Source organism: Psittacula echo (assembly GCF_963264785.1).
Source record: "Psittacula echo genome assembly, chromosome: 6".
NCBI lineage: Eukaryota > Metazoa > Chordata > Aves > Psittaciformes > Psittacidae > Psittacula > Psittacula echo.
The window spans coordinates 48245362-48389540 of NC_137743.1; the positions used below are offsets into that span (position 1 = coordinate 48245362).

The window sequence follows — 144179 nt, forward strand, 5'->3', positions numbered from 1 at the left end:
GTAAAAATCTGACTGAAGTTTCTATGTGGATTTTCTGATATAGAAAATATTTGCAAAATAATGCAGAAAACTCTTTAAAGAAGACTTAAATTGTTCATTATAATCCTGGAAGCCATTCCCAAACATCAGGAGGACAAGGCAAGAGTTTTACAGTAGTTAGCATGGATTTACAAAGGTGAAATTATGCTTGAACAACACGATGGCCTTCTGTGATGAGAACAGTGGCTCTGAGGAAGAGGGGAAAGCAGCAGATATCTATTTTGATGCTGGGTAAGGCTTTCAGCACTGTCTCTCATAACATCCTCATTGACAAACTGATGAACTACAGACAAGATAAGTGGAGTGTGGCACACTGGCTGAAGTGTCAGGCTCAAAGGGTTGTGATTAGTGACAGAAAGTCTAGCTGGAGAGAGTTCACTAGCAGAGTACCCCAGGGGTTGATATTAGAACCAATTCAATTTAATGCCCTGGGACAGAGGGCAGCCTCAGCAAGCCTGCAGATGATACAGAATGGGAAGGAATAGCTGATGCACCAGATGGCTGTGTTGTCTTCAGAGGGACTTCGACAGAATGGAGAAATGAGCTGATGGGAACACCGTGAAGCTTAAGATTCCCTGTACCGGAGCAGAAATAATCTCAAGCACTAGTACAAGCTGGGGTCCCAACAGCTGGAAAGCAGCTTTGTAAGAACACCGGCATAGGGGAGACTATCCAGCAAAACACCATGAAGATAATTAAGGATTTGGAGCATCGACCATATGAAGAGAGGCTATGAGAGCTGGGATTGTTCAGTCCTGAGAAGAGGAGGCTCCAGGGGAATCTTATTAACACCTGGGGGAGGAGAAAGAAGATGGAGATAGATAGATCAATCTATAGATCGATCAACAGTCAATTTTCATTTGAGTTTTCATTTAAAACACAAGAAGGAGACGTTTTATTGTGAGGTTGATTGGACACTTGGACAGGCTGCCCAGAGACAGTTGTGGTGTCCCTATCCTCAGAGACATTGAAAATGTGAGTGGACATAGCCCTGAGTAACATGCTGTAATTGACCCTGCTAGATCTCCAAAGGTTCCTTCCAGCCCCACAGTGATTCTGTGAAAAACAAGGTAAGGGGATAGCCCATTCAGCTTTGTCCAATTTGAGAATGTCTGGTAAAAGATACAAAAATGAACACACTAACAGGAAAGTAATTTACAAAATAACACTTGTGCTGGCTAACACTTTAAGCCTGGCATAGCTGCACTGCAGCCTGACAGTACATACACCAGCCGAGCCTTCATCTCTGTCCAGCCATTCTCTCAAAAGCAGAAAAGCTTCCAACTGATTGAAAAATCCAGCAGTGAACTGAAGTTTTTCCCTTCCAAACAAGGAAGGCTGCTGTACAGACAAAGAAGTGACAAATGAAGATGGTACCTGTATCAAAAGTCTCCATTAGCTTTTAGTGAAATCCTCAACAAGAATTTTTAAAATATTTATATTTTAGCTGTCATCCTTCTTCCCAGAGGCATCCTAAACCATAAAACAAACAAACTAACAAACAAAACCCAGCCTCTGGCATGAAACTTCCATTGTGTCTTCGTGGTCAACTGGACAGTACTCGAAGTTTGATACCATACATAATCTGTAGTGCTATTTCACAGTATCACAGTATCACAGTATGTTAGAGATTGGAAGGGACCTCAAAAGATCATCTAGTCCAATCCCCCTGCCAGAGCAGGAATACCTAGATAAGGTTACATAGGAATGTGTCCAGGCGGGTTTTGAATGTCTCCAGAGAAGGAGACTCCACAACCTCCCTGGGCAGCCTGTTCCAGTGTTCTGTCACCCTCACTGAGAAGAAGTTTCTTCTCAAGTTTAAGTGGAACCTCTTGTGTTCCAGTTTGTGCCCATTACCCCTTGTCCTATCATTGTTTGCCATTGAGAAGAGCCTGGCTCCATCCTCATGACACTCCTCCTTTATATATTTATATACACTAATAAGGCCCCCCCGCAGTCTCCTCTTCTCCAAACTATAGAGACCCAGCTCCCTCAGCCTTTCCTCATAAGGGAGATGTTCCACTCCCTTAATCATCTTAGTTGCCCTGCGCTGGACTCTCTCCAGCAGGTCCCTGTCCTTCTTGAACTGAGGGGCCCAGAACTGGACACAATATTCCAGATGCGGTCTCACCAGGGCCGAGTAGAGGGGAAGGAGGACCTCTCTCGACCTACTGACCACCCCCCTTCTAATACACCCCAGGATGCCATTGGCCTTCTTGGCCACAAGGGCACATTGCTGGCTCATGGTCATCCTACCGTCCACTAGGACCCCCAGGTCCCTCTCCCCTACACTGCTCTCTAACAGGTCGTTCCCCAACCTATATTGGAACCTGGGGTTGTTCCTGCCCAGATGCAGGACTCTACACTTTCCCTTGTTATATTTCATCAAGTTACTCCCTGCCCAACTCTCCAGCCTGTCCAGGTCACGCTGGATGGCAGCACAGCCTTCTGGCGTGTCAGCCACTCCTCCCAGCTTAGTGTCATCAGCAAACTTGCTGACAGTACACTCAATTCCCTCATCTAAATCATTGATGAATATATTAAATAATACTGGTCCCAGTACTGACCCTTGAGGCACTCCACTAGATACAGGCCTCCAACTAGACTCCGCCCCATAGACTACAACTCTCTGGCTTCTCTCCTTCAGCCAGTTCGCAGTCCACCTCACTACCTGATCATCCAGACCACACTTCCTCAGTTTAGCTATGAGGATGCTGTGGGAGACTGTGTCAAATGCTTTGCTGAAGTCAAGGTAGACCACATCCACCGCTCTGCCATCATCCATCCACAATGTTATTTCCTCATAAAAGGCTAGGAGGTTGGTCAAGCATGACTTCCCCTTGGTAAAGCCATGTTGACTGCCCCTCATAACCCTCTTATCCTTGACATGCCTTAAGATGGCATCAAGGATAAGGTGCTCCATCACTTTCCCAGCGATGGAGGTGAGGCTGACCGGTCTATAGTTACCCAGGTCCTCCTTCTTGCCCTTTTTGAAGACTGGAGTGACATTTGCTCTCCTCCAGTCCTCAGGCACCTCTCCCGTTTCCCAAGACTTGGTAAAGATGATGGAGAGTGGTCTAGCAATGACTTCTGCCAGTTCCCTCAGCACCCGCGGGTGCATCCCATCTGGACCCATGGATTTATGGATGTCCAGATTTCTCAACTGGTCCCTAACCCATTCCTTGTCGACTAAGGCAAACTGCTCCATTGACCTGACTTCATCTGAGGTCTCAGGAGTACAGGGCTCTTCAGGACTGCCTCCGGCAGAGTAGACTGAGACAAAGAAGGCATTCAATAACTCTGTCATCTCTGTATCTTCTGTCACCAGGGCACCCACCCCATTCACCAGTGGGCCTACCTTGCCTCTGGTGTTAGTTTTATCAGCTATGTATTTGAAAAAGCTCTTTCTGCTGTCCTTGACCCCTCTCGCCAGATTTAATTCTAAGGAGGCCTTAGCCATCCTAGCTGCCTTCCTACATCCTCTAGCAGCAGCCTTATATTCCTCCCGAGTGGCCAGCCCCTCCTTCCATGACCTATAAACTCTCCTCTTCCACTTGAGCATACCCAGCAGTTCCTTATTTAGCCATGCAGGTCTCCTGGCCCTCTTCCTTGACTTCCTACGTGTCGGGATGCTCTGATCTTGAGCTCGGAATAAGCAATTCTTGAATGTCAACCAACTATCTTGGGCCCCTTTACCTTCAAGCAGCCTTGCCCATGGGATTTCCCCTAGCAATTGCTTGAAAAGGCCAAAGTTTGCCCTGCTGAAGTCCAGGGTTGCAATTCTACTTGCTATTGTACTGGTCCTACCACACAAGATCCTGAATTCCACCATCTCGTGGTCGCTGCAACCAAGGCAGCCCTCAACCTTTACTGCTTCGACCAGACCCTCCTTGTTAGTGAGGATGAGATCCAGCAGCGCTCCTCTCCTGGTTGGCTCATCCACCATTTGCATGAGGAAGTTACCATCCATACACTGGAGGAACCTCCTGGACTGTGGCTGGGTTGCTGAGTAGTCCTTCCAGCAAACATCAGGGAAATTAAAATCCCCCACGACGACCACGGCCTGTGACTCTGAGGCCACTCTCAGCTGCCTGTAAAAGGCCTCATCAACTTCCTCACCCTGATCTGGCGGCCTGTAACAGACACCCACAACAGTATCGCCCCTGCCAGCCTGCCCCTTAATTCTCACCCACAGACTCTCAACTCGCTCGTCCTCTGTCCCTGGACAGAACTCAGTACATTGCAGGTGCTCTCGCACATAAAGAGCAACCCCACCACCCCGCCTGGCTGGCCTGTTTACTATTTACTGATATTATCTACTGGCCTATTTACTGAAAGGATCATACTGATTCTTCAACTGTTCCTTAAATCTTTGAATACACATATTCATGAGAAATAAACACAACTGCCCTACCACAAACTACAGCTAAAAATCTGCTCCAGAGGAGCAAGTGGTCTGATCCCTCTCAGAATGCACTATCAAGAGCACAATTTAGAGCTCTGAACAGGGGTTACAGAGAGGGAAAAGTTCAAAGCAACGTTTTAAATTTTCCTATGTAATGTTAAAACTGTCTAATATCAGTAGTCTTATCACAGGATGCCCCATTAAATACTCAACTGACTCTGCACTGTTACACAAAAAAGATGAGAGTGGTACAAAAAAAAATTTTGTCATCTTAATTGGAATTTGAAGAGGTTGGGATTTTTCTTCTATTTTACAGATCAGCTAAAAGCCTGCCAGGAAGGTTAGGAGAGAAAGAATGACATAAGAAGCAAAGAAATTAAAAAAATACTAGAAATACATCCGAATTTTTTTCTTATGATTTCTATTAAGTTAACTTCTTCTGTTGTTTGGTTGGTTGCTGGATTTTTTATTGTTGGGGGAGTATTTGTTGTTGGTTTGTTTTTTTTTAATTCACTGCTTTTTAAATAGTAACCTATTTCTTTAGATAAATTATTACGAAATAATAGATGTAGATATACATATGTATGTATATAATTGTGAAATCTCTGTATTTTACATATATATATACACATTTAATTTTACTAAAAAATTCATGGAATAGTGGACAGCCACAATTACTGTGAATTACATGCCATGCAATTCGGGAGACTATCCTTCAATAAGATTGTCCTCTTAAATTCCACAGGCAGATTTTAATATCCCTTGCTTTGTGGTATTTAGACCTTCCTGCATATTTTGCTTACAGGTATAGATCCAGATAAATCCATAAAATTAGTGATATGGAAAAAAATATTCTTAAACATCTTCCATCACCTGAAATCAATTTACAACAGCTGAATTAGATACAGATATGGTGTAAAATTTTAACTTTGAACTATGGAATAGGTTGAACTTCAGGTGGTTGATGCAGCTGGACTTAAAGAAAATAAGTAAAATACTCTCAACTGAGAATCTGAGAGGGCAGAGATCACTTTTCACCTGTGGTAGTTAATCCTGATATGCTGGGAGCAGAGAGGTACTAATGACAGCTGCAAGCTAGGGCCAATCTTGTGTTGCAATTCTATCCTTTCCCTTCCTGCCCACTGCTGCATTTCTCTACATCTCTCCATAGGCATATCTCACCCTAAGCACCAATTCTTTCTCTCTTTCAACATTTCAGTTTCGAATTCCCTGAAAACCGAACAAAAACCAAACAGAAACAAACCTCCAACACCAACAAAAACACCCCCCCCCCCCCAAAAAAATACCACACAAATAAAAAAACACGCACAAAACCTTGAAACAAGTATCAGTATACTAGATCTATAAATCTGAGTTTATGCTGTAGATTATTTGGATACTCTCCTTTCCCACAAAAATCAGTTTGGATGGACAGCGTTTAGTGAAACAGGCATCTTTTTAGAAGTTATCATAGGAATCCATTAAATTTTCTGCTAGCCCTAACTTAATCTTGACCTGTGTTTGAACACATTGTTATCATGTCAATAAAATGGGTAGACCTATCTACATATGGAGATTAATTGCTACAGGTAACAGTAAATTACAGAATTGATTACACAGATTGATTATGACAGCAATTTGCAGTATGTTGGCATAACTCATGATGTATTTGGAAGCAAAAAGCTGGCATACCCATCTGCGATGGTTGACCACAGCAGGAGGAACACATCCAATATACAAGCACAGAGAGGTTTCAAGAGCCCGATGGAGGTATGCAGCATGCATAGCAAAAGCTTGCTGGGTGAGACACAGCATGTTCTCAGACCTTAAGTCTCCTCCAGAGACAATATATATATATTGGGCCATATATTGGGGTAGGGAGTACCCTTATCAAGAAGAACTGACATGACCCATGAACAAATATTTGGAAACCCTGTACTATTTTGGGCCGTTTCTGTTCAGGCTCACCATCAAAGTTTCCACATCTCCCCACAGTCACACAATAGAACATCTCTAAAACCCAGAGGACAAGGTGAATTTGTGCTAGGACATAGAATCATAGAATAGTTCGGGTTGGAAAGGACCTTAAGATCATCTAGATCCAACCCCCCTGCCATGCCATGGGCAGGGACACCTCACAATAAACCATGTCACCCAAGGCCTCATCCAACCTGGTCTTGAACACTGCCAAGGATGGAGCATTCACAACCTCCCTGGGCAACCCATTAAAGTGCCTCACCACCCTCTCAGTAAAGAATTTCTTCCTTATATCCAATCTCTGTGCACAGCTCTGCACAAGTGCCTAATTTCCTATGTAATCAATACCAAGCTAGACCTAACAAATTCACCTGGACTTCGGCTAACATTGCAAACACGTTGAACTAACATGGTATAGTTCTTTCCATTCCTGGAGAACAGTAATGGCACTGGATAGCTTTGCTAGAAATCTATTTCATTCTGGGAGACTTATTACAACAGTCTGCAATCCCTGCTAAAATTAGCTAATTGCTTTCATGCTGGCGGTTGCTGTTTGTTCCCATGTTGCAGTGCGTCTGAGTCACCAGTATTCACCACACTGGACTTGCAGGGAGCTACCTGAATCTTGCACCTACAATATGGAAAATGCACAGTCCAGATAGACTATTCATGGATAACTGAATGTTGATTACACTGTCTAGAAGTATAGGGTACATCATCATGATGAATACATGGAGACTTTTGTGCTGTCCCAGCTGAATCCTAACAAGGGAAGTTTCCTGTTTTTCTGTAGCACAACCTAGAAACACCTGTGCAATTTCACAACTGTAAAACCCATTCCACTCAGAATGCAACTTTGCTGTCACTCTTGAATACTGTGAAAGTGTCACAAGCCTTCTACATATGCAACGTATCACTGTGCTAAAGCTACAGAAATGCACGCTTGCAAACAAAAGGATACAGAAACTTACATACCTCATTATACTATTTTGTCTTTGTCTGACCACTCTTTTATTCTTTTTGTGCCCTCTGGACCATACAATTACAGATAAAGAGACAAGCATAATAAGTTAATGTTCTGCACACACTACTGGCTCCTTCCATACCTACTGTTCATGAACTTCAGCATGCCTCAGTAGGGTTAGTGCTGTTATTCTAAGGGTGGTTGACTTCCATCAGAGTTAACTGAATTTAACACAGGAAAACCACCTATATTTCTGTCAAACAGCTATATTTAGGGTTTGCATTAATAAGTGTAATCAGACATTTGCTTAAGGCTATTTATTAGGTAACAAACATAAGAAATGTTTAAAAAAAAAAAAAAGTCATAAACCCCCCAGGAAAAAAAAAAAAATCAGATTTTGGTATTTTGACAGTTGTTTAACCTACAAAAAATGTTTCAGTAGAGACAATTATCATTGCCTACCAGTGAAGCATACGTGAATCCCTCTTTTCTGAACAGCTTGACAAAAATAGGATATGGAGTTCATTATTTACATCAGGAGGCCTGCTGCCTTATGCTTCATTAAATTTGAAGACTGAATTACCACTTCAATGATCTCTAGTAAAGAAAAATCACTAAAACCCTTTCCAGTAGATCAGTAATTCTTAAAAACTTTGTTAATTTTCCAGCACTGTTAAAAAAAAAAAGTATCTATCAGATTCAAACTAGAGACTGCAAAAGCCAATACTGACACATGAGGGGGAAGGGGGGAGAAGGGGGGAGAAGGAGGTCTATGGAATTCAAACATGCCATCACAAGACTTATTTTGCTCCTCATAACATAGGTGACAGAGAAGTTTCAGAAGGCCCCCAGCTAAGACAGGTGCCTTGCAAACCAAAAAGCTGTCAATCCTGGGATGTAATTTCTGTGAACTGCTGGAGAATACAATATAGTTAATACTCTTGGACACGTTCATGCTTCTGCAATTTCCCTAAAAAGTAAATAAAAATCTACCATCTTCAACAAACCATACAATAAAATTGAGTTCAAGCTTAACACAGGACTTAAAACATTATGTTGATCTTGAGCCTACTCAAAAGCAAAAAGACATCATGCTCAGCCATCTTCGGTAGCTGTGCCATCCTATCAGGCATGAGTCCATTAAAAACACAATTCATGTGTGATTTGCTGATCTTCTTATAAGGAAACCAAAATATAACACATTTTAAATTTAGTTAAATTTAAACCAGGAAATTTAGATGTGAAATATAGATATGACAACAGGTCACATTCTAAAACATATGCATTTTAATTATTTGGAGCTTACCTTACCGCCAGTGGCACACAGATCCACATACTGTAAATCTTGCCTTTGCTTTGATCAAGCAGCTGATCTTTTTGCTCCTCTCCCCAACCCCCTTCACTTTCTGCATCCTAAAACAACTTCAATACATACCTCACCCTTATTTTCCTGGTTGAATGGTTTAAAAGTGGGTTATCTCCTCAAATAGCTGAGTTGTTATAATGAACAGCTGCTAATCTTACCACTTGCATACAGAGAACAGGAAGGGGCTCAGACATCTGAGAATGGTCTCCCTTGGGAGAACAAGGAAATTAGCTGAGATCTTGACTCATGCAGAATAAGGACCCGACTTACCCAGAAAAAAGGGTTTGTTCAGGTTCCACGCATTAGCCTCATGCTTATTATATGCCGATTTTCAAAGGCAAATAACTATCATATTTTGATGCAGTGTATGTTGAATATGAGAACTTGGATATCCTGAATAAGAAATAATGGAGATAATTTGGGGCTGACTGAATCAGATGAAAGACTTGAGACCCCAGAGAGCATAAGTGACTCTAGAATGCAACAACCCCAGGAAATCCCATTTCGTTTCTTTTTTTGCCTTCAAGAGGGCTGGTACTGGCTTTATTCCAGAAATACCCATTTGGAATTATACAGGCAGAAGTGCCTTTAAGTCAGCAGTAACAGCCTGATGGAGCAGGAAACATCTATCTTCTTTAACCCAGATGACAACAATTTGTTGAAAAGACTCTGCTGCATGTTTATAAACTCCCCTTGTGTAGCAAATTTCCCTGCCCCCTGAAAGGTGTACTTTAAACAAAAGGAAAATTTTACTGTGATTTTTATTGTTTACATTCCCATTATCACCAACTTTATTATATTTTCTAGACTAGCATTTATTGCCACGGGCAAGAAGGTAATCCAGTTCACATTACCATGCATTTCATAGTCTTCTGTTAGGAAAACACAAGGGTTCTGAGAAAAATATTGCAATTATTTATGGAGAAAATTGATATTCTGGGTGGGGCCTTCTTGTCATGATAACAGTTACAAGCTTTGGAAAAATTCATTTCCATAGAAAGTTATTTCATACTTTAGAAAAAAAAAAAAAAATCTTTTTGTTGCAATTGTATATTGCTGTTTATCAAACATAGGAAAATCAGTAAATGCCCTGATTATAGCATTATTTCTATGAATAGCCCTATTTAGATGATGTACTGTGATTTCTCTTTAAAGCCATTTCCAAGTCATTACTATTTTTAAACACTGATATAACAAAGGTTACAATAAAAAGTTATGAGATTGGTATAAATGAGCCAGAGAAGATATGAAATAGAACAGCTATAAAACCAACTTTTAGAGTTGAAACTCAAAAGAATGATATGCTCTCCTTTGCCACTTGAAATTTAAAATACACTGTACCCAGAAATGCCTTTTTAACCTTTGGTGATTTTCTCTTTTTTTCTTTTTTCTCTCCCACCCCCACCCCCTTCCCCCCTTTTTTTTTTTGGTATTTTCTAAAAATGGAACTGGGTCAAAAATAATAGTTGTGATTAGTAGCTTCATTTTCTAAAAGGGCAACATTTACAGATTAAGCTTCATTATAAATTCAATGCTAAGGCAAAATTCTGAGCCTTTCGTTCAAATACTCTATAGTACTGTGAACCTATACAGCCAACAACAGTTATGCCATTTTGAAACCTGTGACTCCCTTTCTCCCTCCAGCCTAAGTCAGGGAAGGACACTCTCCTAATTCAAAGCAAGGCTAGCTGCAGCGCTAGAATTCTTGAAAGTAACACTCCTGTTGGATTTTTACTTCCTTTGCTTCACTTCCAATTCCCCTAGACTGCATGTTCCTTTCCCTTACTGTCAGTGTGGGTAATTAGAACAATATTAATTCATTGAATGGTTTAGATTGGAAGGGACCTTAAAGATGATGTAGTTCCTATCCCAATCCACTGTAGATAAAACACTTCCTGCCCTACCAGTTGCCCCTTTCAAGCACAAATGTTTAATATACTTTGGATATATGGAGCATAATTCCAACTCAATACTATGAACTCTACAGAGAATCTTCTGTGCCAAGTACCTCAGGATCATAAAAGGGATTGGTAGATCTCTGGTCAAACTGACCGGCCTCCAACCACTTCAATTAACCATAAAAGTGAAATAGAGTAGGGCTATACTCTGGGAAAATACTGCAAGGAAATAGAGCCAAAAGAGTCGTTTCAGGAAACCTGAAAGAATCTCAAAAGACTGAGTACAGTTCACACCAGTAAAAAGCCAATGTTGAACAACCTGATTTTTCCAGGTATGTTTTTTGGATACTGCCTGTAGCTCTAAAATCTTTTAAAAATGTCTATATGAAGACCAAACTAACCAGCAACCCACAGATAACTCAGATACAGTATCTTATTAGCCAGTCTTACTGTGAATGCAAACACCAACACAAATCCTTGACATTCAGAAAGAACTCCAGCCATCATCTGGGAGGATTTCTGCATTCTATGCAGCAGACACTGTCAGCTAGTAAGATAACATGCTTACTTTGCCTATGTAAATCATCATCAGAGAGGATGCGATCCTTCACATTACATGTGACAATCCCAAAACATATGTGCGCCTGAATGAAATGTTATTCTGGATTTTTAAGTACATTAAAGGTTTAAAGAGCAAATGTAAACTGTGAGGACATCACAACTGATAATATGCTAATGGCAGACAGTCAATGCAAAGATTGTCAATGGTCAGATTATAAATCACAAAAGAACAGTCAGAAGAAAGAATCACTTTCCACAAATTCTTTAAGTGCTGGGAACTTCTTATACTACCATGAGCATGGCTCCCATAATATTCTTTGCAATGTGAGCCACAAGTCCATCTGTCTTATGCTAGCTATAGCAATTTTAAAGCCCACCCATGGGCAAGCTTTCAAATACATGATATCTGGGGTGCCTAAGGAGGCAATCTGGGTGATTCTTAAAATATTTAGCAGAATAAACTCAAGTTTTCTTCAAAAAAGCTATGGGGAAACCTAGAGATAGCACATATACTACTTGACATATATACATATATACTACATCTGAAGGCTTCACAAAGATAAGTCTATTATATCATAACAGGGACCATACTCTCAATCAGATCTAGCATGGGGGGTGTGAGGGTGAGGAAAGTCAGTAGCTAAATTTTGCTGGGTTTTAAGTACACTTGAATGCCAGAAATTGACCTTTGATTGCCCTATGATCACATTTCAAGCATATGGACAAAAAGGTACCATTATAGTGATGTGAAAGCCATGCTCTACCGCTAACATAGTGCACCTTTGTGAACTGAAGGCTCTATCCACTGACTCAATTAAGTTAGTTTTGAAGAGCTCTACTGAATCAAGCATGTGGTTTTTGAGTATTAGCAGTTCTCATACACTAATTTACAAGCAATTCTCTTGCAGAAACCCTGGGGCCAATATATATAATTTCATGTGTCTCATGAAAAAAAATATATATGTAATAGTTTCATGACACAACATTTTCAGCACTTGGATTGTCTCACTCTGAAGAATCATCCAATAACTATGGTGTAAGAGCTTCTAATTATGCTAAATTACTAGGCTGCCCAGCTCAAGTTTGACTTTTCTTTACAACTGACCTGAGTCAAAGAATATTCTGAGAAGTAAATAAAGCAGTGGCACTGCGCCTGTTGGGGGACTAAGGAAGGCAAATTACAGAATCCATCTTTGTGGTCCACAAGGCACAAGCAAGGCTGATAGAGCCCTATAAATTCCAGGTGGTACACGCAGCACTCAGATATTTGTGTGCAGTCTGTTGCACTGATGAATTAGACCTTCTTTAGCCTATAATACTTCAGATACACATAATATCTATACATCTAACATATGTAACGTATGAAAATACTGTTGAGTCTCTCAATTTTAATTTTCACATACATTTAATTTTCCAGAAATGTAGGGAGTGATGAGATGCTACCAAATGTGAAGAGCAGCTCAATTACTGCAGTATTCTCCAGTGTTTCTCTTTAAAAAGAATAAACAGATGCTTAAATTCTCATCCTTAACCTCAATACAAATAAATAACACAATATACAGTTTGAAACACGGTTTCAAAACGTATTTGGGGACATGCCCAATATATTTATAACACAGATTCAATCCACCACACCATATAACCCTTTAATTTTGTCTGCTGAATGAGTTCTGTACCAGAAAAACTCTCACATTTTGATTTGCTAACATGTATGGATTTTCACTATCAAGATTGCTCTTAGTCAACAAAGAATTAATTACTTTAATGATTATTCTACTAATTGCTCAACTACTCAATAGAAAGGGAAGTAATTACTAAACTAATTCAACCATCACTAAAGAAATTATAGGCACAGGTTGGAAATACAAAATATAATTTGTAAAATTTACATGTTTATTTAAATAAATAATATTTAAGAATGTGTTTCAAATTCCATGGTATTTAGTTCCATCTAGAAAGACTGCTCTTTAAAATGCAACAGTTCAGCCAAAAGGAAACACAATACGCACAACTTAACAGTGAGCCCTGATATTTATTCTCTCTATAGAAAGTACTAACAATTGCACAAAAAATGAAATTCGGAGAGAAAAAGCACAATGCCCTGAGGCATTCTGCACATCAGTGTATAGCATCCAATCCAGGAAAATATAAACAGCAAAGGAAAAAAAGAAAAATCCAAGATCACCCCCCAAAAAAAGAACCCACCAAAAAAACCCCCAAACCCCAACAAAAGAAAAGAAACAACCAAATCCACAACAAACAAGAAATCCACACTCCCAACTCCCCCCAAAACCCAAAACCAAACAAAAACCTCCACAAAACCCCACTCAAATAAGCCCCTAACTTTTTCTTGGGTGTCATCAGTAGAGGCTTTTTTCTCTCATTGTATACAATGGAGCCTAAAAAAAAGAATAAAAAAAAAATCATGGGGAACTATTGTAACCACTGATTTGCAGCAGTTTAAGGATTAGTTTTGTTTAGGGTTTTTTTGCCAAGTTGCTATATCAGTACTCTCTCAACATTTCAATCATGTATTTTAAATGAGGTGGACAAATCTTAAGATACCAATAACCCTGACCATAATCACACCGAGTTTCTGACTGATAGAGAAATACAAGGCAGATATATTTATTAACATGAAGTCGTCTTTAAACTTGCCCTATTCTGACAGAATATGTATATTACTGGCAAATAAACCCACAAACATTTAAAGAATGTGCAATAAAGCAGTATGTATGTATGCGTGTATGTATGTAGTAGTATGTATGCGCAATAATACATGAAATGTCATGTATTACAGCTCCCTGCATAAACAGTTCATGACCAAAAACAATCCAAGAATTTTAGATTAGAAAAATAGAAACACTTTCACTTTGAAGTCTAAATAGGACCTAAAAGGAACACCCTTTTTTTTTTTCTAAAAGCATGTTAGAACTGATCAGGTATATGTCAGAGAGAAAAAACCCAGTGCCGGACCCTGTTTCAGCTTGTGATCCCAAGAGTAAAATTAAGACACAAACGTCTTAGGTGTCTAGGTGGATTTCTGTAACAGCTTCTCAGACCAATCTTTGAGAAAATGGACACTGGGGTCTGATTTCAGATCAGTCTCTCACACCACCCGGTGCCTCAAAGATTGCTCTGGATCCAGGTGGTTTTAGGAAAGAGAGAGAGCAAAAGAGGCCAAGAAATGAAAAGAGCAGTGTTTTATTTCTACAACCAATAGTTTATATGGACATATTAATCTGATTTGCTTGCTTCCATCAGGAGAGGCAGTAGTTACAAATTGCACATTTGTTGCAACACTCCAAATTAATTGAATGGGACAAGGAATAAAACAAAATAAAAAACATTGAAAAAGCCAAATAACAAACAGAGTAAAATTTGTTTAACCCATAGGCCTTCAGAAAGCCAGGGAAAAGGGTCAAACTCCCATCCTTTCCAGGTTTGGACAGGAACATGAGCCAATTTTTTGAATTCCAGATGTGACTTGCTTTGCTACTTTACCATTATCAATTTTCAAACAACAATTAGCATCATTTAATTTGTCACAAACCCCTCCTTCCATGGCTAGCAGGTAGTCAAGAACCATGCAATGTTGAAATATTGCTTTCTGCATTTTCTTGGCCTGATCTGCTAACAGATCAAGGGCACGGTTCATTCGTAGCCAAATAATGCAATTTAAGTTATAAACAAGTTCTTGAGCACTGCTGTCCAATTCATTAGGGTTCCAGGTAGCCGGTCTGTAATGCTTTATAATTTGTTACAATATTTCATCAAAGCCTTCCAAGTGACTGAGCCACCTGGGGGCCCCACAATTTGTTTACAAATATTCACTAGATTTCCTGGAATTACAATATTTGCATTTTAATCACACATGTACTTCCTCGCTGGGTGGTGGTCTTAAGGGGTCTCTGGTGGTCATCGATAGTCTTCCTGTGACCGCTGATTAACCTCTGTGCTTGCTCACGTACAAAAGACTTTTGTGAATTACTTAACTATGTCCACAGTTTAGGTCAGTTTGCTCTGATTTATTCATTACCTTGAAGAACCAGCCCCATCATGCTCTCAACAGAGGGGTCCCAATTTACAGCTTACAATTAACAGTGTGGTTTTAATTTACAACTTAGCATTTCAGCTTACAATTCCTCACTTTAGGCTTAGAGGATACACATATATCCTATAAGACTCATATTATTTCCCTATATTTAATTCTGAAACACCATTGTAAACAGCAACATTGAATCATGCCTGCTAGGGTACAAACACAAATGATTATTATTAAAATTATTACAAACAAATTCTTTAACTATATTCAATTTTGTAGCCAAGAGGCAAGTTTGTACCGTAACTCTTCAAAGTATCATGAGGTATCATCAGACAGCAGAGTCTGATTTCAGATCAGTCTCTCACAGTATGGCAAAGCAAGAGACTGTGTTGTGGTTTAAGCTCAGCCATACAGCTATCACTCCCCCCCTTCTTCCCCCCCTCAACTCCCAGAGGGATGGGGAGGAGAATCGAAGGAATGTAACTCCCATGGGTTGAGATAAGAACAGTCCAGTAACTAAGGTATAACACAAACCACTACTGCTGCCACCAATAATAATAACGATAAGAGAAATAACACGGGAAGAGAATACAACCGCTCACCACTTGCCGACCGATACCCAGCCTGACCGAGCAATGATCTAGCTCTTCCAGGTAACTGCCCCCAGTTCTACATCCTGGCCATGATGTGCTGTGGTATGGAATACCCCTTTGGCTAGTTTGGGTCAGGTGTCCTGTCTCTGCTTCCTCCCGCCTTTCCCTCCTCCCTGGCAGAGCATGAGACTCACAAAGTCCTTGGTCAGACTAAACGTTACTTAGCAACAACTAAAAACATGGGTGTTATCAGCGTTGTTCCCAGGCTGAAAGTCAAAACCACAGCCCTGCACCATCTACTAAGAAGGAGAAAAATGACTGCTACTGCTGAATCCAGGTCAGACTGAGAAATTAAGATTTCTGAACAGCTCTGGGGGCTTTTTGGCTTTGTACAGGTTTCTATTATAAGGATTTGCAGACAATTCTAAGGAAAGGGGGGTTTGCCAGTAGATACTTGTAATTCTTTGATAAATAAAAACTGTACAAATGTTGAAAAAAAATAATTCCCAGATGAAAAAGAAAAAACAATTAAATACTACATAGACAAAAATACAGCAGTAGAGAAGATGGAATGTAAGCATACACAGACAGCCTGGAAATCAACGTAGCTTTTTTATTTTCAATGCCTTTTCTAAGACTCATTTCTTCAAATTAAAAAAAAAAAAATCCTCAAGTAGCCCACATTGATTTAAGATGTGACTTTACCATCTGTAGAGTCTTATATCCTTTCTGCTGTTTAAGATACTTATGAAAAAAAATTCAGACAAAACAACTGTTTCTCCCAATTATACCCATCAATAAAGCCGGTCTAATTGATTAGTTAATGCATACACAACATCTGCATTTGACTAGGCTTTCAGAAATCACTGTAATACTAGAAACTTTGGCCTCTGAGAAACGTAATTCAATTTCCAGGGATGACTTAACACTTAGTAGTTAATATGGTCCATGGTTTACTACCAAAAATTTGAGCTGTTTGTAAGAACAATATGGTACAAAATACTCTCACACCAGACCATCAGTTACAGAGCTGCCAAGCTGTTTTATTCATTGGGCGGCCGGGGAGGATAACAGTGTTGGTAAAACCTAGGTAGAATGCTGCTGTAGAATTGTGTGGCCTTCTCATTTAATACATGACATTGGCTATCAAATTTTCAGAGCCCAGGATTATTACAGCCTCACCATCACAACCAAATCTCACCAAACAGGAGTTCTTTCAAAAGGCAGTTCCTTGCACTGTAGGGTCTCTGCTATAGCACAACCTGAAGACATGGGGAAAGGCAATCTTTATCTTGGCTATGCCTGTATATGGAACAGGTAAGAACAATTAAATAGTAATTGTGGTTTTAGTAAGCTGCAAAAGTCAAACAATTAAGCTTCTCTGTCCTTTGCCAATTCAAGCTGGCAGCAGACACAAACACACACTAATGAGGTATTAATACGCTCCCTAATTTCTTCCTGGACCCTCTTATTCTCTCTTTCCCTTAGACAGTCATTTAATACCATTAAAACTGGGAATCTCTACATTTTATATCTTATTTAATGGGGCTTTTTGTCTTTTGCTATGTGCTAGGTTTCAATTTGAGTGCAGGGGGTTTTTGAAGTGATTTTGGTCTCTTAATCTAGGACTTCTCCATATCCATTAGAAAAGGGAAAAGATGAGTAATTTTACTAAGGATCCCCTCATTTTCATTCAGAGCAAAGCAGAACAAAATATCTTCCAGGAAAGCAGAACATCATTATTTGGAGAGTTGCTCTGGGCTAATTATTTTAAAGAGTTCCCTTCCTCTTCTTGACTTTCCTTTCTCTTTTTAATATATTAGGTTAGATTTAGACTCCTAACTAGAACAGCCTGCACTTGTACAGCTGCCCCTCTCACTGTTAGGCCTCCGATGCATTTGTCTGCTGTGGAGATGCCAACTTTTGAAGTAGCAACCTTGTCATCTAGCTAAGATTTCCACGTAGGAGTTCCTGAAAACTCAAAGCTTGATAGATTTTGTCCTATGTGATGTACTTAAGGGCATCAACATAGAAGTCTGAAACTCGTTCACAGTATTAGTGTCCATGAAGAGAGCATGCTAACTAAAGGCCTAGTTCTATTCTGTCATTAGCTGCAAATCCTCATCATCTCCCTAACATTTTCCTGAAAAAAGAAAAGCCACTAAATCCAGAGTTCCACTAGCTCTGAGTTGGTGTGTTAGATTTCTGCTTACATGTGCACATCAAGAAATCAAAATAGGTTACAGAAAAGAAGATGAGTAACTAAAACCAGTTCTTTATAATTGGTAAATTTTTGTAAGTTCTAACATTACAAAATCAATAAAAGCGTATCTCTATATCTTACAGAGGCATGTATACAACTATGAGACAGGAAATTTCAATTTTCTGATCTGTACATTTAAAATGAAGATTTATCTGAAAGTTAGATGAGACTCTCTCAGTTTCCCATATCTGGGAATAGGATACTGTAAAACTGGGATGCTCCCAAGCTTCCAAATGTTTCCTTATTTAAATTATTATTTGAAGATTTTTTTTTTCTCATTCCCCTTCCAGCCAGTTGCTGCCCTTTGCTCCTCCCTTTTTCCTGTCTTTATACCCTTATCTCTAAACACTTACTCAGCTACAACACCTCTAGGAACAACTCAGAGGTGCTGAGCTAGAATCTCTGTCCTTTGGCAATCTCCCATTCTTCTGTTCGAATTGAAGTTCTGCTGCATCTCCTTGGTATTTACTTCAGGACATTTGGATGACCCCATTTGTTTAATGTGGCAAACCCACAACTCAAACAGTGCAAGGCTGTCCCTCCAGCTCTAACATGTCTGAAAACATGACCAGCTTTCCTGTCATTGCAGCCTTGTAAGTGGCAAAAGTGTTTAAGTACATAACCACACATGTAAACATAATAGTACAAGTATCATCATTACCCTCCAAACAGAGGTTTTAACAACACAAACAAGGAAGTTCTTTTTTATATATAGTCATTATTCTGAACGCAGGAAACTTTTTCATCTTTTGTTTTTCAATATGGCAATTTCAGATTATATGACATTTCAGAAATCCTACCAGTTCACAGCAATGAATGATTCATTAATGGATTCATCTCTGTCTGTAAAACACTATGTCAATTAAATAGGAATTGGTGTTTCTCCAGCAAAGCTTCTCTAGCTACAAATAAAATAGCAGTTAGACAGTGATTGGCATTATTTATATCAACAATCTATTGGAATGACAATTCAGCAGCTTTCACATGCAAATATACATATATTTAAATGATTTAGGATGGATGAAAGTAAGGAGCTTAATACATTTCTTTGCTTGGGCTCAATCTTTTAATTTGCTTAATCTTATGAAAGATGCATCTCAAGGCAATTCTTTTGGACTGTGAAGAAATGTCAGTACACTACACTGAAAATATTCATTGCCACTTCTGAAAGAAATAGCAAATGGTTATAAAGATATATAAATAGCTTGTTATAAAAAAGTGTAAAAATTAGCATTCACCAACTGACTAAATATGGAGAAGTAAAAAATATTTTTAAATGTGTAAATGTCACTAAGATACTAAAATCTTCAACAGGGGAAAGGCTCATTTCCACAAGATTTATCATTAAAAGATTAACCTCATACACAAATTTGAATCTGCAGCAACTGTGTCTCTTAGCACACTTAAAATAACAAAGTGCCAGCATATTGGGCTGGGTCCCAATGCTGCTGCTCTTAGCAGATACAATAATGGTTCCTCCTCAGGGTTAAACAAACAAAAATAAGACAATATCTAGGAACCTACATTTGTGTTTTCTGTGCAGTATTTAGTCATTGGAGAAATATTGGGAAAAAATTATCTGTATTGAATTTTCATAAGTATATTTTCTCACTATCCTGAGTTTAATGCCCTTTAGTAACTGTACCATGAAGCTACATCGAAACAAACAGTGAAATTGAGTTCAGATGCTAATATTTCATTATGTGAAAAATAATACCTTGTTTGCAAAGCACTACAATACAGAGAATAGCATACCATAATGTATCACTACAGAAATATAACGTATTTCTCAAGAGTGACACATAGAATCATAGAATAGTTAGGGTTGGAAAGGACCTTAAGATCATCTAGTTCCAACCCCCCTGCCATGGGCAGGGACACCTCACACTAAACCATGCCACCCAAGGCCTCATCCAACCTGGCCTTGAACACTGCCAAGGATGGAGCATTCACAACCTCCCTGGGCAACCCATTCCAGTGCCTCACCACCCTCACAGTAAAGAATTTCTTCCTTATATCCAATCTAAACTTCCCCTGTTTAAGTTTGAATCCGTTACCCTTGTCCTGTCACTACAGTTCCTGATGAAGAGTCCCTCCCCAGCATCCTTGTAGGCCCCCTTCAGATACTGGAAGGCTGCTATGAGGTCTCCACACAGCCTTTTCTTCTCCAGCCTGAACAGCCCCAACTTTCTCAGCCTGTCTCCATACGGGAGGTGATTTCCTCTCCTTTCTTATGCTATTACTTTCAGTTATCTCAGCTCTGTCAATAACCAAAGAATTGCACAGTAGTTCAAATTATTCTTTTAGAATTTCTGATACTCAGATTCCCATGGCCCATGACAGAGGGGTTGGAACTAGATGATCAGACAGTAAAACTTGAGTGAACTCTAAAATGCCTACATACATACAGCAAACAACACAGATGCTAGTTTAAAAATAGAAAAACCTTATCACTTTAAGCCATTAATGATTTTTAACACTTCAGACTGGCAACAGCGTGATCCAAAGTGCGATTTTTAGTTGTATCTGCAATGTTAACACACAATTAATTAGCATTCTTCTTGAGATCAAAATTTTGCCTGTCGTTCTGTGGTGTCCATATGTTTGGATGGGCTTTTTTCATAAAATTCTATGTTGTTTAGAATGTTTGGGAGGGCTGAGAGGGTAAGAGCATTTGTGCCATCAAATATATGAGAGGGTTTTTTCTTTAAAGTCTCATATTTAACGACTTGCATTTGTAAGTTTATAGAAATAAAAATGTACCAAACAATTATCCAACTGAATAGCATTTTAAAGTCCCATGAGATTTCTTAATTCTATTTCAAAAGGCTTACATGAAAGCAGGCTCCATTTCTGGACAGCAAAACTACAAATCTTTAAAACTTTGACTTCTTCCTGACCTGCTTATCAGATTCTTCTTATGTTCTCATGAGTAATGACTCTCCTTACATTTAAACTCCACCTAGCATTACAAAGTTATAAAGTCACTCCCACTGTTTCTTGGCCTTCCCAATGAACAGGGTCAGCAGTTCCAAACTGGAGCTGGCCCCAAAGTTTCAATCTGCCAGAGCATGGAGGAGCTGAAGCTTTCCAGTGGAGCCAACAAGACAATGAAGGCTGGCTCTGCAGGAAACTCCATTAGGTGAGGAGTGGTTCTTCAAAATAACATACTCTGCTGTTTAATAGTCAGGGCTGCTTGCTGGCTGCCACAGCACACTTACTTCAGAACTGTGAGGTTATGTATATATCTGCCACCAATAGCAACAGACAATTTCCAGAGTAGCAAGAGGTTCTTCTCATTCTTACAAAAGCTACAGAAGAGACAAAGGACAAGGGCTAGAGTAACTAATTAATTAGCAAAGATATCCTACTTGTAACTCCGATATATCATGGTACAGGAATCAGCAAATAACACCAAGCTAGCCACTCTATCTCCCTGGTCTCTTCGAAAAAATAAGTATCATCTCTTGTCCCTTATACTTGAAGAACAATAAAATGTGGTGACAGGAATCAGAATCCACATCTGTTCTTTAGAAGGAAATAGAAGTAGAAGGGAATTCAATCTGCATGTTACCGTTTCCATCCAAGAGATTAGCATTAGCATTGAATATATTAACCTGACCCCTTTCTTGGTTTTGTTTTTTTTTTTTTTTTTCTAGGTTCTCTCCCACACACTCTCAATAGAGATTAGAATGCCCTCTTTGTGTCCAAATGCACTTGATGCTCCCAAGCCTAGAGCAAAATGCTGAAATGCACTTCAGCATAAAGAAGGCGTAAACTCTAAGTAAGTTTTCTTCCAAAAAACAACTGCTGATATTTTATGACATTATCTGTAAATTACAGAGATACTACACATGCTTTTCAGTAAAACAGAGCATCATGATTTTGGGGCTTTACTGTCAACAAGAAGTATGATCTGGATTGATTCTTAAGTGTTTACTGACACTGACAATTGCAGTCAAATAGACCAGGATATTAATTGGCCTCTAAACCAGAAATCATAGGCAGTGGTTCTCCCTGATTATTCAAGGTGTTCCATTTGAAATCTTTATAAAAATCTGCAGAGTCCAACCACATCTATTTTACTATTGTCCAAAAACAGGTACCATATTATGTATATCAGTTATAAGAAAAATTGACAGACCTTTGCAAATCAGTATCTCAAGGCAGATGTACTGATTGATTTCATTTACATCAAGAGCACCTTATTCTGGGTACTGGTTACTTGAAAGAGAGAAATAAATTTGACTATGGTCATCAGGTTTTGAAGTGCAAAAGTGAACACTTTATACCATCTTAGACTACAGTTTTCGGTGGGTGTAACTGAATTCAGTTCTATTATATCAGTTATAGTCGCATGCACTAAACATACATTTCGTAACATTTCATGAGATTATACTTTTACAACAATGTTGAATATGATTCTACCTTTACAACCAATACTTCCTGGAATTTTTCTAGAATGAAAAGTTGATATTTGATTAATTTTCAAAGCATAAAATAAATGTGTAAACGTAATGAGTATATGTTATGAGTTTATTTGTTCATCCAGTTATATGCAGTATTTCCAGCATCAATCTTTGAATCTAAGTGTACCTGCAGATGAAATTCAGAAAAATAACCTGAGCTTATTATTTTAGATTGGAAGCCTCCTGCATATAGATATATTTCATTACTTTCATATGTCTGTGCTGAATGAGTACAGAACACATGCCAGTAAGAGACACTAAGAGCCACCTACATATTATGCTGATAACATAACCTATTATGATGATACATCATGGTAGTCGTGATGACATGATGATACCAGAACAAGAAGACACAATAGTTTTGCACAGGGATGCAATGATTTGACACAGACAGAAATGCTTTCACGCATCACAACTTGCCTGCTTTGGCCTGAAGGATAAAGAGGAAACCCAGCATCACCTGTCATCAAGGTTTCTACTCAAAGTCTGAAGATTATGCCATAGCTTTGAAGGTAATTTTGGAAGGTCACAATACATTATAAGTTTTACAGGAAGAAAATAAAATTAAAAAATAAAATAAAAATATTCAAATATAGGCACATTACAAATACTTCTACCACAACCAATTTTGAAGCATTTAGTATCTTAGCCATATTTAGACACAATTCCTAATCTGAATACTCTGTACAACTATAATAAGTTCCTGATCATTTAAATGAGGATACCATTTCGCTGAAGGGGAGGCAGGCAGAAGTCAGCTATTTCTAAAACACTCAGTCCACTTAAACCTCTGAGACCTCACCCACCCAACTCAGGGCTGTGCAAGTGAGGAGCCTGAAGGCTGAGTGCTGCAGTGCCCACAGGCTAGGTCCAAAGGATGTTGACAAATGTATGTGAGTGGAAAAAAAAAAAGACTAACAAAATTCAGGTTTTATCTATTAAATTCAGGACTAATTTTTAAATTTTATTTGCTATGTTGTATTGTCGATTTCAAATTATGAATGCAAAACACAATAATGCTTTGTCTGGGGAGTCTAAGTACAATATTAGAAAATCCACCATCAACTGGGACCATACATACCATTCCCAATATTTATTTAAAAATCTTAAGTGATATCAGCCTTCATCTCCTCCCTGACTAAAACGACAAAATGATTGCCTAGTCTACATTTACACACACAGAAATATTGAAATATTAGCATTTTCCTATACAGCAAGTGTTTTGTTTTCAGGGGGGTTAACTGTATTTTTAATTGGGACTACAGTGTAGTCAAATATCAATTTTAAGTTGCAGGGATTTCTTAAATATGTTTGGTTTACTTTAAGTCATAAACACAATAATCTCAAGTGATAGAGTGTACCTGGGAGACCAATATGAGTCCCTCTCATTTTTTTTCACCTTTATTTAAATTGTGAATGTTGTGCTACTCACAATAAAGACAGGGCCCTTGGCCAAAAGAGTTTATGATGCTTCCTGGATTTATTTCCCTTGTTGAAAGAAAAGACTAATGATGCTGGTTCATGCCTGTATTTGTTTTACTCATCCACCTCTATTCTATCAATGTTTTAATGTTTCACAGTCCCTCCACAGCAAGTTTGAAGTATACCTTATCTCAGATACTTTTACTTACTGAACCATTTCTTGTTGCATCATTTCTAATAAAAGGTTATGCTTACCTTGAGTCACAAAATGCAAAAAACAATTACTTAAGACACAAAAGATCTCAGTTAAAACATAAAAGAGAAGGTTGGTATATATTCCAGATGGAACCATACCTACAAAGCCATGATCAAGCCATCAGTAGAGCACAGGTGGGCTGTTACCCAGTGTGAACATACAGTCTTTGCATCTATGCTGGCGGGTCTGTCAGTGGCTGAGTGTGTCATGTAGGTTGTAGCAACTTATGTCAGCAAAATTTCTATGTGCATCACCCTTCCCTGCTCGGTCTAGATATAGCTGACTCATAACTTGATTATTATTTGTTATATTCAGTTAGTCCTGATCACCAACGTTTCATGTTAAATGCATTTTCTAATTAAGAGACCTAAAATTACCTCTGTCAGCACTGTCTTCCTCTTGGGTTTTGTGTACCTTTTTTCCCCTGAAGTATTCTTCACTTACCATATACTGAAATCTGCTCAAAGTGAATCCCTGAATACACTCCCAAAAATGTGCTATTTTTAGAAGATTCCTTTTCATCATTAAGGCAAAGCCAGAACTTGAACAGACTTCTGTAGCCCACTTTTCACTTCACCTTCCAGGATTCCAAAGGAAAAGGCATGAATCTATGAAACAGATGATGAGGACTCAATCCCTAAACTAACACATATTTATATTTGTTTTAAAAAGTAAACATGAGGAACAGACCAAAAAATAGCTTATCCCAGAGTAAGTAATACCAGTTATGTGTATCTTTTTAGCCTTTTGGACAAGGTTAATGCCAGTACTTAGCATGAGCAGTACTTAGCATGCTGGCATTTCTTTCTCCCTCTGGCTACAACCTGTTCTGGACCTGGTAAACTATTGTTTCATTTGTGTTGAAACCAACAGATTTTGTACAAAATTTATCGCCTCCTTCTCCCCCAAGACTGTTTTTCTTTAAAAAAATCCCAAAACTATATTAACAGAAAAGACACAATTAGCTCTCCAATGAAATGGTTCTTTTCACTAGAAGTGTAAAAGTTTTTCAAGTTCTCAATTATTTCCCATGCCATGTTTGAAAACATTTAGAAATATCATACACATGTTTTCCCCAATTTCCATATGAGTATAAATATGACTTAAGAAGGCAATCAAACATTTTATTTAGGGGGTAAGGTTTGTCTTGTTTTCTTTTTACTGGCCCTCAGAGCTTGCAGGGAAGGTAAACTGCTTATATTTTAAAACCCTATGATAAATAAAATGGGAAAAAAGCATCCTTGGTTGCTTTTGTTACTGGAGCAACTACCTCAAGAATCATTTGAGGTTGCAAATAAACGTTCTGGCTGCCAAACTGTTACATGGAAATTCCTGGTGATGCTCCTGTAGACATAGAGCCAAGCCTTTAAGATGTCTGCAAGTAAAAAAAGATGCAGCATTGACATTTGAGAGTTCACTGGTTATTTTCATAAAACAAGAACAAATCCCTCATTGGGGATTATCCGTGTGGTTTTATATGATTATTAGTGAGCTTCTAATTGCATAATCAATCTGCCGGGGAAGGAGAAGCCAAAAGGGAGACAATGCATTTATTACGTAAACCCAGCTCTTTGTTAAAAACACCAGTCATAGGAGTACATGCATCTTAACAGCAAGTTTTCAGGGTTGGTCTATTTGCAAATAATTGATCCAAGACCAAGCTAACCTCTGCAAATAATCTATCCCTTCTTTGCATCACTGTAGGTCAGAAAAGCCATAGTGCTAAATCAAGACACTTCCCTATCTTAAACACTGTTCAAACCCAGTTTGTTTCCAAATAAAGAACAGAAGAGAACAAGTCTGAAAGGCCAGGAGACAGACTGGGAGCCAGGACACCAGCTGAGCTGTGTCACAGAGGGAAGGAGATAGTAGCCAGAGACACAGAGAATAAAAAGGATGGTTTGGACATGAGAAAAATAAATTGACTCTAGAAATTAGTAATCAAGCGGCAACATATGCAGGAGACTAATTTTCACTTAGGTAATTACAGCAACCTTTACAAGCATCTGAAATAAATGGTGTAAAACTTGGTACCTAATATAAATACTTGCTAACAAGATCGTGAAAAGTCAACAGAGGTCTTTTCTGGGTTTTTAGTGCTGTTAAAAGATCCTGCCAACTTTTACTTAATTCAGTTTTTACTCATGAGAAAAATGATCTGTTGGGCTTTCAAGGAGGATGCAAGTGTTTGCTGTGTCTACGTCTAGTTTTAACTTTTCCAGTCAAACCTAGTCCTGAATTCACAAGGCTTCCAGCTGGCAGTTCTATTATATGAAGAAGAGAAACATCAGCTGTGGGTGACTTCGAATGACGCTGCTGTTCAGTGCTCTCAAGAAATCACATGGATAAGACTCAGGTGGCCAGATTTGTAATATGAATGGAGTCAGGTGTCAAGAGGCTCTTTTCAGTAATGAGACACTCATTTGTTCTCAAAAGAACTGGAAAAATTGGATAGATACAAACCCAAATTCAGTGCCAAGATCGCAGATTCCCAGTTATTTGGAGTTGACAGGAGAGCTAGTATCTTCAAAACCTCTAACAGCAGCACCTTGAATTTGCCAACAATTTTGAGACAGACAATTTAAATGGTGATAGGCTGACCTCAGCTTAATGAAACAGTGGATGAAATAATCCTTACATATAACCTTAGAAAGCTGTTGTAAAGCTTGTTACCTAATATGGATGACACTTCGCACAACTTAAACTACATAGGCTATAGAAGGGCAAAGTATAAAATGAGTATAAACTCTGCAGAATTGTACATCAAGCACAATAACTGCAAGTAATTTTTTCATGTATTAAAAAAAAATTCAGATGCCTTTAACAAAAGTATGTGGGGAAAACAGTTACTCTAATTACTGCTCTCAAGAAAGATAAAAACCTGTGGGTATTTTGGACACTTTGTACAATATGTTGAAGGCCAAGAATTAACCCAACCTGGGCCTCATTTCTTTGCAGAGGGAATGTGTCCAGGAACCAACACAAACTTTATTTTGAAGTAGCTCTGTATTGAAAAAAATCACTCCAAAAACCTCTGAAACCCCTCATTAGTACCACACTTGAGTAAAAATGCACGAGCAGCAAACTTGAACAAAGCTCTTAGGCACAGAGGGAAGGCAGAGTTGAACAAAAGACCACATTTAATGCAATGTGTGGTTCCAGTGTGGATTTTCCCATTTTTCTTTCAAAACCTGCAACCTGCAGAGCCTGAGTTGAGGCAAACCCCCTCATTGTCCTCTCTCTTGCTTCACCCTCCTGCCCCAACAGAACCTCTTCCACTTTCCAAGCCTTGAATTTTGGTCCCATTTACAACTGCACACAGGGTTCTTGCCTTTTGCGGACATCTGCCAGTAAAGCTGCAAGCTTCCTTTCAGCCTTTTAGCCTACCATCTGTTGCACATGTACTTCAGGTGCAATGCAGAGGACTGAAGTCAGGAGCACAAGGATATATTTTTTCCCATGATCACCTCATCCAACTACATCTGCCTGCTGAACAGGCCAGTTCTGCTCCCTTACATGACCTCACCCACCTGCAGCTGGGGGCTGCCCTGCTCCCTGCCATACATTCAATCTAAGGATCAGGTGGCTGCAAGGCAAGTTGAATTACTCAGGTGATCTGCAAGAAAACGTTTGGATTTTTTGAGGGGGTAAGGGCTTGATCACTGAAATGATCTGACTCAAACTGTCATTATGCATTGGTGAGAAGACCAAGCACAGGGTTAGGACTACATATTTCTACAACAGCCCTAAGTCAGGCTATAGTTGATGTGCAAAAAAGTGCAGAGGTTCTCTACGTAGTAAAGAGAAATAAGTATTTTCCCACTCAGAGAATTTCAGAAGGAAGCTGACTACATCTAAAGATCTTAGCTATTCAGAATAGTCTGACAGAAGGAAACCCCCTGTAAGGATTGTGATTCATATCATTTTGGTCAAATACACAGCCCTCAGGAAATGCCCATTTCTCTTCATTGACCAGAAAAGAAGTATGAGAGGATTAGCTCCTATCCTCACACACTCATATTCTGAATGTCTAAAGACAGGTAAGATGGATCTGTCACCTATGGTGTTTAACTCAGTTCAGACAGGCTGACCAAGTGCAACTGTTTACAGTATAGAGACCTAGCTGAAAGGGAAGACGGACAGAAGCAACAGAGTGTTCCCAGCTCCCTCTTCACTAAGCTGAAAAATTAGCTGCTTAGCTGTCAACTATCTCCTTCTACTTATGTAATGCTTCATGTCTAAACAGCATCCTCTAATGCTACAGCAACAGGACTACTTCATAAAAATATACAGCATTAGTTGAGTATCTATTGTTAGTTAAACAAAAATTAAAGCCAACTGTCCTAAAAAAAAAAAAAAGAAAAGAAAAAAATTCTCTTACGTTCCTTAATTCTTAAAATGCTTTTCTGGGACTGTGCCAATATACTAAATGATACACCCACCAGAACTTCCATGAAATGAAAAGAACATTCACTAAACAATATGGTGCACTACTGACAAAAAATATGTAAGAAATACCTGCATGTAGCGAAAAGGTATTAACTATTTATTATACCAAAGTTTGACTTGTCCTTCTTTCTATTTCACAGAAAGTCAACGACCATTATTATTGTGTGAAACACAGATACTGCTTAGGGAACTGTAAAAGACCTTTTTTTTTTTTTTAATAATTAAGATTTTTATTAAAGTGACATTTTTACTTAAGTAGTGCTGCCTATAAATATTGCTAAGCTGCCATGAGCCAGCTCTAAGTAAAAGCCTGCAAACAAGCCTAATTTAAAGATAACTATCCATACTGTCTTTTTATTCAAATATTCGCTACTGCAACATTGCTGATTCCAATCAGGATGGGTACGGAAACAAATTACTAAGATTTTGATTTAGCAAACTCCATCAGCCCAATTGGAGTGCTTGTTTGATTAGATGAGTGCCAAAAGATTATAGCTTATGTCTAATAGGTGCTGCTAAAGTGCAATACATTGCAAAGTGCAGCCTAAGCCACTACTATAAGGCAGAGCAAGCGCATGAGGAATCTACAGACTGTATGACAGTCTGACAAGCTTCAAATTTTAAAAACTAAAATCAGGGAGTTAATTTTTAATATTTTACTGTGTTGCACAAGCATTTATAGGCAATGTATTACATTAGTTTTATAATTCCTGAACTGCAATAAATAAACCCAACAGTATTGTTAAAAGTACTGAACTAGTATACTGACCACACTGCTAGCTCTGTTATGTATTAAGATAATCTTCTGGAGTTTTGTTGGGTTTTTGGTGGGCTGTCTGTTTTGGGGGTTGAGGATGATGGTATTTTTTTGTTTGGTTGGTTGGTTTGGTGTTTCTTGTTGTTTTGTTTATTTTGGTTGGGTTTTTTAATAGCCTGACTAGTCTACATGAAACCTTCAATATACAGGGCAGATTCTCTGCAAGAGAGAGCTGACTCATTAGACAAGATAGAACACTCAAATGTAGGCCATTAGGAACCTTCCCAACCACAAAATTGGGTTAATCATACAGGGTTTTCTAATTGGAAACAGAAAGCAGTAACCTCTCTACAGGGCTATAAGTTCCGTTTATATACTTTCTTCAACCACTAAAGTTTCCAACAAAGTGCTATTTGAAAGCTAAACTTCATTTTCATATTTGAAGTAATATAAATGAAGACTCGGCAGATACATCAGCGAAGTAAAACAAAAACCACTTTGAAACAGGAGTTATTTTTAAGAAAAATTATAAACTGAAACATACGTGGTTTCCCTTAAAGATGTCAAATACTGTTTCAGGGGGGCCTTAGACTGGAAGGAAAGTTGAACTGTTTGCATAGTAGGCCCAATGTGCCACTTATAGCCTGAGGGATAATAGAAGAAACTATGGCTACCAATAATTCAAGTAAGCAACAATTCTTTTCCTTGTGTCTGTTAACACCCAGAAGCTGCTAGTACCACCAGCTAAAACCTGATCTTCAGTGCTATTCAGCAGTTTGAGAACTTTTGCTTTATAACTTTAATTTAGCTGTGTTCAGGAACTCTAGCTGTCCACATAAAAATATTTTCTAGAATATATCATGTTAAACACTGTTTGAAATATAGGAAGGTAGTATGTAATTAAAGCATAACAGATACTGAAATGCTTCTTTGTAAAAGAGCTTGAATAATCAAGCATATATGGCAACAAATTGTATTCCTGCATTTGAAAATCACATAGAATTCATATGGGAGAGAAAGGTGGGACTGGTTACTTCTCCTGCTGAATAATAATGAACTGTTATATCTTGGATATGCAAAGCATTAATAAGAAATGTGTAACTGATTAATTTTTTAACCACACCAGCAGAAGTTTACAGTAGCTCTTTGATGGCTCTAAGACATGGATGTCATAAACCACAATACCACCTAGACAGCTACATGCTTTTATTTCCCCACCCATGATGTTCAGCACAGGACAATCAAATTGGCAGGATCCTGTGAACAAAGATTTCTGCAATCCTTTAGCAACATGATCTCTCTCTCTCTGCCAGAGAAATAAGTTTTAAATAACCTCTGAATAAGCAAAAAGCAGCTACTAGAGAAAAATCCGTACCATTGGTCCTTTGCTGTGTGACCTGTTGTTGTGATTTAAGCCAGTCGGCAAGTCAGCCACGCAGTTTCTACTCCCCACCCCCCAGAGGGATGGGGAGGAGAATCAAAAGAATGTAACTCCCACAGGTTGACATAAGAACAGTCCAGTAACTAAGGTATAACACAAAGGTACAACCCTTCAATAAGACCATTTATTTGGAACTTTTATGTTGCGTTTACACTATCCATCCCTCCAAATATATATGTGCATGTATGCATATTGCTACAATACATGGCTAAACCAGAGCACTATAACCATCACAGCTAAAGCTCTTAGAGGAATAGGAAACTTTTGGAGTGGGATTTTTGTTGAGAGCAGTTTAATTGACCTCATTTCTCATACAAAAAGTAGAGGAAAAACAGCCTTAGAATTTTATGTATATCCATCAACAAAGCTATAACCAACTTCATGAAACACATTCTGTCAAACTGGCTTCCTTTGAAGTAATCACTATTCTGAAAACATTGCATTGGGAATCGCCAGTGTGAAACTATAGAGCGCTGTTGAAGTGAGTTTTATGCCTGAGTATTGATCTACATTAAGGAACCATCTGGCTGTCTTTGGAGTGTGTGGAAAGAAGCAGGTTAAGCTATTGGACAGAAACATCAATGCAGTATGCTGGAATGGTCTGCAGCTAAAAGCATTTGGTAATGTAACCACTTGATATTCAGGAGACTGAGCTCACATACAGGTGGAACAGAGAAAAACAAATATGCATCAAGCTAATGAAGCTGTTAAGCTTTGAATTTGTTCCCCTTAAGGTAGAACAATATCAAAACTTTCTAGTGGCAATTATAAATGTTTACCCTGAACCATATTATTTAATATTTCAAACATCTATTTTTAAAACATTTTGACAATTAAACTACACAAGATTCCTGCAATGCCAGTTCAGTTTTAGCAACAATTAGATTTCATAGAGAGCACTGCCAGAGGCATGCACTCAGAAAACAGAGGTGCAATATCCTATGATGCCCAGTAGTACTAGATTTTTCCAAAGATGACTTGGAAAGATGCGTACTGGTTTATACTGGAAATTTAAGGTAAGTATACTGTAATATTTTAAGAGGTAGAAATTTGAAGATCAGTCTCCTGGATTCAGCAGTAGCAGTCACTTTTTCTCCTTCTTAGCAGCTGGTGCAGTGCTGTAGTTTTGACTTTCAGCCTGGGAACAGCGCTGAAAACACTGATGGTTTTAGTTACTGCTCAAATGTTTAGTCTGACCAAGGACTTTGTGAGTCTCATGCTCTGCCAGGGAGGAGGGGAAGCTGGGAAGAAGCAGAGACAGGACACCTGGCCCAAACTAGCCAAAGAGGTATTCCATACCACAGCACGTCATGCCCGGGATGTAACTGGGAGTTACCCGGAAGGGCTAGTTCACTGCTCGGTCGGGCTGCGTATCGACGGGTGGTATTGTACTCTCTTCCCTTGTTATTTCCCTTATCATTATTAGTATTGGTGGTAGCAGTAGTGATTTGTGTTATACCTTAGTTACTGGACTGTTCTTATCTCAACCTGTGGGAGTTACATTCTTTTGATTCTCCTTCCCATCCCTCTGGGAGCCGGGCGGAGGGAAGAAAGGGGGGTAGTGAGCGAGAGGGCTGCGTGGCTGACTTACAGCCTGGGCTTAAACCATGACAATCGGCATCTTTAAACACACTAACACAGCAGGTTTTTTTCAGCATGCAACACTTGCATATATCATGGTGCTTCAACAGATTTCCTTACAGTACAGACAGGTAGGCACAATTCAATTAAAAAACAAAATGAAAAACTGAGCTCTTTTAATTTCAGTCCAATATCCTTCCTTCTCCAAGACAGACTGGTATATATCACTCTTATATGTTGAACCAAACAATTGCAATTAGACATTTCCATAGTCTCTATGGTCTTCAGTGTACCTCTATATTCTCATACAAGACTCTTTATTGCAAGATCCCATAAGGCAGTTATTTTTTGCTACATATTCAATTTTTTCTAATACTTGTATTTTTATTTATTTTCGTTCTTCTATAACTTTTTGAAAGCATGTTCATGGTTCCTATTTGTAAAGTACCAGCATATAGTTGATGCAGCCAATTCTTTTCTTTGTTTTTTCACTCCTCCAGCCTATAACTATTTATCCAAATGCCTTTCCTAGAAAAAGCAGTAAGTATACCTGACTACTGTGTAAGCTCACCTAGAATTTCTATGGAAACTGTACTTGCTGTGTTTTTGATGAATCAAGAAAAATCACTTAACATCTTCTTCACCCTCAACTACTGTAACAAGGCAGTGGTCATGTTCTGTTCACTCACTTAAAGACATTGCCTGAAAGACACACTCTGATATGTCTACAGACACACTCACTGAAGTATGGCTTCTTTACATACAGGTAAAATCAGAAACTGCAGAGTTATCCTTCATCTTAAATAGGTTTGAAGATGAGCAAATACAGAACTTCTACACATGCTCTCAGTATTCTCATCCACAATTTCCATAGCAGCTATTATTCCCTCACCCACTAGCTAAGATGGGGTGGGATAAGATATTACATGTGTAGGTGGAGTAATGTAAGTTTGCTTCTTTTCTAACCATTATGAAGCAAATACCTTAGGACTTACTCTTGTTGTCTTTGCTAGCACAGCAGTGCAATTTTCCAAAACTCAGGGCCAATGGATTCTATTTGCTTTTAATAAGCAGATTCAATTAAATATTTTCCCCAGCCCTGTGCATTAGCATGCTATGACAGGAGAACCTTCGAAACCAACATATTCATTTTGTAGGTGAAACAAAGCCTTCTCATAGGACTACAGACTGTTTTCTTTTAGATAAACGACTGGCTGCAGATGTCTTATTTGCTCAGGATACCACAGACATGTCAGAAAATACCTGTAGTGTGCTGTAATTTACACATCTAGGAGAAACTCCCCAAAGGTTTTTGGTTTGCCATAACTTTGGTCATTTTCTTGAATTGGTATTGTCTATTAACAATACTCAAATATTTACTAGACAGCAGCTTACACTGAACATTATTTCCTCCCACCTTATTTGGTACCTAATTGCCAGCAAGTAAAACTAACACTCATTAAGTAAACTAGGACAGTACAGAATTTTCTTAAACTATAAAATAGCTCCCAATACTTCAGTATATTTTGAGGTCTTCTACTGAGCAGGGTATTCAATAAAAAACATATGCATACACAGATGTAGTGGTTTAAGCCCAGTCCGTAACTCACAATCAAACAGCCACTTGCTCACTTCTCCCCTTATTCCCCCCAGACTCATGCAGGGATGGGGAGGAGAATCAAAAGAACATAAACCCCACGGGTTGAGATAAGAACAGTCCAATAACTAAAGAATAATACAAAACTACTACTAGTAGTAATAATGATAACGGAAATAGCAAGGAGAAGGAATATAAAACTAAAAGTGGAAAAGCCAAAAAAAACCCAAAACCAATAAACACAAGTGATGCACAATACAATTGCTCACCACCTGCTGACCGATACCCAGCCTGACCCGAGCAGTGATCTGGGCCTTCCAGGTGACTTCCCCCAGTTTATATATTGGGCATGATGTGCTGTGGTATGGAATATCCCTTTGGCTAGTTTGGGTCAGGTGTCCTGTCTCTGATTCCTCCCGGCTTCTTGTGCCCCTCCTCACTTGCAAAGTATGAGAGATTGAAAAGTCCTTGAATAGGGTAAGCACTACTTAGCAACAACTAAATATTGGTGTGTTATAAGCGTCGTTCTCAGACTAAAGTCAAAAAAACAGCACTGCACTGGCTACTAAGAAGGAGAAAAACAACTGTTACAGCTGAACCCAGGACAACAGATGAAGTTGGTGTACCACAGAAACATTTCAGTAACTGATAAATACCCCAGTGAATAAACATGCATGTCTTAAAAAATGTTTAACACTGCACTATTACCCTAAGTTAACTATTGTATTACAGAAATCAGATTCTTCAGAACATTTACATGACAAATACACTGAGGGGCCTCTGATACCATAGGAAGTGATCAGTTTCTATAATGCTGAGCATAGCAAGGACTACAAACTTCCGTACTTGTGCTCAAAGTTAATTCGCTGTGGAACTGGAGTCTGAGAGGAAAAGGAGAAGCTAATTAATATAAATCGCAGAAGCAAGTGACAGGACTGCTGGATTCTTACCCCTGCAAGGTGAAACAGACATCCTGAAACAAAGAAAGTCAATTAAAATTGAAAGACAACCTGAATTAATAGATTCCCCTGATGCAAATGCTTACCAAGTTAGGAAAAAAAAAAAAAAAAAAAAAAAAAGGAGAGACAATCTGATAAACTTGATTATTGAGGGATGCCTTCGTTTTGTGCTTTGCAAGCAGATACAAGTAAACTTTGTCAACAGTCCAGAACAGGAGAAAGCCATACATGACCAAGCAACAGTAAGAGTCTAGCCCAAAGAACCATGTCTCATAATCTTGTCTCTCGCCCTGTGCTGGGTATATTCATTTAGTTACAAACAATTCTTCTTCAACTCAGATCAGGTGGAGAATGAGCTTTTATTTGTCCGCAGTGTACTACCTACACATATGCACATGACAGAACTGCGCAGGTAGTGGGTAATCGCCAGCAAGCATGAACTGCTTATGGAGTCAATATTTATTTTCTCTGTATTTCTTGCTGCCCTAAATAAATACCACATCTTGTGAAAGGTGGCGGCTTAACTTTGTCATTATCACTAAATGATATCAGAACTTCAGATACTAATTAAAGCTATTACTTCACTGCAAAAGGACATAAACAGTCACAGTGGGAAAGCAGAAGGATATAGGCTATTGCCCCAGAAGAGGGAAGTCCCTTAAGCCTTTAGCCAGCTCCTAAGGGCGGCACCATTACAATGCTGTTCACAGTAAAAGAGCCCATTCACACTCCTCTGTAGTTCCACTGATTAAATTAAACTTAACTTCCACTGATTAATCGAAATTAATTTAAAAATAAAATGTTAACACTTGAGAAGTAAAGGAGTGATTTACCTGCAGCAAGATCACTTCTCTCTAACAACCCAAGTCTCAACACAACCATTCTGATCTTTCTTTAGTAGATGTTTGCATTATATGGCACTATAAAAATAATCTTTTCTCACAAGTTCAATCAGAAAATAAAAGATACCTCAAAAGGGTAGGAAAGTGATAAAAATTAATAATCCCAAAGGTAAACCTGAAGTTTTCGTTACAAAATTATTTTTCTGTTCTTTTAGAATTTTGATAAAATGAAAGTAATCATTGATTTTTTAACTCATGCTATTGAATTAATACATTCTTAAAACAGCAGTACTTGAATTTGCGTTAGCACTCAAATTATTTTTATTACACACTTAAGCTACACACTGATATTATTATCCCTAAATGATATTTTTAAATATCCATAAAAAAGTTCTGTTTGACAAGATACCAACAGCATGGACAGTATGTAAGGATGCATCCACATCCTACCAAGAAGCAGCTAATCCTGGGGATCTCAGAAAATGACCAGTCTGGAGGCAGCAAATCCCGGTTCTGAACAGCAGAATGCATGTTCTTTATGCTAATAGCTCCCTTCTGCTGGAGACAGCACTGCAAAAACACTATTCACATTCATGTTCATGTTTGGTTGTCCCCTTCTAAGTACAGATAGCACAAGGAATTTGGACCTAGAAAGCTTTCAGAGCAGATTCCAGCGTTGGAAAGCTCAGAAATATTTTGCCAACTCCACTCCTTGAATCATCACAAGAGCTTTGGGCACAGCCTATATTTACCCTAACTACCCTTCTACCCTTCCATACCTGTAGCCCAATTCCAACTTGGCAGTAACATGCACTTGCCAGCTCCACTTGTGGGTGAACATCCCTTCTTTGCCCAGTCATAAAGGAAAGAAAAAGGAGTGGGGAAACCCTCAAAGGGCAAGCTGGGACATTCACTAGGTACGTACCTTCAGAGACAATCTGCTTTCTCAGCAAGAGTTTCAGACATATTTCTTCTTCCTGTTGTTGTGCTGACTAATAAAAGCACTCTGAACTCTCTTTATTTCAACTCATGCAACGGTTGTCAGGCAAATTAAGACAGCACAGGTGAGCTTCACTTGAAAAAAGCAAAGCTGTTATGAGAACCCTAAGGACTGCAAGGACAGGAAACTAGAAAGAGAAACCACCTACCACACACACAGAAAAAAACCACTCAAACGCACACCCAAACAAAATAAACAGATGAACTAGATAAAAATCAGGTGAACTAATCACTTGTTTTGTGTCAGTCACACCTCTACCAGCCATAAGTACAGGTAAATCCAAAGATTCAATTAATAGGCTGTACTAAATGTATTCAACCCTCGTGTACATATGGGATGCCTTATTATGTTACAGTTTCAACTGTAACAGCACTAACTCAGAAAATCTCTATGTTTTCACCTGATAACGGTCAATACATTTCCAATTCACACTACCACATTTTAATTAAATTATGGTAAATATATTAAAACCTCATTTACTTGATGGCATTTCAATTTTAGCTTTTCAATTCTCAGACTCATGAAAAGTAAGCTTGGAAAACAGTGCCATCTAATGCTAAAGAGCATAAAAGTAGGAGATTACTGTAATAACTTTAAAATACAATGTACCAAATTTTTTTACACTGATTTTCCAGACAATTTTGTAATATTCAACAGTAGTTTAAACAAAAGTTTAAAATGCATTTATCAAGTGACATAATTGATTTGGAAAACAGCATTGTTAGTTCAAAAATATATTTTATGAGAGTAAGAAAATCTAATTCAGGTGATTGAGAAGTACTTGAATTGCAAATTCCTAAACTACTGCATTATCTTCACATTGTTTGAGAGCACTAGGGAACCTGAGGTTCTGTTTCCAATTAGACCTATTCTTGATCAGTAAAGTAAGATGACAAATAACATTACCTGCAACTCATGATATTGAACTCTAAAGATGCAGAATACAATTTTCATTAGACACAATTAATAAATAAAAAAAAAAAAAAAGAAAAAAATTACAGTGTGAAGACTATTCCATAGTGTTCTGGTCAGCTTTGTACAGTATCTGCTTTTACATGCTCTTCTGCCAAACTTCCTTATGCAGGAAAAGCAAAATGAGCAAGATCCTCATCTACAGAAAAACAAACAAGGAACATGCATTTTCTAGACATCTATCAGCTTCGAGTAGTCTGAAGCGAGAGCCTTCCTCTTAAGACATTTTGCCAAACAGCTTCATGAAGATGTTTCTTACAGAACAATGTAAAGACTCTAAAGACTGAATGAAGCAGAGGTAGTACAGCAGTGACAAAGCTGGAAAGTTCTTTGCAAATTTAATGAGTATGAGAAACCAAGGAAAGCTTCCCCTTTCTAATTTCAAGTAGTTCACATACTAAAATCCAGCCCAGAACATTAGAGAAATTCAGTGAATTAATGTATTAATGTTGCAATGTATTTATTTAAATTACATGCACAGAGCATTTGCATGAATTTTCAGCCACTGAACTTTTAACTCACTGTCGCATTTCAGATACTGAGAAAAACCACATTTCACTTAAAAAACAAGCACTTTTCAAAATTATGTTCAAATCATGCACTTGTGTTAGCTGACTTTCCTGCCCAGTCATGAGAACATCCAAGGTTCTCTCCATTGATACCACAACCTTTTGCTTTTAATCTTTCCATTAGTTATTGTATACAACAATATTCTTTTCCAAGCTGATCTGGTGAGATTTAGGGGTTTTTTTAGACATCTTTCATTAAAATCCCCCAAATGTCACCTCTGCCTTTTTCACTATTTACTACATGAGTAACCCAAACACACACACACACACAAAAAAAGAGATATCTTCCTATGACCACAGACCATTGCTTCATAACCTTGTTATGCTCTATGCTATTACACTGAAATGCTAATAGCTTCACACAACATTAATTTTATCTTACTTGAGAATTATTCCTATAATTTTCAGCAGGCCTGCTAAGGAGATCAAGAATGGATGTGGATCAAGAAATTTCATTCTTTGTTTCTTTCAACTGCAATGGAATGCAGTGTTACATTAATGAACTGTGTGGGGCTTGAATGACGTACATTTTCTTTATGGAAGGAAACACCATCCTGGATTTAATCCTTTTATTTCTTTTCTTTCTTCCTTTTTATATATATATATACTCTAAATATCACACTGAATTAGACTGTCATTATCACAACATCAAGGTCTTTGGGTTTGGTTCTAACTTAATTTTAATTAAATTCTCTCACACACACAAAAGTGCAAAGCACTTTTCTCCACACGGATAGTAAGGAAAGGCAGTTTTGAAGGCTCAGTGCAAGTGCTGTCCCTCAAAATCAAACAGCTGTTAGAATTATCATGCAAAAGCAGACATGGCTTAACAGTGGCTCAAAAGCAAGAAGACATTCTTCAGAAAACTGCAGGTTTGTCCAGAGGAAATAGAAAGTGTCATAAATTTTGGCAGACTAGATGTAAGAACACAGGCAAGGAAAAAGGACACAGGAATTGTTTTAGGATCCGCTTACAAGAGTCATAAACTCTAGTAACACATCTTTTTTCAAAGATCAGGAACAGAGTACCTGTCTAGGAATCTGCAGAAGCAATTACTGTTCAAGGTATAAAAGGAGTGCTCAAAGAAGATAAGGTTATTGCATAATTTTTTTTTTCTTGTTATTAATTTTTACTGTAGGGCACCTTAAAGAGATTCTATTACTGGATTCCTCTGTACTGTAAGGCATATGAAAGGGTTCCTCTGCCCATCCCCCCCAAATCAAAAGGCTGCTGGAAGTAAGACAAAATAACTTCTACTCAGAACACTCTAAACAATAACAAGTCACTGGGTCAAGACTGTGTTCACCTATGATCTTCTGGACAAAACCTACAATGATATAACTGAGCAGTTAACTGTACTGTGAAATCTCTTGTTTAAAAGTGCCTGAATACCAGAAGTCTAGAAGGTCACACATAGACACCTATTTTGAAAAACTGCTCCAGGAGAAAAAGTGGGAAGTACAGACCAGTAGATCTGATGTCTGCAGATGGAGAACTAGTAGAAACTATAGTAAAGAGAATATGTGATCATGGGGATAAGTGTGATATACTGGGAAAGGGTCAACGTGGATTGTGCAAAAGGAAGTGACACTTCACAAATCTATGGGAATTCTCTGAAGGAGTCAGCAAGCACATAGTTAAAGACTCAACTGACAATATTCCAAAGTTGCCTTAGTAGGAAGAAGACTAGAAGGAGCCATTTTCATAACTATATAACCAGTTGCCATTTGTAAGCAGTTATAAGTAAAAAAAAAAAACTCAAAACCAAAAAACAAACCAAAATCCAGAACCCCACAAACAGTAAACTGCAGTGGCAGAAAAAGGTTCTTCTAAGTTTTTCTTTTTTTCTTTTTTTCTTTTAATAGTAGTCCAGTAATTTAACAGTGATTCTGACAGAGTTCTTACCATTCCAAATACTAATCTTCTAGCAATGGCCCTTTTTATTGATACCTCAGGGTCATTTAAAGTGAACTTCCTTCACTTTTTTTCATGTATGCAAAAGAACTTGGTTTATTTGTGGGGAAAGATCTACCTTTCTCCTAACAGTTCAGAACAAAGCTGTCCAAATGTAAGAGCAAACATTCTTATTCTATTTTCCCAAACATGATTTTTAACAGAAGCAACTAAGAAAGATGCAATTCTGTTTCAAATTTCCTCACTAGTCTGTGCTTGGATTGATAAAGAAATGTCTGCCTCCATGAGCCAGCAGAATGTACGCAGCTTTCTCCTTGCAAGATAATGAACTGGTCACAGGACAGGGATTTTCACCAAACATGTCACCACAGAAAAACACAAGTAGGGGCGGGAAAGGGAAATATTTTGGTTTCTCTCTCAAATATTCTGTGATGGCTTGCCTGAACAAATTAGTAATGATGTTAATCAACATATGTTTATTTTCCTCCCTATCATATAAATTGAATAACCATAGGTATAATGTTTGATTTAGTTCCCATGAAGCATCTATATAATGATGAATGTAATGGTTTTAACAGTTCTGCAGCAAAAGCAGCTTTACTTTACTCACTGCTTATACAATGTGTACTTAATACATGAATAGATTTTTGCAATATAAAAAACCACATTAACATTGTGAACTTTAGTATGAGTTCAATACATTAGAAGATGTATGCAGGTTTGCTTTTCTTTCTGTAAGAAAAACTAGTATAAATTATTCTGGTGACTCCTGGCAATTTTAAAATGGATTACCTCTAATACAGCAGGTTCCGTTACGAGTCATTAGAGCAAGAGTGTTTTGGTGATGTATGTCACAATATACAGGCTTTCTGATGAGGCAGATAGTACACTAATGTAATGCATTCCAGTGATTTAGCAGGGAAAAAAAATCCACTTTTGTTCTCTTATAATTAATATACATGGCTATATTCTATGCTTGATTCACCCCTGCTGACATCAGAATTTATAAACCCATTTATCCAACATTGTCATGGTAGCTGGAAAGGATAAGGACCATGTCCAGCAAATACATAACCAGCAGGTTTCTTTTTCAATGGTACGATTGTTACAGCTCAACACACGTGATGCAAGTGCACAGTACATTCCCAAACCTACTCATGTATGCATGCTACAGCCACTTGAAAGAAGAACCAAGAGGTTAAAGCATTCTAATACTGCAAACTGAAAAAAAAGAAAGATATCAGACGGTCTTTATCAGCTTGCATCTCTAATGCTTCCTTTAAGATCTATTATGAAGAGATGATTTAACTTCAGGAACAAGGAATAAGTGAAAGTTGAAGAGAACGGAATTTCAGACTCTGCTCTGCTGCTTTCTCAGATAAAAGGAAAAGGAACCCCTGAATTTTACTACAGTACAAATTTCTTTCATAAGCCTTTCACAACCTGGTAATAGTCAAACAAAAGATGTTCTGGGTTAGTGTAATTGATATCATCCTCTGCAGTTAAAAGCAAGATTGCAAGTCCTCAGAACACAAAGCTCTCTGTAAATAATTAGCATCCTGATATACCTCTGCTTGATGAGGTCATATGATATTAGAGATATTTGGTCATCTGTATTCAATTCGTTATAGTATTATTCCTTTGCTGCATCTTAATGTCCCATTCTAGAGCCACATTGTTTGTTTCACCCAGTGAATGGCTGTCCCACAGCTGCTCTAGATTCAAAGTGGGCTCAGTATGCTTTAGTGTTTCATTTGGTTTTGAGTGTCATACTATGATTCCTGATGGCTTTAAAGCATTAGGGAAGATGCATCTTATTTGTGAAGCAGAAGCTTCCAAATATCCTGCTAGTGCTGCTGGTGTAACCAAGCAAAATTAGATGCAGATTAAAAGTAGGAGGCACAAGGGATTACGATCATTAACCTGCATTTCTCACTGTGCCTCAGCACTAACTCATACATTCCTAAAAGCAGCTTTCCTCCAATTTTGTAACACAATATATGCGATGCAGATGTTAGTCTTGCCCATCAGGTCCCACCGCAGATGAGAAGCTGAAGCACTGCTTGTAGCTGAGAAATGCGCACCTCTCCTCAGTAAAACACTAAGCTGTGGATCTGCCCTTACCACATCTGCCTGCATGAGCACAACACACCCCATCACGTGACACAGACAGACAGCATCCCCTCATTCATGTCACAGCAGCCTGTCTCCGAATATCCCCCAAAGCCATCAGATTCATTTTTATAATTATATGAACATGACCAAAGTATAATCCTATATAAATTACAGTAAATTTGCTCATCCTGTTTGGAAGTCCCTGTGGTCAGCTAAGGCACAAATACTGACACATCTGATACCATGGGACATTAAAAATTGATTCTTTTTGATTATTACACTTTATCTGTCAAATTTACATTATTAAGCAAGTGTAACACAACCGTCTTCTAGATGCTCATCTAGTACATTGTTCTCACTATCTCATGCACTATTAGTATAAACTAAAAATGGTCATTGTAAATCAGTCATGGAGCAATTGGCCATGGAGAAATTCACATGTCACACTGCACTGATTTCCTACCCACAACAGACAGCTTTTTCAGAAGCTAATTCTAATTTAAATCATGACAAGATTGCACTGTCTTGGAGAACTGTAATGAAAAGCAGTTCCTGTGCTCCATTTTCAGCAGAGAAGTAACAAGAGAACAAGTAACAAGAGAACAGCACAGCTGATAGATAACTAAAGAGAACATTGACTCTCAAGCTAAAATGAAAAGTGTTTATGACTTTTTAGGGATTAAGATATCTAAAGAGGAAAACAAAATAAAAGCAATGTGTAACAGGAAGATGATCCTATACTGTTTTCGTGGTTTAAGCCCAGCCAGCAACCCAGAACCAAGCAGCCGCTCGCCCACTTACCCCCCTTCCTCCCCCAGCTCCCAGAGGGATGGAGAGGAGAATCAAAAGAACGTAACTCCCACAGGTTGAGATAAGAACAGTCCAGTAACTAAGGTATAACACAAAACCACTACTACTGCCACCAATACTAATAATGATAAGGAAAATAACAAGGGAAGAGAATACAACCGCTCACCACCCGCCAACTGATACCCAGCCTGACCCAAGCAGTGATCTAGCCCTTCCAGGTAACTGCCCCCAGTTCTACATCCTGGTCATGATGTGCTGTGGTATGGAATACCTCTTTGGCTAGTTTGGGTCAGGTGTCCTGTCTCTGCTTCCTCCCGCCTTCCCCTCCTCCCTGGCAGAGCATGAGACTCACAAAGTCCTTGGTCAGACTAAACGTTACTTAGCAACAACTAAAAACATGGGTGTTATCAGCGTTGTTCCCAGGCTGAAAGTCAAAACCACAGCCCTGCACCAGCTACTAAGAAGGAGAAAAATGACTGCTACTGCTGAATCCAGGACAACTGTTCAGCTGAAACTCTAGGATTAGAGCACCTGTTGTTCTACTCTAGTAAAACTATTTCCATGCCATTCTTCCTCTTGCATTTCAGGTGAAGTGAACAGAGATTACTCTATTTAAGTAATGTACTGGGACTCATTGAATGATCCTATGGCAGCACATACCAATATTAAATCAACACCAAGATGCTTTCCTTCCTCAGATTAAGTATTCCCAGTAATTCAGAACGTCATTATCCAGGCTGTACTTTGAGTGTTCAGCATCTCCTCTGCCCTACATTGCCAGTTATCTGTCCTCTTTGCCATTTTGCGGGAAAAACATTTATTTCTACTCCATTTCACAAACCACTTATCCTCAACTATAGCAGTCATTGCTTTGCAAATGATTTGTAGGATCAACATGTCATCTTAATATACTACCAATCAGAAAGTGAAACAAATTCTTACTAGTTTTACATACTACTGAAGTGATTGGGTCATATCTCAGACCATTATATCAGTAATGATTCACTTCCAGTCAGAAAAGCACCTAACACTTTCAACAGGAATTCTGCTCAGTAGTAACAGAATGAAGGTTGAACCTAGTCTGAAGCTTTTCATGCTTTGGGCCCTGACTTAAACATTGGTAGGTCTCACACAGAAATACTGAGAGGGAGTAGACAGAGATCATTAGCTCAGCTTCACAGTACTACCTCCAGTTTCTTTGTTCGTCTCATCAGGATCCATAAAAGGAAGTTGATCCAAGAATTAAATTTGTTCCATGATAACAGATAAGTATCTGCAAACAAAACTGAGGTTTATGTTCGTGCCATCTCCACAACAATCCTCGAGATTAAACTACTCAGTGTGGGCATGAAAACACCAGTGTCACTTCCTTCTTCAAAAGATGCAGTTATTCCCAAGATGTGTATCAGTCAAAACTGGCCAGTCAGACAGCCTGAGCTGTTCTAAGAGAATCACTGCACTCAGACATAGTTTTATCTTGTGCACTTCCGCAAAAGTTTTTGCTTTATTTAGACTCTTTACAGATCTGCAGCTAGAGTTCCTTCTATCCCTTTACTGAAAGAAAAGCCAATTCAGAGTTCCTCTTCTTTGTGCCTGCATCCTCATGCTGTTAGCCACAGAATAAAATGATCATAGTGAAATACTTAGAATCATAGAATAGTTAGGGTTGGAAAGGACCTTAAGACCATCTAATTCCAACCCCTCTGCCGTTGGCAGGGACACCTAAATCATGTCACCCAAGGCCTCATCCAAAATGGCCTTGAACACCACCAGGGATGGAGCATTCACAAGCTCCCTGGGCAACCCATTCCAGTGCCTCACCACCCTCACAGTAAAGAATTTCTTCCTTATATTCAGTCTAAACTTCCCCTGTTTAAGTTTTAACCTGAACCACACAGCTTAGTGTCATTGGCAAACTTGCTGAGGGTGCACTCAATCCCACTGTCCATGTCACCAACAAAGATGTTGAAAAAGACCGATCCCAACACCGATCCCTGAGGGACACCACTCGTTACTGGTCTCCAGCCGGACATCAAGCCATTGACCACAACTCTTTGTGTGTGGCCATCCAGCCAGTTCTTTATCCACCGAGTGGTCCACCCATCAAATTGATGTCTCTCCACTTTAGAGACAAGGATGTCATGTGGGACAGTGTCAAACGCTTTGCACAAGTCCAGCTAGATGACATCAACTGCTCTGCCTTTGCCCATCAGTTTCGTAGCCCCATCATAGAAGGCCACCAAATTGGTCAGGCAGGATTTCCCCTTAGTGAAGCCATGCTGGCTGTCACCAACCACCTCCTTGTTTTTCATGTGCCTTAGCATGCCTTCCAGGAGAATCTGCTCCAAGAGTTTGCCAGGCACAGAGGTGAGACTGACTGGTCTGTAATTCCCTGGGTCATCCATTTTCCCCTTCTTGAAAATGGGGGTTATATTTCCCTTTTTCCAGTCATCAGGAACTTCACCTGACTGCCATGATTTTTCAAATATGATGGCCAGTGGCTTAGCAACTTCATTCGCCAGCTCCTTCAGGACCCATGGATGGATTTCATCAGGTCCCATGGACTTGTGTACGTTTAGGTTTTTAAGATGGTCTTGAACCAGATCCTCTCCTACAGTGGGCCTAGGGTCTTCATTCTCACAGTCCCTGCGTTCACCTTCCAAGACTTGGATGGTGCAGTCAGAGCCTTTGCCAGTGAAGACTGAGGCAAAGAAGTCATTAAGAACCTCAGCCTTCTCCAAATCCAGGGTAGCCAGTTCTCCCGATAGCTTCCGAAGGGGGCCTGCGTTGTCCCTAGTCTGTCTTTTATTCGCTTCATACCTATAGAATCCCTTCCTGTTATCCTTCACATCCCTAGCCAAGTTCAATTCTAACTGGGTCTTAGCTTTCCTAACCTGGTCCCTAGCTTCCCAGACAACATCCCTGTATTCTTCCCAGGCCGCCTGTCCCTGCTTCCACCTTCTATAAGCCTCTTTTTTCCTTTGAATTTTCCTCAGCAGCTCCTTATCCATCCAAGGAGGTCTCCTGGCCCTCCTGCTGCATTTCCTTCTAGTTGGGATGCAACACTCCTGAGCTTGTAGCAGGTGATCCTTGAATAAAAACCAGCAGTCTTGGCCCCCCCTGCCCTCAAGGGCTATATCCCATGGAACCTTACTAAGCAGGTTCCTGAAGAGGCCAAAGTCTGCTCTCTTGAAGTCCAGGGCAGTGAGCTTTCTGCACGCTCTTCTCACTGTCCTGAGGATCTCAAATTCAACCATCTCGTGGTCACTGCAACCAAGGCTGCCCTGGAGCGTCACATTTCCAACCAGCCCTTCCCTGTTGGTGAGCACGAGGTCAAGCATGGCACCTCTCCTTGTCGGCTCCTCTGTTACTTGCAGAAGGAAGTTGCCTTTCACACAATCAAGGAACCTCCTGGATTGCTTGTGCCGGGCCGTACCTTCACTCCAACAGATACCAGTGTGGTTGAAGTCCTCCATGAGAGCAAGGGCCTGTGAACATGAGGCTTTTCCTATCAGTCTGTAGAGTGCTTCATCCACAGATTCTTCTTGATTAGGCGGTCTGTAACAGATCCCCACAGTAATGTCCCCCATTGCTGTTCTCCCTTTAACCCTGACCCACAAACTCTCTGTCAACTGCTCACCCATCCCCAGACAGAGTTCCATACTCTCCAGCCTATCCCTAACATAAATAGCAACTCCCCCTTCCCCACTTGCCAGGCCTGTCTTTTCTAAAGAGTCTGTAACCTTCCATTCCAACGCTCCAGTCATAGGAGCCATCCCACCATGTTTCTGTGATGCCTACTATATCATACTCCCGCAGTCGTGCACACATCCCTAATTCCTCTTGTTTGTTCCCCATGCTACGGGCATTTGTATACAGGCATCTGAGCCGAGCTCCAAATTAAGCCGGCTCATTGGCTGGAGTGGCTGGAATATCTCTGCATCGCTCCAAGCATTTATTATAGGTGCCTATATAGACTTGCCTATTTTTGAACTGGATCAGTTCACTGATATAATTTATCAGGCGCACTCATAAATTACGTGATATTTACACAAGCAAAGGAGGGCAACCACCATAACACCAAAATCTTTTCAACAGCCTTCCACTTCATCGCAGTAAGAACCTACTTCAAACTGTAAATGAACCCACCTTATACTGTGAATACCTCCTGACCCATGCAGCAGTAACAAATATAGCATTACATTTCCATTACATAGCCCCACCATTTTTTTACTGTCAAAAGTAAGCATCAAGCTTAAGGAAAAGGTAATTTATTACATAACACAGTGCAATGAAGTTGGAACAAAAGAGGTTCAGATTCTGCACCCTCCCAAGGATGGTCAGGCACTGCAACAGGTTACTCGGAGAGGTTCTGCAATCTGCATCCTATTTTTAGCACTAAGTTGGACTAGAGCCCTCTGGAAGTCCCTTACAACCAGAGTTATCCTATGATCTTGTGATGCAACAAAACCAAATGTATTTATTTTTATAGAATATTTGCTCTCTATTTTTGTATGTACAACCTATTATTCGGTCATAATCATTGATGCTTTGATTGTGTTGACATAATTAAAACAAGTATTTGCAGAAAACCAAATGAATTCACAGAACGGTTGGAATACAGCTTCTGGGGACAAATATGTCATCTATAATAAGGAGGAAGAAAATGAGAAGCAGAGTCTGGACTAACAATGTATTCAGAGAAATATATTAGAAATTTAAATATCTATGCCAACTCGTCACGCATCGTTTACATAGTGGCAGGAAAAATAGCAGTCTTGATTTTCCACCAAAGCATTTCCTACATTGCCAGTTAAGCAGTGGTGGGGTGAAGGAAGAGAGGAAGAAAGAAAGATTTCAGATAAATCTGATGGAAATTAATGTGCAGACTTCATACAGAACTAATATTTTTTCTGTAAATAACATCAGTAGAAGTGAACAAAAGAGCAAGAGAATAGTTGGTTTTCATTATTATTTAGACTGAAGCAGTTAAGAGAGTGAAGAAAGGGAGACAGGTCTTTACTTAATATTTCCTCTCTCAATTGCAAGTGGAATTAATAAATTACAACCCTCCCAGCAGCTTCCTGTTTTCCTTCCTCAATACACTACTCAGAGTTTAAAGGCCCTTCTACAGACTGGTATGCTTGCCATTCTCGGGGCATGTTCTGCAAGAAACCATTGCTTACTTACTCAGCTGAATAAAAGCCTCACCATGTTCACTGACTGGACACGGACAAATCTTAAACTATGGGGCCAGCTATCCTGAAGAAGTACCATGAATACACATTCAGCAAAGCTGGGGTGTGACAAGTAGCACACATCATACAACATCTCCTTTCAGATGCCAGGAAGAAAAAGAACTAGTAATAAGGCTTACCTTTGCTACTGAGTGCTCTACAAACATATCTGGTTCTACCATCTCAGGATGGAAAGAGGCAAAAATGAACCAGCATTTCAAGCAAATGGTTGTGGCATATCCTTGACATCTGAGGTCCTAAACCAGCAGCTTACTTAATTACTTTTGTTGCAGAGGGACGTTGCTTGTTTAGAATTAAACACAGAGTGGGAATATTGCCTTGTTCCCTGATAGTTTTCCCTCAATTCTATGATTTAGGTGAGGTATTTCCCTCATCTAGATCTCTCACTTTAAAAGCAAGGGGGGAGGGGAGAAGGGGAGAACCAAATGGGAAAAAAATTGTATCCATATTTGAATTTGAGAAGTCAGGGACATTTTTACAGCTAACTTGCATATTCTGGACAGGAACTGTCTGAGGCTGTGACAGCTCAAAAGAAACATCGTCATATAACACTTAGTGGAGACCCACTAACTTCTTCATTTCACTAGTATCACCACCTATAGTACCTGAGCATGCCCCCAGATTCTCTTTAAAAAGACTGCTAGCCTCAGGCAGAAAAGCATTTGTTGTTCCTCCTGCTTTTTCTGCATCCAACCCTACATAGCTAAGCTAGCATCAAGGTCTGCAGGGTCAAGAAAAAAAAAATAACCAACTGTGCTATTATTCTGGAAATACCCATTTCAAAAGTTGTTTCTTACATTTATTTCAAAGACTCTATTTTGCTCCAGGGCTGTAAGCAGTCACAGTGTCAGGCAGATGCTTACAAGGAAAGACAGACCTGAAGAATGATGTCAGGAAACTACCACCAGATCAAAAGGATGCTCAATAAATGAGTATGGCTGAAAATACTCCCTGGGGGACTTGAAAATATTTTTTCAGTGACTCAGTAAATCTAATACAGCTTCATCATTCATGATCCTGATTCAGGTTTATCACATGGCAGATCATTTTAACAAAAGAGATTCACCGCAAAAAACAATGGTCAATTATGCAGCTGATTTGTAAACTGATTCTAGTAGCAACAGCAAAATATTTTACACCAGCTATAACAGAGCAAACACATAGGCAGAAAAAGCATCTTGGGTAGAAGAAGTATCTTTCATTAGACCAACTGGTACTCGTGGAAAAGCCAGACAATGTTCCAGATAAAAAGCCTTTCTTCATACCAGAAACAGAAGCAGCAGTTCCAAAGGTACACATGCATTTAGCAGAACTGATTTAAGTATAGATCAAGGAGACCATCTTCTAAAGAAGGGAGAATTTAAAACAAACAAACAAACAAAATCCTAGCAACATATAACCTAAGACCATCAAAAACATAAGTCTAATCATGCTGAATAAGTATTTCTTTCAAGTGAAAAATAATACCAATACCATTACTGGTTTATGAGCTATGTCTGAGAGCATATAGTGTCCCTCTAATTCTTCTTCCTTTTCTCCTCATCTACATAAACTGCAAGTATACCTTAGAGTCTTAACAGACACATCCTTTTACAAAGGATTCAATGAATTTGATACATAAACTCACTGCTGCAAACTAAAATATCACTGCTTTATATAAGAGAATATATTTACAGAACAGAAAGTAAGATACATGCAGATTTTTAGTTCCATTATATAAAAATTAGGGTGACTTCTTGGCTGCACCAATATCCATACTTTTCTATCATTTTAATGATGTTTCAGGGTCAGTTGAAGTTAATGGAGTTGCATCATGGATTAATTCAGACTAATGAAGGCATCAAATTAATTGAAGGCTTCCCACTCTTCCACACACAAAATCAAACAAACAACTTACGGAAGCTTCAACGGCTGTCTGCTCCATTTCTTTATCAGAAACTGTAGCCCCATAGCAGTGCTGGTTGAAGAAAACACGCACATGTGCCTGAGTTAGTGCTGAAGCAGCCAAGATTGTTCATGGGATCCTGAGATAATTCAAGTTGGAATTCAACTCAGATCTCCAGTCACTCCAGGGGAATCAGCAACCCTAAACAAAAGGACGTAATAGCACAGTAATTATTGGAGGTAACAGCCTAAGCCATAATTACTAAATCCATTAGGCCTACCTGTTGACAACCCCGTAAGGGTCACAAAAATTATATACACAGATCATAGAATCAATTAGGTTCAACTAGGTTAGAAAAGATCTTTAAGATCATCAAGTCCAACCTTTACGCCAGGATAGCTGAGTCCACCACTAAACCATGTCCGCAAGGGCCTCATCTACATGGTGTTTGAACACTTCCAGGGACTGTCATTCCACCATTTCCTGGGAAACCTGTTCCAATGCCTGATCACACTCTCTGTGAAGAAATTTTTTCTAATAACCAATCTAAACCTCCCCAGTGCAGCTTGAGGCCATTTCCTCTTGTCCTATCACTCGTTACTAGGGAAAACAGATCAGTCACTTCTCTCCATTCTCCTTTCCCGTAATTGTAGGGAGCAATAAGGTCCTCCCTGAGCTTTCATTTCTCCAGACTAAGAAACCCCAGTTCTCTCAGCGCTCCTCATAAGATTTGTGGTCCAGACCTTTCACCAGCTTTGTTGCCTTTCTCTGGACCTGCTCCAGGAACTCAGTATCTCTCTTGTAGTGAGGGGCGCAGAACTGAACTCAGTATTCAAGGTGTGGCCTCAACAGTACTGTTCAGAGAGCTGCCATCTAACAGCATGCATCCTTTCCCATGCTTTTACATTAGCTTTCACCTAGCTGAGCTCTCATCTCATGTAAGTCAATGAGACTTTTGACAAATGCTGATGGACTTTTACCCTATTACCCATAAGACATCCAGGATTTCATATAATTCATTTGAGGTGCTACCTTACTCTCTAAAACCTGGAGCACTGCAGGGTGTATTCCCCTGCAGTGTTTGGTTCTCCTTGCACTCCATATGTATAAAGAGATACGCAACATGGTGGCCACAGCCTTGTCATGTCTGCTCTACTTAAAATACCCTTCACACATTGATATGAAGCATCACTGTCTCTGCACTGACACAAACCCACCAATCTAGACACCATGACCTGCAGAATGCTTCTTAATTCATGTATATTTTGGCTGATTAATCTTTCCATGTCTTTCAGCAAGAGACGAATCTTTTCAGGGAGACAAGAAGACACAAAGTGAATTCAGAATGTCAAAATTGGCACAACTTTAAAAGACTAATTTTGAGAAGCTGCATTATACCCTGAGCCTCCACAAAAACTGCTTTTCATTGAAACATTTTAAGTAGATTTTCACTGAATTCTAATTTTCATTACCAGATGTTTATGATACAGGATGTTCTGTAATTAGGTGAGGGTTGTTTTGGTTTTTTCTTATTTTCTTGCTGATGGACATTGCCATGAGAACTACAGTGAAATGTATTCTTCCTACTCTAGAAATAAGGTAAAAGTCTGATTTTAAATTATAAAAAGCAATATTTCATTGGTGTTTTTACTTTTAGTAACAGAGATCAGGCCAGCTGGAGATGTTGTTTCTACCCTGGAGAATCTTGTGCAATGTTTTAAATTGTAAAGGGAAAAACGTGATTCTAGCTTTTATGATAACACAATTCACAGCGACTTCTCCTGGTATCATTTTTCTGGGAATTGCTGCACACTGCAGACTAACATAAACTTCTATGAGCACCTTGAGAAAAATATGTATTTAAAAGTTTATTTAGGCAAGGTAAAAGATTACAGTGAGAAAAATGCATTAGCATATGCTAAGCAGAATACAGCCAGATCACCACCATGGCTTCATTTTCTTCATGTATATGAGGACACATAAGTTTCAAAGTCCTACTTCAAATTCGATGCAAAGCCCTAATCTTCACATTCCAAACAAGTCCAACGGACAGAAACACAAAGTCTTTTGTCAGAATAACTGAAAACTGTTCTCCCTGGGCAACATGAGTGACAACCTGAGGGACATAACTTTAAATCCTTTTCTATAAAAAACTCTAAAAGTAGTTTAATGGTATTAATCCTGAAAAATTAATTTGATTTTGCAAAGACACTCAGTGTGGTGGCTCAACACAAAAACATATCCTATTGCAGCCTCATATTGTAATGGAGCTATCTTTTTAAAATCACTTTCAGCCCATGTTACATCTGTAAAAGACTAACTAAAGCTCAAATAAGGTCTTTAACAATATATTATATTTCTAACAGGTTCTAATCCTTCTTCCCTCCCACACAACTTTTTTTTTTTACTTTTTTTTTTTTTTTTTAAGTATAAAGATTGATTTGAATAAACATGCTTAAGCAAATGCAATTTCAGGTCAGTTGCATTGCATAATAGAAATTAGATAAATCGCCTCTTTTCTACCTGCTCTTTTTGCTTCCCTAGTTATATTTTCCAAACGTTAAAAATAATGTTAGCTGCATGAACAGACAGTTAAGAGAAGTCTATCTTCTGGCACAGCTGGCAAGGAGCAATGTAAGAAAAGAATGTAGTAAGAGTTCATTTTGCAGTAGGAATTGGTATGAACTGTATAAGAAGGAATTGCATCAGTGAATTTTCTTCACTCAAGAGATACAGCAACCTAGTAGTTCTGTAGAAATGGCAGAAAACAGCTGTAGAAGAAATTCCTTTCTCTGGAAGATATGGAATAAAGTGGACTAGTGTACTGTAGACTCTTGAATTTATCCCTGTATCTAATTTGAATGCTATATATTCAAATATATCTGTAGATAAAAAGTTAGTCTTCTCCCCAGTATATTCCTACCTCCACACACATATAGCTACTCCATTAAAGGACTTAAGCTAACTGGTTTGACTGAAAGTGAGGATTTTCTTTTTAGCAAAATTGCAGAGATTCCTCACAAAAACATACAAACTAGATTTCCAGTTTGCTGTTTTTGTTACTGACTCCAGCTCTAAGAAAAGTATGCTTTCACACACAGTACCTCTACCCTGAAGTGATGAATATTCATTCCATCTTTTCCCTTGAAGAAAGCTTGGAATAATCAATTCTTATCAGTTCTTGTGTATTAAAGTTTGCAGAAGTAAAAGCAATAACAGAAATACAGTAAGAGTAAAGAAGTATAGGACAAACACATGCTTGCTGTGCCTTGTAACCCTTCCAAGAGAACGTGAGAAAAGGTCTACACCCAAAATGCTTATAGCTTATAGACAAAGAGTAAAGGTTACAGTATCTGTTAAAAAGCAATTCTCCACACAGAAGACAGAGATGGTTAAAGTATTTTGGTTAGTTTTGTTGTTTTTTGTTTAGTTGGGGTTTTTAATATATGACAGATTGTAATTGCTTCTAAAGGGCTCTTGCTGGAAAAAGAGTTCCTATTCTTCAAGAATGTAACATATGTAAGAGTTTTAGCTGTTTTCCTGAGTGAAAGTCTAAGTTTGTATATGTAAAAGTTTATTCCCAACAAGTGTTCAACAGCTGCATTCCTATGAAACACTGCAACATGGAGAAGAAACCTGGCAGAAATTAGTTTAGGAGAGCTGTCCTACGCAAAGCAGTCAATGGAGAAGAATAACAATCTAGCTCTGTGTGGGAGCTGAGCAAGCGGGAAGACAAAGCTCAAAGTTTTAATGGGACAAAAGAGAGGACATGTGAAAATAAGACATAAAACCTAGATAGCAAAAAGAGAATGGTGCAAACCTTCAAAGTCAGCAACAAGCTTGGAAACAATAACCTCTCACTGCCCTGTTCTGTCTCTCTGCAAGTTCAATTCCTTAATTTATTCTAGTTTGACACATCTGCAGCTTCAGTCTTCTCAATGCAATCAACAAGTCTGTTGCTCAGGATGAAGATCAAACTGGCTGTTAGAGCTAAATGGTGATTTGTCAGACTGCCAGAATGACTCTTTAAAAGAAATATATTACTACAGTTTTAGCAAGTCTATTAATGTCACAGTCTAAAGCAGGTACAACGGGCATTCATTTCTAGTGTCAATGTTGTGTAATGCATACATATTCCAGGGATGAAGGATAAGTCACTGCTGTAACCATTCTACTTTACTTCTCTCATCTTCCAAACTTCCTCCAATGAGATACACTCAAACTGTGCTAGTTATTTCCTGTTTTGCAGCCATATGCACAAGCCTGAACTAAGATTAGGGCCCCTGTGTGCTGTACATCAGTAGCAAGGCACAATCCTTGCCTCAGAGAGTTCACAAGTTAAACAGCCAAGACAGGAAAATGATAGCAGAAATATCAGAGAAAGCTGGAGATAGTTACTTGCCCAAGGTCACAGAGCAAGCCAGGAACAGAACCCTTACTCCTCTTCCCCTCCTAATAAATCACATTTAATCTCACCTTTGGCTGAACTTTATTCTCTGCCTTTTCTCCTTAATTATGAATAATTCATTCTCCAGTTCTCAAGTTAAGATTGCTGTTCACAGATCATAACATTAAACAGATACTAAGTTTTATGCTACCATGTTAAAAATACTAAGTGTGGTAAAATGAATACTTTTTATCCAAGAATCTGGTTTCCTTATCCATATGCATTTGGAATTGTTTCTTTTTTACTGATACTGGTATAATTAATTCTGTCTCTGCCTGCCTGCCCATGGCGATGACTAAATTTCTACAATTTATAGTTTGAAACATAAACAGAAGGCTCTGAGGTGACATTACAGCAGCCTTCCAGTACCTAAAGAAAGCCTACAAGAAAGATGGAGAGAGACTTTTGCAAGTCCATGTAGTGACAGGGTAAGGGGGAATGGCTTTAAACTCATTTTAACTGTTTTTAAAGGTAGGGTTAGATTAGATATTACGAATAGTTCATTGTGAAGCTGGTGAGGCACTGGCTTGTGAGGGTGAGGTGCCCAGAGAAGTTATTGATGCCCCATCACAGGAGCTGATTAAGGCTAGGGTGGATGGCATTTTGAGCAACCTGGTCTAGTGGAAGGTGTCCCTGCCCATGGCAGGGGTGCTAGAACTAGATGATCTTTAAGGTCCCTTCTAGACCAAATCATTCTGTGATTCTATGATTCAGATTAGCTGCAACATTTACTTTTCCCTATAAGTATTTTGATTTTGTAGAGATTACTCCAAAGGTGGTGACAAAATTCAGTAGTGTAAAGAACTGTGAATTGTGTTACTAATAAGAGTTCATTACTTTTACATTTAAGACTGGTCACCCACCAAAATGACTTGGAGCTTGAAAGAAATCCTAACTATTGACTTGCTCTACATAAACTAAATTTTTGTCTTGATACTAACTAGACTAAGTTACCTCATTGAATAAAGTTCACTGACCTGATTTCTGAAAGTGCCAGATACAGCTCCTATTGACTGCAACTGTGTTAATAAATTGACATTTTTTAAATGGAGGTTGACAACTGCTCAATTACCCTAACTCAGTTTGTCAAAGAGAGTGCCCATTGGCTACCTTCTATTAATTACAGTATAACATCCAAAGTAGTTTTAAATAACATGCCTTAAGCCTTTATTGGAAATGCTGATCACATTATCTTCTGCCATTATCTCAATGAACTCCACACCTAGATTCTGTAATTTTCTGGTTACATTTTTTAGCTTGAGGAGTACAATATACTGCACAGCAAACTGCCATGGAATTTTAAATCACCCATTTAAAAAAAAAAATTAAGCCTATGCAATGACAAATGAGAAGGGTGCATTACACAGTGAGGAAGGCTAAACAGCAACAGTAGATTTCTTTCAATTGTCCAAACTGACAACACACATCTCACAGAGCATAATTGTATCCCTTGGAATTTATGGACATAATGGCCCCACTTACCTAGCCATCAGCCTCTGGTGAAAACTGCAAGATTTTGGGACTCCTTTGCTTAAACATCCTGATGTACAGTTTGAATAGAGGATAGAGTAAAGAAGATAATATATATAGCTACTCTTTAACACTCATGTAATTACATCATCTAACTTTAGATGCTGGAATATACCATGCCAAGTATTTGTTAATAATATACTCTATTATATAAAATTTCAGTGCAGCATAAGGCTGCAGACCAGTGAGGAACAAATAAGTGGACTGCTAGGGCAAGTGTATGAAACGGCTCCAAGTGAGCCTAATGGGAGAGGTGGGGGGAGATGGGCAGGAGGGGAAAAGGCAACAGGGACATCTCTCAGTGAGAACTTTGGACACTGATGTCCGACTGCAATGCACCAACTTCAAGATTGCTCATCAACCTCAGGACTCTATGGCTGATGAAAGAGAAGACAAACATCAAACAAAAAAATGACCGTACCTTGGTCAGTATGGCAGATGAGATCACACATCTCTGTTGCTAAGCATTGTGACTAGCTGAGTGATGAATAAATCCATGGGTTTCAAAATTAGTTTCAAAATTAGTCTATAGTTATTAAAAAGACAGGCTGAAAGATGGACTAGCAGTAAAATCAAAATATATTACTATAAGTATTCGAACTGTCTGATACTATATATAACTGAACTGCTAATGACAGTTTCAGCTTTTAGAATCTCGTGTGCCTAGTGTCAACATTATAAAACAAGAAACACCAGGAATTTGATAATAAAGAATAGGTGCTACATGTGACTTTTAACCTCTTGGAGACAGAGGTTGTGCAAAAACCTCTCCACAGGTAGAAACTGCATGTTATGCGCTGTACTACAACTAGTTCCTCACCAATTTCAGCACTGTGCTGTAACACATGGTAGGATACGCAACACCCCTTTAACCACGTGCTTAAACACAACACTGTGAGATGTTCCCTAGTTTTAAGTGAGGTTTAACAAATGTATCCTAAGTGAAACAGATCCTCTCCAGCTGGAGGTGGGGAGGAGAGATTTCAGAATGTCCCCTACCACTGCTGGACTTTAGCCTGAGTAGTCAAAGTTACAAGCAACACTTCTCACAAATTAACTCCACAGAGGTGAAGAGAATCAACCACTGCACACAGGAAATACTATTTAAGTACAATATTAAGGACATATAAAAGTACAATACAAAATTAAGTACATATACTAAATTTCTCATTGAAAGCAAGATGTTCACATCACTTCGCTGGCAAAGTACTAATCATGTACATAAAAGGCACAGGATTTGCCTTCCATTTTAATGCACATAAACACACAGTAACATCACATCTTTACATTAAAAATTTTAGCTAGAAACTAATGTGAAAATGATCTAACACAAAACAGATCTAAGAGCCTCTAAAATGAAGTGTTTCCTGAAAGTGTGCTAAAAAACAGCCAGAGTCTCTTTCCACTAACTTCTTTTATGCCAGTCAAGAAGACTTCAGACTTCTGTTTGCCTAAGTACCTTCAAAATGTGCTTACTGCTTTAAGTAGTCAATCACTTTTCTCTATGATTCTCTAATTACTTTTTTGATCCAAGTAGTGGTTACACTAATAAAAACCTCAGTACAGCCTCAACACACTGATTAATGTAAAAAATTGTTATATCAGAGATGTACATAAAACAATTTCTTTCTTACAAGCGAAGAGGCAAAGGGCACACAACACGACAAGAGGCACATGACAAATTTTGGATAACCAGAGGCTATTTGCAAGTTCTTATTTTAATTTATTCAGTGCTATAGACAAGGATAAATATTGAGGAATGCAGTTTATCTGTTTCAAACCTCCTGTCACAGAACTTGGAAAAAACCAAACATCTCTCAGTTTAGTACTACCATAAGGAAACCACACATTAATTTTTGTCTAAACAAACATTTCACATCTAGAATAATAAAACAGATGGAAAGGAAGCCTCTTACCTCAGCTTAGGTGCTGGAAGTTCTGACAGTGGCCTTCAACTCCTGTGAACATATTTCCACCACCTGTAAAAATAACAAAAGTATTTACTGAGGTAGCAAGAGACTAATTTTACATTGTTTACTAAGGGCATACACCAAAAAAAAAAAAAAAAAAAGAACACCAAAAACATCACATTCCTGCCTATCACCAATCTCAGTTAAAACTAAATCCTTCCTTTCAACTGTAACAGCACTAGTACCCTTTAGCATCAGGACATTTGATTCCATGACAAAAGATGCTAAAAAAACACCAAACATACCCCAAATCTGATTCACTTTGAAAACAGAGTGCAACGGACTTATTTCCAGAAACCTCACCTTTTTTAGTATTTCTCCAGTCTATAATAATTTACACAAATAAACTACAATTCAGTTATATCTTCATAAACAAAAAATTAAAGGATGCTAATCTAATTAATGCCAACCAGGATATGTTTACAGAAAATGCATCTCAACTAACTTGATGAGATTAAAAGTTTGTATTAAAAAGAAAATTGCTTGATGTAGTCAGAATTTTTTGTGGATAAATTAGACCTGTTACTTCCTGAATTGTTGACCTCAAATGAAACAAAGTCAATATATGTCATGTGCTAATCAGATTAAAAGTTGATTAACTGACAAATCTCAGTTGAAAGTCTAAGCAGAAAATCCTCATCAGGAGAGCAGAGTTTTTAATGGGTTCCTGCAGGCTTTACAGACTTTTAATAATTAGTTTTTCACAATTAGCCACCTGATGGGAAGAAATGACTAGTAAAATATGAAGATGAGACCAGGAAAACAGCAAGCAAGAAACAGGGTGTGCCATGGATGCACAAGGACAAATACCAGGGGAATCCAGCGTAACACACACTTTAACAGCACCAAATGTAAACACAGGCAAACACTTTGGCACACAGAATGCAAAGAGAAGGATTCTTTTTGAATTAGTGCATCACAGGACAGCAGTGGGAACTCTGTCAAGTTTAGCTCTTGGGTGCTTTCTGTATTTGGTCTTCTTACAGAAAAATCAACTTCAGTTCTTTAATACATTTAATTTTAAATTATTACTATATATGTGTGCACTCGTCTAAATACACATATGCGTATACAGAAAAGGATGTTCTTTCTCAGAGTAACAAAAATGAAAGGAGAAAGCATGCTGTTTACACAAAAGGATTAACACATTGCCATGGAAATTTATGGAAATTTATTTTTTTTTATGGACCAGAATTCCTCACCTTAGTGAGGAATGAAATGTAACACCCCTGTGTCGTGACACTGCAATCGATGTGCTAGAATCAGTGACAACGCAATTCATTCTCTTCAACAGGTATGTTCCAGAGTGATGCAAATTTTATTTACAAAAATACACAACATAAAATCAGTTGAAGATAACTAAAATCCCCATAAGTCAAAATTCTGTTACTTAATTCCCAAGCTACTTCTGTAATTCCAATATTATTCCTTCTCCCTTACTATGATACTTTTCTTTAAAATATCTAGCTTGAAGAGTCAGCATTTTAAGCATCTCCAAAACAGCCATCTACAAAACTAACAACTACCAAGCAAAAACACAACCTATGTGCAACTGAATAAGAATCCATGTGAATGCACACCAATTTCCTTCATCAAGTTCATGAATAACACAAGCAAGTTGTTCTTCACATACCTTGTTTTCAGCATCATACCTATTTTTTTTACGTTTCATTCATGTCATATGATATACAGGACAGAAAACACTTGTTAGCAGAGGAAGTACTAAATATATAGAACTAAAAATTAATTTTTGCTTGTTAGTCAATAATCTGGCATAAGAACTTTTCTGAAAGGGAATGACTGTCCTTTCTTCAAACAGGATAGTTTCATAAATAATAAATCATATTATCATAATAGTCTTAGAGCACAACCTACTATGTGCTTCATAAGCACAGTTCCCAGCAATTAGTTTAATCCTCCATATAAGTTAAATAAATAGGCATGGAGGAGTATAAATTAATTTTCAGAAGTGTGGTACAATTTCATGTGGGATATAAACCACTGCCTTTGCTAATTGCTATCAAAAAGTGGATTCTCATTCTCAACTTCTGCCATCCACCACTTGTTTACAGCCCTCTCCTTGCCTTGGGTCTAGTGAGCATGCAAGCAAAACCAAATATCAAAACAACCCCTATCATCTTCCTATTTAAGGTTTGAAGTGATATTTCTCAAGTTTAGGGACTCAAAGACTGTGTGTAACTAACTACCTTTCCAAACCCAGCTCTTGCTTGTCAAGAATCTACAATGTTCAAACGAATGATGAGATTCAAACTTGCTATTAAATGGCACATATGCCTCATGTATGACTACAACTATTAGCATTTGTATCTAATATTCCAGCATCTCCTGTGGTAAATTATTCCCTGTAACTGAGAAGTAATTACCACAAAGTTATTGGGTTATCAGACTTCTAATGATGTTATAATCACTTTCATTATACAATTGATTTGTCACAAATGCTCATATTACAAATATTATTGACCTCCTGCCACTTCTATAATGTAATTAAAGTTGCAGTTCAGCTTAAAGTGCCCTCCTGCACTGCTGAAAAGACATCACAGAAGATACAAAAGTATCCGCAGAGTTACAAAGACTCATCAGCAATATGAGACCTAGGGCAGACATTTTGCCACCTATCCTCAATACCTTGTCTTGGTGTTTCAAGACCCTACTCTGCTTTTTTATGTAGCCACGCTTCATCTACCCCAAACTGTATCATATTTCTCTTGAAGTACAAAATGTGTTTCCTATCCTGCAGTTTTGCTTTGTATGCTTTCTACACTTGGACCAAACCCAAATTATTTTCTTCTTTTCTTTGCCTGATATTTTCTTCCTGATGAAGTAACAGTTCAATTAGTCCGCTTTCTAATTTTTTTCTGATTGTTCAACTTATGCTTTTTAGCACAATTATTTTTTCCCATTCATTTCTCTCTGGAGATTTTTCTGAATCTGCCTGAAAGTTCAGAAAAAACAGACAAAAGGAAATGCAAGTATATCATTAATCTTATTTTAGCACACCTCCCATCAAAACCTATTAAGCTAGGTATGGCATTCTTATCTTCAGCAAGCTGTCATTTTGAAATAACTTAAGATCTTTGTTGAGTAACCTTTTGCAAATGAGAGCCCTAAACATCTAGTATTGTTACTGCGCTTATTCAAAGTTGCTAAAGTAGCTACTTTAATACAAATCTACCCAAGACCCATCTTATAAAATTATAATAATTTCTTAATTTCTTTCTCCTTCCTAGAATATTAAAATAATATTTCAACCTTTGAAATTCAGTTGAACAAATACTGTCATATTCACAGGAATAAATCCCCCCTAACCGCACTTAAGTAACAAGTCAACCGAATTCAGTGAAACCGTAGTTTTGACTTACAAAAAGGCAAGATCTGAAACTAACCAGTTATCATTAGAGATACCTCCCTCTGTTTTAATCAGTTTTCTGTTAGTAAAAAAAAAAAAAAAAAAAAAAAAAAAAAAAGTCAATTCTATGGTTAGTTAACCAGGCTAAATTAAAAAAATTAAAAAACCCATCAAAATTACATATTATTATGCTACTGCTGTCATTTTCTTGCTACTTTAAACTTAATGAATGTTTTTTGAGAATACAGTTTTTTATTCCATGGAGAATGATGCAATTAACTTTCACCAGCATGATTAAGTAATTCTTAGTTATATAATCACATCACTTCGCAAGTTTTTCACACCACGTTCACATACATGTACCCCTTTCCATTTCCACACAGAATGCTAAGGACCACTGTAAAATACTGTGGATACTGTAGATCCATCATTTCAAAGAGGATGTATAGAAAAACTGACAGAGGATTATTATCAGATAGAATTAATCACTCTGCTGACTACATTTCCTTATTCATGTGCTGAATTGAGGCTTAACTGGCAATAAACACTCTTGACCAGACTCCAGTCTAACTCTCTAGTATGTGCTACTAGGCCATCCATCAATTCATTATATATATAATGTAAATATTGTCCTGAGTTCAGCAGTAGCAGTCATATTTTCTCCTTCTTAGTAGATGGTGCAGCACTGTGGTTTTGACTTTCGGCCTGGGAACAGTGCTGATAACACTGATGGTTTTAGTTAACTGCTCAAATATTTACTCTGACCAAGGACTTTGTGAGTCTCATGCTCTGCCAGGGAGGAGGGGAAGCTGGGAGGAAGCACAGACAGGACACCTGACGCAAACTAGCCAAAGAGGTATTCCATACCACAGCACGTCATGCCCAGGGTGTAAACTGGGAGTTACCCGGAAGGGCTAGTTCACTGCTCAGTTGGGCTGCGTATCGACAGGTGGTATTGTATTCTCTTCCCTTGTTATTTCCCTTATCATTATTATTATTGGTGGTAGCAGTAGTGGTTTGTGTTATACCCTTAGTTACTGGGCTGTTCTTATCTCAACCAGTGGGAGTTACAGTCCCTCTGGGAGCTGGGGTGAGGGGGGAGGGGGGGCAGAGGGGAAGAAAGCAGGGGAGTGAGTGACAGGGCTGCGTGGCTGACTTATGGCCTTAAACCATGACAAACATGTATATGAAAATGTGTTGGAATGCATGCCTCATACTAAGCAATCCTCTAATATATCTAAAGAATGCTGCAGCAAATGACAACAGTGACAGCAGAAACTCTAATCTACAGTTCACATGTGATTTCCCCTTACATTTTAAGTAAAACAGGTTCTGTAAAGTTAAACAAGGGATTACAACCATTAGTAGCCTAATGATACTATATTGGAAGGTGTTAATGGCTGCCATCACGGGAGCCCAGTATCCAAAGGCAATCCTAAAGCTTCAATAAAGCCAGTGTTTGTGCCAGTTAGTCTTCTTTCACCTCATCAAGAATAACAAAGTCCCTCAGTGCAGCACAGACAGCTAGGGCAGAAGTGAATGTCTGCAAATACAGTGCAAGGGGTATTTGTTGGAAGAAGAATGCTGCCAGTGTTAAGAATACGATCTTGTCAGGAAACTAGAATTAGATTTTCATAGCACACAGCTGAGAGGCCCAGAAGTTTCTGAGCAAGAAAACAGTTGATAATCATTTCAGGAAAAGGTTTTATTTACTTTCTCTTACCCTCTACCCCCTTGTCCCCCTCGTGTGAGCATGAATCATGCTAAAGTGCAAACCACATCCTGTAGTGCATCACACACAGCATAACCAGCCAGTCAAAATGGTCATCTATCAATTACCATATTCACCTTAATGGGTGACCATATTCAATCTTGGTGTGACCCCATCTTGAATACTGTATGCATTTCTGGGACCCACGATTTAAGAAGCGTGTGGAGGCCTTGAACGCATCCAGACGAGGTCAACAAAGTTGGCGAAAGGGCTGGAAGGAATGCCTTATGAGGAACCGTTAAGGACTTCAGACTTGTCTGTTTTAGAAAAAAGGAGGCCAGATGATGACCAAAGGCATATTGGCCAAATATTGTTTTCCAGATGCCTCCAGAGGTGAAGGCACAAGGGAAGTTATCACCACAATGTAGAAGATGTTAATTTCCACTGTTTCTATTTTCCTGGTTTTCTTTGTACATGCATTCCTCTGTGTAAGCCCAGTGGGAAGGTGCCCCGCAACTATTTATACTGTTACAATAGAGCTCCATTGCAAATTCAAAGGAATTTTCACTCAATCAACAATTAAGAAGCTGCTCAGATCACTATGAAGAAACATGTAGTGCTGGCTATCTATTGTGTAACACTGGCAGTGCCCAGACAAGTGCACGGCTTTTAGATCACTAAGCGAGGGCTCAAGTATTTCTAAGTACTTTGTGCCAACCAAAAACACCCTTAACTTTCTGACATAAATAATGCAGGTTTGGCTACCTTCTTGGAAAATCTGAAGTGTTAAACCTAGATAAAATGGATGAGAGCCCAGAGGCAGATCTACTAGGGCCAGTCCCTTGAAGCCTATAGAACTCAGCTCTTGATGGAGTCTCACAAGCACCACAAATCTCATAGCTCTCAAAACACAAAATATACTACGTTAGAACTTTTCAAAACTTTACTATGAAGGAGAAACAATAAGGTGAAAGGAAAAAAAAAAAAAAATGCTACAACTATCTCTGGAACAAAATTAAAGCAAACCGGAGGAAATACATGCCTTCCCATACCATCATTATTAATTCCAAAATAACTGTTTATAATTTTTGTACTTTGTCTTTGAAGAAGAATTTCCAAAAGCACAAACAGGAATTACTTCAGCCTTACTCACTCTTCAAAATATGGTTTGTTTTTTCTTTCTCCTCAGATTTCATATTTTTAATGTATTTTAAAACTCTAAATGCAGTATACAGCTATGCTCTTATATCTTACCAAAAAAAAAGGGATGACCGAATTTATCTGTCCCTACAAATGCAGAAGTTATTTAGAAGTCCTTTCTTTGTTCTCTCTCTGATTTAGTAACTACTACCATTGCATTTTATTTCCTTCCTATTTTGAGATTGAATCCTGCATGGTATAAGACTACTTTTAACTCTCATCTTCTTACTAATTAGCAGATTTCTAATGATGCTTACAGCCACAGTACAGACACAGGATCTGTGTTTTGCAGCTCCTTATAACTCTTCCAGCAGAAAGAAAAAAGAAAAAAACCCCACACCTCTCAGCTCTTTTTGTCTAAAGGCTTACTGTTCAAGATACAATTGTACAGGTTTGGGGGGGGGGGGGGAGGGAGCTGATAGTATACCATCGAAAAACTAAGAGCCTTCTGTTGAACTCTCTACTCCAACTAACGTGTGCATGTTAGTTGTACCTCATAGTACACACACTGGAGCTGTTTCTGTATAGCTGTTTCTGTATAGCTTCACATTTATTTATTCTTATATATAAAACAATACTATCTCAAGTGAATAATCTATATGCCTTTAAAATCATAAATACAAGCAATTACCTGCAGGATATAAATCTTCCACTACTGAAAAAAGGGAGTAACTCATCTTCTAACTAATGGGCTGCAAATGCTAGAAAAACCTCAGGCTTATAGGAGTGCTCTCCTCCCTACTCCCCAGTGTCTTCCAGATAAATATCTAATGATTTGAAACTATAATTTTAATACATTAATAATATCAGCAGATTGCTCTAAGTAGATATGATGCATACCTACAAATAGGTTTTCAATGTCTGTAGAGCACATTTACACTTTTTACACTTTTTGTGTATTTAAGAAGTGCATTTTTGAAGTCTGTGATCAAAAATCAACATTTTAATGTCATTTTAAACTGCCACAGTTTAAATAATTTAGAAGTTACTCTGTAATTGACAAAAAGTCAGTAGAAGCTATGAGCACCTGGTTTAGATACAGAAAACAATCATAAATCTCATCTGGTAGCTCAGTAAAATACTTCCAGATAGAGCAGCATTTTAACTAATCTATTAAATAAGATACAGTACTTATAAGAAGAGTTTATACTTAGCATTTATACTATTAAAAAAAAAATCCCAACAACTAAATTCAAGCAATTAAAGAAGAGGTAACAGTGTATACCACTCCTAAAATGAAAGATTAGTTATTAAATTCTATATTGTTCATCCTCCCAACTTCTGTTTATTACACACACCTTAATAAGGAAGACACACTGCTGACCCCACTGACGTTTTTCAGCTCTGGAAAGAAAAAAAGCTAAGAAGTTGCATTCGAAGTCTGTTGACATATTGAATCTATTGCCCCCAAAAGGTTACAGTATCCTTTTTGGTTAAAAAACAATATATGCTTTTCTGTAAGACAGACCACCTGGACTGCTGAAGTGTATTTCAGATACAAAGAGCTAACCAATGAAAGTTTGAGTAGAATGTATTTAGGCAAGTATCTAACAAAAGCATTCCAAGCAAAAAAGCTTTTCTGTTGCTACATCAGCAACGTATAGATATATATAACTCTATAGATATAGTATATAAAACACAGATTTTATAGATATAGTATGTAAAATACAGTGCCTCAAGAATGCTTACACGAACAAGAGATTCCCTTGTTTGTCCCTGCCTCCCTGCTGCCTGTGCCAATCTTCTTGTACAACCAGAAAGCGATAAGCTTCTGCTGAAGTGAACCTCTGGATTTCTCTGACAATTTTATGGTGACACGTCAGAAGAAAAATCAGCAAAAGGGAAAGAAAATTTGGCACTCTGGTTTTAGTCTAGTGTAATGGATGCTCAAAACTCATCAGGTTTTGTATATAGTATGCTGTGAACTTCAAAAAAACAGCATTTGGTTGACTGCTGGAATTGTGCACCATCCCTCCAGACTGTGATTGTTAACGGCCTTTCACAAGATCCAATATGAAGTACCTCTGGATTCATTTTATTAATGAAGGAAGCTGCTGACTGAATGCAATGAAGAGGGACAAAATACAGTATTCATGGCAGAAAGTGGTTCTAAGAGAAGGACTTAGTGGATTTAAAACTAACACCAACATCCCAAAGTCTGAGCTACAAACAGGTGACAGTATAACACTTGATTGCTGGGCAAAAGGAGAATTAAGTGCTGATCAGTATGTAACTGAATGTGATACATTGTGATACAAAAAATACTTAGTAATAAAGATGGGCTGTTCAGTCCCTGGAATAGTTTTTTAAGAGGGTTGTTATCCTGAGCACACAGCTAGAAACCAGTACACCTTCCCTTTCCATATACAATAATTCTGGGTTTGAAGTCAAAAGCAGCATTTACGTTTACTGTGTTAAAAAACAATAAAAATATTGTTGGCAAAACCACATAGGATTGCAATCTGTATTTACAGACGTGATTTGATAAGCAGTATTTTGCTAAAGAAAGTACTTTGTTAATGAGATCATTAATGAGAAATAACAGTATACTGATTCAGACTTTGAAATCTTTTAAGAGACTGGTCAGGTATTCAGGAATACCTGAAATGGAGAGAAAGAGTGAACAACGATTTTGTATGGCTGACATCACATTGACCCCTTTCCAAAAGCATTTAGTACAGGTTTTCATCTCAGATACTTAAATGCGTTTGTAAATAAATGCTTTGCATATGCAGTGAAGCGAGTTTAAAATCCCAGCTTATTTTGCTTTTGCAAGGAAACATGATCATCATCATAAAAAGTATTTTACCAGTTACAACTTGTATGAAGTCTGACTGCCTGACTCAGCACTATGGCTCTTTCCAAGCTAACTAAAGATGTGTTATGACACTCTTGAGAAGTGCAATTGGTAGTTTCCTGAGTTTTAATAAATTAACCATGTCATTTTATTCAGTGCTTTCTTTCCCTATTGCTTGCTTTCTATGACACCTATTGCATCAATTATTGTTTTAAGACTACATCTGTTACATGTCAAAATAAAGCCAAATAAATTTAATTAATGTATTTTTCATTATAACATACCTTAGTTTATAATATTTTTTTTTTTTACTTCATGCCAACCTGTGAGATCAAATAATACTTTCTAAAATTCATTAAAGTGTAGGTATAAGAACAGAATACTTTTGAAAATTGATATTCAAATTTGACTGTTATGCAACTCTTGCATTAGTCAAAGCTCCTAACTAGCCAATAAAATTATGAAAAAGGGAATGCTTGCTTTTCTTGACTAATACTAGAAAGCATGGTGGTTATAATCTACAGCTGACTGAAGTAAGTAGTTTCCTACTGATTCCTTTCATTCCCATTTAACCTAATTATATTGCTTTCTGCATAGATAACTCAGTTTAAAAAAACCCAAACAAATGACAAAAAGACAGGAACCCAAGAAATCTGATGCAAAAGACAACACAAATATGATGAACTAAAGAGCTTCTGGAGCACATGGGAAAACTACTTCAAAAAAAGACTTAATCTTCAACTACACAGAAGTAGAATATCTTGGCACCAAATGCAGGAAGATGGGGGCAGTTCCATTTCAAACCTTGGTCAAAATGAGGAACTGGTGAACACATGCACAAAAGGACTCTAAGCCCTCTGCCTTACTTTACAACACTCTCACCACGCAGCCTAATCCTTAGCTGATTATCATGAGGGGTTGTATTTATTTACTACCTTAAGTTGAAGTTCATGTCAATGCAGAGAGAATATTCACATTAGACACAATCATATTCTGATTCTGTCCCACGTTTAGTTTAGGCTTTCAAGTTTGAGTTTAGGCTTTTGGGTTTGTTTTGGGGTTTTCTTTTGCTTTTGGGTTTGTTTTAGGGTTTTCTGGCTGCTTTTGGTGGTGGGGTGTGTGTAGAATATGCCTTATTACTTGAAGATCACAGAGAATAAGAGAAAGAGCTTAGAGTTCTTCCAAAAAGATGGCGAAGAGCTGAGAAGAGGATTCTGCAGATTTGGGGCTAATGAGATTTGCAGGATTGTATCTCACACAGTGTTTTACAATTGCTCACTAAAATAAATAAATAAATAAATACATACATACATAAATAAATAAGAAAGACCTTTTGCTGGCAAAATTAATCATAACTGGGAGAGGACCCAAACCACCTAAAAATCAACCTTTTTGGCACTGACCCCTAAAATGTCAATATTAAAGGTATAACAAAATGATACACAACCATAATGCTTGCTCTGAAGTACTTTTATAGACTCAGGTTGCAAAATTACAAAGCTGAAATAGAACACCTCTAAGATCATGTCTGTAAATAAGAGAGATATGGGAAGGGAAATCAATTGATCAAAATTATTTTTGCCAATGTATTTATAACAATCCCATTTTTTTTATTGTAAACTATACTTTTTAAGGTACACTATTCTTAACAACACTAAGTCATGAAGTACATCCTCCAATTTAAAGAAAGCCTGGAAGATAGTGTGGGAAGTCATCTGTATACCTGTCACAATAAACATGGAATAAAGATCACAAAAGAAGTCAGTTTGCCCAGTAATTTGAAGCCTTGCTAGGCAAACAAATTGCAACAGTTTGCCAGGCAAAATTTAAGTGAACATGAGTGGTAAGCCAGTTTCTCAAGATCACTCATTCTCTTCACAACCACATCTCTTAGGCAGTTGTAGCCTTCCCTAGCGCACTTGCCACCATCACAGGAAAGTATGCTGCACAGAGGCAGGCGTTCTGCTCCTTGAAAATTGAGACCAAGCCTACTGGACACAAAATAGCACAAAAGTAAACATGTGCCTACTACCTGAACCAGCTCCAGCATGATATGTGGCAAAATCCAAGGGGTAGAACAAGATAGTGTAAGATACCCAGTAGGACTCAGCTTCAGAGGAGGACACGCATGTATTCTTGTATGCTTCACAGAAGCTGAAGAAAGACCCATGGTCTTCCTAGCAAATCAGTTAGGTGTTCTTCCAGGTCAAGGGAAAGGATCCAGGGTTTAAGGATTAAGGAACACTGTGCCACTGCAGAAACTTTGAAAGATGGGGTATAAACTCCAGTGCCAGCCACAAGCTAGAAAAGATTAAAAATAGGCCTCAGTAACCTGCTGTTCCCTTTGGCCACTGTTGTGGTTTAAACCCAGTCAGCCACGCAGTCTCTGTCTCACACCCCCTCTTCCTCCCCCCACTCCTGGAGAGATGGGAAGGAGAATTGAAAGAATGTAACTCCCACAGGTTGAGATAAGAACAGTTCAGTAACTAAGGTATAACACAAACCACTACTGCTATCACCAATAATAATAATGATAAAGGAAATAATAAGGGAAGAGAATACAACACCTCATGACCTGCCGACCAATACCTCGCCCCCATCCCAGCAGTGATCTTGCCCTTCCGGGAACTCTCAGTTCTACCTCCTGGACATGACGTGCTGTGGTATGGAATACCTCTTTGGTTAGTTTGGGTCAGGTGTCCTGTCTCTGCTTCCTCCCGCCTTCCCCTCCTCCCTGGCAGAGCATGAGACTCACAAAGTCCTTGGTCAGAGTAAACATTCTGACCAGCAACTGAAAACATGAGTTTTATCAGCGCTGTTCCCAGGCTGAAAGTCAAAAACACAGCACTGCACCAGCTACTAAGGAAGAGAAAAAATGACTGCTACTGCTGAACCCAGGACAGCCATGTAGAGGTGCACCAACTGAAAGGATGGCACGTCCTTTACATTTCTGCAGCAAGATCTCCTTCTGCAATAGGTATGAAAAGGCTGCTCACCATACTGCTGCACAAGAGAAACTGCAGTGTTGGGAGGGAATATTGTTTCATGCTGTTGCTGCTGAAGTATCTGTCTGGAAAAGCACATTTGTGAGGATGAATGACCAAAAAAGTGTAATAGCAGGGACCTGTTCAAGTGCCAGCACTGGAATGCAGCCATTACCATCCCTGAAGCCTGCAAATGGTTCCAGGTATAATGACAAAAGCTAGCTGATGCTGCTCAGTCCCATAGAAAACCAAACTTGCAGTATTTGCCAACAGCAGCCTACAGCCATAGATGACTGCTTTGGCAAGAAGAATGTCACTTACCTGACAAGATGCCCTAGTAACTACAGTCACTATGAGATCTTCATCACAATCATAAGGAAGCTTAGGTAAAACACACTTGCAAGATGACAAAAAAAGTACTGTGGTCTCCTTGCCTGACTCAAAAGATTTGCACTAGAAGTTTCTGGCACTGCCAGAGATGAGACTGAATGGTCAAACCTGGACATGTCACATTCCTGAAGGGGCAGTTGTGAAGACAGAGCTCTACACACACTTTATCTGAGACCAGAATGGCTTGCACACATATCATTTTTCTTATGGACAAGGTATTACAGATTGAGGGAATGCAGATGACCAAGTAGAACCACTTCAAGCAATAGACAATCAAGAGGAAGCCTACGGTCAAGGTAAGTATATGGCAAACAACACAAAAGACTTGATGCTCTACTGGAAACGTGTTTCAGAAGCAATGCACTCCATTTCAGATGGGCAGCAGAAAGAAACTGAAATTACATCCTCCACATCTTACATATATATGCACTAGGCAGAAAAAAAGGGGACGAAGACGCATCAGTGCAGGGAAAGGATGGGACACAACACACCCACACAAAAAGGGGAAGGGGGAGAGTAATAAGGCACTAAAATATTATCATTAGAATGAACACGTGAACACAAAGAAAAATTGGACTCCTTAAAACAGCATGCAAGCACCATAAAATGGATTCACTACTTAAAAAAAACATTGCCACAGCCCCCTGGTTTACAAATGTGTACTACTGCTAAGAGGTATCATTTAGCTATCTTTTTAAGCTGTGCTACCTTGGGTGGTTAATTGGATAGTGCCACAGCTTAATTGCACACAAACGTTCAATGTAAATTCCTCAGTTACTGGAATGAAAAAGTTTTAGAAAAGTAAAGAAAAACTCTGATAATTGTTTTCAAGGAAGTTAACTAGATGATTTTGTTTCCACTCCACTGAGCTGATTTCTGTGTTGTCTGCTGTAAACTTACGCTACCCAACATGTCAGTTTTGTGTGTATGACAGCCAGTCTTTTCATTGAGAGAAGACAACCTTAGCAATGCAAGACAACAATATTAGATTCTAGTTCTTAAGCTTTAAAGAATTTATTTAGTGAGGCACAGTTACTGCTTCCCATACTTATTTTAATAACCCACAATTGCCTACCCAGTTTCAGATTTTGAACTTTAAATTAGTCTAGTAGCTTTCACATGCTTTTGAGGGATGGTTTCAGTGCACCAACACCTAACATAAAGAAAAATATTCAAAATATACATGCAGTAAGTAATTAATTATTAAAGCAGATCTAAAGCTATGGGGTGCCGTATGTGTTGTTACATTGTAAAGATGAACAAGCAGACAGAATTACTTACCAGGGGATCATGTTTAAACAGTTGCTTTTTGCTAGCTAGCAGTGTGAAAAGTGTATCAGGACAGCACCACTGCAGTTCAGTCATTAGATCTATTGCCTAGATCTATGCACACTCCTAGTTTGAATTATGTTTCAGAAACTCAAATACACAGAAAGCTACGGAAGTTGACAAAAAATTGGAGGAACTGTTCAGCATATTAGCTACATGACATACAACCCCTTTGTTACCAGAGTGCACATTTAATATATCTCAATCAGGTCATTTCAAAAACGGTTGATGTCAGAACCGTCACTAATTCTGAGTTTTATTTTGGCTTGCTTTCTTATTGGGAATCTCCATTCCTACTAGGATAAGCCTGGTGAACTATAAATGAGAAGATACACATATTGACCATTGCCAATTGAAATTGCTACATAATTAAAAAGCAGTAAGGCATATGTAGTTCCTTATCTGTATTACAGCCCTTATTACTGTTCTATGTTTGCTAAAATTAAGTGCAAAGATAAATAAGTGATTTTTGGTACATATTCCTACCCCGCCCCCCCCCCAAAAAAAAAAAAAAAAAAGTTACATCATCTAATTTTATAGTAGAATAGTTGGCAGCTACTAGTAATTAAAGCATATATTAGTTATATGTATCACAATGTGTCCTGGGTTCAGCAGTAGCAGTCAGTTTTTCTTCTCCTTCTTAGTAGCTGTTGCAGCACTGTGTTTTTGACTTTTGGCTTGGGAACAAAAAACTGATAACACCGATGTTTAGACTGACCAAGAACTTTGTGAGTCTCATGCTCTGCCAGGGAGGAGGAGGGGCCGGGAGGAAGCGGGGACAGGACACCTGACCCAGACTGGCCAAGGAGGCGTTCCATACCACAGCACGTCATGCCAGGGGATGTAACTGGGAGCTACCCGGAAGGGCACGTCCCCGGTCGGTCGGGCTGTCTTTTCCGGCGGCGGTATCGTATTCTCTTCCCTTGTTATTTCTCTTGTCGTTGTTATTGTTGGTGGCGGCAGTGGTGATTTGTGTTATACCTTAGTTATTAAACTGTTCTTATCTCAACCCGTAGGAGCTGCATTCTTTTGATTCTCCTCCCCGTCCCTCCAGAAGCGGAGGGAAGAAAGGTGGGGGGGGGGGGCAGTAGACTGCGTGGTTCTGATTTACAGCTTGGGCTTAAACCACGACAGTTCTATTTTTGGCGCCCAACGTGGGGCTCGAAGGGTTGAGATAACGACAGATCTGACCGGAGTGTGTCTAATCGTATTTGTGATAAGCATTCAGTGTTTTGGATTAATAGTCACTTGTCATAATGCTGATTTATTGGCTCTCAAAGTTGTTGTTTTTGATCTCACAGTCTCAATATGCCGTAGGTTACTTAGAGCCGGTATTTGCTGTGTTAGTGTTTTTCAAGTGTGGGGCTTGGGCTAAGGTTATTGTCTCATTATATTTTATGGTAATGACTTGTAATAGAATAGAAAAATTGATCATGAAACTGGTCTGGCTTATGTTCCCAGTGTGGTCACCACCTTTATACTTTGGGAGGTATATAATACAAATGCTTAGCAACTATACGTCTTTTTTCTCCTTCCTGGGTGGTCAACCTATGAAGGAGACATTCTTTTACCCTCCCAGTGCCCCTTCCAGATCGTTTACAGCATCGTTTGAGAGTTTTGAAGTTTCTGAGCGGCCTTTTAATATTGTTGAGACCTGTTTGCTGATTGTGATGGGGGTCACCATGTTGGCATGCATACAGAGTGTGTTTTGTCCACAACCATTATGTCTGATCTCAAGAGTTAAGCAGAGTCGGGTTTGGGCCTTGTCTGGGGTTAGACGACAAAATAGGGGGACCGACAGATTTTCCCCGAGGCTGGACAGCCATGAGTGGCAGGGTGTGTGGGATAGTATGGGCAAGTATCTAGGTCAGTGGGCCCCTCCAGTGTTTTGGAATTTCACCACCGAACAAGTGCAAAATCCAGAAGAATTAGTAAAACACTTAAATGAGTTGTGCTGTCATCCTGGTCATACCAGAGAGGGACAAATCATGTCAACGTGCTGGGGCTTGGCCTATGCTTACCGGGCCTTGTTCAACACTATCCAGCACCTTCAAAAGGAAAGAAATGTCCCTGGATCTGAGGGCGAAGCAACAGACAGCGCAGCTACGCCAGCTCCGAGCACAGCAGCTACACCACCCCCAGCGACAAGTACAGCCACTACTCAAACTTCAACTGCAACAGACAGCGAAGCTACCCCAGCTCCAACCACAGCAGCTACACCACCCCCAGCGACAAGTACAGCCGCTACTCAAACTTCAACTGCAACAGATAGCGAAGCTACCCCAGCCCCAACCACAGCAGCTACACCACCCCCCGCGACAAGTACAGTTGCTACTCAAAGCACAGTGATAATGACTGCAGCTAAACCAGAGGACCAATTCGTACCAATATCGATTGCCCCCATATGCAAGAGAAAAAGCAAAAAAGAGGCAAGAAGGGTGAAGCAAGATGAAGAAACAATGTATTCACCACCCGGGCCACCACCTGATCAGGAGTCATCATCCCATGATGAAGAAGAAGAAGAAGAGGTGACTTCTCGACCTCGGACCTCAACCGAGCTACGGAATATGCGAAAAGATTTTACCCGTCAACCAGGGGAGCACATCATCACCTGGTTGCTCCGATGCTGGGACAATGGGGCCGATGGTCACGAACTAGGAGGTACGGAAGCCAAGCAGCTGGGATCACTTGCTAGAGAAGGGGGAATTGACAAAGCAATTGCAAGAGAGAAAAAGTCCCTCAGTCTTTGGAGGCGGCTCTTGGCAGCTGTGAAAGAAAGGTTTCCATACAAGGATGATGTTACGAGTCGTTCGGCCAAGTGGACTACTTTAGACAAAGGCATCCAGTCTCTGAGGGAATCAGCCATCGTAGAGATGATCTATCACACCAAACCGAATAACGGAGATATACCCATAGACCCAGATGAAGTCGAATGTACACGACCCATGTGGCGAAAACTTACACGGAATGCACCGTCATCATATGCCCATTCATTGGCAACAGTAACCTGGGGTGACATAGTAACACCAACAGTGGATGAAATGATTCACAAACTCCGAGAGTTCGAAGACAATCTCACCCCTTCCATCATCTCAGCTGTGGAAAAACTGTCCCAGGATGTCAAACAATTGAGGGACTATCTGATTTATCCAGCTGGCCCTGGACATTGCTGAACAAGAAAAGTGGCCAGTACTTTATCTCTATACTGACTCATGGATGGTGGCAAATGCCCTGTGGGGGTGGTTGCAGCAATGGAAGCAGAGCAACTGGCAACGCAGAGGTAAACCCATCTGGGCTGCTGCACTGTGGCAAGATATCGCTGCCCGGGTGCAGAACCTGGTGGTGAAGGTACGCCATGTAGACGCCCATGTACCCAAGAGTCGGGCCACTGAGGAACACCAGAACAACCAACAAGTGGACAAAGCTGCTAAGATTGAAGTGGCTCAGATGGACTTAGATTGGCAACATAAAGGTGAATTATTTTTGGCCCGGTGGGCCCATGACACTTCAGGTCATCAGGACAGAGATGCAACATACAGATGGGCCCGTGATCGAGGGGTGGACTTAACAATGGACACTATTGCCCAGGTTATTCATGAGTGTGAAACATGTGCTGCAATTAAACAAGCCAAACAGTTAAAGCCTCTTTGGTATGGAGGATGATGGCTGAAGTATAAATATGGGGAGGCCTGGCAGATTGATTATATCACACTCCCACCAACCCGCCAAGGCAAGCGCCATGTGCTTACCATGGTGGAAGCAACCACCGGATGTCTGGAAACATACGCTGTGCCCCACGCCACTGCCCGGAACACTATCCTGGGCCTTGAGAACCAGATTTTGTGGCGACATGGCACCCCAGAAAGAACTGAATCAGACAATGGGACTCATTTCCGGAATAACCTTATAGACGCTTGGGCCAAAGAGCATGGCATTGAGTGGGTATATCACATTCCCTACCATGCACCAGCCTCTGGGAAAATCGAACGGTACAATGGGCTGTTAAAAACTACACTGAGAGCAATGGGTGGGGGAACTTTCAAGCATTGGGATACACACTTACCAAAGGCCACCTGGTTGGTCAACACCAGAGGATCTGCCAACAGGGCTGGCCCAGCACAGTCAGAACTTTTACATATTGTAGAGGGGGACAAAGTTCCTGTGGTGCACATGAAGAATTTGCTGGGGAAGACAGTCTGGGTTATTCCTGCTTCAGGTAAAGGCAAACGCACTCGTGGGATTGCTTTTGCTCAGGGACCTGGATATACTTGGTGGGTAATGCGGGAAGATGGGGAAGTCCGATGCGTACCTCAAGGGGATTTGATTTTAGGGGAAAACAGACAATGAACTCAATTGTACGCTGTTGCCTGCTATAGTCCACCAACTAGAAGTCTGCAGGGCACCAGCGACTGGCTCTGACTTCCCTCCGACCATCATCCCAACAGAGAATGAACTTTGATAGAACCGGACGAGTTCTACAGTAAAGGAATGATCAGCATCAGCAGGCAACGATCCAACACTGCATACAGCTTCTTCTGTCCTGAAAGACTGTTCCAAGAGATGGAGCCCAACATCATGAACCGAATGGACTCAGTAGCTTTATAGGAATTGGTCCGTGCACTAAGATAACAGTGCACCGAGATGAGAGTGAGGGTATATGGAAAATGTGGGATCTGAGCATGACGTGAATGGTATGGAACAAGGGGTGGATACTGTCCTGGGTTCAGCAGTAGCAGTCAGTTTTTCTTCTCCTTCTTAGTAGCTGTTGCAGCACTGTGTTTTTGACTTTTGGCTTGGGAACAAAAAACTGATAACACCGATGTTTAGACTGACCAAGGACTTTGTGAGTCTCATGCTCTGCCAGGGAGGAGGAGGGGCCGGGAGGAAGCGGGGACAGGACACCTGACCCAGACTGGCCAAGGAGGCGTTCCATACCACAGCACGTCATGCCAGGGGATGTAACTGGGAGCTACCCGGAAGGGCACGTCCCCTGGTCGGTCGGGCTGTCTTTTCCGGCGGCGGTATCGTATTCTCTTCCCTTGTTATTTCTCTTGTCGTTGTTATTGTTGGTGGCGGCAGTGGTGATTTGTGTTATACCTTAGTTATTAAACTGTTCTTATCTCAACCCGTAGGAGCTGCATTCTTTTGATTCTCCTCCCCGTCCCTCCAGAAGCGGAGGGAAGAAAGGTGGGGGGGGGGGCAGTAGACTGCGTGGTTCTGATTTACAGCTTGGGCTTAAACCACGACACAATGCTGTTACACAGATTTTCTTCATCAACTATTTTATACATAGATTAGGGCTGTTTTATTATGCTATTATACATTTTATACATGTAAAAATATATTCAATCTGAAAGAAGACAGCTTGCAGTTAGAAGCAAAAAATGTGTTCAATGCCAGGCTGAATGGGGCTTTAAGCAACCTGGTCTAGTGGAAGGTGCCCCTGCCCATGGCAGGGGGTTTGGAACTGAATTATCTTTAAGGTCACTTCCAATCCAAATGAGTCCATGATTTTATGATTTTTTTTGTTTGTTCTGTGCACAGTCTGCAATGCATTTTGATGTTTTACGTTACTACATTACAATTCTAGAGACAGTTTCTAGTACATGTTAACGTATTCTAGAAAAAAAGTGTTTAATACGGGCACTGACTTTAAAAATTCCCTTCTGTTGCATGATGTATGATCACATGTAAACTACCCATCCCACATGTTTTCCACGGGAAATCCAACTTGTTTGGTGAAAAAAGGGAAGAATTTCATTTTCATCAAAATCAATTTTGCTAACGAGAATCAGGTCTCAGACCACTGTGAGCTTAGGGAGGGCCTGCCACCTCGGGCTCTCATTCACCGTCCATACATCATCACTCCCACAGCCTCCTCCATGCATAGACCAACCTTTCCTCTGCCATGACCCTTCCTCCTCCTGCTCTAGTGATTCCTGCCAAAAATGCTGCTCTCCTTGCTGCCTCAGCACAGCCTACTCACGCTTTCTCTCATCTCCTGTTTCCGCTGTGCCAAAGTGCCTTTCCACAGAGCGTGTCCTAACAGCACCCTGCCCTCTGTTTTCATAGAATCATAGAATAGTTAGGGTTGGAAAGGACCTCAAGATCATCTAGTTCCAACCACCCTGCCATGGGCAGGGACACCTCACACTAAACCATGTCACCCAAGGCTCTGTCCAACCTGGCCTTGAACACCACCAGGGATGGAGCATTCACAGCTTCCTTGAGCAACCCATTCCAGTGCCTCACCACTCTTACAGTAAAGAACTTCTTCCTTATACCCAACCTAAACTTATACTGTTTACTTTTGAACCCGTTACCCCTTGTCCTGTCACTGCAGTCCCTAATGAAGAGTCCACCCCCAGCATCCTTGTAGGCCCCCTTCAGATACTGGAAGGCTGCTATGAGGTCTCCACGCAGCCTTCTCTTCTCCAGCCTGAACAGCCCCAACTTTCTCAGCCTTTCTTCATACAGGAGGTGCTCCAGTGCCCTGATCATCCTCGTGGCCCTCATCTAGACTTGTTCCAGCAGTTCCATGTCCTTTTTATGTTGAGGACACCACAACTGCACACAATACTGCAAGTGAGGTCTCACAAGAGCACAGTAGAGGGGCAGGATCACCTCCTTCGACCTGCTGGTCATGCTCCTCTTGATGCAGCCCAGGATATGGTTGGCTTTCTGGGCTGCAAGCGCACACTGCTGGCTCATGTTCATTTTCTCTTCGACGAACACCCCCAAGTCCTTCTCTGCAGGGCTGCTCTGAATCTCTTCTCTGCCCAACCTATAGCTGTGCCTGGGATTGCTCTGACGCGGGTGTAGGACCTTGCACTTGGCATGGTTAAACTTCATCAGGTTGGCATCAGCCCACCTCACAAGCGTGTCGAGGTCCCTCTGGATGGCATCCCTTCCCTCCAGCGTATCAACCAAACCACACAGCTTGGTGTCATCAGCAAATTTGCTGAGAGTGCACTTAATCCCATTGTGTATGTCACTGACAAAGATGTTGAACAAGACCGGTCCCAACACCGATCCCTGAGGGACACCACTTGTTATTGGTCTCCAGTCGGACATCGAGCCATTGACCACGACTCTTTGTGTGTGCCATCCAGTCAATTCTTTATCCACCGAGTGGTCCACCCATCAAATTGATGTCTCTCCAATTTAGAGACAAGGATGTCATGTGGGACAGTGTCAAACGCTTTGCACAAGTCCAGGTAGATGATGTCAACTGCTCTGCCTTTGCCCATCAGTTCCGTAGCCCCATCATAGAAGGCCACCAAATTTATCAGGCAGGATTTCCCCTTAGTGAAGCCATGCTGGCTGTCACCAACCACCTCCTTGTTTTTCATGTGCCTTAGCATTTCTTCCAGGAGGATCTGCTCCAAGATTTTGCCAGGCACAGAGCGGAGACTGACTGGTCTGTAATTCCTCGGGTCATCCATTTTCCCCTTCTTGAAAATGGGGGTTATATTTCCCTTTTTCCAGTCATCAGGAACTTCACCTGACTGCCATGATTTTTCAAATATGATGGCCAGTGGCTTAGCAACTTCATCCGCCAGCTCTTTCAGGACCCATGGATGGATTTCATCAGGTCCCATGGACTTGTGTATGTTTAGGTTTTTAAGATGGTCTCGAACCAGACCCTCTCCTACAGTGGGCCTAGGGTCTTCATTCTCACAGTCCCTGCGTTCACCTTCCAAGACTTGGATGGTGCAGTCAGAGCCTTTGCCAGTGAAGACCAGGACAAAGAAGTCATTAAGAATCTCAGCCTTCTCCAAATCCAGGGTAGCCAGTTCTCCCGATAGCTTCCGAAGGGGGCCTGCGTTGTCCCTAGTCTGTCTTTTATTCGCTTCATACCTATAGAATCCCTTCCTGTTATCCTTCACATCCCTAGCCAAGTTCAATTCTAACTGGGTCTTAGCTTTCCTAACCTGGTCCCTAGCTTCCCAGACAACATCCCTCTATTCTTCCCAGGCCGCCTGTCCTTGCTTCCACCTTTTAGAAGCCTCTTTTTTTCCTTTGAATTCTCCTCAGCAGCTCCTTATCCATCCAAAGAGGTCTCCTGGCCCTCCTGCTGCACTTCCTTCTAGTTGGGATGCAACACTCCTGAGGTTGGGTTGGACTCGATGATCTTGAAGGTCCCTTCCAACCTGGTAATTCTGATTCTGATTTGTGGCAAGTGATCCTTGAATAACAACCAATAGTCTTGGGCCCCCCTGCCCTCTAGGGCTATATCACATGGAGCCTTACTAAGCAGGTTCCTGAAGAGGCCAAAGTCTGCTCTCTTGAAGTCCAGGGCAGTGAGCTTTCTGCACGCTCTTCTCACTGTCCTGAGGATCTCAAATTCAACCATCTTGTGATCGCTGCATCCAAGGCTGCCCTGGAGCGTCACATTTCCAACCAGCCCTTCCCTGTTGGTGAGTACGAGGTCAAGCATGGCACCTCTCCTTGTTGGCTCCTCTGTTACTTGCAGAAGGAAGTTGTCTTCCACACAATCAAGGAACCTCCTGAATTGCTTGTGCCAGGCCGTACCTTCACTCCAACAGATACCAGGGTGGTTGAAGTCCTCCATGAGAACAAGGGCCTGCAAGTGTGAGGCTGTTCCTATCTGTCTGTAGAGTGCTTCATCCACATATTGCTCTTGATCAGGTGGTTTTGGTAGTGGTCAGTTTAGTACCTGAGGTAAATTGGATGTTCTGGCCAAATCTGCCTCAAACCATAAACAACCAAACACCAAAAATAAATAAATAAAATCCCTGAGGACAGAGAGGCCCAGAGGCACTCCTAGCTCCTCACCAAGGAATACCCTGCCCTGAGACATCCCTCTAGAGCACCCCTCCTCTGCAGGGCACCCCGCCCCCAGAACCTTTCAGAACCTTCTAGGCCCCACCACCCTCTGGGCTCATATAACAGGCAGGGTACAAGGTGTGTGCAGGGAGAAGTCTGGGGACTGATGAGAAAGACACATCAAATCAAAGGGACTAGCTCATTCCCAAAATGGTATTTTTGCAAACCACCATGCAAGCCTTCCCCTTCTTCTCCACACACTACAGAAGCCCTTTGGCACACTGCAACCCCAGATAACAGCTCTGAGCTTACAAAACCCCACAACTTCCACACAAAGTCATCTTTGAAGTCTGAGGGGGGAATGGGACAAAGATGCATGGGGGTAACAGGACAAAGACAACCAAACAAGACTGTGCATGGGTCAGGTGGACTGCTATAAATAACCTGCCAGTACCACAGGAAGCTCCATAACCCTTCTGTACCACATGCACACCAGGAAAATCCTCATCTGACAACCCCAATCTTCACATGATAGAGAACTTCATTTTGACTTGGCCCTGAAGACTCACCATGCCTAACAAAAAGGAGCTATTAAATATCAAATATACAGTATCAAGTGTACCGTACACTAATAATAAGAACTTAATACAAGTTCTGTTTTTCAGGTTTTCCCTTTGCTGGCAGCTATTTTTTTAAACGGGGCCTCTCTAGCCTTTTCTGAAACTTTTTTCCTTTAGGGATCACCTTCCCAGACATGGATATTTTCACAAGATTCTGCTTTCAACAGCAGAAACAGAAAGCCAGACCCTAAGCCCAGCCACAACTGCATCACCCCTAACCCCAAACACCTGACTGGAGCTCTTGATCATTCAGAAGAGCAAGGAATGGTGTGTGTAACACCAGGAAAAGGGACTGAAACTAGTTAGTGAGTATAAGTTTTACCTGTTTTACTTATTACTGGGATATACTTCTGTATGGAGCATTGATTTGTTTTATTTTTCCTGTAGTAAATGGATGTGGACAAATAATGATTCTACAATTAGACTGTGAAGGTTTCTATTATAATAGCAATAAATTTTTGGCTTTATATAAGGTGGATTTCCTTTTTGCTGACAAGAGGATTTCGAGCATAGCAATGCAATTTGGACACAATGTTAAACTGAATCACATGTTCTACTTGAGACTTTTAACTCATCCCTTGCCCACAGCAGGACCAAGACACAAGAACCTCCAAAAGAATAAGCCTTCATATTTGTTCAAACTATCAGGTCAGCTTTCCAATACTGGAGGAAGGACTTATTGGACAGAGTCAAAATAAACTTTTACACTTTGATTTCTTTTCTTTAATCACCATGGAGAAGCTGATTGCAATGAACCAGATATATTGCTGGAATATATTCTGTTTCTTTGGGTGTTTACAAAGTGGTTGCTCTCTTACATAAGAAATTTCAATCCTGAAACAAAACTGCAGGAATCTTTGAAAACATATTTTTCTCCCTTAAGATTTTCCCCTCTAGGGCATATATTACCAGTAATATCAGCCAAAAATATATACAAGAAAATTGTTCAGTGAACTTTTTCACCCTAATTATTAGAAATGCTTAATCACGTGCTAGTAAAATCAATACACATATGGCAGTATATCTATACTCCATTACTGACATAATTGTCACTGCAAACAGAACTTCTCCCAATTTTCCTGCCCTATAGAATTAAATACACCATTTTTCAGAAACTAAGCAAAAACATTTGTCTGGTCTGTGAAAAAGGGAAGAAGTGAAGCGAAAAGCAGCAATTTGTCCCATCTGGCAAATGATACCTGAAACCTATGGTTAAATATCACTTTGTTATCATGTATCTTTGGAAGCATGTGAAAGCTGAATGTTTTAAAGAGGAATGTAACACAGTATACAATGTAAGGCATAGTTTACTACATTTATACTACTACAATGGGATCTGATTTTAAGCGTGACCTGAATAACTCCTGCCTGAAATGCCCGAAGGCAGTGAGCTCTGTTGTATCTCTTTCCCAACTGATCATACTTAATGGAATAATAGTGAGAAGTGGGCATATCACAAGATAAAGCTGAGAGCTCACCTACTAATTAGGTCTCCTGGAACTACTTTATGTTTTATCTTAGTAAGTTACAGATCATCACCATCCCTTTTATCCACCTTTTACTTGTTTCAGCAAACATGTCTTTCTGCCTGTTTGCAAGCATCTTAATTCCCCTAGTTACACTTGTCTGTAAATGTAATGGCTAAAAATCAATAGTCACTACGATTCTTTCAAAGTTCTCTATAAATTTCAGTGCAACCTAAACTAGTTAAGATCTCCTGGCTGCAACAACTCAAACACATGAATAGACCTACACGAATAACTATTTTGAGATCAATGCAACTTTTCAGTGTGAAGAAAATTTCAAAGAATATTTTATAAACCAAAGAATGAAGCAATTTTCTTTCCTAGGAAAATTAACACTTAAGTATACTCACTGCTGTAGCTTTGTTCTGACCTGGTTTTCAGTAACACGTTTAGTTTTTCCTAAATTTCTATGTTCCTAATATCCTCCACTCCACCTCCATCCTCAAGAAAGCCTCCTATAAAATATCCAGCACTTCTTAACTTGAAATCCAGCACTCAACACTGGAATATTACCTCTCCAGCTTCACTAAGGAGCCTCAGTTAACCCATTAGATTGTAGGAATACCATGCATGTATGTTACCTGAAAACATAAAACATTAAACTAAATGAAGTTATTTTCCTTGTCTCTAAGTTTGTATTTTCAAACTGCAGGAAAGCAGGGGGTAAGGGGGAACCCATCCTCCTGCTTTCCACCAGGAGATGGGAAGCAGAAGACACTGACTTCTGCAGCACAAATTCCAAATTTTTCTCAAAGCTCATGCCATTCTTTCTAGCTCTAAATAAAATCTCCCCAAAATACAGTACAGAATTTCTCACGAAAACAAATATCCAGCGCATACTGACACAATGGCTTGTGTATCTGCAGCCTTTTAAAGATTTGCTGAATGGAAATTGGCAGCAGAATGGAACTGGCGGCACTAATCAGGTCCTGTTTGGAGCCCAGCAGGCAGCAGGGAAACAGAAGAATTGTGTCAGTAGCGTCCCCAGAAACCACCAGGTAATTCTACTCAATGAGTCTGTGCATGCCATCTTTTTTTCCCTGGCAAAGTCATCCATTTGCATGAGTTTGCTAATGAAATTAAGGGTTTGTGGGAAAGCTGAAATGACAAGGCAAATTTTTTAGCAATGCTAAAGGCTTCTGAAATCAGTGGATGCCCTATGCATATGCTGTTGTCTCCCAAAACTGTATCTCCTCAATGTGGCTGGGAATTCAGTTCTTCAAGAACCTCTTCAAAGCAGTACAATTGCCATTACCGATTTTGTAATACAAAAATGCACGTTTTCCATGTTTTTCATCTCCTTGGTAAGTCTCAAGGTGTATTCATTATGCTCTAAGTTTCTTTTAAATGCCTTCTCAAACTCTGAGCTTATAGCTACCACTTTTTGTCTCTTATTTTATTTCATACTCTTTTTCTTTTACAATTCACTAGGACAGAGTAGGAAACATTAGATGTTACTTCTGTTACAGCTATTTCCTTTATTATCCTTTTAGTTGAGACACCAGCATATCACCTTAAAGGTGCTCATCAGTCCAGCCAAAAATTCAGCTGGGTAACTCAAGCTATCAGACCTTTGTAAGGTTCCACAAAAGAAGAGATCTTTCATAAGGCAGAGAAAAACATCCAAAGTTACAACAGGAAATAACTTTTAAATCATCTACTGTGGAAAAGATACAATTTCAAACATTCTATGTTTCAAGGTAGCCTCAGTTTAACAGGAGTCAGAAGGAAAGCTCTCCTTTGCAAAGGTTTTCCATAATTCTCCATTTAATGATGCTGGTTTCTCTGAAGGTGAAGTCCTGTGCACAAAACACACCAAACTGCCTGGATCTCTCCAAGTTCTGTCAGCCACACACTACTCAGGTCCAAGCAAACAATAAAACAACAGTTAAAAAAAAAAAAAAAAAAAAAAACAACAACAAAAACCAACAACAACAACAACAAAAAAAAAATCAGCTGTCAGGAAGGATTGCTTTTCTTCCCCCTCCAGCACAGCAGCACTGATCAAGCTTTCCCTGAATAGGCTGGCATGGTACGAAGCCAGCTTACATATCCTACTGGAATTTACATGTACAGGAAAGCCATATAACTGACTGAATAGGGCTCTTGAGTGATGGGAATATTCTATGAAGGCAGTGTAAACAAAGTACTTCATAATATCTTGATCCTTTCTTACTACTTTGTAGTTGCATATAATCAATATACCACTAACACAAGGACTAAAACTGTGACTGTAAATATTTTACTGGTGTCATATAGCATTCTGCAAGTGCCATTACACACCTAAGGTTTTACAATGCCTCAGAATATTGTTATAAAGTTATTTTTCTAAGTATATTAAAGAACATAATATACAAAGAGCTTCAAAATTAAAGAACTAAAATACTATGTTTCTGAACTAAGATAAGAATAAAAAGCTTTTAATGCTGAGAGAACAAAATTACAAAAAGCAATTCCAGAGCCAAAATTTCGGTTTCAAAAAAAGCAATAAGCATTTAATAACCATGCCCCTACTGCTTCAAAGAAAACTTAGCTCTAAACTGCTTGTCAGTTTTGAGACAAGAACTCTGGATTATAATTTTCAAAATTACCAGTCAACCGACTGGCTTATATTTGTAATTTCTACTACCAGGAGCAATTTAAGACTATTCCACTTGGCAGTGTCTGAAGATCCTCTGAATTTTACCCAAAATCAGATATTTACTCTTTGACACAGTGAAGATCAGGAGAATATGCTTCTTTCCCCTCTCAGTATTTAATGAGATTTACTACAGATGAACTACTGTTACAGAAATGTCAATAAATTCATTCAGAATTTACCAATGAATCCACAGTCACTGCTTAAAACTCAGTTTCACAATAACTGCTACTATGATACTGCCCTGGGTTCAGCAGTAGCAGTCATTTTTCTCCTTCCTAGTAGCTGGTGCAGTGCTGTGGTTTTGACTTTCAGCCTGGTAACAGCGCTGATAATGTTTGTAGTTGTTGCTAAGTAATGTTTACTCTGACCAAGGACTTTGTGAGTCTCATGCTCTGCCAGGGAGGAGGGGAAGGCGGGAGGAAGCAGAGACAGGACACCTGATCCAAACTAGCCAAAGAGGTATTCCATACCACAGCACATCATGGCCAGGATGTAGAACTGGGGGCAGTTACCTGGAAGAGCTAGATCGCTGCTCAGGTCGGGCTGGGTATCAGTCGGTGGGTGGTGAGTGGTTGTATTCTCTTCCCTTGTAATTTCCCTTATCGTTATTATTATTGGTGGTAGCAGCAGTGGTCTTGCGTTATACCTTAGTTACTGGACTGTTCTTATCTCAACCTGTGGGAGTTGCATTCTTTCGATTCTCCTCCCCATGCCTCTGGGAGCAGGGGGAGAAAAAGGCAAGGGGGAGCGAGTGAGCAACTGCGTGGGTCTGAGTTACTGGCTGGGCTTAACCCATGACAGATACTTTCTGTATATCTCAAAAAATACTACAAATGAAGACAGGCTCACTCTTATTACCATGACAATGAAAAAACTTGTTCTTACAAATGACTGAGAGAATAATGGGAAAGAATTAACTTTAGACAAAACTGAAGATAACTTTATAGCATGATATACACACAGTGTCACTACAGTATGCTACTTTATGCAGCATCATTTTATCTTATATGCACTTGAAAGTACTTGATGTCAACCTTTGACATATTTTTTCCTCATAAACTATTTCTTTTAATAATCTAGTTTCATTCTTATTTTCCTGGATGCAATCCAAAATTATTTAGGAATTTAATAACAGAAACTGTAATTTGTACTAAAGTGATTTCCTTATAATTAACTGTGCTATACATTTTGACAGGCAGTCTGTAAAATCAAAACTATGAAATTTAATACAATTTTTAAATTATGCTTACTCTTACTGATGAAAAATGGCTCCTTACTGCATATCTGTCAGTTCTCACTGTCAAAAAAATATAGTTCTTGCATGGTCTTCTCTCAGAAACCTATCTTATGGATAGGGTTAAGGACAGTAAAGGACATGCAGACAGATGCTAGAAGAGGCATTTAATCACCCATGAACACCCCTTAAGAAATATGAAATTCATTTTACACTTTCATGAGCAATGGAAGTCTAAATTGCACTAGCTTGCCTGGGCTGCTTGCAGGACACTCACTGGTCATCCAAGTGCCTGGACATCATTCCCTCTCCAGGTCTCTGTGACTCAGCTCACAAAGAGTTGGGCTTTCACACCCACCAGAGCTCCACACGTACATAAGCTTCTCAGACCTTCTCCAGCCTGTCCACATTTTTTTATATAGTAGGAACCAAACCTGAGCACGGTATTCCAAGTGTGGCCTGACAAGCATCAAGTATAATGGGATAATGACATCTTTATCTCTGCTTGTGATGCTCTTGCTGATGTAACCCAGCATCCTATTTGCTTTCTTTGCTGCAGTAGCACACTGTTCACTCATACTGAGCTTGTTTATCACCAGGACCTCCAGGTACCTTTGCACAGAGCTGCTCCACAGCCAGGTAGATCCCAGCCTTTGCTGCACTCCTGGATTGTGCTTACCAGGTGCAAGACCTTGCACTTGTCCTTGTTGAACTTCCTAAGGTTATTGTTAGCCCACTCTTTCAGCCTATGCAATTCTTCCTTCAGGGTAGCTCTCCTTTACAAAATGTCCACATCCCCACTAAGTTTGGTGTCACTGACAAACTTCATCAGAGTACAGCTGGTCCCATTTTCCATATCACTTATGAAGATATTAAACAGCTTTGAACCCAATATGGATCCCTGGAGTCTCCACTAGTGACAGGTCACTGGTTTGAAAAGGAGCTATTTACCATCACCCCCTGGGTGCAGCCTGTCAGCCAGTTCTCCCCACCACCATACAGACCATAGACCATAACACATCTCTTGGCTACATTAACCAATGTGTGAAAAGGTTACAATGCACAAAGATTTAGATGTTACTCAAATGCAAGTACTTTGGTGAATCTTCTCTGTTAAATCATTCTGCTTTAACACTACTCCCATCAAGTCTAAATTTGGCTGAGCTGCTTTTGAAAGCAGTTACCTTACAGCTAGCAGTAGGAGCTCATAGATATTTTCATAAAGGTATTTCACTTGAATTTCAAACTAAGATGCCATAACAAGAAAACAATCAGATATGAAAAAAGCAAGCTGCACTATATCTGTTTACATTTGCAAACTAGAGTAGATGAAATATGAAACATTTCTAGTCCTTGGCATACCCAATTATTTCATGCATTTTAACAAAGATACAAGATCACACAAGGAATTGCCTCTAGATAACATGGGAAAAATGGAAAGTAAAATGCATGACATTTTAAACAAGTGAAAAATACATTGACATTTTATTCAAAGCTCTGTCAAAAATACACCTCTAAAATGGCCAATTATTTTGGGTATTATACTGAAAAAATCAAATAAAATAAATAAATAAAAAAGGCAAGTCTTTGGTTTAGACCATTGTCATGGATTAAGCCCAGCTGGTAATGAAGAACCACACAGCTGTTCGCTCACACACACCTCCCTTTCCTTGCACTCCAGGCGGGATGGGGAGGAGAACTGAAAGAATGTAAAATCCATGGGTTGAGATAAGAACAGACCAGTAACTAAGGTATAACACAAAACTGCTACTACTACTAATAATAATGATAATAAGGGAAGTAACAAGGGGAGAGAATATAAAACTATAAAAGGAAAGGAAAAAAAAAAGAAACCAACAATAAATAGCAGTGATGCACAATACGATTGCTCACCACCTGCTGATCAATACTCAGCCTGACCTGAGCAGCAATGGATCCCTTCCAAGTAACTCTCCCTAATTTATATACTGGGCATGACGTGCTGTGGTATGGAATACCCTTTTGGCTAGTTTGGGTCAGGTGTCCTGTTTCTGCTTCCTCCCAGCTTCTTGTGCCCCTCCTCACTGGCAGAACATGAGAGACTAAGAAGTCGTTGATCGGGGTAAGCATTACTTAGCAACACCTAAAACATTGGTGTGTTATCAGTATTGTTCTCAGAATAAAGCCAAAATACAGCACTGCACCAGCTACTAGGAAGGAGAAGATAACTGTTACAGCTTAACCCAGGACAACCATATTAACTGTACATAAAGAAGCCCCCACACAGGATGTTTTATACTGAGGCTAGCTTAACATCCATATGAAAAATATGATGAAGGAGCCCTTAGAGAGTTATACCAAGGTGCTAGCATGTTTGCTTTTCTCTCTTCCTGCCTACCTTCTCTAAGCACATCAAGTGAATAATTCCCCAAGTACAAATGGCGTCTACCAACTTCACTATGTACAAGCTGCTTCATGAAAATTCTGATATTGGTGGTCACTAGACAGCAAAATGTTTCTTCATGTCACACTCTTGTTATTCTGTCATAATTCATTTTCTTCTGAAAATGTATATTTTTAATAATACTATGTAGAAGCACCCATTAACAACATTAGAATTACTTGCAAAAAGAGGTAATATTGCTGCGTATTTAAGACATTTTGTTAAATATAAACATTCAAGACTAATCAGGTTACCGTGCAAATGCATACATGTGCTTCAAAACATTCACATGTTCACACCAATACAAATATCATAAGATGATGTCACAGGGAATAATCTACAGCAGTAGCCTCAGATATGCTATTAAAACAGGAGCCAATTTACATTTACAGTTCTGGAATGGCATTCTAGGCTTGACGAGCAGTTGCACAAAGGTGATGAGACTCAGATTACTGTCTGAGACATTTCTTCTTTCCAGTTGTTTCTGACCAATTCTATCTCTACATATTATGGTTGATAAGTCCTCACCTTACCTGGTTCCCTCTAAACCTTAACATTGAGTCCCTGACTCCTTCAAACACCTTCAAACACCAAGAGCATCTTTTCAGCCTGCTCCCTAAGGGGAAAATCTATTTTCCTTCCTCAGCAACTTTCATACGCATGGAGCCAAAAAAGAGCTCTTCCAAGCAGCTGACTCTATGCCCCTAGCATCATCAATACCTGGATACATTCTGCAAGAAGAGATCCTTATGTCATGGTGTATGACACTTCTGGCATGTCAGCTCATGCTGTGCTTCATGTTGCTGTAGAGAGATTGCAACTACTTCCAACTGGGGTATCTTTGTATTACACCACAGTTACTGTTAGAAGCCATAAGATCACGTGGATAGTATCCAGAATCAAGCTAAAACATGGAACAGACAGCTGGTCTGTACCCTGTTCACCACGATGACATTAAAAAAAAAAAAAAATAAAAAAAAAAAAAAAAAGAGTTCAAGTTGGAAAATTGTCATCGGTGAAACTGCACCCATGTCATTTGCTTCCTTCTAGAGTTCTGCACTTCTTTTCTAAAAATCTCAGGTACCCATGAGTTCAAAATTCTTATTACATTGAAGTGTTAGTAAAAGTATGCAACAGAACACAAAACAGAGCCACACCTTTCCTCATACACCTAATAAAGCAAGATTAAGATACATAAACATGTAACATCCATTAACTTGCTTGCTCTCTCGGATTTGGACTGTCTGATGACAACTGCATCTCCTGGTGTAAACCAGCAACTTCCTACAGTGACTAACAGAATGTTTTTACCCCTATCCTCATACTGCTGTGCAGGGCACAGTGCTGACCGAGACAAGCAGATGGATTTGGACATCTTCAGTTTGCAAGCAAAGACACCTTGCTGTATACCTAACAAATGCATCACCATGTTTCCACAAGTACATCTGTCAGTGTCATTGTTGCAATCTCCTGTCAACTTCAATATCACTGTACAATAAGCTGCAACAGTGGAAGATTGAGCTGTTAAAATAACAATGGATTAGTATATTCAAAACACACATGCTATCTCAGGAGAATAAGCACTCTGCTTATCCTAACAGGCAAATCATTATCAGGTTATCAAGAAATCTTCTTCAGGAACTTGTCTTTAGCCCAAGTTCACACAGAAACTGAAGAGCACCTTTTGCTGCTGATACATTTCTATTCTCATTCTGGCTACCATCTGAGTGCCTGAAGTTGGTCTCAGAAGAATTTGGAAAACTGACTCCCTTAAAGCCTATTATCATTTTGGCCTATTAGCAGTTTGGCAGCTGTGAATGAACTATGGTATCAATTGCCTCACAAACCTGCAGATTTCATTTGGCCCAAATCAGCCTAACTAAGGACTATGTTGCCTCACATAGCTGCTGAAGCTTATTATAAGCAAGTTTCCACACAGCTATTGGATCCCTTAGCGAGGTACCCTGGCAGAAGGGAACCAAAGACAAACCCTTTGTGAATACAGCATCATATCCAAGACCAGCCAGGTCTTGCTCATTTCCCTGTCAACTTTCAAAACCAGATTTTCACTGGGATCAGAAGAGGCACAAGCAGGAGAACTCAGTATGAGAAACACTTTATGAAAAATCACCCATATTTAAGGAAATGAGGACTGAACAAGCACTTGTCTGACACCAAGATGAAGTGCCCTTTAGCCATACATAGTTTTAAATGCTTCAGTCTCTTATCCTAGGCATGCTATGAAACAGTAATTGTGGTGGATTCTCAAAAATATAGAGAATCAACATGTTCTGTGTGCACACTGCTGATCTCTCCAGAGGAGTCCTTTGCCTGACCAAAAAAATCACCCAGCATTCAATGGCTACTATCATCATTCTTCCCTTAGATATTATAAGCACTCCACAACAGTGAAAGAAACAGCAAGAGAGAAGAGCACTGAAAACAGCAGGTATTTGCAATGGCAACATCAGACATGATCAAAGAATCAGTAAAGTCTGATTTGTTTGAAAGACACAGCTTTTTTAGCACTCAAAATAGTTGAGCAATATAACCCAATCTTAAAATCTAACCTTGCAAATAGGTAATCTCTAACCATTCTCTTCATTTTAATGCATTAACAATGCCTTATTTCACTGGATTATTTCATTTTTTCTCTAACATAGAAAACCATAAACCCTCCAGTAAATTAAAACAGTTAAAAATTTAAGCAAGCACTAATCCATCCATTGGGTGATACAATCAGGATTTTCAGTTAGATATTCACAGTCTGGAAGCGAGTTTATTTAGGCCAATGTATCAGCATCATCAAGAAAAATATTCATCACAATTGCCACTTTCAACTGGCAGAAATTAGTAGCAGATGTTATAGAACTTTTCCATGTTTATATTCATAGATGCTTGACATTCCCCCATTGAGTTCAGAATAACAAAACACGATGAATAATAATCCCATGTTCACAGAACACTATTTTGAATTGTAATCTGCACTGCTTTCAAGTCACATCTCAGACTGAGGCAGCCACTGCTTTTCACACTTGGTCTTCAGCAACACAATTTACTCCACATAAAGGATGTAAATCACCAAAATTGTGTATTGGCTTGCAGTTCAATTACTGCCCAATCACTATAATTATTCCTTGGCCAGTCTGATTTGCATAAACACCATACACTTACTCCACACCACAAATAAGAAATGTCAGTCTTCTACTCTGTAGTCCACTGGTAACCATCAGTATCAGATTTACTTGTATAGTAAGACAGATCTTTGAATTATGAACAGCAAACTCTTCTATATAAAAGAATATTTTCACATTTCCAACTGCAAACATTTATCCAATAATAATTTTCTTTAAAAAAAGTTACTTAGAATTAAACAAACCAAAACCAACCAAAACAAACTCAAAACCCAATACACAGTGAACGTGACCTCGTCAGCTGCTCAAGCAAAGTTCTATCTGTTCTTCCTGCTATTTAGGAATCACAAAGAACAGACCATTGACAAAGTTTGGGATGGGAAGGAATGCAGCTTCTCATATGTGCCTGCATAGGAAACAGGGAAATCTAGTGATTTCAAGAATCAGATGGTGAAACTGTTAAACTTAACACACCTACACACCTTTTTTGCTTTCACATGACTGTATTGTCCAGGAACTAAGCCCATTAAAAGTGGCTTAGTTCCCCTTTTCTTCTTCAAAGAATTAGTTTTTAATCAATTTATTGCACAGGAACATGAGCACTAAGGCAATGGAATTAGCAGTGACCTGTGGCAAGGAGTACAGGGAAAGGAAGGAGACAGCTGCCTCTTTTGTGGAGGCACTGTTTCCACTGTCTCTTGAGATACAGCAATCAGAGATTAAAATGCAAAGGACCCACACTATAAAGACATAACAGGAATCGATATTTATTCCCACAACTTTTTAAACACCTTGCTCTTCAAGATGATATGAATTCTCCAAGACTACACTGTTATGTTTTTCTAGTTTACTATTTTACAGTCTGCCAGTCTAGCTCCATAGACTGGGCAATGTGAGGAGTTCCAGCACATCCACAAAAGAGGCAGGGAATGCTACAGTGGGAAGGGGAAAAGGGTGGTGGGAATGAAAGCCAAATCCAAACCATAATTTTGATTCTCTCTCAAATCAGGCATGTACACCTATCAGCATCCTAAAAGATACCATACTCTATAGAGACAGAACTAGAGAAGCTAGCAGGGAAGTCAATAGGAATTACAAAATCAACCATGTGTCGCTCTAGCAAGGAGATAGAAAGATGTGGTGCCTTCAATAAAATACTACCAGCTCCAGCCCATAGCTAACAAGGTACTGAAAAACTCCTGATATGCCCTTAACTTCTATTTTACAGCAGACAATACAAGCAGCGAATCAGATCAAAAGGCAGCATTGTACAAAAAAAATATACAGACAACATAAACTGGTAATAAAACTGAAATGTTCACGCAGTGTCAGTCAAAGCATCTATTTGGTCTACCAGCTAAAGCACTAACAAGAAAAAAAACAAACCAAACACAGCACTACAGTGCTCCCACTTAAGACTGAAAAATTTAGTAATACATTCACTTTCATCTTACTGAAATCCTGTATTTCCTTTAAATTACAGATTATACTTTCAACTAAATGCTATAAGGGGATTATTTGAATTTATGTATGGTAATTACAAATAATTATAAGTCTGTACTGGGGCTTAAATCTTCCTGCAAATGAATGTAAAATGTCACATCTACTGAACTAGATGAAGAGTAACTTATCTCATGTAACAGAAACTGGCTAAGTATAAACATTGAAACTTAAAAATATCAGGTGTACATGTATGTTTAAGTGTGTTTGATATTTAAAATGTAGCTACATACGTAATCTTAAATTAATGGTGAATATGTTTTTAATTCAACATAAATTGTTACAGAGAACTGGGAACACACAGAGCTTTGTATTGTTGGTTGGTTTGTTGTGATGTTTCATTTGTTTGTGTTAAAATAAAACAAACAAAACCACCACTGAAACAGAGCCCTCCTTGCAAGCAGCACTTTACTTACTCTACAAAGTAAATGAAGAGATTCTGGTCCTATCCCATATTTAGGGCCGAAGCACTTTGAAGGTGGCTCATTAGGAGATTAGCAGAAAAAAGTACCTGCTGCCACACTGCTACACTTCCCAGGCTGGCAGTCTGCTCTCTCACACATTAACATTTATGCATTATTTTGTGAACAAACCAAACCCCATAAACAAAGCCCACAAGCAAAGACCAAATCAAAGGCACCATTTCATAGGTGGAATGATCAACTCTTGCTACTGTAAAGTACAAATGTAATAAAGCTTTTAAAAAATGCATAGCCATAGGCTTTTATCACAGTTCTTGAAGGTCTTCTGTTTAATGAAATACCAGCAGAGATATTTATATAGTATGAGATAATTATAAACAGTAACCTGGAGGGTATGAGAGCAGGAACCAGTTGTATTGTTCCCAAAGCAAGCTCAGACATCTAACAAAGATAAACCTGACAGGGAGTGAGCATTGTACTATTAATTATTAATGCATTTTAATCAATGTCCTCTAGATCATTCTGTGAAATTGTAATTTAGAAGGGGAAGGTAGCAATACGCTCCTGAACATTTCTCTATAAACAGTAGTTTTTACAAACACAAAAGTAAAAGCTTCTCATGTGTAAGAGCAGAAGTAATCATGGGATATCTCTGCTCCCTCTTGAGCTCACTTCTGATTCTCATGACAAGAATCTTTTCATTCCTCAGCTATATGCCATTTTTCCTTTATTATTCTTGATATTTTCAAACCCATAAGCTGCCCCCAGATAAACATACCCAGTAGAATGCAGGAAGATCCACAAGTTTTTAAACAACTCATCTCTCTGACAATCTTATTTTCAACCAAACAGTTTTGTTTTGTAACCAGTTTCTTTTCCTACTAAGTGAATTTTTGGCTAAGTCTTCTGCTAAGAAAGCCTGACACAAAAAAGACATGGAAATTGCCTAGTTTTTGTAAAGACAGCAGAAATATTACTTCAAGACCAATAATTTGATATAATGAATATGAAGAACTAACTATCACATCAATTGAGGCTGTCAATCAAACACAAGGAACCTGGTTATACCACTCAGAAACAGTGTTATGGGGAATAGCCAAATCAATTGCCTATGCTGGAATGATGCAGTGTATCAAGTCAGGGAAAAGCACAGTTCGTATACTGTGAAAATTTAAAAATAGGAGGCAGTTGTATCTTAGGTCTTACCACAGCACATGTGAGATTCCAGTTCTCGTTCTATGAATTCCCTTAAAAAAAAAAAACAACAAAAAAACAAAAAAACAACAAACCAACCAACCAACCAAAAACACCAGAAGAGAAAGAAACAAAAAAACCCCAACCCAACCCAAACAAACAAACAAAAAACCACCAAACCTCCTCTCATTTTATCTTACTGCCTCTGAATTACATGTCTATCTCGGTTTTTTGACAGCAGCTTCCTCTTGAAAGCAAGTATTTGCATTTCTAATTGGTTTTGTCTTTTCCAGGGCAGATATTTAGCCAATATTAATCAGGTTGATGATTTGCATAGCTCCATCTGTCTAAACCATAGCTGTTCCAGTTTGCACAGGTACCTCCCAATGCAAGCTGAACAGGCAGAGTGCGGCTGAGTGGCTCTGAAAAATTAAGAAATAGTCCATATTCCTCAGAAAATCAAACAGCTAAGGCCAATGTACTTGGTGAACATACCATACATCTCAAAACTTGGTCATGAACGTTAAGTCTGACTCTTCTGACTGTACGCAGACAGTGCTGATGTTAGCAAGAGTTCAGAGATCTGCTTGCCTTCATCCCCTTGCTCAGAGCTCCACATAATCCCTTAAAGAGGCATTTTCTCTGTTTCAGGCCTCCATAATGAGTCTTTCCATATCTGAGTTTTCTCTTCACTGCTTGCAGACTGATACTGTTTTGAAGTCAGTGAAGCAGAGAATGTAAAATACTGAAGTAAATATAGATACAGCAAATGAGTACTAGATTGCCTTATTTGGCTTTACAAAGGCTGGTGGAGAGACAAAGCGAGCTGTGAAAATTATACATATTATAATGCTAATTAAACATTGTCTCTTCGATCTCACTTGATTATTTCAAGTTTTCTATAAACTGCAGCTCATACCAACTTCAGAGTGATCTTCAACTTCCAAGAAAGTCACAGCTTCTTAGAGTACCCAAATATAGATTTAGTCACCTGGTTTGAAAAATGTTTATCCTGAAAGAGACTCTGGGGGAAGCTTCTTGATGGTAAATACTGGGTGCAGATTCAAATAAAGAACACAATTCAGCAGCAGAGCTCATTTATTTAAAAATGTCTCTTACATCAGACCTATGCTGTCACTCACACTCTCCCATGTATTTTTAAAAAAAAACCCATAAGATTCAAGGTAGGAAACTCAGAGTTACACTGCATCAGTTGCCAGCCAACACCGCATTTTTGAGAACTCTTCCCACACAAGAATAAAAAGATTGTACTGTTTGGTGTTGAAATTCTAGTAAGAAGGCACATCAAATCCCATAGGCAGTAGTTATCCTTAATTCTCACCTGGCTGATAAGTCACAGCAGAGTGACCACAACTACATCAGTAGGGGCAAAAAAAAAAACAAACAACAAACCAAAACCCAAACCCAATCTTAAATTGTTGGATGCATTTGATGATAGAAAATAGCATCTCACACATGGGAAGCAAAAGAGAATTTACTCAGTTCTGCTGCTCTTTAGGAAGAGTGGCTCCACATAGCTGACAGCTGATCAGAAAGCCCTAACTGTGCCATAAGTACACATTAAAAACAATTCATGCAATGTGTGTGTCATGTATTAATGAATACTGAAATCCTACACTGTAACTTATAACTATCCTGGAGACAATCACGAGAAACTATGCATGGACAGAGGCCAGAAAAGATTGGTTTGCAAAGGAAATTCTATACATCCCTAAACTGTAACTGGAACATACTAAAGAGAGCTCTGATTAATGAAGCTGAGAAAACAAAACAAATATCTTTAAAGTTATCTTATACTTTTTTCTTTAGTTGTATAAGATACTTCATCTTTGGCAGCATAGCTTTTGCTAATACAGTTTTGCTATGACTAATTGCTGATTTATTGAAGAATTCTAAAAATGAGCAAAACATGAGATCAAACCTCAGGAAGAGGTGAGAGTCACCTGGTAAGGCAGCTTCTGTATTTAGACACCCAAATTAAATTCTCACTCCCATTCACTGACTTTGCTACTGAACGTAAACTATGCTGAATGTTTGTACAGCAGATGAGAACCTAAAACTTGGGTTGTTTATAAAAACATACCATATCTACAAATATTAAGACTCAGAAGGATTCAGTTTATGTGGCTTTAGGAAACAACATTACATTTTCAAACTGTTTTATTATTTTAAAAATAATAGAAGTTTAGGACATTTTAAAACTTGGAAGATGTGTAGGACATATTCGAATATACATCAGGCATTTCAAATATTTTTCTTATTTTCAAAGAGAACAATTAGCACTTATAGAACAGTTTCTCTTAATACACTGCTTATAGTCATATTTCATACATCATGAAAAGCTGTCAGTTCCTGACCTCACAGGTCTGACAGTGGGATGTCTAAGGCTTTTGCTTGTAACGAACTGTAGGAGACAGATTTAAAACCAAAATGTTTCAGGCCTTGCCTTAAAAGTAACTGAACTATGGTTTAACTTGTGTTATAAAATGTGAATCTAATTATTTTGTAGGGTTCACAGTTTGTTTCAATACTCTTTAATCATAGCATGTTCAAACTGTTCTAATCAACAGCTTTATGAAAGCTAGATAATGTCCCTTCTTGCTGCCACATCTTCATGACTCTGCAATGGGGAATACAGCAGAAGTAGAATTTAGGGCTGTTATGGTGGGAAGAATAGCAAAACCTAGCTTCCCAATTTCAAAGTGACATAGAATCATAGAATAGTTAGTGTTGGAAAGGGCCTTAAGATCATCTAGTTCCAACCCCCCTGCCATGGGCAGGGACACCTCACATTAAAACATGTTACTCAAGGCTCTGTCCAACCCGGTCTTGAACACCGCCAGGAATGAAGCATTCAGAACTCCGTCTGGCAACCCGTTCCAGTGCCTCATCACCCTTACAGTAAAGAACTTCTTCCTTATATCCAATCTAAACTTCCCCTGTTTAAGTTTGAACCTGTTACCCCTTGTCCTACCACTACAGTCCCTAATAAAGAGTTCCTCCTCAATCATGGAGCATTGGCAGTTGCAAAAAACCCAAACAAACCAGCTTTCAGGGCCTGCGCCCTCAATCTTATCCATGCAAATAGAGTCTTGGGTGCATGTGGAATCTTGTTCAGTTCTAAGGCACTACTGGTGTACAGTGATGTGTATCCTCTAGGATACACACTGGGTCATCAGAAGGCCACATCTGTAAGTTGACTTGAGAAAGGCACAGTTTTTACAACCGTTTCTTCAGACGAAAGTCAAAGAAACAGTTTTAAGAGTCTGGGTGAATAGCAAGGGATTGCTACAGCTGGAAGAGCAGTCAGCTGGAAGAAATTGGGAAAAAAAAATAAATCTCCTAGAGATGTAATGTAAAGAGAAGGCTTAATTTAGTTCTGTACTGAAATTTAAGTCTCTTCCTCCCAACCCCATCACATCCATCTGAATAATAAACAGGAGCACAGACTGGGGCAGATGTGAAGCTACAGCCAGTGCCTGCATCCACACCATGCAGTGACACAATGCTCTCTCACACCCACCCTCCACCAGAAAAGAGAAGACACACGATGAAAATATGAATGCAAGGAATATTAAGAGACTGCAGTTATCCCTTCTCTTCAGAAGAAATGATGTACTTAATGTAGACCAGGATATCATTTAGATGATAACACAGGGCTAGCATCAATCCTGTTCCTAATGGTTACCTACTTGTTTAAATTGGGTAGCGAGATGCTGATTTACAGGAACCAATGACCTCTTATTGACCTTGTAATAGAAAAAAACCCACAAACAAGACAACCCTCAATGATCTCCTTGTCAGGTTTATAATTACTAAATTTCAGTAAGATACTCACATGAATATAGACAGCGTATTCAAGCCAATATTAGAATAAGAACACTCTCGCTTGATGTTTTATACTTTGCCAGAAGTTAAAAAGATCTTTGTGATTGCAGACATAGGCACACTTGCTCAGACCTTCAACTGGCCTGATAAACGGTATGGTGGTTTTCCAAATCAACTGGGACAAGTCAGGTGACAAATGATTTCCATTAGCTTCAGCAGAATGGAAACAAAACAGATCAATACAAATGATTTGCAGCAAGTTCGGATCATAAATTTCCTTTTGCCCAGTTTCATCATTTTAAAATAGAAGCATTCTCTCCACACAATATAAAAAAAAGTGGTAGCGATCCAGAGATTGGATCATTGCAGTTACAAAAAACTGCTCATGGTTTCAGCTTGGAGAGCTTTTTAATCAAGCATTAATTTTACTCAGTGATACATAATTACATTAGTTTAAAAGACTGCAAACAATAAAAGTGATAATGGCCATATTTTGGGAAAATTAATTAGGTCCTACAGCAATGTAAAAGCTATAGCAGTCCTAGATTCTACTCTATCAAAATTACCTGTTATTTTGGTTTTGCCTCTTCTCATTTGTCTACAAGTGTTTCTAAACCCTGTTTGTGAAGGATATTTTGAGGTCACCAATTTTTATATCTTTGAGATCAAACAAGAGGAGGTTTTGAATATGCACCAAAAGGAACAGCTTGCACATAGTTCCATGTTCTTTGTAGCTGGTTAACTATTTAACAAACTTGAGTCCCAAAATATACTCATCTGCTGTAATGCTGAGAGAAGACACAGCAATTTATGAATCCACTCCTACAAGTAAGTCATCTATATACTAATGAAAAGGACATTCATAAACAAACTTCAGTGATGCAGGAAAACCATCCATTCCCTCAGAGAAGGCTCAGCAATACGTTTCCCACAAGGAACGTGTTTTCAGAAAAATCGCTTTGTAAAGCAAGCCTACCTTTTCATTTTTGTACTTGTCAACATAAACCAAAACAACTGCTATTACAAGTGGATTCTGTTTGAGCTAGGATATTATTTCCAGAAACAAAGCTTAACAAAAACGGTTAATTGAATCAAACCGGCATCATTAGACTATACAACAAGTACTGCAATCTATTTATACATATGAAATACTTCTCAGGGAAGGGAGGCAGACTCAAACAAAAAAGCCCCACCAAAACCTGGTTTTAGAGTTTAAATAAACTAGAGCTGTCTGGAAGCTAATGAGAATGAAACTGCCTATCTTCAAAGGGTAGAATAAAAAACTAAGAAGATACATATTTTACTTTACTCATGACAGGACAGAATTTCACCAACACTGCAGGATGCTGTGTGCTGCTAACTATTTCAAAAAAACAGAGCATCATTTCTCCATAAATGCTGAAAAAGAAAAAAAAAAACAAAAACCAAACAAACCACCACAACAACAAAACTCCCAACAATTTCACAGAGACAGCACCTGATCAATGTAAAACAGTTGTTGCTCTTAAAAATAGGATATGAAATGCATTAGCACAATTTTCTTTAGTTTGGAGAAAGTAGAATGGGAATGGATTTCAATACATATTTCTGGTGTAATTGCAAGGCTTACTGTTGCACTTGGATTTTACTCCCTCTCCCCCTGGCCTTCCCCACCCAAGGTTTCTTAACAAAGCATCCTTTTTTGCATATACAGCTTTTCTAATGTCACGACTGAATACAGCAGGACAGGTTCAGAATGGTTGATACACACACCTATGCCATAGCTTGTCAAACGATCACAGTCACATCACTGACTGTGACTCAGTTATTGCACTGATAAATCCTGTTACAGCTTTGGCCTGCTCTGCAGGACACGTTAAGTCATTTGTTAAGAAGCTCCACATAAGAATCAGCTTGTGGGCGCTATCCCATCTAATACCTGCTAAAAACATCAAGCAACAGGTAGATTTACAGGTCTGCAACCTGTGCAGACAAGTTGATTTAATTTCAGTTTTCCAGTCTGTCAGAAAGTATGATCTGCATTGGAGGGTGGGAAGCAATTATCTACTGTCCATCAGTATTATTTTTGATCTCCCTTTTCCACCCATATTCGCCCCCCAGTGCACTACTTTACTGAATCCAATTCTGGTAATTCTGTACTACTTTTAACTCAAAAGCTCAGATTTTTTTTTTTTTTTTTTTTTAATCCTAAACTGATCCAGATCACAGAAATTACCTTTCTTCCCTTCAGCAGACATATACCAAAACAGCAAGCTAACCCATTTCGCCGTATATTTCATCAGTTGGTTTAACATCTAGGAAGAAAAATTTTTAAATCAGTTTTGCAAATGTCAGCTCACTGTAAAGCACTACATCAAGACAATCAACTAAAATCCAGCCATATTAGAGCATTTGAGAGGTAGTGATTGCATTTACTCAGCACTTACAGCACTGTAATAGATCAAGAACAGAATTATGAATCATATTGTGTATTCTTATGCCTATATGGAAATATATGCAATATCTATACCAGTAATGTTATGATACTTTACAACTGAACTGCAGAATTCTTCTGCTGGGGGATGGGGAGAGAGACTGACAAAATTATCAATAGAAAGGACTGCAAGAAGCTGTCTGACAGCTTTCCTAAAAGCCTCCATTAAGCTTCAGCTTCTCAGGAGGAAAATAAAAAGAAAAAGAGACAGAAAGAAGAGGTGTAGGCTCTAAAATGATGAGCAAATGGTCACTTTAGGACTGCAGATGCTTCTCTCTGCAGGAGGCACAGACAAGATATCAGAACAGTATTTGCCAAAGATGTTCAATATGAAGAGAAATACATAATGTGTTATCTATAGTGCTACACTTTCCCCTTGAACAAATCCCATTCCCAGATGGCCTGTGAGATATTAAACTATTGCTTGTATTTGCAGTTCCAGCTGGAGACAGTATATAAACAAAACCACTTCTGTAAGCCTCTTCACAGTTCAGGAGAATGTTTATTCTTACTTTTAAATAAATCTCTTTAACAATATTAAATACCAAATACATACAATATAAATAACTTATCTCTCCACTGCAATTATGAAAAAAAAAATAAAAACTCTTACTGAAAAGGTATTGTAATTGAGAACTAACTGCCCTCTGTGCCTTAGAAGCCTCCTCTAAATACCTATGCAAGAATGAAAACAGGAACAAAGATCCAACGAACCCAGGAAACTCCTAATTTTGAAGCAATTTATTAAGTATTTGCTGTAACTCTGCTAAATATACTATGAAACACAGAAGCCTTGTTAACCTGTTTTTTTGTTGCTTAATGCTTCATCAAATAGCTGCACCTGCAAAAAAGGTGTGAGAAAAACATGTCCCGTAAGAGGAATCCCCTCGATATGACATGTATTTGCAATTGTTGGGCTCCAAATTAAGTTCCCACAAGGGAAAAAAAAAAAAAAAAAAAAAAAAAAAAAAAAAATGATGTTAGAATATTGAGACCACAGAATAGATTTAGAGACAGCCAAGTATTTTAAAGGCATTAAAAGACAGAATAATGCTAAAAATATACGCGGGATTCTAAACCCTAGATCTGAGTGAATATGAAAAGCAATTAGTTCTCCCTGCTGACCTTGCTTTGCTGTTACTGGCATAGCAGTACATAGTGAGAGGCAGCTGACCACACATTTCACAGCTGTCCATGTTGTGGGGAGCATAGGAGAGCAATAAAACCTTAGACTATGAAACCAAAAGGCTCTGGAAAAGTTATTAATGTTCTAAAAATTACTGCATGACTGACCTGAGGTACAAGATTAATATTAGTCAAGATGGTTTACGTTTTAAAAAATCTAAGCCAACACATTACAATTACTACTGGTATTAAGGTGCACAGGAACAAGCAAAATTTTATCTTCTATGCTCATCTACAGGCCTGTTCGCACAATTTTCAATTGAAAGTTTATTTGCTGACAAACCATTTTGTTAAATGATAGCAAGAATGTCTGTACTTTGAAATGTATTTGCGCAAGGCTTTATAAAATCCTTTCCTCCGAGCAGGAGAGTCCCCGTCAGCAAGTATACATATAATGCTAAGTCTACAGCTAAAGTCAGAGGACAGCAGAAGTCATTCCCAATGGCTTTGTTTAGGGTTGAGACCAGATTCAAGATTCTTCCTTTGCATTTGGAATGGCAAGTCAGTCTTATTAAGCATAGCCCCGCTTCTCCATTACAGACTGCATTATGAAACTATCAGCTGCATCCCCTTGGCCTTCCAGAGAGCACAATTAACATTTCTATATTGCAGTCTTTGAAGTTCTTTTCCTTCCTGTAAACACCTCTGATCCTGCTTTTATTTTCTGTCTTTCTGAATTCTGGGAATCCATCTCTTCTCTGCTGCTTTCCTTCATCTCTCCTCAAAGCTGTCCAACCTGAAGACTAATTCAAGGCATGAAATTTCACACATACGGTACTTCTATGCCCGCCTATTTATTGAAAAATTAAAGGCTATTTCAGAATTTGTTCTTTTTAATAATACAAACATATGCAAATGAAATGATGCAGAGGGAAGGCTGTACAGTTGTGCTGTGGTTTAAGGTAGCCGGCAAAAAAGTATCACACAGCCGTTTAATCTCTCCATCCACCTTGCCAAGATGGGGAGGAGAATCAGAAAAAAAGGCAAAACCAGTGGGCTGAAATAAGAAGAGCGTCACAACTGAAATGAATAAAAATATAATAATGGTAAATACAAAGAGAGAAAAGAATAAAACCTAAGACAAACAAGTGATGCACAATACAATTACTCACCACCCACTGACCAATAGCCAGCTGGTCCCTGAGCAGCGATCAGTCCCTTCCTGGTAATTCCCCCATAGTTTGTACACCAGGCATGACATGCTGTGATGTGGAATATCCCTTTGGCTAGTCTGGGTCAGGCGTCCTGTCTCAGCTCCCTCCCAGCTTCTTGCGCCCCTCCTCACTGGTAGAGGATTAGAGACTGAAAAGTCCTTGATCAGGGTAAGCACTGAAGATGTAGCAACAACTAAAACATCAGTGTGTTATCAGCATTGTTCTCAGACTAAAGCCAAAGCACAGCACTGTACCAGCTACTAGGAAGAAAAATAACTCTATCCCAGCCAAAACCAGCATGAGTTGCCATGCTAAGTATAAGATGCATCCTATCCATTCGGCTTGGTTTTAGGGAAGCACACAAGGTGATGCCTTGGCAAGGGAAGAAATTCAGTATTGTGCTAAATTGTCCCCCTCTTTCTTCCCATTGCTTTCTGCTGCTTCCTCACCTTCCCTCTAGTTTCTGAATGTTAGCATGTAACAGTCATTCCTATAGCTCTACAGCTGATGCAGCCTCAAGAGCTAGTTTTAGCTTTGCAGCTGGGCACTTAGTTGGGTTTTTTTTTTTTGATGGTAGCCTCTCTTTCTCATTTTATTTATGTTTCTGTATGTTTGGAACAACAGCTGCTCAACATGCTCATAAAACAAATCAGAACACCCAGGGTAAACGGGTAACAAAGCTTAAAAGAATATAGGGATTATTCTGCAGGTGGTTTTCTTAAAGCAGTAAGTCAAAGGAAGACTCCCATCAACAGAGAAAACTGAACGCTATGAACTGCACTTCATTTAGCAGTATGGGTGGTGTCCGTCCACTGCTTCTATTTCTTTTTTTTTTTTTTTAAAGGCAGAAGACAATTTACATGCATGAAAGGCATTAACACAATGATACAGCCCATGCTCCCATTTGTCTAAATCCAATTCTACAATGTATTTACTGCCTGCTGGATCTAAGGACCATTCTGTGCCACTGATTGTCTCCATTTTACTTAGACCTATAATATGAAACTTCTTTAGCATTTGCTGCACTGATAAGATGATAGACATCAAACACTCTAAAAGCTATGACTGATTTTGTAAGAGCACATTTACTCGCTATTTAAAGTGTTCTCATAATGTTATTGCACTCAACGATACATTCTGAGTTCACTTTTTCTTTGTTTGAATCTTTATACCTCTCCTGTAAGGCAGCATTTGAACTGCATACAGCCTAAGGATACCAAGACTCTGAGAAGTGTAGAGCTTCATGCCTCGGCCTGTCTTGTCGCTCCCGTGCAAGACACAATTTCATATTAACACTTGAAAAACAAAATAAAACAAAAGCCAAAACACACCAAACCGCACACCTGCAAGACCCACAATAAACAACCTTACTTCAGGCTTTTCAAATTCTTGTTCTGTAGTTTATGTCAACCTTCAAAGCGCAGCTTCTTTATTCCAGATTTCATCCACAGACAGAGCAAGTTTCAGTGGATATTTTGATACATATTTCACTACTGCAGCACAATAAATAATCCCTGGAAAGCAGAGCAGAGCATATACTGAATATGCCAGGAGCCCTTGGTTATCATTTCATTTAGGTTAGTGCCAGTCACTGCTATTGCAGTCACCTACCTCCTGGGACTCCAGCATCTGTTGGTCCCATCCACACCATATAGTCTTTTGGCAGGATCAGAGAGCAGAAGCCCTGAACCTGTTCTCTCTCTCCCCTATTGTTTCTTTAGGCAAAACCACTGCAGGAGACCACTTCAAGTTTAATGGAAACATGGGCCTCCCTGTGAAGCAAGGAGCTGCACCAGGCGCTTGCCGCCAGCTAAAATGAAACACATCCCCTGCTCCATCCCAGTAGACTCCAAAGTAACAAGAAACAAACAAACAAAAAACCAAACTAAAATAACTCATAGAAACCCAACAGAATTGTGAAAGAGACCAACCTCAAAGCATAAAACCCCATAGTTTTATTTCAACTCCCAAGACAGTAACGTTGCTAGCAGACCAGGCAACCCTCTCTTTAATGAGCCCCAGAGGTGAAACTGCCATAAAGGTGGGATTCCAAGGGTGGGAGGACTGAAGTCCTGCACTACCACTTTCAGATATGGAAGCTAACACACACCACATTCCCCACCAGCTTTGCTTACAGAGCAGCCCCTCTTTGACCCCAACAGCTGAATTTCAGATATGGCATTCAAAACCCTGTCTGCTGAAGTTCACTTATTTAGCCCTCAGCGACCTGAGCATTTCACAGCTGCTGTTCTTCTGCCTTCTCCCCTCTAGCTTTACTGAAAAAACTCTTTTTGATTCACTTATTTTAGCTGTACTGCCACCATCTATTTCCCAGAAAGTCACTACTTTTTTTTGACCATCCACCTTAAATAAAACAAACTCCCCAAACAAACCAACCCACACCCAGCACAGTAAAGTGTTGTAATCTTTTCCTCTAAACCAAGGACGTGCAACGCTAGAGTAACACAAAAGCACTTGGTTTTATTAACTATACAAACATTTTGGTTTAAGCTATCCCAGGCTTCTAGAAGGAACCCATATTAGTATAATTATGTTGCAGAAAGTGGCAAAATTAGCGGCTGATGGTTTGCCAAAGTCAAACTGGAAAACACAGCCAGTCCAACTGCAATGAGCACAGAATGCTCCCCCCACAGAGAATACAAAGGCCATTTCCCTGGCAAAGACCTGCAGCTCTTCTTTCCTTGGCTCACACTGTCTCAGCAGATCATACAGCTATACAAGAAGCACAGACCTTGTATTTCTGATGCTGCTCTGTGCATAAGGAGGAACCATTGCTGAGCAACTATACCACACAACTAAGGTACTTTTGCTGTGCATGTCACACTGCTGTTTGGGACACATAAGATGTAGGTGATGTTTTTCTTTTGTCTCCACCTTTGCACTAGCAGCTACGAAGGTCAAAAGAGCCCATCTTATCCGATGTTGTTCATATTTGCTGGTAACAATGCTTTCTGGACATTTGCTTTCTGGCTGCTTTATTTCCTACACATTCAGTTCCATAAACGCAGCAACACTCATCAGTCAGCTTTCACACCAATAAGTCCAGTTGTGGAAACTGTACTGCTACGCAGAGATGGCATCATGTATTTTGAAAAGCTGTAATACCATTTGACTAATCCTTTAGGACTCTATTCTCCTCATGTCACCATAAATGAACACAAAATTAAAATGCCAGTAACAAAATTCAGCAAAAAGTCATATGAAAGCAGGCAATAGATAAATGGATCCACAAGAACTTATTTGAGATTCAGAGTAAAAAGTACCATATTTGGTCACTCCAGACATCTCCATCTTGCCACAAATATGTTAAATATAAATGTTCATGGAAGGTTTCCAAAATTTAGCCCATATTATCATGCCTTTTGTTTCAAGTTTGCCCATTTGAGACATTAAAGCCTGTTTAGAATGATGACAGTGAAGCTGGTTTTTTTTAATGCTTATTGAGGGTAGAACAGCGAGTACATGTAAACAAAGCTAAATATATACTCATCCTTATTATAAATGGATGTGGAATTTGAGTGCAAAGGAAAACAACTATATTCCCTCAACAGATAGTTACTTGGTTAATTCCTTGCAAGCCCTAATCCCACATCAACTCCCAGAGCTCCACAGAAGAAACTGTTTAAGGCAAAAAGATACAAACCCAACTGATTCCTTGCATTTTCTCCCACATAAAAAAGTAAAATGAGATGCTCACTGCATGACATTATCCCATCTTTTTTAGAAACTGATCTGAAATTAAAAATATACTAGTCTACATTCTGGGAAGAGCAGAATCATATTTGAACATCTGTGTTATCTTATTAAGTAAGAAATGTGAGAAACCTATTTGGCTTTTTTGACTGATGATTCCTCAGTGGAAGAACTGCAGCTCAGCTCTCGGTCTTCTGCCACCCTCAGTCACAGCCTGCAAAACAGTGAGTCTTCTACTGCAAGAAAACATCATTTCAGTTTCCATACATTTGAACTAGGTACTCTAAGACAAACATTCCCAATGCATTCAAACATAGAATCATAGAATCGTTAGGGATGAAAAGGACCTTGAGATCATCTCGTTCCAACCCCCCTGCCATGGGCAGGGACACCTCACATTAAACCATGTCACCCAAGGCCTCATCCAACCTGGCCTTGAACACTGCCAAGGATGGAGCATTCACAACCTCCCTGGGCAACCCATTCCAGTGCCTCACCACCCTCACAGTAAAGAATTTCTTCCTTATATCCAGTCTAAACTTCCTCTGTTTAAGTTTTAACCCATTATCCCTTGTCCTGTCACTACAGTCCCTGATGAAGAGTCCATCCCCAGCATCCTTGTAGGCCCCCTTCAGACACTGGAAGGCTGCTATGAGATCTCCACGCAGCCTTCTCTTCTCCAGCCTGAACAGCCCCAACTTTCTCAGCCTTTCTTCATACGGGAGGTGCTTCACTCCCCTGATCATCCTCGTGGCCCTCCTCTGGACTTGTTCCAACAGTTCCATGTCCTTTTTATGTTGAGGACACCACAACTGCACACAATACTGCAAGTGAGGTCTCACAAGAGCAGAGTAGAGGGGCAGGATCAACTCCTTCGACCTGCTGGTCACGCTCCTCTTGATGCAGCCCAGGATACGGATGGCTTTCTGGGCTGTGAGCGCACACTGAAGCCGGCTCATGTTCATTTTCTCATCAACCAACACCCCCAAGTCCTTCTCTGCAGGGCTGCTCTGAGTCTCTTCTCTGCCCAACCTGTAGCTGTGCCTGGGATTGCTCCGACCCAGGTAGAGGATCTTGCACTTGGCATGGTTCAACTTCATAAGGTTGGCATCAGCTCACCTCACAAGTGTGTCTAGGTCCCTCTGGATGGCATCCCTTCCCTCCAGCATTATCAACTGAACCACACAGCTTGGTGTCATCGGCAAACTTGCTGAGGGAGCACTCAATCCCACTGTCCATGTCAACGACAAAGATGTTGAACAAGACCAGTCCCAACACCGATCCCTGAGGGACACCTCCCGTTACCGGTCTCCAGCCGGACATTGAGCCATTGACCACAACTCTTTGTGTGTGGCCATCCAGCCAGTTCTTTATCCACCGAGTGGTCCACCCATCAAATTGATGTCTCTCCACTTTAGAGACAAGGATATCGTGTGGGACAGTGTCGAACGCTTTGCACAAGTCCAGGTAGATGACGTCAACTGCTCTGCCTTTGCCCATCAGTTCCGTAGCCCCATCATAGAAGGCCACCAAATTGGTCAGGCAGGATTTCCCCTTAGTGAAGCCATGCTGGCTGTCACCAACCACCTCCTTGTTTTTCATGTGCCTTAGCATGCCTTCCAGGAGAATCTGCTCCAAGATTTTGCCAGGCACAGAGGTGAGACTGACTGCTCTGTAATTCCACGGGTCATCCATTTTCCCTTTCTTGAAAATGGGGGTTATATCTCCCTTTTTCCAGTCATCAGGAACTTCACCGACTGCCATGATGCTCAAGCACACCAGCATTTTCCAGAGCACTCAACCACCACAGATGCTGTTCTCAGGACTTCCGTTTTTAAAAGCGACAGAAGTGAACAGCAGGTCTCAGTTGCTTTGGTTTTTCATATTAGGTAAACATCAGTCAGAAGAAAATTCTTGCACTTAAAACACACTGTTTCTTCTTTTTGCACAGTGTACTTATATTTAGAAATATAGAGTGTTTCAAATGACCAATAAAGATACATTAAAACAGAGCCAAGTGCTGTAAGGAAAGAAGTCTTTAAGTTTAAACAAGACTTACAGATGAGAAATCAGTCTTGCACACATCATCTGATGTCCTGAAATGCAAGTTAACTTCTCATTTTAATAACAGAAGAGCCAAAACCAGCAGAGTAAGGTCTACTGAAACTCCCAAGTAGCTCTTACATAAACACCCAAGAGCCCACTGGATCCTACACTTTCTTCTAAAGACTATAAAAGTATAATAAACTTGAATTATATCTGCTCATATTGACACTTCTTTGTCATGTCAGGGAAAATACTATTCCAGATTCAACCTGAAGAGCAGAGGGCAAGAACTATGGTCAAATCAATGCCTATGAAAAGGTGTCTTTGAAAATAGTTTTTAAAAACAGTATGTAGACAAGAACCTCTGAGCAACCCAGCACTGATGACCCAGGTTCAGCCTGAATAGTTGACTTCCAGCCATGATCATGTTCCATAGCAAAAGGGCCATGCACGCACCCATTAATGACATGATAGCAAAAGCCATCTTTCTCAACAATCCCACCCTGTAGAATAGCAGCTGTACACCAAAAAGTGACTTAGAGCACCTGAGATTAAAAAAAAACAAAACCAAAACAAACCCACTCTATTAATATTCACAGAACCAGAATACAGTTCACAACACACATGTTCAAGCCTAGGTCTGCAGACTGTTGACTTAATTTGAGCGGCAACAGTTAAGTTCTCGTAGAATTGCTATAGATGATTGAAGGCTAAACCAATAGAATTATATTTTGCAATTTTTAGCACATAACTACCACCTGATTGCTGCAGAAATTTGATAAGGCTCTTATATTTCAAACCAACCACACTACATGATGTAGCACCACCAGCTATTACCCTTAGTTCCCCCTTCTTCCAGGAGAAAGGCCAGAGTGCCCATGTATTACAGATGAAGGCAGTTCAAGATGTCACCACCATTTAAAATTTCAGCTGCAGTTCATTTTGTATGTTAAAATTAAAGAGTCTGAGCTTTTTTCTTTGTTTTTTTTATTTATTTATTTTTTAAACATACTGTGTCCTACTGTAGACAAACTGCCTGTTTTTTCAGGAGGCAGAAAGGTAGGGGGCACATAAGAGCAAACCTACCCACTCAGTGCCAACACTCCCTGCCACCTCTCCTCAAGGTGACCTGTTGGAACTCACAGAAGAACATCCCAAGCCAGAAGAGGTGCTTCATGTCATATTTCAAGTCATTTTGACCCTTTCCTGGCAAAACAAATCAATGGCAAAATCTCTCCTGCCTACTCTCCCCCCCTAGATGCATCTCTTCATACGCCGGTGGGCACATTTCAGTCATCAAAGCTGTGGGACTGCACAGCTTCTCTTACATAGAGCAGCTCTGCACTGAAAGAGGGCCCCCACTTCAATTCATCAACTATTCCCCTCAGTTGACTCTATTAGTCCATTACAAAGCAGTTGAATTTGTTTCACTCCTGCCTAATGTTTATTTATCTAGTGTGTCTTTAACAATATTTAGTACCTTCACTATTTCGTAAAATGGGCTAGAAACCACTTCCTCAATTCTCAACACACTGGTCTTCATTCATTTCTATTGAAAAATAAACCAAACACAACATGATTGGAATATTTCACATTGTAGTGAGACAAATAACTAAACATGCAGAGCAAGAAATGCAATTATAACATGCTTAGTTCACTTCTCTCTTTTTTTTTTTTTTTTTTTTAAAGTGTACCTCCTGTGGTATACGCTAAGCAGAAATCAGAACTGTATTAGAGAAGGGATTTTTATTACCCACCGAAACAAAGTACTGAGCAGGAATGTAAAGATACTCAAACAGCAATTTCACACTCTTAAACTAGCCCTAGTGACCCAAGTATAAAAAAAAATTTCCCTTTAGCTTTCTGTGGAAATTTAATTTACCTCAGTAGCCATCTGCACCCAAAATACTAATATTCTCCAATATATTTTCTCTTCTTTTCCTTCTCCATCTATTTACATAGCATCTGCACATGAAATGCTCCCATACACGTTAGACAGCATTAATCATGGCTACATTTCAGTAATGGATACACTATGTCCTTACCAGTTTAACAGCAGACAGCAACCATACAAGAGTCACTTAAGCCAATGAAGTCAAGTAACATGTAAATACGCATATTTCATTTAATCCAAAAAAGTGTTTCTGTGCATATATAACACACACACACACACAGCTCCCAAACAGGTTTTCGGTGTTGTCCTTAAGTGTTCCTTTTATTTGTGCTTTACATGACTAACTGTTCTTCATGATTAACATAAAAGACAAAGGAGGGGATGTTTTCATACTGCATGATGATAAGATGATAAGACTGTATTGCCATAGAAAAACTGCTTTAGTACTGTGCCTCTCTTCCTGCACCTGAAATCTTTGCATTATGGGAGCATCCACCCCTTCATTCTTGGTGTGAATTTCACCCTTCCCCAGCCTTTTTCAGTTCAGGGCTTCCTTTCTTTCACCTTTGTTATAAGGACATGAAGCTGACAAACCAAACCTACAATTCACAGTGTGCATCAGATGACAGCGCAACCAAACGAGCACATACCCAAGGACATGATACAGTCCATGCACTCCAGATCAGTCATGAAATCAGCAGAGCAGCTTCTACACAGACTCATGCCAAAACTACAGAGCTGTACTTTGCCAGGTGCATTAGCTCAAGTGCAATAGCACACTGATATTATTACATTGCTTTCCACTTTGCAGATTGCCTGGTGTCTGCCAACTTTTATGTCTTTGTCCAATACTCCTGTGCATAATAAAAATACACATACTATTTGCTTAAATTTCACAGTTTATGCTAGATGTTGACTTGTCAAAGCATCTGGAAGACACGTAGTAGTGTGGTTGAGACAGAGTGGCATGAAAAAATAATTTGTACAGATCTACCACTAATGCCACAGAGTATTTCCTCCTGCAACTCACTACCATCTCTCTTCTTCTCAACAGCCTGTCACCAACACTAAGACTACTCTTATAGAAGTACTTTATCATGTTTGCTTTAGAGTTTTTTCCCCTCATGAAAAATCTCGGTATAATAGAGCATTCCATCAGGAGTCACATGGCACACAGCCAGACCTCTGAAAGGGAGTTTGATGATAGATAAAGGTAATTACAGTGTAAGATTTGCCATACAACAAATTTAAGGCTATGTCAGCGCTTTCTCTCTTTTAAGAGGCTTATAACTCTATGAGAGCCTCTGGCCTGAAATTTGATAAAATCATTCAGTGAAAAATAATGAAATGAATCTGAAATGTGGAGTCAATGAGATACCTTGAATTGAAAAAACAGTAATGCCAAAAGTAGTCTTGGAGTGACAGAAAATGGAAGATTAGATATCAGTTGAGAAGAGATCTGACGGAAACAAATATGAAAAATAAATCACTTTTCTACTCGTGTATTTTGAAGAACTGGCAATGAACAAAATTTTTAGAATATAAGCAGCAAGTTTCTTGGTTAAATTAAAATTATGAATGAAAAGTATGACTGAACACATGTTCCAGAACTCCACAACTGCTGAGCAGTATCTACCAAAACCAGCAAAATATGTTCCTTCCTTAGAGTAGCTCTGCTATTGCATGTGCTACTGTGCTTCCCCCATCCAAGTGTTTTATAATTTTACAACTCTAATTTTTCCATGAAAGAAAACTGTATATACATCCTGAAATCACAACTGCACTTTACAGATCACACTCAACGCATGTCTGTACAGTTAGGTACAGGCTACATGAATACAGACTGAAGCCCCTCTGGCCCTGTATGCAGTACTAGCCCCAAGCCAGCTCTAGTTCAGGAGTCCTACAGACACATCAGTTGGATGATGAGGCAGCGTCTCACAAGTGAAAAACCTCAGAGGGAAAAGAAAAATACCATAGTCAGTGAAGTCATAGTTTCCTGCAGCTGCCAGAGTCAAAGGATTCCCATAAAGAAGCCCAAGCAGCTGAATGTAAACATCCTGAATCAGAACTTTGCCAGGCTCCAATCCATCTGCTTAAGCAGCTTAACCAGTGTAAAGATGCTGATATGCTCCAGCTTACATTAAAGAAAGGGAAGTGCGATGGCTGGCACTGGCCAGGACTTTGCTAGGGAAAAAAGAGACTACTTGAGCAATAAAAGGTCTCAACGAAGGCATCATAGACATTTCTGATCATGACTTACAAAGCTGTCACAATGGGCTGCACTACATTTTTGAAGTCCCCAGATCCATCTGTTTTACCATCAAGCCTCTACCAATTCTACAGCACCCTCTGGAACAGGACCAGAAACAGGAACTGTGACAACCCCTCCTTCCTCTCAGGCTGTAGTTTTTGTATTGTGCCTTTTACAAGAACAGCATAAAATGCCAGCAGCTGTATTTTCAAATAAAATGAGAGGAAATTCATATATTCATAAAACACAGTCTTCAACTAGAATCTGTCCTCGCTGGTACAAAACAGATCCTCTCCTTTTCAGAGAAGTCTCTCATACGTTAGGAAAAATATCACTTGAGTCAGTAAAATTATGCTATTGTGAAATTTTAAAAATTAGAGACCACCACAGCATTTAACATTTCTACTTAAAAGTCATCAAAAACAGCAGAAAGAACCCTACCTCCCAACCTACTCCGTAACACAAAATGAAAAGCCACATTCTGATAAATCTCATCACCACTTCACAGAGACACCCTGGAAGAAGTAGCAACCTGTCTGTTATATAGCAGACACTGTAAAAATGCAAACTGGTAGGTATCGGTCTTGTTCATAAAAATCATGTCAGTGGGTAAAAATTTCTCCTCAGTGGAAACCTGCAGGATATAGACAGAGCAGTAACACCACATTGTCCTTCTTGCAGTAAACTTTTGGGGAGTGGTCATCTCAGATGAGATCTGATTCCTTGCATGCAGGCAGAGGAAAGAATAAAGATACCCCTCACCACCAGTTCACAGTTGATAAGAATCTAAGAACAGCTAAAGTGGAGGTTGGGACCTTAGGCAGGAGAGAGAAAGTGGTCCTCCTGAAGTTTTATATGCTGTCAAAAGTCTTCCTCCCATTAATACTCACACACTGCCAGAAGACAGAACTGCTTCACCAAGAGGATTTTGGAAAAGTGTAGAGCAGCATAAAAATTATATTATACTGGACTTAACACAGAGGGATTGTGAAGAAGAAACCACAGTAGCAATGATCCCAGTGAGACTCCTGGAGGAAAGAGAGACTTATCTGGCTCTGTGCATTTACAGAGGATGAAACGAAAAGGACACATGAATGTTACTAAGAGCATTTCAAAAGAGTTTTTTATATGGGTGGCTGAAAAAGGAAGCATAAACAAACTAATTTTGGCCACCATCATTTGCAACCACAGAGTAAGAAAAGGGTTAATGAAACTGAGAAAAGACTGTTTCTTTATAAGGAAATACGGATGTAATTTTTTTATCATCATCTCCACATTCCACAGAGTCCATGGAGATAGTGATTTTATTAACACACTGCATGCATACACTGTAAAGTAAGGTGGCACCAAGTATACATGTGTAAAGGGTAGGGGAGATGTAGGAAAACTCACCTGGACTGGAAACAAGGACAATGTGAAAAAATAAAATGACAGTAAAAAAAGGAATATATTAACCAAGCTTAACTTTCCATTATTTTGGTTTATTGTTTGTTTTAAATGAAATTATATGACAGTAATAAAAATCACATCACTTTTCAGTTCCCTTCTTTCCACTTTCCTTTTGAGATAGTCCACAAGTGGCTCCAATAGGACTGAAGGATGGAGAAGTCACTAGTTGCCACATCGTCTTATATTTTACTTTTACATGGTTAAAAGCAGACAGCACTCAGCTGGTAGTAAAAGAAGGTCCAATTAAAATTCACAGAGCTATTGATCTTAGCCCTGCTCCAGCAAACCCTCTTTCTGCTTCTAGCTCATAAACAAGATGACATGGAAAAGAACTATTGATTTTCATATGCTGTCTTTTCGGAGACATTTTCTTAGAATCTTAAAATTACATCAAGTGTTCATAAAACAAATAGACTTAATGTGTTCATGTCTAGAAGACAGCACAACCCATTTGCCAAGTGGGAGGTAAACTAAGTAGATAGGTTCAACTTAATGCAAACTCAAGCTTCCTCCCCAGAAACTAAAACACATCATCTTACATCCACTTGCCTTCTTGTCACATGACAGAGCAACAGCTTTTTACCCCAAATTAAGTATCTGTCAATCAAAATGGTCCCAGTTGACACTTCTTGCAATAATAAATGAGACTGGACATATCCACTGGCCCTGCAGAGAAATATTTCCCATAGACCTGAGCCTTTGTCCCCTGGGGTGCCTGCAAAATTGCTCATCTCCTTGACCACCTCCTGGTATTAACAACAGGCCCCAAGTGCAATACTTTTAGGCAGCAATTCATGAAATGGTTGAGGTACAGTTCAACATTTGAGTCAAAAAAGAAGTTAGAGCATAAGCACCAGAGAAAACAGAAATGCCATGCTGCCTCTGCTTAAAAGCTTACACAACTGATTATACCCAGACTGCTCTGGATGGTCTGGAGGTCAAAGCACAGCCTGACATCTTCTCCCAAGAAGTTTCAGGTCACAGTGCCCACAGTGGTAATATTAGAAATTATATTTGTCTCTATTAGAAGAGGTAGAAACACTTTCCCCTCCCTATCAGCCTTCCAGTATTTTCTGTCAGTCTGAATAACAATGACACACTGACTTGCTTGCCCTTTTTAAACTAAAGTAATGAAGCATATCTGTGCAGGATAAACAGGCATTCACCAGTGAAAATGCAAGAGCTGAGGTTGTTCAGACAGTAGGCATTAAAACTGCTATTTTTACTACTGCCCTCTCACTTGAGTAACTCACTGCAGAAACTGGGCAACCAAATATCAGTAATCGTGTAAGAAATGCTGGCTTTCTGATCTACTTACTTACAACCTGATACAAAACTGATCATGCCTAGAACTCAGAGAAGTGAGTCACCAAGCATTTAAAAAATAGGACATATTATAAGCTCAAGTATTACATGCCTTTCCTTGGACTAAATTCTGAGTAAGGGCAACATACTGGTAATATTAAGTGTAGCTGAGAGAGCAAATAGAACCACAAGCACCTTACAGGGAATATAACTACTGTCATGCTTGCATGAATAAAAAGTAGAAAAATATCTTATTTGAGGAATCCTTTTATCTGCAAATTATTTAGTTGTTGTAGAAAATAATAAAAAAAAAACCAAACAAACAAAAAACACACACAGGTAATGGCAGAATACAGAATGTGGCAGAACTATTTTTTGATCTCCTGTATGTTAGCAAAGACCACTTTGAAACATTAATTTGTTTCAGGGATTTCTTTAAGGCAGAGCAGGTTCAACTAATTTGTGGGCTGTTTTGATACCTCTTTCACAGGCATCTTACTCTGTATTAATTCAGTAACTACAGAATTTTCCTTAAAGAAAGAAAAATAAAAAAGAGAGAGAGAGAAAGCCTCCTAAATCTCTGGTTTTTGCTGCACTAGTGATTTCCCTAGAAGCCAGTATTACAGCCTCTGTGTCCTGACAGCTTTTATTTAGCCTTGATGATTTCTGACAGTGGGGAGCCTAAATCTTCACAGGCATTGCTCCTTGTGCTGTCTTACTGCTAAGGAAGTTCTCAACTCCTACCTTGCACCTTTCTTGCTAAAATCTGGCTTTTTAGCTTTTTGTTCTAACAACTACAGATAGCTGAAACAAATAAGACTGTTCTGCTTTCAAAATCCATTTTGGGCATCATCTCCCCACCCAATCACTCTACCACCTTCTGTCTTTATTTCTCTGGACACTTTTTCTCATCAGTCACACTCGTAATCCATCTGTTCTACTACTCTACAGACTTGCCAGCTGGGTCATATACCAAAACATCTAGCAATCTTCAGCCAAAGCTGTATCTAGCTGTAGTTACTTTATGAGTATTTCCAATTTACCACCACTGGTTTTAGAGAACCTTACATGGGATGTCAAAAGCTTCGCTAAACTTAATGCCCCTGCTTCTCCAGTAATGAAGTCCTATTTTTACTGCTTAGAAGAAAGTCAGATGAGTTTACCAACAACAAATTGTGTCAGTGTGGGCTACAACTTATCTCCTCATTTAATCAGTACTGACAAAGAGAAATTCTTCCAGTTTAAGCATGTAACATTCAACATTCCAGGGTTCTTCCCCCCATTTTGGAAGAATGATGTTATGCTTGCTTTTCCCTGCACCACACCTGACCACCTGTGTCTCCAAAGTAACCGCTAACAGTCTGAATCAACATGGAGAATGAAAGCAGTAACTCTAATTTTATTCAAGTAGTAAGCCACAACTTAAGTTCCTTGGTTTCATTTATACTCATTTTGATCCTTACGCATCCTACTCAACACAAGAGCAATAAGATGATGCAGTACATGTGCTTTAAATACCTCAACTAAGATGAAAACCAGTAACCATAGGTCTTACTTTTACAAGTTTCTGGTTATACAAGTGCTTTAACAGAAATCAGAAGGGCATCTCCTAGCACATGAGCAGCTTAGGAGCTGACATGAAATGCAGGCTGCATTTCCCTGCAAGAAAAAACAAAACCAAAACCTAAAGAATTGCAAGTCATTAAATATTATTTCAGGCCAAAGAGTTCAATTTGCTACTGATACAACTTTTATTGCAAACCAGTGCCATTTGTCAGGACCCCAGCTTGCAACAAGCCACATAATGTTACTTCTCCTAACTGCTCACAGCCGAGATCATGTGAAGGGACAAAAGGAAAGTAAATTGTAAAAATATGGTAAAAGTGGAAAAAGTATTTTCCAAGTGTTTGATAAAGGCTTGACTCTACAGAATGCCAGGTGCTGCTAAGAAAGCAGAAAATGTGTAATAGCTGCTGTTAAATTCTGTCACTTGAAAAGCACACACTATTTACACAGACATCCTACAATTTCACACTGCAACTTTCAGGCTCTATTTTGATCCATGGTCTATACTTCCTTCAGATTGAAACTTTGAAACATATTAAAAAGCCACCAACCTTTCTTAGCACACACTCAACAGCCAACTTTCCCACTGAATAACAACATCCTCATTGGTCATTACATCAATATACTTTTTGCTGGTTTCTCTTGCAGTCATCAATACATAACAACTGCGCCTTATGGGACAAATGAGAGCTTTTCTCACTTTTTCAAGACTAGAAAATGTAGCTTGACTTAATACCAAAGAAAAGGCAAAATCTCAGCCCAGTAATTCAAAGAAAAATTTCTGATTTCAGAGTGAGGGTCAAAGCTTTATTATAAAACTGAACTATGCACTAGAGCTATGACAGAACATATGTGGACAAAACCTTGCATAGGAAGGAACCCTAAATTTCCTGAAGGTATGTGAAGACAGTGCATGCTATGTGAAGTCAACTGCCTTTCAACTTCTTTTTTTTTCTTTCAGTGACCATGGAATGCACTACATACAGGGACTATCATGACTTGAAAACATTCACCATCGCTTTATTCAAGACATATTTAAAATAAAAAAACACCCCCAAACAATGGCCACAAGTGGCTTTGGAAGGCAGTTAACTTCTCATCAAATCAAACAGGGCACTATGTCTGAACCTCTCCAATTCACCTTGCTTTTAGCAAGGTCACCAGGATTTTAACTGCCTCAAGACTAATGTGTTGACAGCATCATTAAGAAACACACCTTAGGGGTTCAGAGTTCACTTCCTGTCGTGATGAAACCCAAGGCTGCAGGTTCAATTTCCTGCCTCTTTTGCAGTATTGGGACATTTCCCCATGTGAAGGTTTGCTCTGTAGCTTACAGAGGAGCACAGATTGTCAGCAAATTTTCTGTTGTCCTGTTTGCATGTAGCACAGGACAACGCTGTGTGAGCCTCAGGGTTGTAACAGGTGATATTTTGAGATTCAGAATCTAAGGTACCTGTCTGATTTTAAGACTCACAACTACAGCTTCTTCTAGTATAAACTGGCAGAGCTCAGCTGGCATCCACACTACATTTCAACTGAAAGGTAATGACATGTAATGGCATGATACAAACACAGAAAGTAACACTATTATTAATGCTCAGAGAGTGCCATGGCTTATCCTTTCTACTCCCTTAGATACACATCTCACCTTCTTTAAGCACTCTCTAAAGATAGAGCATAAAAATAAGTCACCCTCCTCATTCCAGCTGTGCAGCTTAAACCAGAAAAAATTAGGATGGCATGCAGCACAACTTGCATCAAACTTCTTATGTTTCACTGCATGATCCAGACTTGTCAGATGTGAAAGACCAGTGCCACCATCTGGTATCTTCTAACTCTTGGATCTTTCTTTTAGTCAGAAAGGAATTCATAGTTTGTCTAATTCAATACATAAAAAAGGGGGAGAGGAAGAGAAGCAGTTCTGAACAGTAGAGCAGAAAGCTTAAAAAACCTGCAATGCAGCAGTTGCAAAAGGAGTCCAATATGTTAAACCTAGCAAAACACAAATATCAGAAGCTAAGAGGTATTAAGTAAAATAAGCCAGCAAGAACTTCTCAAATTAAAAAAAAGAAAAAGGATAAGTCTTAGAAAAAACTCAGACCAATTCAAGTCATACCTGCCAATGCGGCCCTCATGAGTTAAGAATGTGTAAAAGTATTTTTCAAATACTGCTCACAAGGAGGTTGGGAATCATCCAAGCAAAACATTAACTATTTCTCCAGGCTTCACACAGGGAAGGTGGGAGTAGGATGAATCACAATTCAAAATTTATTATTTTTCTTCAGTTATTACACTAAGAAAGTTCCTAGTACCAACTCAATTTTAGAATTATTCCTAAGACTCAGATAAGTATCTTGACTTAAAAACCTATTTATATGTCTTTTATTTGATTTTACCTTGTTTTTAGGGATGTGTGGGAACCCTCTGAAACAGTATCAGCTGCACCATTCTTGAGGCCAGGGAATATAGCAGCAACATTAATTAGTATTTCCTCCCTCACTAAGAGGGGATTCTCGAAATGGGAGCTACTTAATTTCTGTGCTTTTATGGGGGTCAGGTTAGCATTCTTAATGGCATTGGCAGTAAAAATGAACGACAGCCCGGCACTGGCAAAAAATTCTCACCTGTGCACCTCTGTGAAGGAGCTCTGCTGACACAAAAACATCAAGAACACTCTGTGACCTACCCATACATAGGGTTAAAAAGCAGTGTGTGACAAATGGGAAACTAAAAGGCAAAAAGGAGAGGAAAGTAATCAGCACCACAGCACTGACCTGTGTGCAGCAAAACCAAGGTAGGCCCTGGGTGTGAAGTGCCTGGAAAGCAAGGGAAGTGCAAAGTGAGGGCCTGTTGGACTCAGTCCTGGCCTCTGCTTCATCAAAGTCTGATACCACGCTCCAAAACTTATTTAATTTTTACTAAAGTGCTAGTCTGGTTCATAACATCTGGACATAACAAAAACCCAGCAACAGAAACAAAGGTAAACAGTAAAGCTCTCCAAGACAGCAGCATACAGGAAGCATTATGCTGCATGGCTTGGTGCAATCCTGAGCTCTGGTTCAGCAACCACACAGTCATGCTGCAGCAGCACACAAAATCGTTAATCCCAGTGGAGAGACACACTAGGGCATTTCAGACTCTTTCACTGTTCCCAGACAGACTCTCACTGCCGAGAGCAGACCAGCCCCCAAGACACACTCCTTGAAATAATGCAGAGATGTCCCAACTCCTTCGTAATACAGATCCCTCATTTCCATCACTAACTTGCCCTTCCCCTCTTTTGCCTGCAGTGGCTCACCCTGCCACATTCTGTGAAGAATACAGCAAGCACCTGAGGTTTTGCTCAGTTAACAGCAGAAGAACAGTCTAATGCTTTGCAAGTGGTTAATGGAAGTTGTGAACCTGAATATTAGACACTGATGATGGAGCAATGAAGTAGAACTGTGAAGATACATAATACATGGTCAGTTACATTTCATAGATCAGAATCAAACTTTAGGCACCTTAACTTTCAAAGCACAGACACATTCACTTTTCCATCTTCCCTTGAAGTGATAACTAACTCAAGTTCCTGTATAAAAAGGCCTCCAGCTTCCACAGATGCATCCACTGTCCAATTAACCAACAGCTTGTTTGCAAGCCCATCAATCCATAGGACCTCCTTATGGTCATGGGTTTCATTCTGACTCTACTCTTCAAATTCCCTCCCAGAGGCAGCCTGAAGCATTCCATCACAAATAAGGATGAATCACTGGGTGAATGTTGCCAATACAGCTTTGCAATAATTATGGAACTGGAAAGCAGCCTTTCAGTATCTGAAGGAGGCCTACAAGGATGCTGGGGAGGGACTATTCATCAGGGACTGTAGTGGTAGGATAAGGGGTAACAAGTTCAAACTTAAACAAGGGAAGTTCAGGTTAGATATAAGGAAGAAGTTCTTTACTGTGAGGGTGGTGAGGAACTGGAAGGGGTTGCCCAAGGAAGTTGTGAATGCTCCATCCCTGGTGGTGTTCAAGGCCAGGGTGGACAGAGCCTTGGGTGGCATCGTTTAGTGTGAGGTGTCCCTGCCCATGGCAGGGGGGTTGGAACTAGATGATCTTAAGGTCCTTTCCAACCCTAACTATTCTATGATTCATAATCATAGCAAAAATAATTCTCATATTCATAACTTGGGAAATTACTTATTTAGGTGAATATTATAGAATCATAGAATAGTTAGGGTTGGAAAGGACCTTGAGGTCATCTAGTTCCAACATAGCAGCCTGCATGCTGTGGCACTTAATCAGTCCTTGAAAGTTAAGACACTGGTCCCATGAAGATCACAAGAGCAACATCTAAACTTCAGTAAGTTTACAGCTAAATAATGTTAATCAGTATTTTTCTTAGAACAGTTTGATACATCTTTGTCATCTCTGCTTAACAGTATCATTTAACTGCTTTTCACCATTAGCTTCTCATTGGGCCAGCTTTATTAAAAGAATGGTTTATGTAAGCAGCTCTCTAAAACATTAATTGTTTACAAATACTGAAGTTGGACAATAATAAATGAAATTTGCATGTTCATGCTGTAATTGCTATGTCAGAAGAACAAAGTATAACTTTAATCCAGGGGAATACAGTATTTATTAATATGGAGACTTGAAAGGTAGAAGTAGGCAGTATTTATTTATGTCTGGTAGCAGGTACTAGTATTCTCAAAATATACCTGCTGAAAGTCTTAAGTACTGCTAAGTACATGGAAACATTCAGGGTCTACCATAGTTAGATCTGAAGCCTAATGCAGCAACATGTGGATGCTTTCCCTTCCAATGTCATGCAAGGGTTTTGCCACGTATTAGCTGGCAGAAAATTTTGCCCGTTAAGACAGCAGCAAAAGGCAAACAATTCTGTCTCTACTACTCTACTACACAGAACGATGCTACCTCCCCCAACCCAGAAAATACCATCTTCTTTTTAAAATGAAGACATTGAGGTTTTTTCAACCCTTCCTCTAAAACAGGAAGTCACAGGTTCATAACATTACAGACCTACATCATGATTTTCATTTTTTTTTTTTTTTTTTTTTACATTCAAGAACAATCATTCACTGGAGCAACCTTCCCGGGCAGGGAGCTAGAAAATCTCATCTAGGCTTCCTTTCCCATAAGAGCTTGTAGCAGATTACTTTTCAAGCTCCCTTCCAGCCTAGGTTGTTCTAGGATGATTCTGTTATTTCTGGCCCAGTGTCCATTGCATGAACCAAAAGCCTTTATTATAAAAAAAAAAAAACAAAAACAAACAAACCAAAAACAAAAAATAAAAAACCAAAACTATTTTATCACTAGGATGTTTCCTCTGGCCACATCTTTCCTGCAGTAACTCTAATGCATTGCTTCCTGTTCCTAGAGAAGGGGGACAGAGCAGATCATTACCTGGTGCTCCACAGGTCTCTCTTGCATCTGAAAGTTGATGTCACCTCCAAATCTCCCTCTTTAATTTTATATTTGTAGGCCTATGCGAACACAGTTCTTTCAGACTCTCCAAGACCTTATTTCATCTACCTCTGATCACTCTTTGCTTTTCTCCCAGCTACTTTCGCCTGCCTTGCAACCTGCCTGAAGCCTCAACTAGCTGCAATACACCACATCGCACCTGGCAGCATAACAAGCACAGTGGGGGGATGAGTCCTCCTGTCTTGCAGACAAATAAATCTTCCTCATATATCCTAGCAGAGTTAATATTTTTCACAAAAGCTTGATGTGGCTGGCACTGAGGTTCAAGTGAACAGAGCATAGTAACTCCCAGCGTTCTCTTCTGAAGAGCTATTCTATACCCCATGCCAGCATAGATTGTTTTTTTACATTTGTATCTGTTAAATTCGCTGTACCAAAAAAACCTGGATGTTTGGGAGGGGCACAGGGGAAGCTTTCTGCAATTCATAATGTTTGTTTGGAATTCTATTTACTTGAGTCTGGTATTACGTGCTATTTTAAGTATACTCTCTATTCCTTCATTCAGGTCATTCGCATACACATGCCCCCCTCCCCCCCCAAAAAAAAACAAAACAAAACAAAACAAAACAAAACAAACAAACAAACCCCCATGAAAAAACAAAACAACCCCAAAGCACTGAGCAGTACCAGACCAGGACAGACTGCCAAGGAACTCCAAATCAGTATCTGTCCTCTTTCACACTTGGCCACTTACAACTGTTTACCCAATACCATTTTCCAGCCAGTCATGCATCACCTGCCCTTACTAACAAAGTCCCCTCACAAAACAAGAAATACAGTAGGGATTTTGTCCTTATGGACAACAGATCCACTGGAGCTGCTTTATTAGTACCAGTTTAAGTCTGTGCCAATAGCCCCTGGTATAGTTTACCTGCATAATGTTAAGGCGTGGAAGAAATGCAGCAGACTGGTAGGAGCACACTCCATCTCTACACGGGAGAACACTTTTACAGCTTCAGTAATTGATTGCCTTTGCAACAATCGCATGCCACCAGCTTCATTTTTCAGAAAAAAACATCAGATTGGAGCAGATGGGAGCAGATCAAAACAGACTGCACAGAGCAGCCACAGTCTAATGGTGAATTGAGAATACTGAGCAAATATAAGAAGCCCATGTACCTCATGTCTTAATTGGAAGCAGAACTCTTTCATCGTAGCTTTGAAGTGCTGGTGTAAATGGTCTCATATCTGTTTTGACACAGCTAATGGCAAACTACCACCTATGCAACAGCTTCACTTGCTGAGTGAATGCTTCAGCTACAACCAGTCCGGGGAGGTTGCAGAAATATGTGTGCAGACTTCCTGGCTCACACAAAGCGAGGAGATGCAAACATAGAGGGTTTAGGTCTACTCAAGCCGCAGCTGCTCCACAGCTCATCCCTCACATGGTCATCAACACTGCCCCTAAAGTCAACTATGCTCAGCAATGCCATTCCATTCATAACCATCTTTTGATGAATATGAAATTAATTTTCCACTTGGCAGAAGATGATAGAGAAAGCAGGGTTTTTTTTCTTTTTTTTTTGGTAAAGAAAAATTAAACATTTTTAATGAAGCTTTCCATGTAGATAAATCAAAATATTTTCTGGTACGGCAAGGCAAAATAGGAATCAAGAAAAAAAACTGTTAAGTAACCAGTCCATTCAGAATTGGTTCATTTCTATTCTTTTCACTTCTTCATTGTTAGATGCTGGCTCTGTGCCCTTTGCCTTGTGTTTCTAAGGACTGATGAAAATTTCCATCTTAAATCTTCAGTTTTAGCTTATTTATATTGATGGTGTATCACACTGAAAATAGTATTGAGCATCCATCAAATTGTCCTGTATTTTCACTCTGAATTATGTTTTTTAGGGTTGGACTAATAGCTTTAGTTTTAGACTCATAGCACTGTCTTTTTCTTTAGTGATTAAATCTAATCTATCAATTATTTCTTTACACGGCAGGCTAAACATACTGTTTTCATCTCTATACAGCTAAAACAAATGAACAGTTCTTTGTCACAAAATTTTTTCAGCTGTAGCATTTGGACCCACCCTTTTTGAAAAGAAATGCAGTAAAGAACTGCAATTTCATCACTGGAAATGATCTATTTCCTGGGAAAAAGAAATAAAATCCTTCCAGAAATTCAGGAGGAGGAGAAGGGGAGGGAATTATTACAACAGCAGGTTAACACTGAATGTATCAAGCAGAAATAATTAACACTTTTTCTCTCTCTGTGAATAATGCATAGCTGTAGTAACAGTTATGCTTTTGAACAATCACTATGCCATGTAGCTGGGAGATACATGCACAAAGTAAAGCACATTACAGAAGTCATCCCTAGCCTCCATGCTCTTCCCAAAAGGATTGATTTAGGCACTGAAGCAAAAAGCCTAGATGAGATGCTTCAGCAGGTTTTCTGTGCAAGTATGGAGGAGTACACATCTTTGTTATGAGTCCTAAGAGTCTAGAGTGGAAGACAACCTCCTCTCAGTCCTTTCCCTTGGATTTCTCATGCCTTTTTCAAGCCAGTGCACACAAATCCCACATTTCATTATGAAAAGGAAGCTTCCACTCATATGAAATCCATTGTTAGTGTTCTACTTACGCCAGCTTGTTTTTCAGTGCTTTTCATTGCACTCTGGATGCCTCTGCGAAGTACACAATATAGCTTGTTAATAGAAAACTTGAGGCTAAACAAAGCTCCACTGAACTGTTTTTCCTCATGCTGTTGCTGTTTCTATTCTCATTCCTTTGTCATGGTTCCAGTCGCCATGATCACCTAGTGGAAACTAAGAGGAGTTTGAAATACCATTTGGGACTGGTGACCGTTACAGAAGATCAGAAAGTAGTTCTTGGCCTCAGTGCATACATCAGGATTTACTACATCTATTCTAATTATTTATTTGGACCAGCTGGATTTATACAAGAAGTCTGCCAGCCAAAAATCCTGGGACACTACTGGTGCTCTGACACATTACTTGTCCTCTCACAACGACCAGTGAAAATTCCCACAATACGTTGAAGGCAAGTAAGAGCTACCTACAAACCTGCAAATCCAAAACTACAGATGCGGCCACCTTTCACATGCTGCAGCAACAGAGACCTCCCATGTCTGTGCCAACACTTCCAGGTAAGTTCTAGCACCATCCTCTCTGCCACAGAGGCAAATGGGAGCCCAGGATACATCTCTCCTGTCTTCAGAGGATTTTCAGCAGCAGGAAACCATGAGGTTTCCTTCCAGGAACACCTATCTCAAAACCTGCCCAGAAACCTCCCTGCCAGCACAGACTAGAGAGGCAGCTGGCACAGCTGCACATCCATCCTGGTGGGCATAGTGTGGATACAGGCAGAGCCACCTCTGCTGCCTGGGCAAAGGAGCAGAAAAGGCTCCCATGGCAGTATTGCAGAGAGCAGCAGAGACTGTGCTGATGTTGTGCAGAGTTGCACGGTCCTGCTACAAGCATTACCTGTCCCTCAGGTGGTTTTGTCTTTGAAGAAGAGAACCTTCATATAAAAAGGCAAAAAAAAACTTTAAAATTTGTTTTGTTTCAAGGGTATGTTATTAAAAAAAAAAAAAGGAAAAAAAAAAGTACAGCAATACCTCAAACTGAATGTTTGAATCCAAATATCTTCAAAGAACTAGGCTAACAGCACTTCTTTCATTCTTTTCATTTAAATTGAACAAAATGGTTTGCTGCATACATGCTGTTCACTTCAAAAGACCATTCTTAATCCATTAATAAATAGCATCCTAGAAGGAATCATACAGAAGTAAATTTTTAATGCATTAGCCAAAACAGGAACCAGCAGATGGGCAGGACTGAATTAACTGTGTATCCTACTGGTATCTTCACAAAGGGTGAAAATTAATAGCAGAAAAGTACTACTGGAAGACAAAGTTTTGTGGGATTTTGTTTTGTTTTGCTTTGAATTAATGAAATCAGTTTTGCTGCGCTCCAGGTTAGGTGTTATGTAATATGAATCTCTTTGTGATACCGCATTACCCAGGAACCCTTATCCTGAAGGAAAGGAAGTTTGAGGTGTGAACCCTCACCCTCTGAATTTTGAGAACTATGGTGACCTTCAGCAAATTTGGAGTTTCTAACAGAAACAAATACAATTCCATTAAGCCTTGCTTCTGTTATGGAACTATCACTGATTGGCAATACCCTATCCCACATTCCATGCCCTGGCAAAAGAAGTCACCATAACTAGGTATAGAATCATAGTAGGGTTGGAATGGACCTTGAGATCATCTAGTTCCAACCCCCATGCCACAGGCAGGGACACCCCACACTAAACCATGTCACCCAAGGCTCTGTCCAACCTGGCCTTGAACACTGCCAGGGATGGAGCATTCACAGCTTCCCTGGGCAACCCATTCCAGTGCCTCACCACCCTAACAGTAAAGAATTTCTTCCTTATATCCAATCCAAACTTCCCCTGTTTAAGGACAAGGGGTAAAGGGTTAAAACTATCTCTACAGTCCCTAATGAAGAGTTCCTCCCCAGCATCCTTATAAGCCCCCTTCAGATACTGGAAGGCTGCTATGAGGTCTCCACGCAGCCTTCTCTTCTCCAGCCTGAACAGCCCCAACTTTCTCAGCCTGTCTCCATACGGGAGGTGCTTCACTCCCCTGATCATCCTCGTGGCCCTCCTCTGGACTTGTTCCAACAGTTCCATGTCCTTTTTATGTTGAGGACACCACAACTGCACACAATACTCCAAGTGAGGTCTCACAAGAGCAGAGTAGAAGGGCAGGATCAACTCCTTCAACCTGCTGGTCACGCTCCTTCTGATGCAGCCCAGAATCCACTGAGTCAATACCATGCATGCTCAATAGCTGCCAACATCAGTTCAACTCTCACTTTTGGTCAAAAGGACAATTAAAAGAAGAAAAAGAAAAAAAAGAAAAGAAAGAGGTGAAGCCTGTGAGTTAGAAGAGAAATAGCAAACAAATCAGCAAGTCACCAGTCAGCTCAGTCCTCCTCTCAAATACATCTCATAGATGCAGCCTCTCTTTCTGCACTGTATGTTTAGGAAAGTAGAAAGGTAGAGTGGGTGATTTGAACTACTTCAGTGCAAGGAACAGGCAGGTTAAACCTGTCATCTGGAAGAATCAGGACAAAGCAGCACTGTAACAAGGTCTGTCAGCTCAGTTGTGACATGGGAAAATGAATAAGGCATGAGTATTAACTGTCTCACGTATATGAAATAGGGGACACTAAGTGAACTTATCTGATATAGAGTCAAACCAAGGAAATTGAAAGATGTCATGAAGTGACTGGACTGGCTTAATTGCCCTGGTTTCTGCAGATGCTACATTTCAATAGAGCCAGTAAGCTATCAGCGAATAGCCTAAAAAAAAAAAAAAGAAAAAGAAAAACCACAAAAAACACAAGCCCTAAAACCATGCATTTAGCCCTAAGTGCAAAGACATCTGCCTGAAGACATCTCTGGTCCATTTCAGGAAACCGGTAGCTACTCATTTTCTATGTTTTCCCAGGTACCTGCTAGCAGTCACTGCCAGACACAACCACTCTTCAGTCCTGGGACAGATGTTCTTACAACAGTATGTAACTAAACCTGAAGAGTGAGCTGATGCCCATATGTCTTGCACAATCCATATACCAGAAAGATTCCTGCTTTGTGTTAGGGTATTTTCTTTCCACACTAAAACGGGAATTACTTCCTCACTTCCCGTTTCCTATTCCACAGTGCCAAGACCATCCTTTTTCTTAGGTCTTGAAACTCAAAGGGGTTTCTCATTTACACTAAGTCGACTGCATTACACTCCAAGGTATGAGGATCTGCAAGTGTCTTCCCCTAGGTAAGGGCCACAACAAGATGAGATGTCTCAGTGGCAGCAGATGCCCTCCCACCAGAGGCAGCTGCCCCACACCATCCTGCTGCTAGCAAGAGGAAACCACAACCACTCCACAAGCAGCGTCAAAGGGCACAGCAAGTGTTTTTATTTACCAAATTATTTATCAAAGTTGGGCATTTTTTTCCTTCAAGCAGACACAGAGGGTCTGTCATAAAATTACAGTGTACCCTGTTTCTTCAGGCAAAGCCTTCAGTGGGCTCTTGTTTGTTCTCAGGTCTTTGATGCAAAACTGTCACCTTCATGATTTTGCCATGCTCAAGCCCAGTTACTTCTATGCCAGGTCCAACACAGCCAACCTGCAGCACTTCCCTGCACCAGGGCAGGAGCTGCCAGCACCCTACAAGGTGCTGTAGGAACCCTCTTTTCTGCCATTCTGCATGACTCAGTTTTGCTTCAAGCAGGCAACTTCTTCGGATATATTTTCTTCTTCACAGAATAACAAAATGTTCATCTAGCTTAAAATATTACTGTACATAAAAAAGCTGTTTGACTGTCACTAATTGTATTTATTTCTCCTCCAACCCAATAAGCAAAGTACCTACTCTCCTTTCTTTGTGATCTTTTTTTGAGCCACATTCAGTTTCAATATAGCTTGAATTTAATTTAGAATTTGCTTAACTGATTTTTATTCTATTATCTTTTGTTCTCTGGGCAAGTACATATTTAATCTTGAGAGTAAAATCATTATAATTAAATCTGTGTTTTTAAAGGTAACATGAATTAGATGGTAGAGCTGAAACAATATGTAGCAACTTGTATGGAATTAACAGATGGAATATCTCACCTGTACAAGCAGCACACTATGACGGGGATTAGTTGTTACCAAAAAGAACCCGTATGTGTTATTCAGATTTTAGTACCCACTGAAGTACTACATGATGCTTACATAATTACTAAAGTCTCTACAGAAATACTAGTCTGTTAAAGACCCATTTAGAAATGTCAGTTTTTCAACTCAAACTGAAACTTTGAGCACTCATCTCCCTGCCTAAATCCCCAAGGTGATGCCTATCACATGAAGGCAGAGGAAATTCTTTAGCCTCTTTTTACCTCACTGTGACACACAAACAATTTTGATAAACAAAAGAGATGGGTTCAGGGAGGGAGAATAGAAATCTCAGCAAGATTACCATGACCAAAAATTTCCTGCATGTCTTGTCTTGGGGGCATCAGGTCTTAATAACAGCTTAAATTTGGTCTGGAACCCAATAGGCTACATTTTACTTTGAAAATCTGCACCTATTTATCTGCTAGGTAGAATTATGTAAAGATCTTTGCAGCATAAAATAAACAAATGCCCAGTAGATTAATTTTTCCTTTTTAATACAAATGATGTCTACATTATTAATTCCTTTTTGCATTCTTAACAAGCCAATGAGAATGAGGCAAGTGCACAGGGGGGCTGGAGTATGATGACAAGCAATTTAACTTCTGAAATGCATAAATCATATGATATTCATAGATGTTTTTCTATATACAGCACATGTGAAATCTGAAAATCACACAGAATTCACAAGTTAATTATGTCCCTAATTGATACTTCATAATAAAATGCCTGAAGGAGAGCAGACTCATCTGATATGCAAGCAATTTCAGATTTAAATGAAGTTAGGGATTGATTTCCATTTCAAAAGTGGTTTTAAAATTTAACAGGTGAAATAAAGAGCTGTTTTCAAAAAGGGACACAAAAGATTAGAATGCAAAGTGTTTGATAGGATGGCTGATATTTAGCAGAATTACATATATGAAAATATTTTTCACCCTCTTATTGTCCACTTAATCAAAAAGAGTAGATGGACATTTTAAACATCTCTACTATATGAATGCCTCAGACCTGCATCCACAAAAGGAAAACTGGTCTATAAAAAAACCCACCAAACCAACAAACCAACCAAAGTACTCATTTTACTAAGAATTTTTCTGCAAACTTTATTAAGTGCTTTTCTGCAGGGCACTGGAATAAGACCCCAGGTAATTTTTCTTCAAGTGATAATTGTAATGCCCACTTCTTATTTCTTTTGCTATTGTAAACTGGAGTTTGACTGGATGGAGTTTGATTTTATGCTTTTTTATTTAGCTCTGATACTTCTGTTTTTATAACCTCAAGTTCTATTCTAAAAACCTGTAAAATAAAGATCATTATGTGGAGTTTTGCAATTGAAACATATTGTAAATAATCAAGAGACTGAGAAATAATGTTTCTCCAAAATAATGGAAGACACTGTTTTCCTTTGAAGGCTGTTGTCATTAGGCAGGGCAGTTTCCCTTTTAACGATTAATACTTACATACATTTGCTGCCCTAGGAAGCAAAAGTACACAGTCATAAAACATCAGTACTAGAGAGCAGTGATAGGTACTCAGGGAGTCTGTTAAAGAGGAAACCAGAGCACAATTGCTCTGTTTCCAAGTAAGGAACATTTTAGACCCACAAACTCAGCACAAGAATCAAGCTGGGTTTCTTTTATTTTCAATCTCAAGTAGCTCCTGAAAATGCTGAAGAAATTTTAAAGCATCTTACATTTAATGCTGCTGAAAATGAAAAGGCTTAAAAAAACGGAAGAGTGAAAAAGGATTTTGCCTATCTTGTTCCACTCTGGAAGAATAATAAGAAAAAAGTTTAAAAAGTTAACTTTTTGAAGAAGAAGTTTTATTGGTAAATAAACCACCTGCCTTCAGATTCTGCCTGCCACAGGAAGGCTGCAGTATCCATTTCTTCCAAGGCCCCTTCCAAGATAGAAGTTAACAACTGCTGATCTTTTCTGGCCCTTCCATTCTTCTTAGGAAGATCTCATTTCTTTTCATGTATACAACTTTGCTTTTAGCTACTGCTGCTTCCACCACTATCTCTAACCTAAGCTCAAGAATTTTCCACTCTGTAAAGTATCTCTGATGAAAGCTACAAAAAAGCACAAGTGTGCTCGCTGAGGAAATACCACAAAGTCGTGGATGTCTGATCTCCACTTAGAATAGCTGTATAACAGCAATGCCTCTCTTCTGAGAGATATCTGGATTAAAAAGATAAGGGAGCAAGGGGATAGGAAGGAAGGAGGGAAGGACAGACCTGTCTAGGATAAGATTCACAGAGACTAAAGTATCTGCGGTATAATACAAAGCAAGCAAATTCAATTTAATAAAACATCCTGCATACAAGGTATCACCTAGCACTTTACAGAGAGATAAAAGACCAAGATAATGCTCTAGAAAATTGGATACTGTGACTGAGAAAAGCAAAACAGAAAACACACAAAGTTGAAATAGTTCAGATAAAGGAAAACTGTTGAATTTAAAAGCATCTAGAGTACAAGCATATGTTCTTACAGAACAGCCACAATTAGAGAAAAAAAGCAAACCTCAAACAATTAAAGGCTTCTTTAAGAAGCTAAAGCCCTAGGGTTTATTAAAGCATCTCTGTACTAGAAGTCTTAGGTGTAAAAACTAATTTTCACCTGGTGGAATTGGAACCACAGAAAAACCTCAGTTTTTTAAAGGCTCTTCTCCTCCCCAAAAGTGTCTCTTTCTGCTTTCAGCAAAACTTTAAACAGAGATTAAAAAGACATGAACAAGCTTCCATCCATTTGCTTCCCTGAGTTTGAAGCAATTCAGTATTGGATTAGGTCTCTTCTCATTTATAGACAATTATGTCAATTCTATGTTAAAATAAGGGAGAGCAAAAAAAAAAAACCCAAAAAGCATGAATCAATAAAGAACAACAAACATAAAGAGAGCTCTGAAGGCCCAACTCATGATTTCTGGATGCATGAAAGTAATAGCTCTATCTACCTGCAAGATTTAAGTTAACAGCTGTGATCACAGCAGTTTTAGTAACAACTTCTAGTTATTAGGAACCAAAGTAGTGGAGGGGACAGGAATAAGCTCAGGAACAGAGTAAAGGAGTAGGCAGGTAGCAAGGTTGAACACCATGTAGATACACAGCTTGAGAGGACCCCATGCAGAGTCTGCCTGGGTGCCTTAAAAGCCTGAGAAAAAGCAGAATTGCCAGTACCACAATGCTGCCCTAGGAAGCAAAAGTACACAGTCATAAAACATCAGTACTGGAGAGCAGTGAGAAGGTACTTAGGGAGTCTGTTAAAGAGAAAACCAGAGGCCCTGAACATTGGGAATCACAAAGGTCCTAGCAGAAAGAAGCTGAAGGATGCCTTTGCTCACCACTTGAAAGGGCAGATAGGCAATGCTTCAAGGCAGGGAAATGTAGGCAAAACAACTGACGCAAGCTTGACTACCTGTACTTTCTGCTGGTGATGGTGAAGAGCTGTAAAGGGACAGTGGCAGGATCATAAATACAGGGTAAATGATTGATTCTTTCTTCTGGATAGATTTTATCCTGGAAACAGAAAGTGTGGGGGAGTCATGGAGCTGACAGAGAGAAACTGGATGGACAGATCAGTGACTGCAAGGTAGTTAAGACAGTGACTGATGACAATACAGCAGGGCATCACCTGAGCAAGCTCTATTATCACTTTTAAAAATAAACCTGTGAGAAATGCCAGGAGACACACAAGCACGGCACAAGCCACTGCAATTCTGGAAACTCAGCTAGAAACTAAGGCTCCCAAAAGGTGAAGATGGGGCTGCTCATGTGCTCAAGTGACAATGGATACTAGCCTGCCATACCCATACCCCTCCTCCTTGGCATGGAAGGCCTAGCCCTACTGCACCTTGTGAAAGGACATGCATGCCCCTCTCCTGACCTACATCATGTGTGTGGCAGCCACTGCCCAGATTGTCATCTAGGCCTTGCATAAGACTTCTTAGTCACCCCTTTCCTCTCCCCAGCATACACTTATGTCAAAAACTAATCCAAAGACTTCCTTTAGAGGTCAGAGTGCCCATAGATTTTTCTGTGATGCTAATCTTACCCTAATTCACATCAACACAGCACAGTAATGAGTTCTGAGTTTCTTCAGAATACAATTTCTACATCAACATAAAGTACATCTGTCAGAAAAGACCATCTCCTCATGCTGGACCCACTCCCCTTTCTACAGAAACTGCCAGGAACCCTCCCCTTTAAGTCAAAGTCCCTTGGCCTGCTTACTTGGAGCAACAAGAGGTGCAGTTGCATGAACCACAACACCCAAGCAATTTATTGCCATGGGGTTTTTAACCTATTTCAAAAAAATCAATTTGAAGGTTAGGAATAGATTTAAGGATCTTTCCAGGATCCTTTTCCATGTGAGCATTCCACTTCAACATTCATCTCATGGATCAAAGGTCATGATTCATTAGATGCCTGATGGAGTAACACTATAGATGCTCCTTGCAAAAATCCCACAATATATAGCACTGTCTCTATCAAAAAGAAAACGACAAGAATATTAAGGTGCTTCAGTTTTTACAGAACTGCTACAGATTAATCCTTCTATAAGCACCTTCAAGATCATTTGTTATCATTGAAGCTTATAAAAAACAAGTTAGGAGAAAATGTATGCATTGGATCTATTTTTCTTGAAAGCAAGACAAAAAATTTCTAAGACTTTCCAAGCACAGTAGCATCATGAAACTAAACACACTTTGCATCAGCTCAAGCTGTTGTGTATAGTAAAATGATCGATTTTGAAAGCTTCCAAAATTATCACCACAGCTGGATACTGCATGGCTTTCTTAATGCTTAAAACAATTTCCTCTTACACTTTCATTGATTGGGAATCATCCATTAAGATCAATATGTTCAAAATACTAAGTGTTTTTCTGGCATTTTCATTTCTGGAGTATACAACAATATTCTGAATATGCCAGAATTCACAACTGCAATTAATTCATGGGCCTAATTAGCTCCAAATAAACAGGAAAGTCCCTAAGACATTGCCCAATAAGAATTTTAAACATCGGAGAAGTTAGATTGCAGATCCAATTAATTTGGAATCCCATGAAAAAAACATGAGAACCATATTTATTGAGCAACAACTCCAGCTATAAAACAATTTTATCTGAATAAAATAGCTGTGGTAGATAATCTACAAAACACGCAGTAAAGGGCTAACAGCCATAATACAGCTGAGCAAACATTTAAATAACAGGAAATCTTAGCATCAAAGAAAATAAAAATAGTTAAGTGTGAAAAGGGACAAAAAAAAAAAAAAAAAAAAGAGGTGAATATTTACAAGAGGTACAAACCAGAAAAAGTCACAATTTATTGATTCCAGATGGAGATCAGTGAAAAGTGGTTTCTCTCAGGGGTCTTGCTGGGACAAGTACTGCATAATATCTTCAGCAGCAGTGTCAATGGTGAGCTCCAGTGCACCCTCAGCAAGTTTTCAACCAACCCGAGTAGTGTAGTTGACAACGTCTGAAGGACAGAATGCAATTCAAAGGGCCCTGTACAAACTCAAGAAGTGGGTCCACGTGAATTTCATGAGGTTCAACAAGGCCAAATGCAAGGTCCTGAACCCAGGTCAGGGCAACCCAATACAGGCTGGGGGACAAACAGATTGAGAGCAGCCCTGCTGCTACCCCAGACTTGGGGATGTTAGTGATGAAAAGCTGGACATGACCTGTCAATGTATGCTCACAGCCCAGAAGGCCAAGTGTTTGATGGGCTTGATGGGCTGCATAAAAAGGAGTGTGACCAGCAGACAAAGGGAGGAGATTCTTCCCCACTACTCTGCTCTGGTAAAAGCCCACTTGGAGCATTGCATCCAGCTCTTGAGCCTTCAGCAGGGTAAAGATATGAAACTGTTGGAGCAGGTCTAGAGGAGAGCCACAAAATGGTCAGAGGCCTGAAGCACCTCTCCTATGAGGAACGGCTGAGAGAGTTGGGGCTGCTCAGCCTGGAGAAGAGAAGGCTCTGGGGAGACCTTAGAGCAGCTTCCAGTACCTAAAGGGGACTACAAGAAATCTGGAGAGGGGATTTTAAAAAGACCATATCATGATAGGACAAGGAAGAATGGTTTTAAAGCAAATGGTATAGATTTAGACTAGATATAATGAAGAACTTTATTTCAAAGAAGGTGAGGAAACACTGGAACATGTTGCCCAGAGGTGGTAGATGCCCCACATCCCTAGAAATATTCAGAGCAAGGCTGAATGAGGCTGTCAGCAACATGATCTAGTTGAAGATCCCATTGCAGCAGGCTTGGACTAGGTGGCCTTTAAAGGTCTCTTCCGACGCAAACCATTCTATGATTAACTTTGAAGAAGGTAAGTCTAATTCAGACAGAAAAACACACAGCTGGCCCACAAACAACAAGAACCAGTAGCTGTAATGCTGCAGTACCTGATCTGAACGAATAACAGCCTGAAAACAAGCTCGCTTTTACAACATTTTTTCCTATTCAAGAAACAGAGAATTTCCCAGGACAATTATTAATTCCAATAGATAAGTCTTCAAAGTAAAAGAAGAGTCATTACTTTCTGCATAAAAATGTTTCAGAGCTCCAAATTTCAGTTATAAAGATAGCAAATTAGCTATGTTGAAATAATTTTTCTCAAAAGCTAGTGCTATACTCCTATGGTTTTACTGACCTAGTTTGCTCCCTTATGCATGTGTGTATATGTAAAATTGCACACTAAGGTAAATACTTTGATCTATGCCCCAGAAGTGTGGTATGCTTTCCCAGCACAGTTTGACAAGCCACATGTCCCAGGAAACTCCCACCACAGGAGGAAGAGATTGCATCCATCTATGGTGAGACCATACAGGGGGCAGAGGGGCTGAAATCAGGTGGCCCGAGCACACTCCTCAATGCTCCTTGTTGTCACTAGGGTGATTCCCCCCTTCCTCTGTAAGGATACTTCCATCACCACCAGCTACTTGGCATAACCAAGCCCTGAGACTCCTCAACAGAATATCATGGGGACTCAGTGATGACAAACACGTGACAGCTAATGTTTTAGCTGACAAAAGCAGAAGTCCAAACATCATTTGCAAATTCAGGCCAAGCTGTTATAACCCACTTACAGAAGGATGATCAGTGAGTTTTCTGATGGGATGAGACATCGGAGGTGATAATGAAAAGAATCAAGCAAAACAAGATTCCCTCAAATCAGTCAAGGGGGGTCAAAACTATGCCAACACAACTGGATTTCAGAAGTCTACACACACTTATCTAGGTGCAAAGCAGCAAGAAAAATCCAAATCAAATGAGCAAAGAAGTTTAGAGTTAATTTGGGGCTGCTGAACACTTTCCTGATGTGCAGTAATAGCTGATGTAAGACTTATTTCTGGTGCAAGATTTAACTGCACTTCTATTAACCTTCTGCAGCCATTAGAGTTTTATTCCATTAATTCACATCTTGATTACTGATTGAAAATATTTTTTAAAAGCAGAAGCTATGCCGCAGAACTGTTTTCCAACAGTAAGGTAAATGGTTATTCCAATTTTGTATATAGAGCGAAAGATAATCGGTCAATACTCAAGAATGGACTACTTGAATGTCTTCAAAATTAAATTACATTGCAGCTCAATGCAATTTAAAACATCAAAGAAATCACAGGCTCTCACAGATTTTAATTAAAGCAATCTCCTCTACATTCAGTCCTTCCCTTTTTCTTATCTTGCTGCTACTTATTTCTTTCAATATTTATTCACTGCTCTGCATAAAACGATAAAAACAACCAGATTTAGTTCTTATTATTTACAGTAGCATAGTTCTTAAGTACACAAGCCCAGCATTCCCATCCTAAATAAATTACTAATTTGGACAATGATATTTCAGAAACCCAGGCATGCCCATAGTGTAATTTTATGAATAAATTGTATAGAAATAACCAGCTGAAATGCATGCAAAATCTCAGTCACAGAATAAAATGTAGTCCAATATTCTTCAATCAGTCTCAGAGGAAAAAGCAAAAAAAGCCAATGGACAAAGGAGCAGATAAAAGTCACCTAAAAGAAAGGCTTTCCACTACAGACTTCCATGCCAGCCTGTTTGCTTTTGCAAGTGTTCAGGTAGTTTAAGTAAGCCACTAGAGTCAACAAACATACAGAATTTCTGTCTCACAAGACAATACCCAAATTTTTCCTTCCCTCAATACAAGTAGCAGCATATTAGAGATAACCCCAGCTGATGTGGCAGTGACCAATTCAAGCTCTTGCTCCCAACCCCTGGGGGTAGAGAGTCCTCAAAGCACACCACCAGGAGCTCCAAGTTAACTTAGCTACAAGACTATTTCAGCATGAGACAGACAGCACATAGTGCCAAACATCCCAAGAGAAATCGTTTCCCCATCTGACCTCCACAGTGGGTACACGGAACCAGAAGGTCTCAACAGAGTTGTGCTGCACCCTAGAGCAGAACAAACAGAAACCCCTGCAACTACCCAATGGTCACAAGGCTAGAAGCAGCAGCCTGGATACCTTAATCAGTATTTATATAATTCGCTTGCTTAAACAGAGACAAGATTTTGCTTTATTTCCATAACAGCTTTTCTCTCCCAACAAGAATATCTGTCTATTGCTACTCCACAATGATCCTACCAGCATGAGGAAAAAAAAAAACCCAAAAATTTAAAGAGAAAAAACAAATCCCCCTTTTAAGCCTTCCCCTTACCTTATATCCTAGGACTCTTGACAGTGTGGAGTCAACTGAACCACCAGGCAGGCCAGGGTGAACAGGATAAAGAGCCCTGCCCACACTTATATGGGTCTCCTGGCCCCTGGGCAGGGGCAGGTGCAGGCCCAGGTGAGGCTCATTAGGGCAATTAAGTGCAACCAGGCCCCAGCCAGGAGCTTCCAGGATTTTCTTTCCAGCTAACACTGGATTCTGTTGTTGGAAACGTGCCAGCAGAGTATCATTTGGCTAGTACTGCCAAAATCTCCTCTCTGAGGCCAGATCAGTCAGAAGTAACGTGTTTTCTAGGACAAATTTCATATCTTGCTCTATTGACAGACTGTTATTTTTAACATATTAAAAAAATTAATTCATTATTCAGAATTAATCTTCTGACTGATGCGAAGGGTTAACCGATGTACAGGGGGGTTAGGGTTAAGCCGCTTGCTTAACAATGTTACTGCTTACTCATGCTTACTCAACAAATGCGTGCTCAACACTTATCGTGCTTGCCGGAACAGGGTGGGAGGACCAAGGCTATTGATAAGAGGAAGGAACAGTAACTCGGTTCCTGTTCTCTGGACCCCTAAGCCGGCTGAAATCAGCTTTGCGGTTTGGACAGTGACTAAATCACCAGGGAACATGCGGAACAACTACAGGTGAAAAGTTCAAGAAAGACTCGTTTACTTCATCTTGAGATCCTCGCTCACGACCACCAGGAGACACTACGCAAGCAAAGACCTTTTATCTCATTATAATATGAAGAGGGGATGAGACATGAATATGTATGGACGTGCTGCATAACCTCATGAATATGTAATAGTTTAGAGGATAAATATGAAGGAGAACAATGCTGAGGTGTGCATGCCTTTGGAGGAGTGATCCTCCATGCGTCTCAGCTCTGAATAAAGCATACCTACTTTACAACTTTAACGAGTTGTGGAGTCTACCCGCATATCATGACCATTTCTAAGGTGTGTTTTTTTCCAACTTGTTCTAATTCCTCAGCTGAAAGCCATGATCGCAAACTTTGCGTCTACACTCTGCAAATATATTGAAATATGTTTTAACAGCTGTTCAACAGTCATTGGATAACAAGGAGGTCCATCACCAGGAGCCTTATGGACATCAAATTTAGCTCACCACCAAATTATAATACACTGAATCAGAAATGAAATATTTTCATAGTCTGCAGGCCACTTTACGGTACATGTAGCCTGCACCATTAACATATATTTGCAGAATGTGCCCACTTACATTGCTTCCTGAGCAAGTATTCACATTTCTGCTATCGTGTATTTACCTTTTTTATGTTGACTGCCACATTCTGAATCCTTTAAAGTGCAAACTAATCCTTTCTCCTCCAGTTTGGGAGTTTTTGCTGGTTACTGCTGGTTGAATGATAAGCATTTATTGCTGCAGTAAAAATTCTTGGGTTTTCAGTTTCTGCCTGAGTTATCTAATCAGGAGCTATCATGTGCCCTAGCTTAATCAACTTCTCATCAACATTCTTATCATCATAATTTCACAAAAAGAGCTCTTTTTTACACAGACTAATCTGAGGAAAAAGATCAGCTGCAAGACTGCATTGCAGTACCCTCCTCTTTTCACACAGCATGTTAAGAGTAAACATTACTAACTGTCATAGTAGCAAAATAACTGTACTAGCATTATTTACAGTATTGAGCAGGATGCATACTGAAATTTTAACCACCTTTAAAGAATTTGATAATTTTTACTTTCATTCTGGGTGACTCCAGTCACAATAAGAGGAATACACTAACTGAATAGACTCTTCTCCATTCATAAAGCTCTTTTTATTTTTTTGGGACTATAGAAAGCCTAATAGAAAGAGGAGTTCCTGTCACTGTTGCTCTAGGGTACTCCCTTGCTTATCTCCATAACAATACTTTTGCAGCAGAAAGAGCTAGCAGACAGAAAAGGTGTCTGATAACAGCTTAATATCACTTCAGATACAGTCACACTGCTATGAAAAGCCCAAATGGCTTCACCAACCCCAGAAGCCCGGAAACCAGCCCCTGACTAACAATAATGCTAATAGTGACCACCCTATTGCTTGTTTCAGGAATACACTGGAGGCAGACTCGATTGGTAGGTTCAGTTTCAGCCTAGATTATTCCCTTCTCTTCCAGTCCCTTTCCCTCTTCAGCTTCTCCTGCTGCCTCCAGTCCTTGCCATTTGGCAGAGTTCTTTTCTGTCCCCAGCACCTTTCCTGCTCAAACTAGAGGCTCACTTATATAGAGTCCTGAAGTGGACTAAAACTGAAGGAGTGTGGATAAGCCCCCAACCCACTCCCACATTTCAGTCTTTAAAATGAGGGACAGGACTCCAGGGCAAGGAGACCATCCCTTCTCCTATTGCAGAGGCTGCACCAGGAAAACCATCCCAAAGAAAAAAAGAAAGGAGGAAACAAGGTGCTCCAAGTCCTACAAGTATCTGATGTCCCCTCTAAGATAGAAAACAATCTTGAGACCCAGGACAAATGTCTTCACACTGTATTATTGCTTCTCTTAGTGATCCTCAGCTATCAGTTTGGGTTCTTTGATAACAGCTGGTTTTATAAGGCTCCAGTCTGGATGATGGCATGTGGGAAAGGTTTAACTCACAGAGGCAAAAGGATGCTGGGGCATGAATTAGCAGGGCTCATTTGGAGAGCTTTAAACTAGATTCGAAGGGGGATGGGGTTGTAACTGGGCTTGCCCCAGTGGGGCAGCACTCTAGGATTGATGAAGACCGGGAGGCCTCCTATAATGCTAGGGTGAAATTGGTGAGCTCAGCTCCCTCCTTGAAATGCCTGTACACCAATGCGTGCAGCATGGGAAATAAGCAGGAGGAGTTGGAGACCTGTGTTAAGTCAGGAGATTATGATCTGGTGGCAATTACAGAGACGTGGTGGGACAGCTCACATGACTGGAATATACTCATGGAGGGCTATGTCCTTTTCAGGAAAGACAGGCCAGCTAGGCGGGGTGGTGGGGTTGCTCTTTATGTGCGAGAGCAGCTACAATGTACTGAGTTCTGTCCAGGAACAGGGGATGAGCGAGTTGAGAGTCTGTGGGTGAGAATTAAGGGGCAGGCTGGCAGGGGCGATACTGTTGTGGGTGTCTGTTACAGGCCACCAGATCAGGGTGAGGAAGTTGACGAGGCCTTCTACAGGCAGCTGAGAGCGGCCTCACAGTCACAGGACGTGGTCGTCGTGGGGGATTTTAACTTCCCTGATGTTTGCTGGAAGGACTACTCAGCAACCCAGCCACAGTCCAGGAGGTTCCTCCAGGGTATGGATGATAACTTCCTCATGCAAATGGTGGATCAGCCAACCAGGAGAGGAGCGCTGCTGGATCTCATCCTCACTAACAAGGAGGGTCTGGTCGAAGCAGTAAGGGTTGAGGGCTGCCTTGGTTGCAGCGACCACGAGATGGTGGAATTCAGGATCTTGTGTGGTAGGACCAGTACAATAGCAAGTAGAATTGCAACCCTGGACTTCAGCAGGGCAAACTTTGGCCTTTTCAAGCAATTGCTAGGGGAAGTCCCATGGGCAAGGCTGCTTGAAGGTAAAGGGGCCCAAGATAGTTGGTTGGCATTCAAGAATTGCTTATTCCAAGCTCAAGAGCTGAGCATCCCGACACGTAGGAAGTCAAGGAAGAGGGCCAGGAGACCTGCGTGGCTGAATAAGGAACTGCTGGGTATGCTCAAGTGGAAGAGCAGAGTTTATAGGTCATGGAAGGAGGGGCTGGCCACTCGGGAGGAATATAAGGCTGCTGCTAGAAGATGTAGGAAGGCAGCTAGGATGGCTAAGGCCTCCTTAGAATTAAATCTGGCCAGAGGGGTCAAGGACAACAGAAAGAGCTTTTTCAAATACATAGCTGATAAAACTAACACCAGAGGGAAGGTTGGCCCACTGGTGAATGGGATGGGTGCCCTGGTGACAGAAGATACTGAGATGGCAGAGTTATTGAATGCCTTCTTTGTGTCAGTCTACTCTGCCGGAGGCAGTCCTGAAGAACCCTGTACTCCTGAGACCTCAGATGAAGTCAGGTCACTGGAGCGGTTTGCCTTAGTCCATGAGGAATGGGTTAGGGACCAGTTGAGCAATCTGGACATCCATAAATCCATGGGTCCAGATGGGATGCACCCGCGGGTGCTGAGGGAACTGGCGGAAGTCATTGCTAGACCACTCTCCATCATCTTTACCAAGTCTTGGGAAACGGGAGAGGTGCCTGAGGACTGGAGGAAAGCAAATGTCACTCCAGTCTTCAAAAAAGGCAAGAAGGAGGACCCGGGTAACTATAGACCGGTCAGCCTCACCTCCATCCCTGGGAAAGTGATGGAACACCTTATCCTTGATGCCATCTTAAGGCATGTCAAGGATAAGAGGGTTATGAAGGGCAGTCAACATGGCTTTACCAAGGGGAAGTCATGCTTGACCAACCTCCTAGCCTTTTATGAGGAAATAACATTGTGGATGGATGATGGCAGAGCGGTGGATGTGGTCTACCTTGACTTCAGCAAAGCATTTGACACAGTCTCCCACAGCATCCTCATAGCTAAATTGAGGAAGTGTGGCCTGGATGATCAGGTAGTGAGATGGACTGCGAACTGGCTGAAGGACAGAAGCCAGAGAGTTGTAGTCTATGGGGCGGAGTCTAGTTGGAGGCCTGTATCTAGTGGAGTGCCTCAAGGGTCAGTATTGGGACCAGTATTATTTAATATATTCATCAATGATTTAGATGAGGGAATTGAGTGTACTGTCAGCAAGTTTGCTGATGACACTAAGCTGGGAGG

The 144179-nt window shown here is 39.6% G+C and overlaps 1 long non-coding RNA gene across 1 annotated transcript; it reads right to left on the reverse strand.

The window, feature by feature from the left end:
* Positions 1-12696: 12696 nt before the first annotated feature.
* Positions 12697-58761, reverse strand: LOC308222980. The gene is made up of 3 exons (XR_013957228.1): positions 58301-58761; positions 50420-50608; positions 12697-13609 (listed from the first exon to the last, which is right to left on the reverse strand). It is a non-coding gene; the product is annotated as an uncharacterized lncRNA (long non-coding RNA).
* Positions 58762-144179: the final 85418 nt, after the last annotated feature.